The 132,678-nt window shown below is 45.2% G+C and overlaps 1 protein-coding gene across 1 annotated transcript; it reads right to left on the bottom strand.

The window, feature by feature from the left end:
• Positions 1 to 22,578: 22,578 nt before the first annotated feature.
• Positions 22,579 to 91,716, bottom strand: UPB1 (beta-ureidopropionase 1). The gene is made up of 10 exons (XM_078667760.1): positions 91,463 to 91,716; positions 68,261 to 68,432; positions 65,802 to 65,889; positions 61,503 to 61,597; positions 46,638 to 46,799; positions 35,117 to 35,286; positions 34,932 to 35,013; positions 34,040 to 34,082; positions 31,152 to 31,306; positions 22,579 to 23,577 (listed from the first exon to the last, which is right to left on the bottom strand). The coding sequence occupies exons 1-10, from the start codon at positions 91,561 to 91,563 to the stop codon at positions 23,494 to 23,496; spliced, it is 1,152 nt and encodes a 383-aa protein (XP_078523886.1). The 5' UTR covers positions 91,564 to 91,716; the 3' UTR covers positions 22,579 to 23,493.
• Between the last annotated feature and the right edge of the window lie 40,962 nt (positions 91,717 to 132,678).

Below are 132,678 nucleotides of genomic sequence, written 5' to 3'. Positions count from 1 at the left end.
CCTTTGAAAAGTTAAAAAAAAGTGTACCCTGCTCTGTTTTCTATCCTAAGTGTCTTACACATTTCAGATCTAAGTAATTGTTCCAAATATGTGTGATAAAGCCAGGAGCAATGTTTTGTCCAAACGGTTTCAGAGTAAATCGTTGCCCGATTCAAAGAAAATAATGACACCCTTGTTCGGGGTGATTTGGGTAATATTAGAATTCCGAAGCATGCCATCAAGGGTTTACCAAAGTACTGTTCTGCATGTAAAGTGATATATGTAGTCACAACATCAGCCAAACTGAAGATGTGGATTGGTAGACTCTCAAGAGACTGAACGAGTGGTAAAGGTGAACACCCAAATAAAAGACGATACATTGCTTTCCAAGGAGGAGCATTATTTGGACATTTCTTAGGACATTTTCTCTGCAAAAATGTGAAAGGTTAATAATGCTCTCAAGAGGAAGAGGATGAAAAAGAAGAAATGCTTTAGTCACAAAATGAGCAGGAGCCAGGCATATAGATCTGTGGCGCCTTGGAGCTCCCTGCACACTGTAACCCAGAACACTCAGTAATACTAATGTAAACAGCATTCTTAGGTAAACATTACACAAGGACAAACAGGAGGCACGAGACACAGGTGTGCACATACGTGAATTGTAGTTCATTTTGTTTTGTATTGTACTCCTGTCATTTGTCCAACCTGGTCCTCTTTTGTCTGTTCCTCGTGCCCCCACTTAACAGGTATGCCTGTGTCTCTGAGGGCAGATTCAACACAGCCTCTCCCTGTGGCTTCTGTGCAGATGGACACCAGCAGGATCAGGGCCACCCGAGCAGAAAAAGTGGGCACAGTCCACATCTGAACTGACTACTTAACCTCTTCCGTGCTCTTGACGGAACCACTCCGTCACGAGCCACGGACGCGCTGTGCTGGTGACGGAGTGGTCCCGTCAAGGCGCAGCCGCCCCGCACACGCTGCAGGAATTCCGCGACTGCGTTCTATTCAGCGGGCGGGGCTGTGACGGAACCACACCGTCACAAGCACAGCGCGCCTGTGGCTCGTGACGGAGTGGTTCCGTCACAAGCATGGCGCCGCCGCGCGGACCCCCTCCAGTGCCACAGCGGAATTACCGCCGCGGCCAAGGGGTTAAAAAGTACGTACAAAATGGAGACCTTTCAAATGGCACAATTACAGGTCTTACCGGATAAACAGTTCATACCTATACCTGGGTGTAACAGAAATTAACAACTGTCCCAGAGAAGTGACAGAAAATTACATATAGAATAAAAGATGGTTAACAGTGAATAACAGAGCTTTTTTTCACCAAAGAGTTCTCTTCTGAGTGACGTGAAATAGATAACGAGAGCGAAAGTTGAGTGGTCTATTGTGTGATTCAAAACCCAAAGGTGAAAAACCTCCCCGTTATCCTCTTTTTATCCATGTATACTTTTATGTTATGTATAGCCCCCAAAACGATCTGCCCAAATTTCTGAACAGCAACAAGTTTTCCTCATACAATGATATATATTGCTGCATCCCCCTGAAGGTCAGTCCCTCGTACCACTGCCCCAACCGAGCCCGCACCGCCAGTGGTTCCACTGCCAAAGCGAACAACAGTGGGGAGAGTGGGCAACCTTGTCGCGTCCCTCTGGCTACCTCATACTGGGTGGAAACCAGTTGCCCGACCCTCACTCTAGCCCTCGCTGAGGTATACAGCACTGTCGTCCATCTCACAAACCCTTCACCCAACCCAAAGCCTCCCAATGACATTATACAAATATTTCCATTCTAGGCTATCAAAGGCCTTTTGAATATCTACTGACAGTACTGCCGCCATGGGCGAGCTTATAGGTGCTTCTTCCAGGACCCTCAACAGTCTCCTGATATTGGTGGCAGTGTTCCTGGTAGGGATAAATCCCGCCTGATCCTCATGCACCAGGGTAGTCATATGCTGCATTAGGCGCGATGCCAGAATCCGGCTAAGAATTTTATAATTGGTAGTCAGCATTGACAATGGGCGATAAGCCGCCACGTCCGTGATATCACGACCCAGTTTTGGTAACGGGACTATGAGGGCCTCGCACATCGTTCCCGGCAGCTGACCCAATTCCCTTGCCTCATCATAGACCTCTAGTAGTCTTGGTGCCAGTATGTCTATATACTGCGAGTAGAATTCAACCGGCAATCCATCTATTCCCGGGGTCTTATCCCGTGCCATCTGTCTAATGGCACTTCTAATCTCCTCCAGCGTAATACTCCGGCCCAGATGCCGCGCTTGTTCTTCATCTAGTTGCGGAAGCATCAAATCTTCCAGATACGAGTCTGTATCAGTCTCATCTACGGTCAGAGTGCTCTTATAAAGCCTCTCATAGTAGTTCCGGAACTCATTTAGGATTCCCCTCTGGGTATAGATCATGTTACCCCCATCTGCCGTTACGGCCAGTATCGGGGAGCCCCGCAGCGTAGGGTATGCTAACAGTGTTCCCGACTTATCGCCTTCCTCGTGAGCCTTCTCAACATACTTCCTATAGTCGAAACAACGTAATCTCTCTACTTCAGTAGCCAATCCTTCCTTGGCTTCCAGTACCTCCTTTTGACGCTCCGGATGCTCCGGTCTTGCCTTTTCTGCCACCCTTAACCGTCCCTCCGCTCTCTCGACATCTTGCAACAAGGTTTTCCATACTCCTGCATATTTGCTAATACAGAGCCCCCGCGTTACCACCTTAAAGGCGTCCCATTCCATCGCCCTTGTAGTAGCAGTACCTGCATTCTCAGAGAAGTAATGAGTTATCCCCTCCTCTACCTCTCTTCGGAACACAGGATCCTCTAACATCTCAGGTCTCAATCGCCACGTCGGAATGTCAGCTTTTTCCTTCGTCCAGTGCAAGGTGAGTAGTAGCAAATTGTGATCGGACAGGGTTCTAGTAAGATACTCCGAATTAACTACAGCAGCTGCAACCCGCTAGGAGCACAATATAGTATCCAGCCGAACATGAAGCTCATGTAGAGCCGAAAAATAGGAATAATCCCTGTCTTGCGGATGATGTGATCTCCATACATCCGCCAGTTGCCATCTATCCTGCCATGCAAGCCTATACTTGGACAACCTATGCACTGGTGACTCTCGCAAGGGGGGGGGTGTGATCTGTCCAAGGTCACATCTGCTATCGAGTTAAAATCTCCTCCCACCATGATTGGGCCCGCCAGGAACTGCGCCAGTGCCCCTGACATTCTATCCAGAAAGCGCGCTTGCTCCACATTGGGTGCATAAATACTACATAGGGTTAGTTCCCTACGGTACAGACGTCCTTCAACTGCCACAAATCTGCCCTCGCTGTCAATGGTTTGTTTTAGCATCTGAAAAGGAACCCCTGCTCTGATCGACACCAATGCACCCCTCGCAAACGCTGAATAAGCTGTGCTAAAAACCTGTCCCCTCCATCTGCGCTGCAGTGCTATTCCCTCTGACTTAGTAAGATGCGTCTCTTGGAGCAATGCTATGTGCACCCCCCTCCTGATTAAGTAGGCATGGACCTTGTGACGCCTTGTCATAGTATGTAGCCCTCGTACATTCCAAGTAATACATCGCAGATCATGGACCGTCCCCATTATTATAAGTCCCCTGCTTCTCCTCAGCATCGTTAACATTGAACACACCGGTGAACCCCAAAACCCATCCCAATCCCCAACTGCCGCATCCCCCCATCTCCCCAAGAACAGGTCCTAAAACCAAACTGTTAGTCCCCATCCAAACCATACCCACACACACCTCACTTCTAAGCCCAGCGGTAGTCACCGCAGGCTTGCCTTAAGGGCTAGACGGGGGGGTCCAGCGCCGATGGATGCTCACCCGCTCCTGCCCGTGTACTCCGCTGAGGCCCCCTTAGACTTCCCCACCCACTACCCCACCTTCGCGTCAGATTCATCCATAATAAGACACCCTAGTCCCTGAACCGTCCCCCGCCCTGGGTCACCACCCAGCATCAAACCTCTACCTGCGATTCAACTGTACTCAGCATCAGCCCCTCCGCCCTCCGCCTTCCTTCAAACATATGCATTTGCAGCCCCCCACCTCCATATACCGGTTCCTGCTGTCCCGCACAGTTATTGTTACTCATCTATAAGTTCATCAGCTGTGGCCGGGGTAACCTGCGGCAATCGGACACTCCCAGCTTCCGACGCCTCTGTGTCCGATCGTGATTTATCACCTTCGGTGTCCGTGCCTTCTGGCGATTGCACAACTTGACTGACAGACATCGCCGACACCGCCTCCAGCGCGTCTTGCTTCCCTAAGTCCGTTTGATCTCGAGACGGTTTCTTAATCCTCTGTTGCTTACGGCGAAGGTGCTGTGACTTACGCTGGGGCAGCCCCTCCATGAGTTCCTGTAGTTGCTTCTCCGGTTGATCATTACCAGCTCTATAAATTTCCAGCCACGCCTATGCGGCCTCCGGCGTATCATGAAACAGAGTGTTACCATCCAGCATGATTTTCAATTTCGCAGGGAACATTAGTGAGTACTGGATGCCTTCCGACCGCAACTCCCTTTTCACTGATAAGAAGGACGTACGACGACGCTGGTTCTCCATGGTATAATCCGGAAATATATTTACTCTGCTATTATCAACCTCGAAGGGACCTCTAGTCCGTGCCCTCTGGAGTAGCAGATCTCTGTCTTTATAATGCAAGAGCCTAGCTACCACTGGGCGCGGTGGACGTCCTGGCAGTGGGGGCTTGGCAGGTACCCTATGCGCCCGCTCTAGCGTGAAAAAGGAGGATAAGCCCTCGGGTGCCACCGTTGTCCTCAACCACTCCTCCAGATACTGCACCATATCTGACCCCTCCACTTTCTCCGGCAGCCCCTCCACACGAATGTTATTGCGCCGATTGCGGCTTTCGGCATCCTCCGCCCGCTTCTCCAGCGCCTGAAGTCGATCCAGAACGTCTACCATCTTGGTCTCCAATACCTTGTGGGCCAGTTCTACCTCTTGTAATGTCCGTTCCACTTGTTTTACCCTGTCCACCAGTTTGGAGTGATCCGCCTTCAGGAGCCCCAGCCCCGTCGCTACTTGCACAATGTCCTGCTGCAGGGCTGTTCGGGATTCCGCTATCGCAGTTAGAATACGGTCAAGCTGTCACTGTAATTGCGGATCCTGGGCTTCCTCCGTCTGCTCCAAGTCACCCTGGGTCTGCTGCTCTCCTTCAGACTGCTGCTCTGTGAGACCCATGCATAACAACCTATTTAACTGTAGGTCATTTACCCTCTTCCACACTGCCTACGAAAGTGCAGACAAAATGGCATGCCCTAAAAGGGTCTGGCACCAACCCAAGTCAACACCAGTTCTTTCCCCCACACAGAGATTGCTCACCTTGAAGTGCCGTCTTCATTTTTTTGTAGGAATTTAATAGTGTGTTTTCATTAAAATACTTTGACCTGGTTGGACAATTTTTTATTGACTTATTATTTTCCAGTTATAACAGTGCAGAACACCCAGGGCTCCCAGGCCCAGGTTGAGTCAACCAAAACAGGAGAATTGCAATAGAAATCATTCATAACTATACAAACATACACAGAACAGGAAGCCAGATCATATTATATTTGCAAACAGCAACAAATTAAAGTAATGCCCCTCCCCCAATCAGCCGCAATTGCACACAATAATCAGCGCAGTATCATATAGGCCTGAAGGTGACTTCCTTCATGCATACATAGGGACAATAAAATCAAGGAGAGTCTTTTACTGGACAGTCACTCACTTGCTATCCACAAGGCCCATCTAAACCCATCTCACCCTCTTCCTCCACCTCAAAAACACTCCTGTCGATGCATCGCTTCTCAGCCGTCTCACGTTCCAAATATCAATAACTCAGGCATACAAAGAGCCAACAAGCAGGTCTATTGTCTTTGCAGCTATGGGTACAAGAAAATAATCGCAGTCACAACCCTAGCCCTGCCACATCTGTGCAGTTGTCTTTTCAGAGCCATGGCCTCTGTCATACTCCATTTTTCCACATTTGTGAACTATTTTCAAAAAGACAGCGTCCTGTTGGCGTTCCACCCCACGGCAATATTTCTTTTGGCTATCTCCATAGCCAGATTGACGAATCTCTATGATGACTTTGAACATTTAGTCCTGCACATACATCTCAACAGACAAATCTCTGGGTCAAGATTGAACCTCCTTTCAGCCACTTCCTGGTTCAGTGAGACTATATCTTTCCAAAGACGTTGATTCTCTGTTCATCCCAAACCACATAAAAACAGACTGCGGAGAACCACCCCTAGCACATGCCTCAGAGGCACGTATGCACTAATCTAGCAGGGGCAGATATGTCTGATGCACATAATTAAATTGGGCAAATTTGCATCTGGGATTTCTACACACTCATAGAAGTCTTCATTGGTTGCTTCCATTCTCTATCGGTGAGTGTTTTTTTAATGCAATTGACGCTTCCCTCTAACATTCAATAACGTCTGGGTAGAATACTGGGGCAATCCCCGAGTGCAGCACAGTCATTGCCTCTTAACCGAAGTGGTTCGGTATCTTCTTCACACCGCGTGAGTCAAGCCGCTTGTGATAGAGCATCATAGATCCACAATTGCTCAGGAGACAAACCATAATCCTCCCTCACAGAGTTGAGTGCTTGAAACCTACCCCACCGATTATAAATCCCCCGGGGATGTGAATCCAGCTTTCATCCAATGCCTTTTGTCATACACCAAAGCCACCTCTCTAAACTTTGGGAACCCCCACATGGGCAGCACTGTAATATATAACATGTGCACCTTTAGTTTCTTTAAATGTAACTTTAGCAATATCTTGCAGTTTTTCAAAGCTTGGGGACAGTACCTGGAAAAGCAAATGTTACCAAATAGTGCCCTCTTGATGGTTATCCTCCAGATGGTTATGATCTCATCCTCCACCATATCTGTACCAGAGCCCAGCTATTGCATCGGCCATGAAAACTCTGATTAATCAATCAAGGTTTGTAAAGCGCGACTACTCGTGAGGGCCTCAAAGGGAAGCACATAATAAGTCGGAAAATCTTGTGTGCTGAGGCCACACCGTTCAAGTGGATTCATAGTTTTCACAATAGATACTCGTTTCCTGGTATTGCCAAATTATAGTCTAGCCAGTAGTCTATTAAGGTCTTTAAAGACCCTTCTCTAAAAACTGTGGTACATTACAGATACAACTGGGGCCCCAAGTAGGCAAATACAGGAATATTGACAGAGATTCAATCAATGAACGTGAGCTCAAACAATTAAGATCTTCACATAAATAGGACAATGGGTACATTTACTAATTTTCAACGGAGCATGTTATATTCACATTACTCAACAACAAATGTAAGAAATATAAAATTATAGTGAATAAGTGCTAAAGTGATCACACAGTGAATATAGGTTGTACAATACAGTGTATTCACGGACAACAGGAGTGCAGGCAGGGGGGAGAAGAGGTCGAGAAGGCACGACCAAGTAGTGCTCACAGTATAAATAACACTACCGTACTGCGTAACACTCGAAGTAAAGGGGTCAGTAGCCAAGGGAGGGTCCAAATGACGACATGGCCATAATAAGGAGGGACTAACAAGCCTCATAATCAATAAGACGGCAGCATTTATGAAAAACAATGATAGAAGCCAATTAAAAACTTGGGTGGAGCTTCCACTCCCTACTCCATACTGAATACTGCTTGCCTAGCAGCGCATGTGCGCTGCTGCTTTAGGCTCGACCTAAAAAAGGGAAAGGGTGGTAGCCAAAACTAATAAATTAATCACATTTAAAAAAAAGGGTTTTAGTTGCAAACCATTGGATATATTTACTTGCAGCACTTGAAAAAAATCAATCGAATTTGGGAAAAAAAAGGGAGGAATATACAGTAAGACAAAAATGAAAAACTAGGGAGCGAAATGCCAAGATCTTTTGGAAAGTGCTTTAGTGATCCATCGAAGGAAAAACTAGAAATTGCACTAACTCAAACTGGAACAGAGGCATGTATTATTGGGCCTGTGACAAACTGGTTCTGAAACTAACCGGCTGTGAAAATTAATTTTGAAAGGGGGTGAATTGAGAACAACGTGAAAATTACCCTACAACAAAAAAGGGATAGGAAAAAAAAGGTGAAGGGGAGCACGGAGAGGATGGAAAATGGGGATGGAAAATGGGTCTATGAACAAGTTTAATAAAGTACATGAAAAGGCACATCAAGAGACAGCTATATTAAAAGGGGAAATAACAGATAACTGATTTACAGTCTTCTATTGAATTGAGTCCATGTGTGATACTGTCACATCATAGGATCCAGCGACACACAGCTCTATTGAGAATAGCCTGGGTATCACCACACGCTGTGGTCTTTTTATCTGTTCGAAGACTTGCCACCTGATGTAATTTTCTGTAAGGTGGGAGGGTCATCAATCTGTGCCACCAGTGGCGCTATCAGTGAGCATTGTAACCTGCTTTTGTGTTGTGACAGTGGCAATTTTGAATTTCTGCGTAGTTTATTTCACATAGATTAGAATGGAGGGGCACCAAATAGCGTGGACCACATTGTGGGAGTTGCAGTTAGTGTACCCCTTCACGGTAACATATTGGTATTGTATGTTGATTCACACATGACTATTACCACACTTAAAGTGTCCCACAATTCTATTCTGACACCATAAGGAAGCTCCATGAGCAGGTGTTCTTGTAGTGTCTGCATGGACCAAATGGTCTCTAAAGTTTTTACCCTTCCTAAAGTAAGAGTGGTGGTTCATTTGAGATGCCAATAGATTGAATTAATGGGCAATGTTTACTAATAATTTTTGTGATGAAATTACTTTGTGTACAGAAGGTAATGACACACACTAATCTGTCCATATGTTTTTCTCTCTGGGGGCCAAGAGAATTTCCTGGGGCAATACTATGCCCATTTGAGAGAGCGCTTTAGGACTCGGAAAGGGTAACCCCAGTCTTAAGTTTCTAAGCTAAAAGATGGGCCGTCTGAAAGTAGTCCTTTTTAAATTTACAATTGCAGCAAATGAGAAGAAATTGGCCAAAGGGGAAGCCACCTTTTGAGGCCTTTAGATGGTAGCAACAGTACTGTAACAATGTGTTGCGAGCAGTTGGTTTGTGATACAGACTCGTAGCAAGTGCAACCTTATATACTGCAATTGTAAGATCCAAAAAGTCAATTGACCCTTTACTGAAATGAGAGGTGAACTTCAAGTCAGTGGCTGACCAGATTAGCTGATTCAAAAACTCAGAAAGCATGGTCTGATCACCACCAGTCCATATGGAAAAGATGTTGTCTATGTATCGTTTCCATAGACAAATGTAGCTATAGAAAGGATTGGTGTTAATATCACAGATGCATTTCTTCACAAAGTCAACATACAGAATGGCAAAATTGGGGGCAACATAAAATTCAAGGGCAAACCATCAGTCCCGGGTGTCTTTCCCATGGCCAACTCATCAATGGTAGCACTAACTTCCTGTACTGTGAAAGGGCATCTAGTATCAATCTTTGCTCCTGATTTACGCATGTAATGGATATCACCCCTAGACATTCTTGTACATTAAGGGGCAGATTTACAAGCCCCTTGCGCCTCTTTTGCGCCGCCGTTGCATCACTTTTGTGGCGCAGCGGCGGGGCAAAAGATGCGCCATGGTGCGGGGGTATTAACAATGTGACGCATCTGGGAGATGCGTCACGTTGTAAAGCCATGCGCCACAAGAAGGCGTTCCTGCGCAGGGGGGGGGCGTTCCTGCGCAGGAACGCCTCCTAAAAGTGGCTGAGTGAAATCTACAAGATTTCACTCAGTCACTTTTAGGCCAATGCTGCGCCAAAACCCTGCTCCTGCTTGAAGCAGGTGTAAGGATTGACGCAGCATGAACAAGATAGGGCCCCCCAGAGCATTGCTGGAGCTGGGTCGCGCTTGCGATGAAACTCCAGCAATGCGTCACTTTTATGGCACAGATGCATGATGCATCTGTGCCGTTTTTGCCCCATGGTGCGCCGCATTGTAAATGCGGCGCATCCATAGTGGCGGAGGCATGGCGCACAATAAGTGGCGCATCCCTGCTAATATGCAGGGATGCGCCACTTATTGTAAATATGCCTCTAAGAGTATTCCCCATGCTTGGGGCTGCATATGCTGCCTCATAAAAGCATGTAAATGCAAATTAATGTCTGGTTGGGAGTGAATTATTTCACCTGTAGCAATTCTCAATGTGCAAATGGGTATCCCCTCATGGTCGGGCCTCAACAGCCATGCTAGTAATTGCCCAGCAATGTCCATCTCTTCATGTTGCCTGGCTCCATACTCCTTATAGTTGATCCCTGACAATCTGTTAATTAGACTGTGGTAGTGTTGTCATGAATCTGTCAGAGGCTATGTACAATGGGTGTCTGCAATAGATTGTATCTCTGACCATTTTATCTTCTATTCAAACTCTAGAATTTGCCAATTTAGTTATCTCAAATCCATATTTAGTTTGTAAACAGATGCCCGAGATGATTACTTTAAAGGAATCCCATTTATTTGAAGGGTCCATAGAGGTGGTTTAATTTTTTTGTAAAATAATAGTTAATGTATTCCCCCACCGTGGTTTAAAGGGGAGCATCTAGTAATGCTTGAGGTGTCAATCACCTCACAGGGACGCCAGAAACCTAGCAAAGAGGCTTTTATTTATTCCTACCAATAGGGTAGTCAATGGAACTTACTATCAGAGCTTGAACTAGAGTTTTCCTGGCTCGTAGATGGGTCCACTGAAACACTTTTTAAGCATGAGACAAAACAGGTTACGGAGATGCTTTTAACATGCACACTCATGGAGAGATTATCATCTAAGAGGACTGCTAGGTTACTTACATGTTTTTTGGGGTAGGTGGTGAACCCAGCTCTGGTGGCCACCAGTCTGCCGACCAGACTGAGTGGACTTTTCCGAAGAAAAGGATCTCAATTTTATTTGTGTTAAGCTGCTTAAAGTTTAAGTCATCCACGAGGCAATTTTTAACATACAATCCTTGAATTTAACTTTGGTAAGAGTCGAGTTAGGATCCATAGTAATGACCAATTGCATTTCGTCGAAATAGGAGATAGTTTCAAAGCCACATGACCTAATGGGTTTTGCCAGGGGAGCCACAAACATTGAAAAAAGTGGGGCTCAGGATCGAACCCTGGGGCACCCCTTTGTCCAAGACCATGAGTTTTGATGAGTGGTTGCCCAACTAAACAGAATGGTTGCGCTCAGACAATGTTCTTCTTCCAATTCAAGGCTTTACCAGTGATACAAATCTCCCCCAGTCTTTGCACTAGGATTTGATGGGAGACGGCATCGAATGCCGCTGATCGGTCCAGGAGAACCAGCATAGCTGAGATTCCTTGCTCTAAGGCGAGTTTGATGGTATCAGAGACCTCTATTAAGGCTGATTCTGTGCTATGAAATGCACGGAAGCCTGACTTAGAGGGATACAGCAGGCGGTTGGATTCGAGGTAGGACACTAGTTGATGATTCATTAGAGACTTTAAAAATTTGGATATAAAGGGGAGTAGGAATATGGGTCTATAGTTTAGCATATCCAAAGGGTCTGCCTTAGGTTTTTAGGTCACACCTAGCAAACGCAGCGCATGCGTTGCTTCGCCTTGGTGAGACTATTGTTGTCGGTTTGGTGTGCGAAGGGAGACAAAACATGTGCGCGCCCAGACAGACGATGTGCACGCGTAGGGCTGGCGCGTTCACCACAATGCACGCATGGCGTGCTTGTGCTTTTTATTTCTCTCCCTCCCTCCCCCGCAGCTCTGACACAGGCACCCCCTCCCTGTCTACCGCTCCTCGGGCCTGCCCGGACAAGAGCTGGGCACACGCATGGCGTCTCTTTGGCTCACGGCGTCCGAGGTTACCCTGCAGCACACTCTACGATCTGGAACCAGGCAGGGCCCTCTCACCCCTGCACATCCTCAGACTCCGGCCCACTGCCCAAAATAAACAAGCGGCTGCGTTGGCGTAGTGGTGACAGCTTGTTAACCTTGAAGACGTTTAATTGCTTTTAGGAAGTGATGGAGAGTCTCAATTGTAAGTACTATTTGTTGGTAAAAGATCCAAACTTGTTTTTTAATTACGTGTTTTTGTAGCGTTCATCTTCTATGCACCTTAAATAGAAATGGGAACCTGTGTCATCGATCGTGTCAAATCAGTGCTTGGTTGTACCTGCCAATTGACTGCACGATGGCGAATGATAGCTTTACATTTTGTTACTCCTCTTCTCCTCGATTTAATATTTAGACCAGTCATAAGTTAAAATGAGTAGCCTGGCAAAATGCATAATATACAAGTTTGATGCAATGTTAATATTCAGCATGTTCCATGTATTCCTTTAATGCGTCTGAGCGTCTAAGCGCGTTTCCTCGTAACACAAGTACGCTATTAAGACTAGCTGGAGCTTTTAGAGAGCCGTCATTAGCACACACCCACCGTGATTAATGAGTACCCGAGCGCCACACCCAACCCCTCTGGCCAATAACGACAACATGATCGTTGCTACCTCTTTTTCTAGGATACTTGCGAAAAATCACATTCTCACAATGTACAACTCCTTCCGAGTGATGCACTGTCGACTGCAGCATGCTGCTTTGATCTAATGTGGTTAGGGGCATGCAAAGTATTGTTACTGCATTTACATAGCGCTTACTACCTCTGACAAATATGGCGGGTAGACCGTAGGATGCTATTCTGGAACCCAAGATTAATCGTCTCTGGTGTTGGGATGATTTTTGTAGAAGTAGGCGAAAGATAACGTACGTTGGAGGGACTCTTTTAGTCAATTGAACAGATCGAGAGTGTGGGTATTTTAAGAAGAGGTGCTCTATCCCCGAAAAGTAGTCTTTTAATGCCCTATCCAAAATATATTTAAAAAGTACCTTCAACACAATTATTCTAACCTTCTTAACCACATAATCAAAAGTGAATTAATTTCTGCTTAAAATAGCTAAACGTTTGTCTTTTGACTAACATTACATTCATTAAAGTAAAGCGGCATTCATCATGTGCTTCAAAACAAGTCAGGGAATTATTAATACATCATGTTCACGGTGCTAAAGTAGAATTTAGCATGCCAGATGTTGAAACTATGAAGTGATAAAGTGCAACCGTTGCCCAGACAGTGTTACCAAGTTTAACAAGCATTTGCAATGCAATAGGTCTCGCATTTGCAAGAGTTTGAGTGATTGGCATTGTAAATTACAATGCCTTTTATTTATGTGTTTTGAAAATCCGCAAGCGGTGCGTAGACACACACTTTATACTTCTAGTCGTTGCTTACGAGAAGCAAGGCTGGCAGTTACTGCGCCTCTTAACTGCCAGTCTTGCTTCTCCTAAACAAGGACTATAAGAACAAAGTGTGTGTTTACGCACCACTTGCAGGTTTTCAAAACACATAAATTAAAGGCATTTTAATTTAAAATGCCAATAGCTCAAACTCTTGCAGATGCGAGACCTATTGCATTGCAAATGCTTGTTTAAGAAGGGGTTTAATGCATGCGGTCTCCCATTTATGTGGAATAGTGACTGAGTGTAGACCGAGATTACATAAGTACGTGATTGAGGTAAGCAGAATAGGGATCAGGGTGGCAATCACATGAAGGGGGGTGGGGAGTGTCCGATTGAGAACTGGTTTTTAGGTCGAGCGACCTATCTCAATGCGCATGCGCATTGAGCGGGAGCGAGATATATAGGGGCTTATCGAGAGTTTACCTAACTGGCGATTCCACTGGCGATTTGTTGCAGCGCATGTGCTTTTTAGGTCATTGCGTAAGCGCAAGCCCTAAAAAGCGCGTGCACAATGCCACCAGCCGCCTGCCTGCCTCGCATTACCACATCAAAGGCGGCGCGTCTCAGGCCCCTGCTGCTTCACACCCTCATGCCGCTCTCCCCGCTCAGCCCCCTCCCCTGCCCGCCATGTCGCATTTCTCCTCCCCCCTCCCCACAGCAATGCCCTCCGTCTTGTTTTGTTTGTATTCTCCCACTGGGAAAGGTAACATTAGCTGTGTGCTTCGAAATTTTATTATCTCTTTCCTTCACCGTATCCTGACATCTCTTTTTAATCCCCCGTCCACATCTTTTCACATCATATTATTTCCCAGGTTTGCCTCACCCCTCAATCGTTTTCATTCGCCATTCTTTTCATTTCATTGTCCCCTCGTTGATTCCTCAATATCTCCCATTATCCGCTACTCTCCCTTTCACCCCTTTCTGTCTTTCATTCGCTTGTCTCTTTCTCCCACTCTTGCCTTCACACTCTATTGATCCCTCTTCACCACCAACTTGTTCCTTCCCTCCCAGTGACCGATTATCTTTCTCTCTCTTCCCTTTACCCTCTCGCCATCTTTGTCACCACGTCTCGTCCATTTCGTCTTTTTCTCTTTCGGGCTCCTACACTCCCTCTTTCTTTCTTTCTCATTTCCTGGGCCTCATATCGGACTCCTGCTTGTAGCTCCCTTTCGCGCTGTTTGTCAAATTTTCACCTTCCGGCTCTCTAAGTTCCTTTCATCTTTTCTCTCATTTGTTATTCACAACCTTCCCCTGGTCTCCCTTTCACGTTGTACCAGCCTTTGCACCCCTCTCTCCTTCGCTTCCATTCCACACTCCCTCCCAGTAGTTCCGATCATATTATTTCCCTCCCTGCTTCCTTTTCAACTTCTTTCCATCTCTTATTTCAGACGGCTGTGCCCCGTCCCCTTTTTCAGCGTCCATCATGCCCTCCTCACTCTTTGAGATGTGGTCTTCGCCCATCCTGTTTCTCCCCCGTGTGCCCTCGCTCCTCTCCCTGATTCTGTATTGGTCCTCTCATCTATGCTTCCAGTTCTCCCTTTTTGTCCCCCTCCCCACCAGCTGCACTCTCCTGATCCCTGTCTGCCTGACCCTATGACTATGCATACTTTAGGGGAAGAGAGGGGTAAAGAACTGGCGAACATGCGCCTTGACCTCATCGGACAGCGTCAGCTTTCATAGCAAAAAATATGGCTTCTAATCCTACACATTTTTTCCACACTCCCAGACTTGTGCGCAGGGCCAGGCACGCTAATGACCAAAGCACAGCTTCTTCCCTCACACGAAAAATCATCGCCACCAGCAATTTTCAAAATATGTTTTCCTTTTCTCCACATATGCGGGTCTTTGATTATCAAGAGAGCCTTTCAGTCTACTTGCAGTTTCCATCCACAATTCATCCGCTCTCAAGATCTGGATTCACTTCGACTGTAACCCCTTCATTCCACTCTCATATCTAACGTCCACCGCATCCACCACCACATCCACCACCACCACCACATCCACTGCATCCACCACCACATCCACCACCACATCCATCACCACCACATCCACCACCACATCCACCATCACCTCCACGACATCCACCGCCACATCCACCACCACATCCACCACACCCACATCCACCGCATCCACCACATCTACCACCACATCCACCACCACATCCAACACATCCAACACCACATCCACCATCACCTCCACATCCACCATGACATCCACCACCACATCCACCACATGCACCACCACCGCATCCACCACAACATCCACCACACCCACCACCACCACATCCACCACCACATTCACCACATCCGCCACCACATCCACCACAACATCCACCTCCACATCCACCACCACCTCCACATCCATGACATCCACCGCCACATCCACCATCACATCCACCACCACCACATCCACCATATGCACCACCACCGCATCCACCACCACATCCACCACACCCACCACCACATCCACCACCACCACATCCACCACCACCAAATCCACCACCTCATCCACCACCTCATCCACCACCTCATCCACCACCACCACATCCACCACACCCACCACCATCACTTCCACCACCACATCCACCACATCCACCACCACATCCACCACCACTTTCACCACATCCACCACCACCACATCCACCACCACCACCACCACATCCACCACCACATCCACCACCTCCACCTCCACCACATCCACCACCACCACCACATCCACCACCACATTCAACCCCATCCACCATCACCACCACATCCACCACCACCATATCCCCCAGATCCACCACCACCACATCTATATGTGTGTGTGTGTGGCTGTGTGTGTGTAGGTGCAAATGCAATGTTCTTGGATTTTCGTCACAATAAAATACACTGAACATAATCTTCACAAAACTTATTTACAAACGTTTAAGCTATTGCCATTATAAATTACAATAAATTTTATTTAAGTATTAATTATTTACAAAATTAAAAGCCATTGTTATTTGTAATATCAATATATCTAAGTCACGTAAATACAATACACATTGCATTACAAATGCTATAGGTGTCACATTTGCGAAAGTTAAAACTATTGACATTGTAACTGACAAAGCTATTACTTTTGCTATTTTCAAAACCAACACATAAATAAAAAAGTGTCATTTACAATACCAATTGCTCAAACTTTCCTAATGCGAGACCTATTGCATTTCCAATGCTTGTTTTTTATAGACTTTAGTCGGGCCAGTGTTTGATCCGCTGTAACAGGATTGAAACATTCAAGGATGGAAAATTGAGAGTTAATCTTGACTTCCTGAGATTCCAAAGTAATAGGTATTGAATTGTAGATATTGTTATTTTTTTGTTTAAAGGGCAAAGCGAGAATATCGCAATGTGGTTGGGATATGGGTATTTTGGGATTGCAGCATCTATGATTTCTGAGTTCCTCAAGGATTTCAAAGAGCTCTTTTGAAGAGTTTTTTGCAGCATTGATTCTCTCGGCTATGTGAGTTCTTCTAGCAATATTACAATATTTTAGATATTTCCTTAGGGCTACTTTGTAGGAGAGTCTCCGCTCCTCTGATTCAGATTTTCTCCATTTATGTTCCAATTTCCTAACTGCTGACTTCTCCATTTTTAGGAATCCGGAGTACCAGGGGGGAGGTGGTTTTTCTTTTTTGATCTTTTTAGCAGGCAATGGTGTCTAAGGCATTTATAAATGAGTCTTCAAAGGCTTTTAGTGAAAAATTGGTGTTTTCATTGTCCGATAAGATAGGAGGAGTAAAGGCAGGAAGAAAGGTGGAGGGAACCACCTTTCTCCAAGGTCTCCTAAGTTTCATGGCCTGATGGAGGGCACACTTAGGTTTCTGTACATCTAGGTGGAAATCTATAGAGAAGTGGTTGGTCCACGCCTGTGCGAGTGGAGTGTCCACTACTCGGTTGGTCGCATCTGTAAATATTAGATCAAGAGTGTGCCCAGCAGCAGTGTGTGTCGGACCTGATAGCATTTCGTGGAGACCCACTGATTCCATGTACTCTAAGTGACGAATGGTATCAGGGTCAGCTTGATTATCAATATGATAATTGAAATCCCCCAGGAGCAGAAAATTATCCGCTTCTAAGATGTGTGGTGCTAGCCTTTCCATGAGCTTCGCATTGAAATCTTTCTTTTCATCCGGTGAGCGATAGAGCAGTGCTCCCTTCCAGGATAGGTTGGCGGAGGCTTTTAATTAACATCATTGTTATCTCACAAATTGCCTCCAACACTGAGGACATGAGCATCGGGCCTGCCACCAAACTTGACCACCTAGCTTAAGGGCCCATCACATTTTTTTTTTTTTTTTAAATATATTTTTATTGCAGAAATCAATCACAGTTACAATTCAATCACCTGTATGTTGTTCCAGTGCAGTTACATCAATAAAAAAAGTCTAATATCTATACACGGCCATTCAGCCCAGAACCCGGAGGTCGGGCGGCATGTGCTTCAGATCATCGTTTGAGAGTGCAGCACTTTGTGAGCGTTCAACAGGTGAGGATGAATAGATCTCTTCCGCTTTTCCAAACAACCTAGGTAAACTCCCTTCCCCCCCAAACGAATAGTCCCACCCAGAGGTTCGAGTGTCAATCTTCAGTGTTCCAAACTCTAGTGCTCAACGGAAGCTGATACAGTTCCCGTTCCCTCTATCCACCACCCCCCTCCCACCCCGCCATCGGTGATCTAGTATACTCTCAAAGAGCTTACGGTAGAAGACAATGTCATTTCCAATGCAAGTACCCCGCCTGTACGATTCTACGGGGGGATGGACGGATCTTCCTCAACACTATCAGAATCAGTGTGCATGTCATGGTCGCGCAGGGCCTGAACCAACGTTTCCCAGGCTTGTGCCGCCTCTAGTGCTCGCTCGTCTTGACGCCGCCGCGCCAGCTGGTATCGCAGGATACTCTCGCTTCCCGCCCACTTAAGAAGCTCATTGCGCCATTTAGTGCCTGTTGGACCAACCCACGCCTTCCAATGTCTGGTTATCTCCCGTTTAGCTAGGAGCAACCCCAGGTCAATGAATTTACTAGAAATTTTATTTTTGGGGGTATGCGGGAACCAGTGCAGGATCCCCACCGCGGCGTCAAGTTGCAGTGACCTTCCCGTCACTCCGCTAAGCGTATCTCCTAGGAACATCCAGTAAGAGGTCAGCGCAGGACAGGACCATAACATGTGGATGAGGTCAGCCCCGAGCGCCCGGCATCTAGGGCAGGCTGCTGTGTCCGAGGCGAAATATTTCTGTATTTTCTCCGGGGTCAGATAGGCCCGATGTAATATGTAGAAGTGGACCAGTTGGAACCGAGCACCACGCGTGCCCTTCCAGGCTCGGCGTATCAGCTGGGCCCACGTAGCCTCCGGGATGTCCTTCCCAACATCTGCTGCCCATCTGGTCCTAAGCACTTCCAGGGGGGCTAGTCGCTCGTTGGTCATCCTGGAGTATAAGCATGTAACCGCTCTTATCGTCCCAGCCGTCATCATGACATACCGACATGCCGCTGACAACTGCGGTTCCTCGAGGCCAGTCTTCCAGTGTGCCTGGAGCGCCCTGGCGACCGCCGCATGGAGTAGAAAATCGCCCCGGGGAATGTCAAAGCGGTCTAGCAGTGCCCGAAAAGGCAACGTCATCCTGTCCTCATAGAGGTCTCCCATGAGCTGTATGCCCGCCTCCTCCCAGGCCCGCAGCCGCGACCAGTCGCCGCCATGCGGTAGGGCGGTGAGCATCCCCAGCGGGATCTCCGGGGCATAAGGCCGCAACGTTCCCAGCCTGCGGTGCACCCGGTTCCAGCACGATCTAATGGTGCGCTTTTCTTGGGTGAGGTCCCTCAAAACTAGTCTCTGTTGCAGCGCAACATAGGACAAAACATGCCTGGGTATGCCACATCCCCGCGCCTCTTCCGGGCCGCGAAACTCCTGTGCCACCTCCTGAGTGTAAGTTTGCAATTGGGCAGCCAAGTAGTATGTTTCAAAGTCAGGTACGGCCAATCCCCCTTCTACCTTCGGTCTCATCAGGGTCTTAAGTGCTACTCTGCGGCGGCCCGAGCCCCAAAGGAACGCTACAATCAAAGAGTCCAGGTATCGAAAATTGGCCGGTGGGATCCAGACCGGGAGTGTCCTGAAATAATATAAAAGCCGTGGGAGCGCCACCATCTTCAGCAGAGCGATCCGTCCCATTACCGAGAGCGGTAGGGTGGCCCAAAAGGACATGCTGCCCTTCAACGCACGGATACATCTAGAGACATTACCCTCAAGGGTGTCAGCAGGGTGATGGTAAACATGTACCCCTAGATATTTAAAGCAACTAGGTTCCCACCGGATCGCCCAGGGAGTGTCCAGCCGGGGTTCATCACCGCGGACCGGGAACAGGCAAGTTTTCGTCCAATTTACTCTGAGGCCCGATATTTCGCCAAAAGCTGTGAGTACTGCATCAGCCCCGGTCAAGGCCGCATCAGCGTCCTCAAGGAAGAGCAGCAGGTCGTCTGCATACAGGGAGATGAAGTGGTGTCCCGACAGGGTCTGCAATCCCCTGTAATGGGTTCCCGCGCGGATCGAGATCGCCAAGGGCTCCACCGCAAGGGCAAATAGCAACGGGGACAGCGAGCATCCCTGTCTCGTGCCCCGTTCCACCGGGTAACGTTGGGAGATCAGCAGGCCCGAGCGAACTCTGGCCACCGCCGAGGCATATAACACTGTGGTCCATCGCAGAAACCCCTCTCCCAGGCCGAAGCGCTCAAGTACTCTGCGGAGGTAAGCCCACTCCAAGCTGTCAAAGGCCTTCTCCAGGTCAATCGAAAGGATCATGGGATTAGGAGCTTCAGCGTGGTCCCCCTCCAGCAGGCGAAACAAGCGGCGAATGTTCATCGTAGTGTTACGCTTGGGGATGAAACCCGCCTGGTCATCATGCGTGAGGCTAATATACTGCTTAAGATCTTATAATCGACCGTAAGCATCGACAGCGGTCTGTAGAACGCAGGGTCACCGCTCTCCCTACCAGGTTTGAGCAAGGGCACCACTAGGGCCTCACGCATCGAGCCGGGTAAGCGCCCCGGGTCTTCGCCTCCCTGTAAACCGCTAAAAGCCTGGGAGTCAAGAGGTCTACGTAGGTGGAATAAAACTCCACCGGGAGTCCGTCAAGACCCGGCGTCTTATTACGCGCCATCTTTTTTATGGCGCTACGGATCTCCCCTATCTCCACATCCCTCCCCAAGTCCTTCGCCTGTGAAGGCTCCAGGGTGGGGACCTGTAGGTCGCGTAGGAAGCCGTCAATCGGGGCGGTATCCAGTGGCAGTCCACTGCGGTACAGTACCTCATAATAACGCCTAAAGCAGTAAAGGATTTCAGGTTGGGTATAAACCTCCTCACCCTCAGCTGTGCGCATAGCCACCGTGGGTGATGTGCGCCTCATTGGGTTGGCAAGCCAAGCCAGGAGTGCCCCCGATTTGTCACCCTCTGCGAGCGATCTAGTCATGTAAGCCTTGTGATCATAACTCCGTAGTCGTTCGACTTCTACAGCTACCGCCTCCCTCGCCGCTAAGGTCTGTTGCTGGAGCTCCGGGCGGCCGGGGCGGAGGAGTTCCAGGTCACGTAGTTTCCGGTCCGCCTTAGTCAGGTTTTCCAGGAGGACCCGGCGCACCCCCACCTTCTGTGAGATACAATAGCCCCAAACCACTACTTTAAAGGCGTCCCATTCCGTGGCCCTCTCCGCCGTCGTGCCCTCGTTCGTCTCAAAGTATCCAATGATCTGGTCTTCCAGGGCACCGCGGAACACCACTTAAGGGCCCATCAATAGCAGAAACCATGAAGGATTCATCTAGAAGTGCAAACAAAACACTCTTGAAGTCACAGGCTGGACCAATGTTCTGCATGAACACAGAGATTCAGATCTTCAAGCTGGTCTCTAAAAGGCCTGACCGTTTATCCACAGTGCTCAGATCTTTTGACATTTAGGGCAGTGCACATTTAAACCTCCATAAACAAGATTTCTTCAACAGCTAATGAAGTGTAGTGTGCATTTTTGCACGTGTTGGAGATCATAGGGGTACCCAGGCTCCATGATTTACCTGGAAGGGTCAGGCAAAATATGGAAGAATTATGTTCTTTAAAAATAGGATAAAGGACTTCGCAAGGAAGTGTGCATTTTTTTAAAATGGCATCAGGTGTGCTCAGATAAATTTGCCCTTTGTTCAGCTTATGCTAAATCAACGAGTGGAAATAGGAAAAAATATATTCTAATATAGATATTAGCGTTGGTTAAAGAAGTGGATTTTGAATGCCTGTTTTCACTTAAGCCCATGAAAAAGAGGCGTTGAAGCCTCGATACGCGTCGGCATGAGGACATCATATGGCACATGAGAGGCAAGCTGCAGTGAGGCTATAAGACGCCTGCGGGCAAGGAGTGCTGTCTAGTGCTCTTTCAATGCTAGGGCAGATTGTTGAATAATATATATCTACCAAGCACAATTTTTACAATTTTTGAAGTGATGGTCAATTTTGCAGATATTTTCAATTTCTACCTATGTGTAATTTGTAAGGGAAAGAAGGATAAAACGAATTGATGGACCCACAAAATTATACACTTCTGAAAACTAGCCATTTCCGGTAATGTGTTGCCCTCCAGATTACTTACAATGCTAGGTGATTTTGAGAGATTTATTTTCAACATGTGTTTTCGTGCACATTGATTTCCAATTGTAAGCCTCGAATATACAGAAATTCGATATATAATAACACATATTTTATTACCCTGCTTTAGGACACGTGACAAAAATGTTGTCCCAAATGTGCGACTATACGTATACCTCAAAAGGTGCAGGGTTTCCCTTACCTGCCTATAAGATATATATGGATATTTTTACATACAATTTGCAAAGCCTGAGGATTTTCAAACACCATTTCCCACATTTTACACACACAACATCCAATCCTTAGTAAGAATAAGGCTTAATTCCTTAAGGAGCTGGAAAATGGTTAGCTCAACAGGTGTCAATCAAGGTATCTCCTTTGTAGCCAGTAACAAATTGAGGCATTGCTACAGAGAGTCCACTGCCCAATAACTCCTCCGCATAGGTGAATTAATCATTACATTCAATCATGTTGCTAGTAAGGCACAACAACAGTCAAAGAAAATCACGACATCTAAGAATTGACATACCTCAAAATACTGTTGTTAAATAGCATTTATCTAAAATGTGTAATAAATACACATACAGCACATTAATGCATCATTTAAGAAACACTGTTCTAAATAAAATAACAAATGTAATTCACACATTAGAATTTATTATTCACCTGAGATTTCTTTTTCCAGGAATGTATCACAATTAATAATAATTACAATTATTTGAAGTGTCACTAATGAGACTGGCTAATCCCAGTTAAAATTGTGAGGTTCAGTGTCAGCCTTTTTCTGGACATGTGTATATACTACAATCCTACACATAAGGAAAGTGAAAACCTGTTCTTATGAAAAGGTGCATTGTGCACATCCAAGTGCCTGGAACAGAAGAAACTTGGAAAGATCAGCTATGTACATTTATTCGTGTAAACAATTTTATTGCACAGATTAAATTAAATAGTTCACTTAATCATATTTTTGATTTTCTGTTCTACAGTGCAACAGACCTCTTCAATAGCTTCATGTAGGCGCATGTGCCGAATTCATTTGTCCATGGCGTACCTACTTACACAAAATGTTTCTCAAATGTAATCATACCAGAACCTTAGTAGTCAAACTGTGATGTACCAATCACTTTAATATTTAAAGTGCTTTCTATTTATTTATATTTTAAAACGTAATTGCATTTTCTTGAACTAAAACAACTACAAATTAAGTCACTAGCCATGATTTTTTCAAAAATTGTAAAGCACAGTTTAAATGTAGGAGCCTTCAAAACTGCCAACAACCACATATAAAATTAGGTTAACACTGAGGTAGGATACCACTTATTAAAAAATAATTTTGACAACATTTTAGATACAATTGCACATATCCTTCTTTGGCATTAGGGCTGTACTATAAGTGAACAAGTCAGTCAGTCAAAACGTTTCTGAAATCAACATGGAGCAATGTGGCTTCCAGAAACAGCATAAAGACAAGTGGGGTTCTTGGGTGATGGCTTCGCTCCCAGTAATCTCTGTCGGCGCAGAAGGAACCCATATAGCCTGGGCCCCATCGCTACTCTTGGATGATGTTCGGTTTGAAGTCTGGCTGGATGATTTCAGCAAGTTCCCGTGCGTAGAGATCGTATCTTCCGGTCATCTGCAAAGGGAGAGACAAAGAAGTTCCTGACACTTGGGTTTAGATCACCTGCCTCCTTCTAACACCCAACTAAATGTCTTCCCTTCTATTCGAACAAACACTGGACTCCTTCCCACCACCACAAATCCATCCGCTCCTTGAACCTGCTGGAGCCCTGACTGCCAACCCTAAATATCCCCCATTATATCCTTGAGTCTTTCCTTTCTTATGTCTCACTAGTCCTCTTTATGTTCTAAAGAGGTCCATTACCTGTTGCCTCCAAGAGACTACCACATATCCCCTTGGCCTCCGGGAAGTAGCCTCCCTGACACCATCTGCTTTAGTACTGCTTCCTTGTAACTCTGTTTCAGCCAGCCAAACATTTGTTAGCTGCAAACTAACCAGTTGGTTAAACCTTTTTAAATGCAGGACAACAGTACTGAATACCTCTGCCTTAGCAATGTGAAAGGCCTCCTCCAATTTTTAAATATCTATTCTTCCCTGTGGAAATGTGTTAATAATGTTGCTCCTATGTGTCATCTGCAGTCACTTCTCCTACTGTGGCACCAATTAGAACAGTTTTCCTTTATTGTGGTTTGCAATATACTACTCTTTGTACTTTTAGTGACTAGTCTACCTCTGGGGAAGACTCTGAAACCCACTTAATAACTAAAATTAAGAAATACAAGCTGGAGATCTGCCCCCACCATTCCTGGTCATTCGTACCCTACACGTCATCTCTGGCCTCACACCTGCCTTTAGAGACCAAGTGATACCTACCCGCTTTCCTATCTCACCCCCTTTAAACCACTCCATTCATAATAGCAAATACCTAACCCCTGCCCCACCACCTCCTTGCTTGAGCTCTTTTTCTTTTTTGAAGTTCTACCCATCTCAATAACCTTTACAACTAAGTCAGGTGCTTCCATCGTTCCTCAAGAATTGTATCCATTCCAGTGACAAGATTAGGATTTGATAAAAACATGAAAATATTTGAGTTGTAGCCATCTAAGAATTTATGTCCAGGAAAAAGCACATGCAGTGATGAAAATACCCAGGCACCTGCTGCAGAAGCCCCTTTAGGTAGTCTTGTTATATCCTGTACAATGATTGCTGTGTGCAAAGCCATATTTGCCGCAAGCCTAAGTTAAATTTACTGATGATATCACTGAAATAATTTTTTATTCGCTGCCCAATTTCAGGACGACAACGAAATCCTCAGCGCATAACCAAAAAAAGACAATTGTCCCAGAATAATTAGTAGAAACAGAGGGATCTCTGACACCGAGGGGGAAGGCGGTTTGGATATATTTTCTGACCCTTGTAGGAGAGGAATGCGCGGAGAGAAATTGCGACCTTGAGTAGATCCAAAATTCTGTTTACTTAAACAACCGTCCAGAGATGTTTGATGTCTGATGGTGATATTAAGATTGTAGGGTTTGTTGAAAGTATAACTGGGAGAGAACTAACAAGAGTGAGTTACTTCTCTTGGGGAAAACTCTTCCTACTGCAGACGTATCTACTGCAATAGTTTCAGGAGCAGACTGGTATTTAGGAAACAATTGTATAGTAACATTGAGGGTGCGTGAGACGTTCTAGCAACTTTGCAATCAGAACGTATCGCTAATCGGGACGGAGAGGATTTCCTTGCTAAATACATGTGAAGCTATCAGTGTCCTTTGCCTTCCTTGCAATCCGATTTCTCTGCACCAGTGAGAGAACTGTGAAATTGTTAAATCTTTTAAATGTAAGCTTTAGGCAAGACCCACACATAGTTCATCCATGTAGGAGGGGTGATAGGGTGTTAGCCATCAGAAAGGCCGTAACCAGAATAAGTATCTCTTTCTTCTCATAGATACTTCCTAGAGAGGTGTGGCGCCGCGGCCAGGGCGACTGACGCTGGAATCTGGGGATCACAGTTCTATTCCCGGCGCCATCAGCAGATTAGCCCAGCACCATGTGACTCTGGGCAATAGCTTGCTTAATCTTCCCGATGGACCCCAGCGCTTGGAGACCCTTACGGGTGATTGTTTGCGCTTTACAAATATGGATTATTATTGTACATTCATCGCCTTTTGAAAGATTCCCAGAGCAGTTACAATCTGCCCCGAATATGGCCAGAAGAAGAAATAATGCTGCTAACCAAATCCAGGAAGTGCTGTTTGACCACCTTTGGTCTACGGTTGGGTCATGAAACCCAGACAGCAATGTTTGCAAAAGTGACCAGGAAAGGGGACAGACGTCTAGGAAAAGTATGCCCATCTGAAGAGTCTAAGTGGCTGTGCAACCCATGGTTGAATATACAACTCTGTCTTTCAACTCATAATAAGTCTTGATGTACCTAAAGATACACCTCAAGATGCCCAGTGTCCTCTTTCTGAGGACCAGTAAACACCTCAAACATCTGATAATCCAACTGGAACTCCATTATCCTCAACACAGAGAAACTCAGATCATTGCTGTGTTCAAGTCAATAACGTTTCTTGTACTTCTCCGAATGATAAGAAGGGGGTTAGAAAAGCAGCCGATGAAGCTTTTGAAGTAGATGGAATCCAAGTGCAGCCTTCAGGCTAACCTCGTACTTTGAAAACCCAAGGAACAATTGTTCGACACACAGTGTGCATGCTACTGTGCTTGCAACCTGAGATGATGTGAACAAGGCATATGGTCTCCTCGGTGAAAAACAAAGTAAGTAGATATGCATGGGCTTCATGATGGCAGGCATTAAGAACATCAAATCCAGAGGGAAATTCCATGCTAGCATCACCAGGAGCCTCTGTGGGAACTTGTTCAATGCTACATCTTGGGCTGGACCCCGTGATGATCCGGTAACCGGTAATTGGTATCCAGTGAGGGGATATCGTGAAGTCGCTGGAGTTCAGAGTTCATTTGCCTGCATGGACACTGATGGGCAGTGGCTGCCTAGGTTCCAGTCCTCACTCGGTACCCACTTTAGGGATGGTAAAGAGGTAGGGACTAGTAGCTCAGAAACTGCTGGATGTAGTCAGGATTTTGCAGTAGTGAAGGCACCCATGAGAACAGTGACACCCACAACAGAGAGTGCAGGGTCCAGAGGCTACTTAACCAGAGATTCATCAGCAATATCCCTGAAACCATAGCAGGTATAATTACAAGGTTCTGATATCAAGACGGTCTCTTCCAGTGGATGGGATAGGACCCCATTCCTGGGGTTGAAGTTCAGATTCACACAGACCTGAGAAGGTGACAAAGAAGGTAAGTGCACATCACAGGTAGGATTGAGGATGATGCAGGTGCTCCCTTCTCGGCGATGAAGGTGAAGGAGTAGTTCCTTAATGAAGGCATTTTGCGCTTGTCCGATGCAGCTGGCTTGGATGACATCATGGCTCATGGGCATTCTCAATGCCTCAAGATATCCCTCAGGCAAGTCCTTCCAGTCAGCTGAGCTTTGTTTCTCTTCTGCAGATCAGGTCACTTCTCCTGGCAGGGACAGTCCAGCTGCAAGGCTTCCACAACATAGACTAAGTCCGGAGGGAGAATGGTCACCCGAGCAAAGGCTCACTCCAGACCCTTCAGTTGTCTTCCCTCTTGCTGCTGGTGCAAAATACTTCCTCAGTGACAAGTAGCAACACTGAACAAAGTAATGACTGAGGTTAATACTTATCTTCTCGTGGTAGACAGGTTTGATCAATCAGGGTGGCCATACCTACTGAATGACCAGATGCTCCTTAACCGTGGAGGATTCTTCATGCTATTGGAGCCCAAATGTGTGTGCTTCCTGCTCTTCTATCCCTCATTATACCAGTTTAGGAACGCCCTAATGGATGTGGATGGCTCTGTCTGGAGAGCCATTTCACTGGAGGTGCTGGTCACAGACCAGAAAGGAGGAGGGTAGAAGTAGAAAAAGGGAAAAGTTGTGCCCAAGAATTTGATTACTATATACTGTAATCCAAAATGCATTCTCTGATTTGTACATTCATTTATTTGGAACAGATCCAAAGAACTCAAATGAAACAAAGAGACTACAGCCGACACGTGTTTCCCCCGTGGGGCTAAATTGCCCAAGGGTTTTTTCAACGCCAAAATCTTGTTACGCTCGACATAGTAGAATGGCAGTACCTCTTTGCAGTCCTGTGTCGTATGGGCTTTGGCCCTAAATTTCAGGCCTGGATACGGCTCCTATACAAGGAACCGGTGGCTCAGGTGACAGCCAACGGTCACATATCACATACTGTACAACTGGTAAGGGGGACCCGCCAGGGCTGTCCGCTGTCACCATTATTGTTCGCGTTGGCGCTGGAACCGCTGGCGACATTAATTAGGATGACCCCGTTGCTACAAGGCATTAGCTGGACGGAAGGGTGGGAAGATCGCATCTCACTCTGCGCCAATGACATGCTGCTATATCTTACGGACCCCGACCATAGTATACCAGAGCTCCTTGAGATTTGCAAAACAAACGGGAAAACATCAGGATACACGATAAACTGGTCCAAATCAGTTCTGTACATTTTGAAAGGTCCAGACCTGTCACTCCCCACCGACTGCCCAATCATAATAGCAAGAGACTCCTTTAAGTATTTAGGTATACACATCACCAGGGATGCGGCAGAATTCTTTAGCAAAAACCTGGCGCCCCCTTTAGAATGGCTGAAACGCGATGTCAAACACTGGGCGTCCTTGCCCCTAACGCTTCTGGGGAGTGCAGCACTATACAAAATGATGGCCCTGCCGAGATTTCTCTATGCCCTTGACAACACACCCTACCCGATACCGCCACGATATTTTAGACAAATTGCGGCACAGGTTTCCACCCTTCTGTGGGGCAACCTACCGGCACGTATAGCACAACTTAAACTGAATAGGAGCTGGTATGACTGGTGGGATCGCATTGCCGAACCTACAGTTATACTACTGGGCGGCGCAACTCAAAACCATCAATCACTGGATTCACGCACCCCAAGATGATCCAGCATACAGGGCCGACAGGTTGCAGTTGGGCACGAACAACATGCTGGCGGTGCTATATAACAGAAGTCTGGCCGCAAAACTAATAGGGCCCACAAAACACACAGTTGCGCTGTGGTATGCAGCACAGGCAAAATTGGGGTGGAAAGGGACGATCACTAAACTCACCCCGCTCTGGGACACCAAGGCATTAGGACAGTTGAGAAACAGCAAAGGCTTTACACAATGGGACAATATTGGAATCTTCACGGTGGGAGACTTGTGGGATAAGGGGACAGTGATTCCCTTTGCTCAACTCCAACAACAATATGACTTGAGTCCGACTGAAACATACAGACACGTACAAATTAGACATGCTTTGCTAACGGCACTCCCAGCTGACACTGACATCCCAGAGGCCTCGCCATTGGAAGACAGTCTACTCACAGATTTCATGCAACAACGCGCAACGTCCCTAACGTACCGAAAACTACTTAATACCTTGCCCGATCCTACACTTAGACTACGGAATAAGTGGGTGGAAGAAGTAGGAGATATGGATGATACGGATTGGTTGGCGGCCCTGGCATCCCCTAGGGAGGTGGGCATATCTGCCAAGTTCCGACTGGTGCAACTTAAAATATTACATCGTGTGTACTATACCAGAATCACTTTACACAAGATGCAACGGGCGTCGCATCCCTTCTGCCTTAGGTGGTGCGGGGAGGAAGGCATGCTTTTTCATACACTGTGGGAATGTCCAGCTATAATAGAATACTGGCGACAGGTCCTGCGCACTATTTCACAGACACTAGAGGTTTCCCTCCTGCCTGAACCACGAAAATGTATTCTGAATATATAGGACCCCACTGATCTTACTCGCCATGGTCAAACCTGGGGAACACTGGGCCTCATGATTGCAAAGAGAGACATAGCGCAGAGGTGGGGCGCGACAGACCCCCCCACGCTAGCATTGTGGTGTAGGAATATGGACCTGATTATGGTAACAGAGCGTACAGTATATGTGATCAGGGGAAGCCCGCGTAAATGGAATAAAATCTGGGCACCTTGGAATACTTTCAGGGGAGATATATGCGAGTTGCTGCCGGAGGACGACATTGATAGTTCAGATGACGAAGAGGGAGAGCTCTAGCGATGCAATGCATAAATGGACCTGAACAGTCAGTTGAGAAGTGTCATGTATGACTAATGTCTTGAGAATTGTTCGACTGCCTAAGTTTTGCCAATTGAAAGTAACATTAATGTATGATTATTGTCATAACTGCCACTGTTTTATTCAATAAAAACAATTTTTAAAATAAATAAATCTTGTTACGGTCATGTGACTTCAAAATATTTGCTCCTACATTCCTTATCGGGTCTGGTGGCTCAGTGGAGTAATGAGTCTATTGCAGGGGCCTGTGTTCAACCTCATGGTCACAGGTTCAAATCCTGGCGGGTCCACTCAGCCTTTCATCCATCTGAGGTCGATAAAATGAGTATCATTGAGTTGGGTAACAACAAACATCTGTTATTCAGCGCCAAGATACCCGTAGTGGTGAAAGTGCGCTTTACAAATACATATGTTATGAAATGATCGTCATTTCACAAGGACCGCAGGAACAAATATTTTATTATTACAGGATATTGTAGTCGAATTCTTGGGCACAACTTTTCCCTATCTCTACTTTTACCAAGTTGCTCAACGTAGTGGTTCTTGGATGTAACCACTTGATGGAGAAGTGGCAACCATAGATTTGGATCCTGTCCCGGTCTGTTGCTGGAAATTCTGGACAGTGTTCACCCATTCATCGACAACCAGGAAAGGAGGAAGGCTGATTTTCACTCTGTCTGGGGAAACCGACACATCAAAGGGCATGGGTTACCTATCTCCATCTCCCTTCCCTCTGGCACATCTAGTATCTGGGACAGGGGGCAAGCCTGTGTTTATGTGGACAGGCAGCTCCAAAAACTGCAGCACACACACAAGGAGTCTAATAGACTCACAAGTTCACCAGTCGATTTACCACAACAAACAAGGCACTATATCAATGGAATATGTGACGTTACAACGCATGCTAATACATCGCATGCCATTGCAACGCCAATTTTTAGTCCAACTTTCTGTCAGGGGGGGGGGGGGCGCTAGAAGTTGGAACAGAATAATTTTCTATTCCAACTCCAGTATGTGCAACAGTAGGGAAGATGTTGGAGTTAAATGCAACACCTTCTACCCACTGCTGCACACCTTTTGCGTTGCAACGACATGCGATGTAAAGGCATGCGTTGTAACAGTTCCGTAGTAAATGATGTTTCCCATATCAATGCATTTACCAATCATACACGTCAAAGAAATGGAGGAAAAACACTCTGGTATGGTCGACTCAAGAGAACTTTACAATGGGGAGTAGTAGACAGTTCTCCCAAATGAAGATTTCTGCTCAACCTAAAGCTCGACAAGTAAGAGAACTCTTCCTGAGTGACAGAGCAAGAAACAAGGCAACAGATATTACCTCATCCTGGGTGGACTTTGACGGTAAATTATGCACTTATAATTGTCATCGCCTGTGGGTAGCTGTGTTTCTGGACTTATAATTGGTAATGTCCCGAACCGGTCTCAAGAGGCCATGAAAGAATGAATGAATGAATGAATGATAACACAAACATACCGTGAAGTTCCATTTGTCACTGACTTGCCGACAAAGGTTCAAGTCAAGCTCAGTCACCAGAAGGCCATCGCTGGTGCGAGAAAGGCCTGGGGTCCTGCTGCCATCAGGTGCTGACACGTAACTGGAGCCGTAGAAGTGGCCAAAGTCATGGTGGGCTTAAAAAGAAAGACAATCAAAAGGTAAAAATCTTAACATTTAATTGTTGATTTATCACTTCTGCACCACACTGCTGAACCTCACGGACATGCTGTCTTCGCACCAAAGTATTTTATCTAGGCTCACAAAGACTATCCTAAATAAACTTGCAGGCTTAGAGAGAGTGAAAAATCCAATCACAAGATATTTTAACAATGCACTGAGTATCTCGGGATACGAAGCACTATATAAATGTAAATATAGTACAAAACAAAATGCAATATTGCAATCTTTTGCAAAAAGGTGTTCACAAGGAAATGTTAAGCAAAGTGATCTCCTAAAATGTGTTGGCAAAGCATGGGCATAAATGTAGTTCTCGCAAATCTCTACCTACAGAAACTTAAAATTATCAGAGATTTTAGATTGATTAACGTTTGGAAATAAAGGGCAATATACTTCAAAAATGATTGAGTGGATTTTTAATTTGTGGATACCTTTTTAGATATTATGGGAATTGTGAAGGAATACCCAAATGGATTTGTGATTTATTATAAATTTAATGTAGGACTTTTTATAGCATTCTAAACCAGTGCATAAACATCAAACAGGTCTATACATTGTAGGACGTAATAATGAATCATTTGAACAAGGCCTTAGCCAAAATTAATTAGCGGCAAGGAAAATATACGGTATTTCAAAATTTTGCATTGTCCTCCAGAGGCTTGTTTCCACAGAAATTGTCTTGCTGAGAGACATTTTTACCAAAATCCGCCTCCTGGCAGTATATTGGAAAATGTTTTAAAGCAAAGAGAGTGCTTGACAAAAAAAAGTGATGTAAAGTCCATAAGGCTAACTCCATCTGGAGCAGGCCAAGACTCCATTTTCTCTATTTTTGCTGAATCATTGACATGTCTGCCTTTGTCCTTATCTTTCCAATAACCTGTGGAAGTGTCAAGTCATTCAGACAAAGAAATCGAAAAGACACTTGAAGCGCAGACCATGGCCTTACTAGAACACTTTAAGCGACAATAGTCTGGGACACATGCTTTGTTTTCTCCATTTCAAGGCCAGATAATAATAACAACATAATTAGTGTACTTTGAATTGAGGTGTTTTTACCTTATTTGTTTATAGAAATGCTTCTAAGACTAGCAAAGTCAGACACAGGTTAAGTCAGACATTTCTAAGGTTATGTCAGACATTACAAACTCAGATACGATATAGTATAAAAGGCTCTCCAATCGACCACTTGTAAGGAGAGTTCCCAGATTATTGTGAAAGATACTGCCAGAAGGTCTTCAGACTGCAGTGATGCTACTGCGTCTGGTTCTACATAGAAAAGAAGATGCGGAGCCAAGTCGGGTAGGCTGGAAGCTACAGCTGATGTGTTTCCTTTTCCAGGAAAAACTTGCTCCCAACTGCTGGTAACTCCAGCGTTTTGCTGTAAACAGGTATGCTGCGCATTGATTCTTCCTAAGAAACTCTAAATGCAAGTTACGCTACTCAATGCTCTCTCGGTGTAGCACACAGAAGTAAGTTTTAGGATGTTAGGTTGCTAGACAAAATTTTAACAAATGGTAGAAATCATCATTTCATTCTTGTTGTTTGCAACATGCATTTGTGCTGTTTTAATAATATTCTGTGTCGTTATTTCAGATGTACTAATCAGCATGATGAGACTGTTGAAATAAACACTTTTTATTTAAAGTGTCTTTTTCTTAGTACATTTTGTTTGTGAGATATTGTAAACAGCGAAATTGGGATCTCAAAATACCACCGCGTCCCTGAATCCCAGTTTAGAGACTGTTAGTAACCCAAAAGCACTGATGCCACTTTAACTATGTATTGGGTGGGGCTCTGTGGGGCCACAATAACTTGTATATCACATTCATACTCTGGTGCGTTGAACTAAGTTCACTTGTGTCATCTGTGGGTGTGAAAACAAACCTTGTAGAGCTAAGCCAGAATATTAGTTTACACAACAAAAGTTAATTCAGGGAAGAGATGTGGCGCAACGGCCAGGGCGACTGACTCCGGAACCAGGGGGCTCACGGTTCGATCCCCGGCGCCGGATCAGCCCAGCACCATGTGACTCTGGGCAATAGCTTGCTTAATCTTCTCGACGGGCCCCAGCGAGTTGACGCCCTTGGGTAATTGTTTGCGCTTTACAACTACAGGACATTTACATTCAGTGTGATGTGTACAAACCTAAAAGCTGAATGTCGTGCTGTAATTTGCAAAAATATGCAAGACAAATTATGCTCTCCCACACATCCCTAGTTTGGATTGCTCGGGTTGTCACAGTACAGCTGCAATCTCAAATGTTATACAGCACAAACAGCAGTGTGAGCTTCTCTAACTTGTCAGCAGCACAAACGTTCCTCACACATACAGCTGATTCAGCACAGGTACCAGGAGTGCAAGCTTAGGGGATACACAGTAGAGCCAGCAGTGCAAGCTTCCCTCACACATAGGTGGCAGCAGTACCAGACTGCCCGGCATATACAGAAAAGTTACAGCACACACAGCGTCTGTCCAACAGTCACAAAACCTGAGTAGGACAGGTCACTCCATCCCACTTGGTAGATTTGCAACCAATGGTTAGATGAAAACTGTCTTATAGGACTACAGTTTCCACAAAACAGTAGGAGGACTCGGAAAAAGGATTACAGAATAAATTCCAATTGGGAAGGATAGGAGATAAAGACAAAGCGTTGAAGGGTGTCAAAGGTCTAAGTAAAAGGTTAATGTACCTCCTTTGCCATCCCCAGATGTGAATTCATTTTCAAAATGCTCCTGCAGAAAAACAAAAAAAGAAACTGTTAAAGTTAGCTGTAGCTGGTATGAGGAGTACTGTCCCTGCATTCAAGAACCCTGCCAGGCTGGAAATAGATGAAAGTGTGCAATGACCATGCTACCTTACAGGCCTTTGAACCTTTCAGAAAGACCTGCATATAGTATTCTGTAATTTGTAGGTTCCACTTACCAAATGCAAACCTGGGACAACAAGTCAAGATTTACACTGGTTATACCACAGCCCAAGTTCTCTATTCGGGACCGCTCCCTAATATTTGTGCCCTTTCCTATCCTGTACATCCCTGCTGCCTGCAGGGTCAAACTTGAGGTTATATACACATTTCCTAATATGTAGACATAATACTGAAGGAATAACAGGAAAGGATCAAATCATGCACACCATCCAAGAGTGCCTTGACATACTATGCTCAACCAAGTAACTTGATACAAATTATAAGTTGTACTGTGCCCAGACCAGAATGGTTACTGCCATGGCGGGCAATGTACAATGGTCATATTATTGCCAGCACAAAAGAAGTAGTCAAAATTAAACAGCAAGGTTAATGTGGCCACTCAGCTGATCATGGACCAGGTGAGGCAGTGTAACAGGAGACTTACAAGTTTAACATTCCCACTCTGTTGATGATGAATAGGACAGCAAACTTACCAAACCCACTTTGTTGATGACCCTGGTGAGGCAGTGAAATAGGAGACCTGCAAGCTTACCCTTCGAACTCTAGTGATTATGGCCCCGGTGTGGTAGTGTAATAAAACATCTGCAAGCTTACCGTACCCACTTCATTGATGATGACCCAGGAGAGGTAGTGTAATATGAGACATGCAACTTACCGTTCCCACTCTGTTGATGGCACAAGTGAAGCAGTGGTTCGCAATGGCAGCATTTCTCGCTTCAATTGGCCAAAGAGATTCACTGTAAGACATTTAAGCATGTATAACCAATTTGTTTTGTATTACATTATGCATTGATTATCGAGTACATCTAAAAAATGCAGGGCCACACTGAGAGCACTGACCTCAGCTCCCCAATGGTTGCGGATGGATTGAAGATGATCTCAGCTCCGTTGGCAGAGTACATTAACCAGTTGAGAGGGTGATGCCTTCCGTAGCAGATGTTCACAGCGATCTTTCCAAATGCCGTCTGGAATACTCTGTGCCCAGTATTTCCCTCCATGTAATATGTAGACTAAAAATAAAATTGATACGTTCACTTTCCCCAAAGTGTTGCAGGTGCTTTACAGGAGAAAACACCCAAATAGCTGTACACAAAATGGTCATCCTGTCCTCCCCACCTTGACTAAGGTTTAAAATGGAAAGATTTTTTTTAGCGTTGTGAAAAACCCCTAAGCTGTACCCTCAAAATAACCAGAGCATTAAACCAAGTACTGCCCAAAGAGCTCATAGCAAATATTGTCAAACTAACAGATTCTTCTAACTGGCCAGTAGCCAGGAGTGGCTGCTCCGCTAAGGCAGAGGAGCATCGCCCTACTACACTGTGAGCAGGTGAAAAAAAAAATTTGATAATGATACATTGTTATTCTCATTTTATTTTTCGGTCCTTGTTCAATCGATTAGGGGCGGGTGGGCTGGCCTGTGTCAGAGGAACAGGGGGAAGAGTGGTGGCACTCTCCTAAGTGCATGTGAATGTTTGGCTGGCTGTCTCGGACCGGTAAAACAGTCGTCTGCACTTAAAAAATTTTTTTTTACAGAGTTCTATCTAGCGCGAACTTGACCCAAATTGGGTAGTAGAGCGCTTTACATAGCACCAGTGGCATTACATGAGGACCATTCATTTGTGTTAGGCACGGGGAGATTACGTGATTTGCCCAGAATCATAGGATGCTCAGCGTCATTGTCGAGACTCGAACCCAGAGGAGATCATCTTTGAATGTTCTCCACCCTGGCTGCATTACAGCAGGGCTGGAGAACATGCAGTGGCGTAGCAAACACTTTGGCCGCCCGTGGCAGTACCCGTGTTTGCCGCCCTGCTGCAGTCAAATCAAAGAGCAGGGTGGTGGTGTGGGACGGGGGTACTGGTGAGCTTTTTTATATTTGACACCCCTTGGCGGCCAATTGAAGAGCGGGCGGGCAAGAACAGCAGGTAAGACCAAAACTCAACTCATGACGCCTGGGGCGCTTCGCCCCCCGCACCCCCCCGCTACTCCACTGAGAACATGTCCAGGCTCCCACTCCCTCTCGGAGTGCCGACCAATCATGACGTTTCTATCAGCAGCGTTGTGTTTGGCTGGGGCAGTCTGGAAGCCTGGGTGCTTCCTGTTCCTGCTTTCTGCCCCGGAGTCCTGGAAGTGGGCGAAGAGGACGAGAGGCGGCAGCACACAGTTAATTTATTTTTGTTTTATTCCCTCCCCTGGTTCCACGGTTATAATCATTTTATTATTATTTTTTCACCTGCTCACAGAGCAGTGGGGCAAGGCTCCTCCACCTTAACTGAGGAGCTGCCCTTGGGTAACTTTGAAAACTGCTTGATTAGAAGGTATTGGCTAGTTAGAAGAGTCTGTTAAGTAGTATCCGCTACTGAAGTTACCACCACCAACTCAGCACCTTCCTTCGAAAAAGGAACAACTAATAAACTCTTTACACTATCAAAAGGTCCCCAATGGCTTTCAATTAAGCAGCATCTAAACTCCTTCCAATGAGCATATCTGTAAGCAACATGTACTTAATGCCTGCAAAATAGGTAGGGATGGCGGTGCGGAGAAGTACTAAATACATATGCTACTTTCATACTACCGACCAATATATGATACACGTTGGGTCACTGATTCACTCTCCCGATGCCCCCACTCAGTGCTCCCTCTATACTAAAACATTGGTATAAACCTTCCAGACACCCAAGGTATGTATACCTGAACACCTCTGTAGTGGGGTCAATGACTTGTGCTGTCTTATATTACTTCTTTACCTGATTGTATATTGATATGTTTTATGTATGCTATTATTATCCTATCATGTTAGTGACTACTACGTTGCTCCCATTACCGCTGTTCATTCCTACTGCCCCTACCCTGTCTTTGTGAAGCACTCTGATATCTGTAAGGATCTTGTTCGCGCTATATAAAACTTTGAATAAATAAATAAATAAGTGTTAGACCTGTCTGCCCTTTGGGTAGCCCCTCCTATTAATTATTTATTTTGTCCCCTTTTTGCCCCTCAAACCTTTTTTTTACCTTTTCATGTCCACTGGATTTTGTTTATTAAGGTATTGACCTAGGGGTTAGATGCTCTTTTTGCCTCATAGTCCTTTACCTGAGGCCTAGATGCCTTTTTCTGACTAGAAAATATGAGACCCACAAAATGGTCGCCATTAACTGTCATAACTGTAATTCCAAGCACAGGGCCCATAGGATAAAATGGGAATGATCTAGAACCTTCTGGTCAGTTCTAGTGGCCAATGGCCTGCCTATATAAGGGCCAGTGGGCGAGCGGCCATTTTAGTGTGTGTGACCAGAGAGCCAGGGAGAGCCTAGTGAGGAGTGAAGCGTTAGAGTGGGGAGGCAAGCGCACTGTTAGGAGATGGTCTGACCTTTTGTTCAGCAGCCCTACCTTGTTGATGTAGCCCCCTGCCTACTGACTGAGCCCTGACAGCTCCACTTTATTTAAAGACTTCTGAAGCCATCAACCTTCCTTGAGGAGAACGTCGTAAATTGGCTAGGGAAGTCGGTTGGGACAAGACCTGAATAACTAGAGGATTGTCCCGTCCTCGCGCTCTCCTCCCCTGGGGTGCCCCTGCCTGTATTGTTGACTCAAAAGTTGAGGGGTTAATCCCTTCCTTGCCTTCCCTGAGAGGAGAATTGGCCGAAGGTAGTTAAAACCTACCCAGTAGTGCTTGGCGGGAGATCACGCCGTCATCAAACTACAGCTACTGATTCCCTGGGCCCCTGTAGTGAGAAGTTAGCTGGGCGGCTTGACTGGGATCAGCGGGGTAGTGAGCGAGTGTCCAGCGTTGAGGAGAGCAGCGGATGCAGGCGAGCCAGCTCCCGGAAGACGGGAAACGAGAGCCTGAAGGAGGCCGGCCTGCGCAGTTCCTCCCCCTCTGACGAGCGAGAGGAGGGCGGGACTTGGAGCTGAGAGGGACGCCGGAGAAGACGCGGCGGAGCTCCGACCCCGCAGGCTGCTTTGCATCGTGCAGCGCGGGGGTCGGAATTATACAAGTGCCGAGATCTTGGGGGTATCGTGGCTACAGCTGGAGCGAGTGGTAGACGAACGAGACCTTCAACCACGCGGTAAGACCGTAAAGGGGGGGGGAAAGCGGAGCCCCTGAACCTGCGAGGGTTTTGGTCTTGAACGAAGGGAGGGGAGAGCCACTGAACCCGTCTGTGGAGACTGCCGGGCAGGCTGTTAATAAACAAGAAAAGGGCCAGACGATCAGCAGCAGGTTTGAGACATCTTCCCTTCATATTGTGCTGGCAAATAGACTACCCGGACGCCACGAGTGTGTGACACCTTGGAAAACCTGTTGTTCCCTCTAGGGGAGTCTTCCTGGAGGAGAGCATTGCACTGTGGGAAGGGTAGAAGGCAGTATAACGAAAACGTAGGGTTCATTGTCAGAAAGGATGCACTGTTCATAAGAGTTGAGGTCAAAGGGCTGTATGGTAGTTAAGAGGGGAGCAGATGAAAAGGGCGACTCCTCTTAAACAAGATTCTAGAGCCTGAGACTGATTCTGTGAGGGATAAATACTCTCTTGGGACTTGAGAACAACTGAACTGGGTATAAAATAAATGTAACTTTTACTGCCTATCTTTAGACTTGTCACTCGGGGGAGTGAACTTATTCTGTGTATCCTAATTGAAGCTGTAGAAGCTAAATTCAATGCTCAAGTTGCAAGTAATATCCCAGTGTTATTGAATTGGAGAAAGGAGAAAAGAATCAATGCTGCTTAATGTAACTTTGCTTAACCATACATTGACAACAGAAACATGTATTGTACTAAAGGAAGACTGTGCTAGACGTTGAAAGAAACTACTAAAGAGTATTTTATAAAGCAATCCGTATTTTCCTAAAATTTGGTGTAGTGTTGTTTTTGAGTGGATGGGACGTTGAGTTACTACAGGGTGTGACGTAAACTTAACACATGTGCCTTGGAATAATGCCTTCCCATTTAGTGCCAAGCTACCCTACGTGACTTGGAGATCCCAGGTCCAACATAATTGGTGTCTAGCGGTGGGATGACAACTGTGTTTGCGTCTACTCTGAAGTAACAAAGCGTACTCCACAGGCCTACACCTGGAGTTTTCTCCTGGCGGACTTCCCAATTACTACTTTTGCTTTTTCTAAATTTACTCCTGGTGGTGAGTGGAGGTAGCTTCGAATTGTCCCTTTTTGAACAAATTCTTCCCGAGTGGTTGTCCCTACCTATCTTATAAGCAAAATGGAGTTTGCTCTGGAGGAACTGGAGACCTATACTACAGCCCAGCTTAGAGACTTTTGTCAGAAGATGGGAGTTTTTTTTAAGCGTGGTGCCAAGAAGGGGGAACTCCAGACCAGTTTGAGAGCGTGGGTGGCAGCACATGGAGAGGGAAAGGAGGAGGAAGAGGGGACGGACCGGGACACAGTCATAGGGGTAGATGGATTGTTCCAACCTGAGATGGGGAACCTACTACCAGGACCTAGAACCTGTTTAAGGGCAGGCAGCAGTGTCTCCGGAAGAAGCTTAACCGAAGCTGAACTAGTGGACTATGCAAGGAAGGCATTGGAGGGCTGGATACAAGGCAGCGAGGTGAGGGACTATGAGGGGTTATACGACCTTTTTCTCAAAGAGCATCTACTCGAGAAATGTTTTCCCGAGCTGCGTCAACACCTGGTGGACAGCAAGCTGACCAACCCCAGAAAGCTTGCAGAGGAGGCGGACATCTGGGCAAGTACCCGGGTGTCCTCAAAGGGGACTGGAGGGGATTCCCAAAGGGCCGGACAGGGCGCCCCCCAGAAGAAGGAGGGGGGAGATAAAAAGAGGGAGTTCTCTAAAGGTCCCCAAAATAGTTTCCAGAGTAAGGGAACAGGATTCACCCCTAAGGCTAACCCGCCCAGAAACCCTCATCCTGGCTAAAGCCAGCAGCCAAGGGTTGTCCACTGCTTTGAATGTGGTGGTGTTGGACATTATAAGGGAGATGTCAAGTGCCCAAAGAGACCAACCCCTCCCACCGGAGGAAAAGCCCCGGGAGTCGCTAGTGTAGTGCTCGGGGAGGAGTTGCCCTTAGATAAGGGGGGTGAGTGGGCGGGTGTCACCTTAGTGTCCCTGGGAGATCGGGAGATGGTTCCTAAGATCCAGGTGCCCTCAAATACTGTAAAGTATGGGCAATGGGTCACCATTAATGGCCAAAGAGGGGAGGCTCTGAGAGACACAGGAGCCAGTATGACTATGGTAAGGAGTCAACTGGTGTCTCCAGAGCAGGTGATTCCACATGTACTCCACCCCGCCGCGATGGCTGACGGCAGATTGGGCTACTACCCTGTGGCCGAGGTTCCCTTTGAGTGGGAAGGGGTTGCAGGTTCACTTCGAGTTGCCGTAAGCCCTGCCGTGCCAGTCTATTGTTTGCTGGGAAATGACATGGAGCACAATGTCTGGAAGGAGGTGGAATACCGGACTCATTCGGAGATGCTGGGTACACCTGACTGGGCCTGTGCGAGCACAAGGTCTGCGACTGCCCGGAGGGGGAGTTCGCCTGGGCTGGAGCCTGGAACAATGGCCCAGCCCGCTGCCAAAAAGGGAAAGACCCGAAGACATGAGAAGCCTGCTTCGGCTTCCATGCCCCATGAGACAGATCGGCCACCTGCGGTGGTGGACCAGGAGTCCGTGGAGGGGGAAGTAGTCTCCCTGGAGGACCTACCCATCCCTGCTGAGTGGCATGTGGAGGGAGGGCCTACCAGGGAGGAGTTCTGTAAGGGCCAGAAGGAGTGCCCTACCCTTGAGGGACTGAGGCGACAGGCCGAAGCCCAGGCAGCAGGGAACGTTGCAGGGCACTACCACATTTACTGGGAGGACTGACTCCTCTACAGTGAACCTAAGGAACCTTTGCCCGGTTCATCCCGGGCCTTGGTAGTCCCTCAACGATACCGAGCCTTTCTTCTAGAATTGGCTCATGAGATTCCCTTGGCAGGACACTTAGGTCCGGACAAGACCTTTGCCCGGCTTGTCCCCCACTTTTACTGGCCTCAGATGAAAGTGGCTTCTGACACATACTGTCGGAAGTGTGTATCCTGTCAAGCCAGTGGGAAGACAGGGGTGAAGCTGAAAGCTCCCCTGGAACCACTTCCTGTCGTTAGCACCCCCTTTGAAAGGGTGGGCATCGACATTGTGGGGCCATTGGATCCACCAACTACAGCTGGTCACAGGTTTATCCTGGTTCTGGTGGATCACGCCACGCGGTACCCAGAGGCAATTCCTCTGAGGACTGTCACTGCACCTGTTGTGGCTAGGGCCCTGATGGGGATCTTTACCCGAGTGGGTTTCCCCAAGAAAGTTGCGTCCGACAGGGGGACCAACTTCATGTCAGCATATATGCGGGCAATCTGGAAGGAGTGTGGAGTGACCTACCGGTTCACCACTCCATACCACCCCCAGTCCAATGGACTGGTAGAGAGGTTCAACAAGACCTTGAAAGGCATGATAAGAAGTCTGCCTGAGAGCCTGCGGAGGAAATGGGACGTCCTCCTGCCCTGTTTGCTATTCTCCTACAGAGAAGTGCCGCAGTAGTGAGTGGGCTTCAGCCCCTTTGAGCTGTTGTACGGGCACCCTGTGCGTGGACCTCTCAGCCTGGTGAAGGATGGATGGGAAAAGTCTCCCAGAAAGCCTCCTCGGGATGTGGTGAGCTACATGCTGGCCTTCCGGAGCCAAATGGCAAAGTTGTGGAAGCAAGCTTCTGACAACTTGGAAGCCAGTCAGGCAGTAATGAAAGAATGGTACGACCACAACGCTCACCCGGTGGAGTTGGAGCCTGGCCAGAAAGTGTGGGTGATGGAACCTGGAGAGCTAAGTGCCCTTCAAGATCGTTGGGCAGGCCCCTTTGAGGTGTTGGAAAAGAAGGGTAAGGCCACCTACCTGGTGGATCTTAAGACCCCTCGACAGCCCCTACGGGTGCTGCATGCCAATCGCCTCAAACCCCACCATGAGAGGCCCGAGGTCATCTTGATGATGGTGACTGATGGTGCCGAGGAAGCAGAAAGCGAGCCTCTCCCTGATCTCTTCTCGTCTCGAGAAAAGGATGGGTCGGTGGAGGGAGTGATTCTCTCCCCATCCCTAACTCCTGAGCAGCGAGAGGACTGCCGCCAGGTATTGGAGCAGTACTCCTCGTTGTTCTCCCTTGTCCCGGGAAGAACCCACCTGTGTACCCATGATGTGGACACCGGAGACAGCCCACCAGTGAAGTCAAAGACCTATCGGCTGTCAGACAAGGTGAAGGCTAGTATCTACGGTGAGGTTACCAAGATGCTGGAGCTAGGAGTTATTGAACCTTTCAGTAGCCCCTGGTCCAGCCCGGTGGTGTTAGTACCAAAAGCTGCCCCACCAGGCACCACTCCAGAACTGAGGTTCTGTGTGGATTACCGGGGACTGAACTCAGTAACCAAGACTGATGCTCATCCGATCCCTAGGGCGGATGAAATGATTGACCGGCTGGGAGCTGCCCAATACCGGAGTACCTTTGACCTTACTTCAGGGTACTGGCAGATTTCCCTTACAGATGGAGCAAAGGAAAGGTCAGCTTTCTCCACACCTGAGGGACACTACCAGTTCTGTGTGATGCCCTTTGGGCTCAAGAACGCCCCTGCCACTTTTCATCGGCTGGTGAACCAGGTCCTCTCTGGAATGGAGGCTTTCTCCGCTGCTTACCTGGATGACATTGCCGTCTTCAGCAGCAGTTGGGAGGACCATTTGCGTCACTTGCAAGCTGTTCTCCAGGCCCTGAAACAGGCTGGCTTGACAATCAAGGCCAGCAAATGTCAGATTGGGCAGGGGTCGGTTGTGTACCTAGGCCACTTGGTGGGAAGGGGAACAGTGCAGCCCCTCCAGGCAAAGATTGAGGCAATCATGGCCTGGGAACCCCCCAAGACCCAGACTGAGGTCCGAGCTTTCCTGGTCCTCACAGGTTACTACCGTCGCTTTGTGAAGGGGTATGGCACTATTGTAGCACCCCTCACAGAGCTCACATCCAAGAAACAACCTCGACGGGTAGTCTGGACAGAGGCTTGTCAGCAAGCCTTTGTAAAATTGAAACAGGCAATGTGTGCAGCACCGGTCCTGAGGGCCCCAGACTTCTCCAAGGAGTTCATCGTCCAGACAGACGCATCCGAGCATGGCATTGGGGCAGTGTTATCGCAACTCAATGAAGAGGGTCTGGATCAGCCTGTAGTCTTCCTGTCTAGGAGACTGCTTCCCCGGGAACAGAAGTGGAGTGCAATTGAGCGGGAAGCTTTTGCGGTGGTATGGGCTCTGAAGAAGTTGCGGCCATACCTGTTTGGCTCGCACTTCCTGGTTCAGACTGACCATCGAACTCTTCGTTGGCTGATGCAAATGAAGGGGGAAAATCCTAAGTTGTTGAGATGGTCCATCTCCCTACAGGGAATGGACTTCCGGGTGGAACATCGGCCTGGAGTGGACCACGCCAATGCAGACGGTCTCTCTAGGTATTTCCGCCTTAGTGATGAGGACTCCCAAGGGGTTGGGTTGCTCTCCCCATTTTCAGCTGGGGGGGACGCGTGTTAGACCTGTCTGCCCTTTGGGTAGCCCCTCCTATTAATTATTTATTTTGTCCCCTTTTTGCCCCTCAAACCTTTTCTTTTTACCTTTTCATGTCCACTGGATTTTGTTTATAAAGGTATTGACCTAGGGGTTAGATGCTCTTTTTGCCTCATAGTCCTTTACCTGAGGCCTAGATGCCTTTTTCTGACTAGAAAATATGAGACCCACAAAATGGTTGCCATTAACTGTCATAACTGTAATTCCAAGCACAGGGCCCATAGGATAAAATGGGAATGATCTAGAACCTTCTGGTCAGTTCTAGTGGCCAATGGCCTGCCTATATAAGGGCCAGTGGGTGAGCGGCCATTTTAGTGTGTGTGGCCAGGGAGAGCCTAGTGAGGAGTGAAGCGTTAGAGTGGGGAGGCAAGCGCACTGTTAGGAGATGGTCTGACCTTTTGTTCAGCAGCCCTACCTTGTTGATGTAGCCCCCTGCCTACTGACTGAGCCCTGACAGCTCCACTTTATTTAAAGACTTCTGAAGCCATCAACCTTCCTTGAGGAGAACGTCGTAAATTGGCTAGGGAAGTCGGTTGGGACAAGACCTGAATAACTAGAGGATTGTCCGTCCTCGCGCTCTCCTCCCCTGGGGTGCCCCTGCCTGTATTGTTGAGTCAAACGTTGAGGGGTTAATCCCTTCCTTGCCTTCCCTGAGAGGAGAATTGGCTGTAGGTAGTTAAAACCTACCCGGTAGTGCTTGGCAGGAGATCATGCCGTCATCAAACTACAGCCACTGATTCCCTGGGCCCCTGTAGTGAGAAGTTAGCTGGGCGGCTTGACTGGGATCAGCGGGGCAGTGAGCGAGTGTCCAGCATTGAGGAGAGCAGCGGATGCAGGCGAGCCAGCTCCCGGAAGACGGGAAACGAGAGCCTGAAGGAGGCCGCCTGCGCAGTTCCTCCCCCTCTGACGAGCGAGAGGAGGGCGGGACATGGAGCTGAGAGGGACGCCAGAGAAGACGTGGCGGAGCTCCGACCCCGCAGGCTGCTTTGCATCGTGCAGCGCGGGGGTCGGAATTATACAAGTGCCGAGATCTTGGGGGTATCGAGGCTCCAGCTGGAGCGAGTGGTAGACGAACGAGACCTTCAACCACGCGGTAAGACCGTAAAGGGGGGGGGGGGGGGAAAGCGGAGCCCCTGAACCTGCGAGGGTTTTGGTCTTGAACAAAGGGAGGGGAGAGCCACTGAACCCGTCTGTGGAGACTGCCGGGCAGGCTGTTAATAAACAAGAAAAGGGCCAGACGATCAGCAGCAGGTTTGAGACATCTTCCCTTCATATTGTGCTGGCAAATAGACTACCCGGACGCCACGAGTGTGTGACACCTTGGAAAACCTGTTGTTCCCTCTAGGGGAGTCTTCCTGGAGGAGAGCATTGCACTGTGGGAAGGGTAGAAGGCAGTATAACGAAAACGTAGGGTTCATTGTCAGAAAGGATGCACTGTTCATAAGAGTTGAGGTCAAAGGGCTGTATGGTAGTTAAGAGGGGAGCAGATGAAAAGGGCGACTCCTCTTAAACAAGATTCTAGAGCCTAAGACTGATTCTGTGAGGGATAAATACTCTCTTGGGACTTGAGAACAACGGAACTGGGTATAAAATAAATGTAACTTTTACTGCCTGTCTTTAGACTTGTCACACGGGGAGTGAACTTATTCTGTGTATCCTAATTGAAGCTGTAGAAGCTAAATTCAATGCTCAAGTTGCAAGTAATATCCCAGTGTTATTGAATTGGAGAAAGGAGAAAAGAATCAATGCTGCTTAATGTAACTTTGCTTAACCATACATTGACAACAGAAACATGTATTGTACTAAAGGAAGACTGTGCTAGACGTTGAAAGAAACTACTAAAGAGTATTTTATAAAGCAATCCATATTTCCTAAAATTTGGTGTAGTGTTTTTGAGTGGATGGGACGTTGAGTTACTACAGGGTGTGACGTAAACTTAACACATGTGCCTTTGAATAATGCCTTCCCATTTAGTGCCAAGCTACCCTATGTGACTTGGAGATCCCAGGTCCAACAATAAGCATCTTACTATCAGCCAATGAACCTCTGGTAGCCTCAAAAATGTTATGCTGTTTCGCAAAGCCTTGCTACCAATGAGTACAAGAAAACTAACAGGGGTTTCTTTACATAGGATTTTCTGATCAGACACTGTTCAAGTAAACGCTTTCACTCTAAAGCGCCAAGACACTTTCAAAACATTAAGTACTTCTAAAAAAAACCAATTTATCTCAAATACCACTTCCAATTAACACTTCCTCTTCTACTCAATCAATGCTCTCTAATCCACCAAAATACTTCAAATAACCAGGATACCTTTCAACACCTCCCAGCATTTCATAACCAACCATCATAACTTTCACCCACTTCAAACCAATTCTTTAAACCCCTTGCAACTGACTAATTCCAATCCTTTCCAATTAAGGATTATTTATTAGACAACCAACCCCTTTAAAACAATTTTAACCTTCCAAGTAACCGATACACCATCATATACCTCCACATGCCAACCAACTACCACCTGCCAATTAACAAATCAGTTCCGACCAACCAGGCACTTCCAATCAACTACACATACTCAACATACACATGAAGAAAACAAATATTCTTACAATGAGCAATAACTCCCACATCCAACAGCTCATAAACCCTTCCAATCTGCATTCTATGTTAGAACCACTTCCATCCTCTCTCTAATTTTGGTGCCCTTTCAACCCTTCGGTGAACACTCACCTAAGCAATTAACACATTAAATCCCACACCAGCAGCCACCTTACCTCAATCTTACCTCATTGAAGTCTCCCACCCGAGGAATGTGGTTCTTCCTGGTCTTTCCGAGGATGGCACCAGAGTTAGAGATGACCACGGCTGTGTTCCAAAGAGTGTCCCCGTGAGCCTCGTCCCTCTCCAGGATGGAGGACACCACCACCATATTATACTGCCTTGCCAACTGGGGAGACAAAGTCCCTCATTAACAGCTGCTCCTCAACATCGACCATTATTCTAGACGATAAACATTTTGCAAGATCTCTAGTATTTAAGGACAGTTTTAGTGATGTAGGCAGGGGGTGGTGGTGGTGGGGAGGGTGGACAGTTACTGGTATCCTGGAGTGAGTGAAGATTCTCCATCAAGCCCTGGGTTGTGCTTTTTACCGTAGTCGGTGTCATGAAATCTTCCACAGGGGAGTCCAATTTGACCAGGATGAAGTTCTTACAGCAATAAAAACCAAATTCATGAACACGCAAATTAGGAATATTTTACTTTATTCCCTAATTCAACTAAGGGTGTGCGATGTTGGGTAAATTGAATTTGATGAAATTCAGAAGTTCTTTTTCCAACTTCAGAAATCTCACAATACCGGTCGAATCTCTAAGGAAACAAGTAACTAAAATTCCCAGAAGCAGAAGGAAACAAGATATTTTGGTAGAAAAATATATCTAGCAAAATAGTTTTGCTGGCTGGTAAAATTGTGTTAAGTTAACAAATAACGAACTTCTCACTTAGTCTAAAGCCTATTAGCAGCCAGTAATAGACAGAAATACACAAACAATTAGATATTGTTTGCAGGCGGATTATTCATTGTACACATCACAAATGTCAACCCCTCAACATAAATGCAGAATTTCCCACAAATGTCACATGAAGCTAATGTTCTTGGTTTTGCAGGAATGAAGAAAATCAGTTTGTGATGTATTCCTATAGGTTCTGTATCGATCCCCCTATTCCTGACCCTATTCTGGTTAACAAACTAACAAGTTAACTAGCAGCCATCCCATGAGGCAGAAAACCCCCATGATGCAGGAACCGTTATCTGATAAAGCCACACTACGGCACAGGAACGTGTTATCTGATTAGGTCATAACGCTTGCCATCTAATTAGACAAGCGATATTCCTCCAGCCCCTGATAAGGCATACGGAGTTCTCAAAACAAATCAAACCTATGACAGACCTGGGAAAAACCCTGCGGCCATTGTTTTGATTTCACCGAGAACTTCAGCAAAAGAATGTGCTAACGACCTGGTCGTATGACATCTTTATTGACGTATCTATGTCCATCCTTACATCAATCTCGGCACCTTAAAGGTATAAATATTACCGATATTGCCCTATGCAAACACACGCGGTGGTGACGAGAACGGAGCAGCCAGACTTGCCGAAGCCCAGAGCAGAGCAGACCCCGCTGGCGCAGCCCCGCCTTCTTGACGCGCTGAGAACGAGCAGCTGCCTATTTCTCCTGCCGAGAAATCCAGCTCCGGCGCTTCCGGGTAGCCCTCGCAGGCAGCCTGGAATATCGAGACCAGAGACGAGAGATACCATCCCTCATCCATCCTAGATTCCAGGTACAGAACTGAATAACCCCTCGCAGAGAATTCTTTAGTCAGTCACTTGGCAAAACAAACTTAACTTAAACTGTAACTTTCTATCCCCGCCCACGTATTAGGCTTAGGTCAGGTACACGGGGTAGGCGTAGCTAGAAACACCAGTTGAGTACGATTAGTCAAATGTATATGTGTATGTATTCATTTTATTCATTTTAAACCTTCATATGGCTTAGAAACCATATCAATGTTTTTACAGTATTATTTTATACTTCTGCTTTTATGTATGCACTTTACTTAACCATAAGTATTGCAATAATATCGATCCATTTCTCTTGCATGAGAAAAGAGACTGATCAATAAATAACATCTTTTATTGAACACGCCCGTTTCTTCCTTTTCTCTACAATCTGATGAGACTAAGAATGCACGTACTGACTGAGTAAAATAAATTGCCTTTTGTTCACACGACTCTAGAGATACACTCTTGATTAGGGGAGAGCAAAGTTGTCATGTTCTATGGTTGTCAGAAACTAAATCCCTTCTTGTCTATCCAGGGAGGTTCAACTCCTCCTTGCCTATTCGAGAAAGTTTCTAGTGAACTCTGAGCTAGCTGGCAAACCCAAAACTTTAAGTCTAATATCGACAGTAGTAGACCTAGTTAACGTCTGGTCTAGGCCTATACTATTGAAGGTATTATTCCAATGCGCAGAGCCTATTGGGATAATAGGAACTACACTACATGGCGCCCAACTCGTTTGGAAGGGCGATAAAACTAACGTAAGACATTTAGAGTAACTCAGTCGTGCTTTCTCACTCAGACCCCTTTTTCCCATAATACTCCAAAGACGTCTGGAGTGGGTAAAAGGTAATATCCGCCAAACCTCGCAGGAGGAAAATCCTATGTATGGTACTTGGTTTAGTCAACGTTGAAGGATACACCGTTCCAAAATATTGTGCATCTAATCTTTGTTTCCATAAGAAACCTGATCTGCAAACAAAAGAAATAAGCTTCCTGTCGGTAAAATGGTAGACAGTGAGGATGAAAGAGAGGCAGTTAGATTAGCAGCTGAAATAGCAGAAGCTGATACTGCACTACAAGAAGCTGACCAGGATATAATACTCATCCCGGTCATTAAAAGGAAATCTATAACTTTAAAACTTATAGAAAATGGACTGACACCTAGAGGTGGCACAGTCATATTCGTAATTGAGGCACACGAATATCGGCAGACAGAGGTATACTATTCATGGATACATTTTCCAGCAGCAAATGCTGTAACAAATTACTTCCACTATTACAAAATAGAGGAACCTCCTGAAATGTACACTCCTTTCGAGGAGGTGGAAGTACCACTTAAATTTCAAGAGCATTTGCTCTCATTTAATGGCGCCCTAAAACATAATAATCACATCACCAGGCTCGGTCCTTTAGGTAGACCAGGAGCAACGTGGCCGGTCCTAGCCGGATACACACCACATCCAGAGTTCGAAAGAATGTCTGCAGCAGATCTTTTAGTACAACTAAAACAATTAATAAAAATACATAGACAATTAGTCCAATATGTGATGCGGACTTCAACAATTCAACCAGCAATTAAAATTCCACAGCTGACCCCTCACCAGGGGAACACAAATAAAATTACACCACAGAACATACAATCCTGCCTAGGTAAAGTACCAGCTAAACGGGAACAAATACCATTCTGGTTAGCACAAAAAATCACCCAAATAGAGGCTGTGTTTCCAGACACCACCCCGTTAGAAAAACACAGGATTCTGACCATCTGTCTTCCAATGGGAATCGCACCACACATTGAGGACTGTGACACTTGGGGTACAGTCTTTGCTTCCATCTACACAAAAACGCACGGTGTTCCATCCATTTCGGTAATACCAGATGTGCTAAAACAAATTCAAGACGAATACGGTCCAGAACCCGCTTTAACTCTTGGTATGAAATTACTAAAAGACTTCAAGCAGGTCTCGGCTATATTATTAGCCAACATAAAGGGAGAAGCAGCAAACGTGGCGATCCGCCAGAGGTTAAAGGAGACAGATATAGCAGACCAACCAGCTGAGATTGCCAGAATCATAGAAAAATCCTATGAGGAACTAGGTAGAGATAGTTTAGGTGGAATACCAGTAAAACCACAACTGATTGAAAGTCCTGAAAAAATATTTTTTAATAATAATTCAACATCACAAAAAAAGAGCTGGGATGGAAACAAACAATCCAATCCTAAAGAAAAGAAATTCCAGTCCAGAGGAAGGTCTCCTAGGCGAAGAGAAAAATCTCCGAACCAAAGACACAGGTCACCCCAGAGTGACCCCTCTGGGAAAAGATATAACCTTAGAAATAGGGATAATATAAAGAAGCCTGATAGATATCAAGACATTGATACACGTCCCTCTCAATCTTTTCAGACTTCCTCGCAGAAATCGGAAAGAAGAGGACGATCAGAACAAAGAGAAGAGCACGCCAAGTCCAAAGACAAGGAACCTGCTCATCTAAGAAAGAAATTACAATTTCCAAAAAAGAAGGTAGGTAGTTAACAATGCCGAGAATACTGAGGACACAACTGAAAAACGGAGAATGGGCTCAGACAATGCTAGACAGCGCAGCAGAAGTGAGCATAGCTCGCAAAGTCCTTATGAATCATCTGGAGACAGTGGACACGAATGAATATCTTCAAGTGGAAACTGCAGACACCAGAGTTAGCAAACCTCACAAAATATATGAAATAACATTACGTATAGAAGGGGATAAGACTAGAAAAATAAGGGGACTATTTTGGGATAATCTCTCCAAGGGCTATGACATCCTTCTAGCTGAAAAAGACTGGCCACCAGAGTTTGTCAGGGAGTGCCCTCATGGCGAAGAAATAATTATGCCTGCCTTCTCAAATCATATCCCAATTCATAAAAAATATACACTTGCCAGAAAGTGGGCAGTAGCTCTAGCTCCTGCTTTATATAAAAATCACGTAGGATGGGATGAGGACTCTCCTCCTCACAAAATCCAGTTAAAATCACAACCTACTGCACAAAGGCAGTACCCAATTAAGCAAGAAGCTAAAAAACAGGTAAAAGAAATCCTAGATCAGCTAGAATACCAGGGGGTGATTGAAACTTGCACCTCACAAATGAACAACCCTTTGTTTCCGGTCTCCAAACCAGACAATTCATACCGTCTAGTTTTGGATTACCGACACCTTAACTCATGTTGCAAAACTTTTGCAGTGCAAAACTCGCATAGTGCTGCACTAATGAATAACATAGTGCGCAAAAAATACAAAACAACATTAGACATCTCTAATGGATTCTTTTGTCAAAACATAGCACCAGAGAGCAGATATTTGTCTGCATTCTCAATAAATGGCACTCAAAAACAATTCTGTCGGTTAGCCCAGGGGTACAAGAACAGCCCGGGAGTATTCTCAGCGAGAGTAACAGAATTACTACAAACATATGATGACGAAGCATTATCGTATGTCGACGACATATACTTAACAGATGATGACTTGGAGACTCACTTGAAGAGAGTGAACACCATAATACTTGGGTTCACAGCAGAGGGTTACAAATTCAACTTTAAAAAATCCAGAATTGCCCATCTGACAGTCCTGTTCTTAGGATATGAATTATCAAGTGAAGGCAAAAGCCTGGCAGACAATTTTCTAGAGAAATGTGCCGTACTCCAAGCACCTAGAACACTAAAAAACTTACAGTCAATTCTAGGCTTCCTAAATTTCGGAAGAACATACATTGCAAATTACGCAGAAAGGGTCAAACCCCTTTATGATCTAATAAAACCAGATTTTAAAAGAACCAATTGGACTCAAATACACACAGAAATTCTGAGATCCTTACAAACAGACATGTTAATTAAAACAAAATTAGAAACACGTGATAACACACGCAATCTTGTGATTCGAGTCATCCCAGGAAGATGCGGATTCACATACCTGACCTCTAATGAGGGAGAAAAGGTACCAATTGCATTCAAATCACACTTGTACACTAAGGCTGAAATGAAATTTAGCCCAACGGAAAAAATTCTTACTGCAACACAGACAGCTATAGCAAAAGAACGAGCCCTGGCACAAGGTAAACGAATAATAATCGTGACACCGATACCAGCCCTAGAGGCTGTAACAAAAGCAAGCATTCCAAATGCTAAAGCGCTCCATCCGAGATGGATACAATGGGCTAATTCTCTTGCTGCAACAGACGTGGCATACGAATTTGATCCTAACTTAAAAACACAAGAATTTCTCCAATATGAATTTGAATGTCCTCCGCCGACCGAAATTCTGCCTCTAGAACATTACGGCTGTATAATATATACAGACGGATCAGCACAACCCGCAGTAGGGGGTAAACAAGCTTACAGTGCTGCGTGCGCGATCGTTAAAGGTCGCTGGCACGAGGAGAAATTTAAACCAGCTATCACTAAAACACAATCTTTAGGAGATTGTACAGCTCAGCGAGCTGAACTACTGGCGTTCAAGATGGCGCTTGAAAATACAGATCGAGAATTCCCCACACTCATAGTGTGCGATTCGTATTATTGCGTTCAATCTTACAATGAATACTTGCAGATCTGGCTTCAGAATGGTTTCAAGGATGCAAAAGGTGGCACAATCAAGCATAAAATGCTCTGGGAACAAGTAGTTCTTTTACAAAAAGAACTACCAAAGACTCACGTGATACATACACTGAGTCATCAACGTGATGGTGTTCACGTTGCAGGGAATTCATTGGCTGATGAGGCCGCGAAGGCAGCTGTGCAAACGGCTTCCGTAGCTGCCATCACACGGTCAAAAACAAAAATAGACAGCGAAATATTACAGGCTGTCAGCGCTACAGAAAAGGATTCGATAGAAACACTCCCGAAAGGCTTTCCAGTAAAATACTCATACATAACTGATGCAAACAATGTTCCTTTTGCTCGAATCCCTGGAGTGGGGGATAGGGCAATTCCAAACATGGAACATAGGTTAGGACTGATAATAGCGGCACACGAAGGGCTTGCATCTATACATGCTGGCGTCTCAGCCACAGTATCATTATTAAAACAGAGATACTGGTGGCCACAAATGAGAAGACAAACAAGGAATTATGTTTTAGAATGTGAAATATGTCAAAAAATGAAAGTATCAACGGTGAGACGTCCAGCGCAGACGCCCCTTCTAATCTCGGATAAACCATTAGCCTGTGTTTACCTAGACCACTGTGGTCCCTTACAAAGGGATGGTAACTATAAATATATCTTGGTTGCAGTGGACTCATGCACGAGATTCATATGGATGTGGCCCCAGCGAACGGCTGACGCCAGAACTGTTATAAAAGATTTGCGAGTCTTTATCGGCACATACGCAATTGGCATGCTGCATTCGGACCATGGTCCTGCTTTTAGCTCTAGAGCTTATAAGGAGGCCATGGTCAGCATGGGCGTTACATTGCGGTACTCTTGTCCATTTCACCCTGAGGGGAACGGAATTGTTGAAAGAAAAAACCGTGACATAAAGCAATCTATAACGGCAAAGGTATTAGGTTCGGGAGCTGGGTGGGTCAAACATCTAATAAGTGTCCAACGTAGTCTAAATAACTTGCCAAGAAATTCTCTGAAGGGATTCAGTCCGTACGAATTATTATTTGGAACTAGGATGTTAATCTCTGACCTTGACAGTCAGACTTCAGTGGTAAAGGAAAAAAGCTTTGATATCAAAGACCGTTTGGCTATTTTGCAGGACTTGAATGAAACAAGAAAAGACCTGAGCAACATAAAGTTGAAACAACAGCCAACAACCACTGAAGAACCACCACCTGTCCCAGCAAGACCTGTCTGGATTCCAAAAGTCGGGGATCTAGTCAGAGAAAAGATCGCGGTAAAGAAGGAATTTGGGCCTTCTTACAGATAAGCAGTTCCTGTCTTGTCTGTCAACGGGACAAGATCAGTTGTACTACCGCCGCTTGCTGGTAAAAAGGAGAATCGAGTTGTATCCATCGACCTGGTAAAACCACAATCATGTGGCCGATAACAAATAGTAGGCCAAGTGGACTCCCCATAAGTAGCAGAACACCAAGGTTTGCTACCAGTACAGAGGTCCTAACAAAGAGGCTAATCACATTCGAAATGCCTACAGAAGAACAACAAGGACTATGCAACAATGCAATGGAACTTAGACCTCTGAAAACCCAAATAAAAACATTTAGCAGAGACACACCAATCTACAATGAAGTACCAAATGATAATGCAAGGAACATTAATCCTGAAGCAATTGGAACAATTGACAGAACTGCATCCGGCTACTTCATAAACTTCGATGATTCCTCTGAAAGCTTCAGTGAATCAAAGACACAGCCATCATCAAAAACCTTTAAAGATAAAGCTAAAGAACTTTTGAAACAACTGAAAGAAACATATCTGATTTCTCCATGGATTGAATTTTGGGTGGGTTTTGGTGCATTTATCCTCATACTTTGGCTCATCATGATACTAACTTTGGGGCGCTTCATTGAGGGAAAATATGCTAAAATGGACACAGCAAGTCAGAAAATCAACTTGATCCTCAAACGACACACATCTTCACACGTCGAGAAAAGAGAACTTTCTTCAGTCAACTTCACAGCCAATCCTATACCGGGTGGGGTAGCATGGGACAACACGGACTACGAAATCTATGGTCCGGTTGAAATCCTGAAATATCCACACCAAATTAAGATCTCATTGAGTGACTTTGTAAAACCAAGCTCATTTGCTGATGATTGGGATTTTGAAAGTAAAGATAATATGATGTCTGACTTAGTGATGTCTGCTAAATTTACCAAACATGATTATTTGCAGGGTTCTACAAATTATGATAGTATGTATTGTTATAACCACTATGGCAACCATTTTCTACATAGATCTGCACAACCTAGAAATGTTTTAAATTATAATCAATGGGAACATTGTGCAACCCCTCCAAAAGGAAGCTCAAGAACCGTTTACGACAAATATTCATACTTTTCAGGTTTTAACATAAGTAATGCTGAAACATTTTATTTCAAATTGTCAAATAAGACAGGGACAAAGACCATGATAACAAACACGAAATTGATATATTCAGACTCATTCTTTGAACAAATGAATACTTTTGGTTTTGATTATTGGGACAAAAATGTTGAATTGAAAAGTGTTTGGGGCACAAAAGAATGGCAAGTACAGGGTATAGAATCTTTGTTTAGAGCCTGCATGATCCCAGAACAAATTATATTTTTAAATGACACTGTTCAACAAACTACCTGTCTTGGCCTAGCCAAAATCAAGACTTAAATAAACCGTCTATTCCAAAACCAACAATGAACAGCAATAGCTCTACAGATGAAGAGATAGACGTACATTATGTATTAAACCAAAACAGAACACATCCAGATTGGAAACAGTGGTTGATCTGGCCCACAGATACTAATAACTGTCAAGACAGATTCCTGAACAAAACACAGGGTTTCAAAATGACCAGGCCAGACCCTAGATATCCCCAAAGACATCACCCAGGGATTATAACCACCTACAGAGTGGGCAAATTATGCCTTCAATGGCTACAAACTTCCACACTGGCAGAAATTAAGCAACACCTAACTTTACTTACTGATGGTGCTGACTTGCGTGATTTCACTATGGGACCACGCAAACAGCGTCAAAAGCGTTTCATAGCAGCCTCTGTATATGCAGCATACAACGAGGCCTGGAAGGTTACTCAAATTGAGACAGCAGAAAGGATACGGGAAATTGACCGTATTCATTTGGAAAAATCACTTTCTGTAGTGGTCAATGGGTTAATGACTCTGTCCTCCAGAATTTTTTCTTTGGACAGCATTGTGTCATTAGCAATCGACATAATATCGCAAGACTTACTGTTGTTACAACACGGTCAGTCCCAATTGCGTTCTATTGTACAGCTTGGCTGGACGTTACAAAATCTGCGTTCGGGCTATGTGCCTTGGCGTTTAATCAACACAACGTCACTATTCCATATCTTTAACCTTACTGATAGACAAATCAGTATGGCACAAAAGGGTGCTGATTATACAATCCTGAGCATTGAGAAACTTGAGAGATTACCAGTGACAATGTCAGAACGACCTGTCAGTGAATGGATAATACATGGGATAATTAATATTCCAATATCAACCTTCAGGTTTCAATACTGCCAAAAATATATACAGGCTGGCATGTATGAAAAATTGGGAAAAGGGTACATTAAAACAACATGGAACTTGCCCTATTCGCATGCATGTGTCAGTAATAAAGGACAGAAAGTGTTTCTTAGTGGCAATAATTGTGCAATGTCACTAAGCGGTACACTTCTGTGTAACAGAATTAGTTTGCATGGAGCCTGTGAAGGGAACTCAAATAACCTTTCATGTCACCAGCTAGGCACACCTGCTACAGAGATAGAACCATTCTTTCAAAGACTCTATAATGGGAGTTACGTTCTAATTGTGGACCGCAGATGCTGTAGTCTTATGCCCGGGACTCCTTATCTCGTAACTACGACTGCGAAGGTCAAGTGCTGTGGACGCTTATTGTTCCCCAGCTCCTTTCCAGACAGGGAGGCAAGGGCATGGCCCAACTTGAAAATTACTTCTATTCGAATAGATACTATAAGCAGAATGAAAACAGTGCTTCTTCAGACGCCGACAAGGCTCACGTCATCAAAAGAAACGTATGATCTCCAAGTCGCAAGGACGACTGCAGAGATACATTCATTGTTATCAACTAATTCCCCCATACATTTCGCAGAAATCCTGAATGAAATCTTAAATATTTCTGATACCAGTGGTGTCTCAAAGGTATTTAAGACAGTATTTTCGATGGCATTAACACCATTCAAAGCCATACTGGGTATTTTTCCAGATTTCGTCCATTTGATTTTTGGCGGACTTCCCCTCATTTTAGGACTGATTGCAGGAATCCTATTCCTAGTCCTTATATTTCGTTATGGCAAACCATGTCACAAACAAAACACCTGCGACAAGGGAAGAAACAATCCTAGCCATTGGATACCGGGACCGGATATCAAAAATCCTGGGACTATCCCGGCTTAGAGACCTGAACATGACTTGGTTTCTATCATTTCGACCAATGTGGCAACGATGTGTTTTACCTGTATTAAGGTGCCTGCTATACGGAGAAGAATGCGTGTTAGACACCTGTCTGACGCTACAATCGGATGCGCCAATGGATGCAGAAACATTGTTGAGTCCAACAAAGGCTCATGCTTTGTGCTGCCCTCAACGGCTACCAATCCTGATGACGGCATTCGTGGAAGCTTCACCACTACGATTAAGGGGTAGTGAAGTTCAAGATGAAAGCAGCATCGATCAGGTACGACCTTCTGTCAGCAATCCAAATCAAAATGTCAATGGAGACAATCATGCGCACGAGTGCATGGTTACACCTATTTCCGAGTTAGTGGAACTCTCCCAGGAAGCTGTTGACAACTTTTTCGAGAGTCTAAATGATATGATGTTCTCACCAGAGCAGAAATAGAGACTTTTGAGCAAGCTCGTACACGGCGTTCCCTGAATTTGACCTTCAACTAGAAAAGCAAAATACCATGAACAATTTTCCCTCCAGTTCACGGACAGCAATTTTTTCAGCAGCCCCAAAATACTTTTCGAATTTTTCGGGACACTATCTTCTGCTTAAAGTAAGAACTATTCTTAGAGAACTAAAATTTCTAATTTTAGATAGCTTATAGACATTAGCTGCCCGCTGGTATGTTCATAATTATTTTATTCTGTGATGGAATGGTCTCGAACTTTTTTTCTGTATTAAGAGCCATTTCATGTGTAAATTCTCATATACAAATTAGTGATAATGTATAGATATGCGTGATTACTTTAGCATATTCTGTAGCTTGAGTGCATATATTACATATGACTGTTTTTTCGTATATTTGATAAAATTTCAAAATGCATTTATGTATTTTGGGGTGGTAAGGTATACACAATACTCTATAGTATGTTTTACTATGCATAGATTAGTAAATATGTCCATAGTTAGCGTGGAGTGGGTGTGATGTATTCCTATAGCTTCTGTATCGATCCCCCTATTCCTGACCCTATTCTGGTTAACAAACTAACAAGTTAACTAGCAGCCATCCCATGAGGCAGAAAACCCCCATGATGCAGGAACCGTTATCTGATAAAGCCACACTACGGCACAGGAACGTGTTATCTGATTAGGTCATAACGCTTGCCATCTAATTAGACAAGCGATATTCCTCCAGCCCCTGATAAGGCATACGGAGTTCTCAAAACAAATCAAACCTATGACAGACCTGGGAAAAACCCTGCGGCCATTGTTTTGATTTCACCGAGAACTTCAGCAAAAGAATGTGCTAACGACCTGGTCGTATGACATCTTTATTGACGTATCTATGTCCATCCTTACGTCAATCTCGGCACCTTAAAGGTATAAATATTACCGATATTGCCCTATGCAAACACACGCGGTGGTGACGAGAACGGAGCAGCCAGACTTGCCGAAGCCCAGAGCAGAGCAGACCCCGCTGGCGCAGCCCCGCCTTCTTGACGCGCTGAGAACGAGCAGCTGCCTATTTCTCCTGCCGAGAAATCCAGCTCCGGCGCTTCCGGGTAGCCCTCGCAGGCAGCCTGGAATATCGAGACCAGAGACGAGAGATACCATCCCTCATCCATCCTAGATTCCAGGTACAGAACTGAATAACCCCTCGCAGAGAATTCTTTAGTCAGTCACTTGGCAAAACAAACTTAACTTAAACTGTAACTTTCTATACCCACCCACGTATTAGGCTTAGGTCAGGTACACGGGGTAGGCGTAGCTAGAAACACCAGTTGAGTACGATTAGTCAAATGTATATGTGTATGTATTCATTTTAAACCTTCATATGGCTTAGAAACCATATCAATGTTTTTACAGTATTATTTTATACTTCTGCTTTTATGTATGCACTTTACTTAACCATAAGTATTGCAATAATATCGATCCATTTCTCTTGTATGAGAAGAGACTGATCAATAAATAACATCTTTTATTGAACACGCCCGTCTCTTCCTTTTCTCTACAATCTGATGAGACTAAGAATGCACGTACTGACTGAGTAAAATAAATTGCCTTTTGTTCACACGACTCTAGAGATACACTCTTGATTAGGGGAGAGCAAAGTTGTCATGTTCTATGGTTGTCAGAAACTAAATCCCTTCTTGTCTATCCAGGGAGGTTCAACTCCTCCTTGCCTATTCGAGAAAGTTTCTAGTGAACTCTGAGCTAGCTGGCAAACCCAAAACTTTAAGTCTAATATCGACAGTAGTAGACTTAGTTAACGTCTGGTCTAGGCCTATACTATTGAAGGTATTATTCCAAAGCGCAGAGCCTATTGGGATAATAGGAACTACACTACAAGTTCACCCACACTTTGTGATTGCAAAACAGGCTACAGGCACGTTATCTCGCTAGTTTTTTTTTTATACTTCTCACCTCAGAGCCTCTATTGCCACGTTTACTTCTGTGAGTAAATACTTTTAGTAGAGGGAGGCCTATGACCATGTTACGTGTTTAGGAACAACCTTGTAGTAGAGCACAGCCTTCTAAACTTTTGATGTTGGTAACACACTTTTTGGAGATGTATAATTTTATGACATAGTAAGATAGTGTAGCGAGCGAGCCCGAACCGCCAAAGGGAAGAACATTTTGAAATTAAAGTGGGAAAATGGTCTCCCTCTGTCTGTGTCCCTCCCTCTGTCGCCCTCCTCCCTCCCTCTTTCTATCGCAGACTCGCTCCCTCTGTCTCCCTCACTCTCCCTTTCTGTTTGTCTCACACGGTTTCCCTCTCCGTCTGTCTCCCTCCCTCTGTCTGTCTCCCTCCCTCTGTCTGTCACCCTCTATTAGCGTCTCTGTCTGTCCCGGTCTTCCTCCCTCTGTCTCCCTCTCTGTCCCTCTGTCCCTCTGTCTCTGTCTGTCTCTGCCTGTATCTCTCTGCCCCTGTCCCTGTCTCTGCCTCTATCTGTCTGTCCCTGTCTCTGTCTCTATCTCTGTCTCTGTCTCTGTCTCTGTCTCCCTCCCTCCCTCTCTCTGCCTCTCTCCCTCCCTGTTTCTCTGTCTCTTTCGGTCTCCCTCCCTCTCTCTTTCTGTCTACCTTCCTCTCGCTTGCTCTCTACCTCTCTCTTACTCTCTCTCCGTCTGTCTCACTCACTCTCTCTCTCTCCCCCTCTCTCGGTCAGTACAAGGCCACAGAGGGGGAAGCCAGCACGTATTCCAATTTTCCCCCAGCAAGAAACCCTCCCTTACACCCAACTGAAGTGGAGTTTCATACTGATTTCTACCCTGAAAGGGGTTTACTGGAGCCCTTTGCAGGAGCAGATGTCTGCCATGTAGACACCACTAACACAAGAAAAGCCAAGCCTTGATTCACACGCAGCCCACTTCTTCAATAGGGTTTACTCTTGTTAAATTGTCCACAGTTTTAGCTTACAACACATCATGAACATTCTACCATCAATAAATGAGAGAGCAAGCAGAGAGAACGTGCCTTGGATTTTCAGAGAGCAGCCATGGAACGTCTCTCAAAGGGTTCTATGCAGTATAGCCCTGGCATGCACCAAAAGTGAAGATAAACTATGAACGCATGCACACAAATGTTTAACTCGGTATGCATACTACTTTGCTGCTGGAGGTACCCATTGAGAACCCTGTGCAAATGTAGCCTACGGAGTTCCTGTTCTACTGAATATGGACATCAGAATTCAGGGTCTAACAAAAATACTTGTTAGGACTCGCGTGCCCTGGAAGAGGGCCACCAACAAGACTTTCACCCTCAGTGCCACTGAATATGTCCACATGTCCTGTTGAGTTATAGAACCAGACCACCAGAAGCCTAGCGTCATTCTGTGCTCATCAGGCATCTGGTGCAAATAATCATGCCCGTAGGGATTCTTCTGCCACTGAATATGCCAGCTTGGTTTCTGGGGCAGGTGAATGTACACATGAAGATTTCTACATCAAAGAATACACCCATGAAATGCATGTGCCGCAAAACTGTAGAATTCCTACGCCAAGGATTCCCTAAAGCCCCTGTGCAAACAAATACCTCACTAATTTTACTAAGTTAAACTACTACATGGATGAATATTCCTATCAGAATTCTATTGTGAAGGACTTGTCCCATCAGAAACCCTGTGCCATACAAACTACAGTTCGAGCATTCTGCGCAACCAAATATGTCCATCAGAACTACACTGGAAAGATGGGCTGACATCCACCTCATGCCATTACAAGCGCATAGCTGGATTCCGTACCTTCTGGCAAAAGGCAGTCGTAGGACCTTGCTCAGCTGACTCAGCAAATTCCGTCCAGGGGAGTTTTTCTCTTGTGCAGAAGGCAAAGGGCATAGCTGAAAAAATAAAATAAACACAAGAAATCACTAACTAGTTAACCGATGTATGAAAGAACCAACACTGAGTCTTGACGTCAACATGCAAATGGCGAAATCTGAGTTCAGCTCCATCCATGGTCAACACTGAATGGAGCATTGGAAGGGAGAATGCGATGAAGGGTGAGCTGCCAGCTGTTCACCAGCGTGTAACGGAGGCAGATGAGTGCACGTGAACTGCAGGAACTGGCACCGCCGGGGTCATTTTACTAAGGGGCGTGTGCATTATTTACCAAATTGAAGGCAGCATCCAATCACAAGACTGCCCATGGATTTGTGTAGCGCTTACACTTTGTTGTGAACTTGGGTTGTGCTGAGAACTGTGTCCACTGAGAAGGGGATAGACTTTAAGGTCATGATTGGCGCGTGTTAACGCAATCCACAGTATTTCTGTTATGAGGCTTGCGTATTACAAATATGTGAAGCAGCGCCTGGAAATGATAGGTTGGTTATACGAGTGCTAAAGTGAATGCTATAAGAGCACAGTGTGTAAAATAACAGAGCGAGGTGCTACAAAAATGGTCTTTCAAATATGGTTTCTACAAAGGGTGCTATGAAAGCTGTCACCCGACTGGATCCTGTCCTAAAGAGATGAATGTCCTGTACAGTACTGTCACAAGTGAAATGATGCTCCTTGGAATACTGTGCCTTAAGATATAATGTTCCTCAGTATATCCTTCGAAGAAAGAAAATAAATAAAAGAAACGAAACCCATCAGAATAACATTTAAGAGAAATAATGCCAGTCAGAAGGGAGACATCCTTTACCCCGCAGGCAAAACCACGACCGGCCTTTACCAAGCAGTTACTGCCATGACGGATACATTACCACGCGTTCCTTTACAACGCAAGCCGTTCTTCGACTTGCATTAGGGAGCGCATTGTTGGACAGGTGTTGGATTTTAAGTCCAACACCTTCCCTACTGATACACAGACTAGAGTTGGAATAGTAATTTGTACTATTTCAAGGTCCAGCACCCCCCTAAGGCAAGTTCTTGAACGCCCCCTGGTAACGTCACAGTTAGGGTACAGACTGCACTGTAAAGGCATGCCTGGTTCCATCACACATCCCCATCAGAGTACTGATCCAAGCGAAATACTACTCAACACGGATCACTGAAATAATATCGAGGGACAGAATATCGACCATCAAAAATATCGTTGACAAAATATCGACAGTCAAAATATCGAGTTTCTATCTACAAACAGGTAAGTACAAAAATAATCGAGTTAAAAATATCGTTTACAAAAATATAGTTGTAAAAAATATCGTATTTACTAAAAACAGTGTTAAATTAAATTAATATTAATAATTAATTACTAAAATATACTTAAAATTACTTAACTTATAATAATTAAATAATTAATGAAAGTTAAATAAATATTTTTTTATTTCATATTTATTAAAACATATATATATAGTAACAACATATAATAAAATAATACCCAAAAACTGAAAACTGACCCTGAACCCTAAAAATACCCCTTTACCCAAAAACCCAAAACTGACCCTGAACCCTAAAAATACCCCTTTACCCAAAAACTGAAAACTGACCCTAAACCCTAAAAATACCTGTTTACCCAAAAACTGAAAACTGACCCTGAACCCTAAAAATACCCCTTTACCCAAAAACTGAAAACTGACCCTGAACCCTAAAAATACCCCTTTACCCAAAAACCCAAAACTGACCCTGAACCCTAAAAATACCCCTTTACCCAAAAACCCAAAACTGACCCTGAACCCTAAAAATAAAAACTAATTTGTTTACTACAGTCAATATTACTTCACTTAAAAACGATATTTTTGCTGTCTATATTCTGTCCTGTCGATATTTTGTCCAAACGATATTTTTGATTCGATATTCTGTCCAAACGATATTTTGGAGTCGATATGTCTGTGCACCACTCAACACGACAGAGGGACAACAGAAATCAAAAGTTGTGAAAACATTCAGTGTAGAGAATTAATTCCCTTTAGCGTGGATGGCTTTGAGCAGTAATGCACATCAAAAGTGTGTACCATGATTACATTTCCAATAAAAAAATTAGTTATGGAAATAGTGTACTAGAAACATATCAGCATTATTGCACCCCATAATATGACCATTGTAGTGCCCAGTAATAAGGACATTATTGCAACAAAGAAAAAAAAACAAGACAGATTATGTGTACAGTGATTCAGTCTTGTGTATATAAAATGTAGGGTATTAGTGAGTGATAAAGGTCGTGTTTCCATTCTACATTCTACATGAATTTACAGTTGACGTCTTCTGGTGCTGCTCAGAAGGCCAGGGCTCAGCCCAGAATTAGGTTGGGAATCTCAAAAAAACATACTGGTTTTGAAGCATGTCCACATTTACCGTGTGCTGTAAAAATGCGCTGGAATGACACTAAATATGTAGGATGACATATGTTCCAATCAGGTTTGATGTGCACCATGGAAAGTATGGAAGATTATCAAGCATTTCCATCTTGATCTCTCTGACATACATTTGTTTATGTGGTGTTTGCAAAATATTCTTAAAGATGCTGTTCAGGTGATGGAACGACTTGGGTAAAAATGAACACATCTGCCTATAATTATGTGATTCTGTGTAACAACATAAATCCATTCACCGAACTGTTGGCTTTTCTCTATATTGTGATAGATAAGTCAGCCGGTATCCATTTAGGATGAACGTTTAGCACATTTAGCATAAGGGGTCCCAGTGACACAGTAACCATTTAGGAGGGCCCAATTACTGGTATGGCTCCAGTGCATGGGTCATGGTTTCAGCTCCGTGTTTGTGGGGCTGGGGTTAGTGGGGACAGACCTGTGCATCCTCCATGGTTACTGACACCATATCACCAGGGCAGGATTTTCAGAACAGGACTATGCAAGGGCCATGGTTACTGCACCCAATCCACTGGTGCTGGATTAATCACAGTACAGCAGTTTCACCGATATCTGGTCATTTCTTACCTCTGATAGGGCTCTTAAGATGCCTATCTTAGAAGAGAAAAGGTTCCAAAAGTTCCTTAAATGGTACCAGCTGTTCTTCAGGTCCCAGTTGTTCAGGCGCCACAGTCTGCGATGCGCTTGCGTAGGCGACAGAAGCACACCCGCAGCTGTGCTGCCAACTGTATCGCCCAAGTTCTTACCACCTTGTCTTTGTTTCAGGGTTATTATATATTAGACAATGGTGAAGAGTTTTTTTTTTTTTGCAAAAATAACTCCTTTGTACGGATCGATAATAGATATGGAACACACAATTTTCAGAGTGCGAGGACAAGCTCTTTTGGAGGAATAAAGTAAACTCTAAAACACAATTATAGAAGTAACTAAATAGTTTCAGGGGTCATATCCCAAAAATGGCAGTGATTTTTGGAGTCCTTCAAAACAAAGCTTTTTTTAAGGGGAGGTTTCAGCCCAGGAGTATTATTCGGAGGACCATCATCAGGAAGGAAGGGCAAATTTATGCATGTGAGGAGAGTTCAGAAAAAATAATAATTGGGAATATGGCTTAGAATATGGAGGAGTGATTAAAGTGCTCTGTGCTCCAAAGTAGGAATGAATTACAGACTTACATGGCCGGTAAGGACAATCCTGCTGAGAAAATCAATCAGCCGTTGTGGAAGCAAATATCGAATTGTTTATTCTATACAAAAATAAGTGTGACCTACAAAAACTGTGGACAAAATAATGTAAGAGGTGATTTACTCACAGTTCGTGAATACTAAGCATTGCTACTACAGTTGAGAGTTGTGTTGCAAGGGTGGCAAGCCTTGTAGCCGGGTGTGCCAGTAGTAAATCCTGGGGCACATACCAGGTGCTACAACTACAACGGGCAAGGATTTCAGGCACAAGATTATTGGGCCATATATATTCAGAACCACACCAATGCACCTGTGCACACTACTTTATGTTTTTGACTTGCTTTAGAATCTATAAACAAGATAAAAAGACTTTCTGCAGTAAGCCACATTCAAGAGACAAAGAAGGCCAGCACCTCCAGTACTCCCCTCTCAATGCCTCTTCTGTGTGGTCCATTTCAATCCAGAATAGAGTTTAAAAAATACTGAAACAAAGAGTTTGCAATGGGCCACCACTTTATAGGGTAAAGAAAAGCCTATCGGCTAAGACCCCATTCCCACCACTTCCTTTCTTTGTAGTGGAAAGTACTCACTCCAAGCCTCCTGGAAGCACACAATGTTCACTCCACACAGGCTGGCCACCTCTACTATGTCTCCGATACGCTTGTGCAGTGCCGCTACCTATGGAGGAGGATGAGACAAAGACACACAAAATATATTCTGAGTAACTTGAAGGAAGCACGTTCAACAGAACAACCCAATTCCTTTGTCTCAAGGCAGAAAGTAGAGTTTAAGAGGGTCCTTCTTCTTTTAAATTACCCCTCCCTCTCTTGGATTGTCACTTCTGGGAACTTCATAGTGCTGAACTCAAGCTTGGCAAAAACGTGCAAGGTTTGGGCATCCAACTTTACACCTTCTTCCTGCCCTGTTGGCTCCTATAACTTTGGATGCTGATGAACTGATTAACACATAAGCATTCCATATGTGTACTACATGGGCTGTAAGATAGAGAGTGGATAACATTAAAGTAATCACAGTACAACGACACTGTACAAGAGCAAAGAAGGAGGGTTGCCCTTTTAAAGAGAGGTTCCAGGTCTATTTCCATTTTATAATTTACATTTCATAGTTTGTTTTCAGTTTTGTGTTTCCAATGGTATCTAAGACTCTCTTTCCTCTTTTCCTAGTTTCTGCAAGTCATTGAGATTTGTGTTTTTCAATATCAAGATCTATATAAAGGGATTCTCTTTCAATTCCTAGAGTTCTCTTTGTATAGAGCGCCGATAAATGCAATTTCACCTCTGAAAAGGCAGAGAAAGATGTTCCCCAATGAAAACAAGGTGATTTCTCAACATGCGTCCTCTGCATTCTTGAGTGACTGGTAGGAGTGGGACAATGCCTGTCACAGAGCAGTCACGCTCCTCAGGCCTCCACATTTAAAGTTGCTTACACAGGGCAGGGAGAGGATTTACAGAGGGTTTTGCAAATTGTACAGCGGCGGTCACCATAAGCAAAGGGTGGTGAGGCGGGTGGTGTCACGCCAGGGGGTTAGAAATGCAATATTAAAAATTAATAAAAACGTACCTTTTGCCTCTGGCCGGCTCCAGCATCGTGTCGCTTTCGCCGCCTCTCCTTTTCCTGGTTCCAACAGCCCCTGGGACAGACTTCGATCCAATCTCCGTGCTGTAGAGCAGTATGGAGATTGGTCTGAGCGGGCAGGAAAGATGCCCTGCTCAGACCAGGGAGTCTGCAGGAGTTCCTTCAGCCTGGATTCTCAATGCAGCGGGGCTGGTGCTGGAGAAAACCTAAGTGCGCATGCCTGTTTTGGTCGGCCTGAGATGGCCGGCCAAACACACATGAGCACTTAGGGAGTGGAGTGCATGTTGCACTCCTCCTCCCCCATCCCATGCCTCGGCCCACCTCTATTTATTTTACATTTGCTGGCTCTGAGCCAAGCAGTGAGGCGACGCTCCTCTGCCATTGCGGAGGAGCCACCACTGAAATTGCAGTAAATTAAAAATGAATGGCTGATGAAATTTGCAATGTGGGCGATTTAACAAATAAAATGACCACCAAATGAAATGACAACTTACCAAGCAACGCAATCTTTAGCATACCAATTGGCAATTTCTGCGGGACTCATGAGGAGACCGCAATCTGTTGCGCAGCTAGAAACCTTCCTTCATCAAGTCCAGCAACATTCGGCCAAGTGGATGAAAAATTATGTCAGCACCATGGGAATACAAGTTTTAAGACTGTGGCAGGACCCCAAGCCGTCACTGAGATCCAATCAGAAGCGCTTCAGGAAACTCCTGAAAACTACACTTTTAGTCTTGATTTTCAGATGGACATTCTATGCTCCCAGGTGCCGCGACCACAGAACATTATCTATGGGCACCCACTCTATGCAGATCTGCGGTGTTTGTTTAGCACACACCTATACGAAAGGCAGCGGTGTCATACAGGTGTAAAGATACAGTCACTGTAGAGGATGCTGGTTTCCAAGAATGAAAGTGGACTGTTACTGCATTATTAGGTATCTTTCTTTAAAGACCTGGTTCTTCAGCACTTTCCTAAACTGCAGCAGGGTTAAGGAAGCCATGAGTGCTACGGGGATGTGGTTCCAGATCTGAAGTGCATAGATGAAGGCTTGTTGCTTTGTTCTAATTGCCTCCAGTGTCTTGGTGTTGCTACCACATTGTATGCATTTGCCCCCAAACACAATTATTTTATTGACCGTACACTCTTCATCATATTATGTGCATTTATAAAAAGCAATGTTGTCCAGCTACATGGCTTCCTGTCGCTTACTGTGGCATTAGTTAGGAGAGCATCATCTGCTATTGGGGAGTTTCCCTACCACAGGAGTTGTGTCTTGCAACCTATCCCAGCATCCAGCCATACATGAACTTTGAGTTACACACTCAGTGGTTCCGGGTTCCCAATGCTGGAGCCCACTAGGGCCCGGGTCTTTCGACTCCCCATGCGTGTGTGAAACGTGCTCAGTAGTACTTCACCTCATTAATAGTACCGTAGACCACTCAATCCCTACCTGCTCTCCTACAGGCTTGTTGGTTGGCTGGATGATCTTGTTTTGGATCAGTCCCACCCTCACAATGCGAGGTTTTCGCAGTTGCTCCGGAGCCGCCTTCAACTGGTGACCCTGCAGCTCAAAACCGAGCTTAGACGCCGCCTCCACCGCATCTTGGGGCAAATCCAGCTTCCTGCAATGGTGGAGAACAGCAAATGAGCACAGAGCATGTGGCCACAGGACAAGTACACTAGCAAGGGTGTACTCAGAGGGCAGACCATGTTTACAGAACGCAGCGGCACAAAGATCACAGAAACATACCACTTTCTACGACAGCCCCCTACCCTTATAAAATTAATGTACTATAGTAATAAATAAGCAAAGAGGGGAAGATAGCATAGATATAGCATTTTGCAATTAACCTTTTTATACCACCCAAGAAACAAGCTTTTCTCTCTGCATGTTTTTACATCACAGCTAACTATGGACAGTAAGGGATGTCTGTAGGAAAGTGCCCCTTTTTGACATGGTCACCCCCATCTTTTGCCTAGTACTTAATGTGATGTTGACTGGAAGTGCACTTGTCCCCGCTAACCAGGTCCCCAGTGCCAGATCTCTTTCCAAATACTGTACAATTGTACCCCAATTGGCAATACCCATAGCACCCTCTGTAAGACTCTAGTAAATGTGACCCCTACTTCCTATGGCAGGGAGACTAAAGAGGGTCCCTATGGGCTGCAGCATGTAATGTGCCACCCCAAGGGACCCCTCACCCAACACATATAGACTGCCACTGCAGGCTGTGTATTTTGGTGCAGATAAAAGTAAAAACATGACATGCCACACATCACTGTGTGCTACGTCCACTAACACTATATGCAATATTTGTAAGTTGCCCCTACAGCATGAGCAGATATGCCCCTGTGCTGGTTAGTTCCATTACTGCCAGTACAAGTGACCAGTGAAGCCATTTTAAAACATGTGTTGGACACTGGTGAAAACGAGTTCTCCAGACACAGGATGGCTTCACTGAAAATAGGGGCGTTTGGTATCTAACATGTTATATTAATAAACCCACACTGATTGCTAGAGATGGTTTTATTAATAAATGCACGTAGAGCGCGCTTAAAGGTGCCCCCCGAAAACGTACCTACTACTAGTGTACTGACTGCCTGGTTTTAGCCAGCCTGCCACCAGACAAGAGTTTCTGACCTCCACAGGTGAGGGACTTTGGTCCTGTCCTTCTGACCCCTTGAACCGTTTTGGGAATTCTTCCCCTTTCAACTCTTTACACTCTTGAGCACCCTTCCTGCACGTTCCCCTGTGGGAGCAACCCCTTTTTCTGAATCTATCAGTTTTCAAAATTGAGTTTTGTATAAACTAAATAAACCCATATTGTTATTTTTTAAATAATTGGTTGTTGCACATCTTATAAAATTCTATATTACCAAATAACAATGTTTATTTGTAACCACGAGCTAAGTTACTGTATGCTCTAAATGTTTAGCTACTAAAAAATTAATTATTATTCTTAATTGTTTAGATAATGGTCTAGGACCATTGTTTTTTGTATCATATTGACACCCATGTCCTTGGACTTTATGTTTAGGTTCCCCCATTGACTCTAATGGTGGCCTCAGACATCGACCTCAATCGTCGAACTAGGGCGTGTTGGCCATTGCACCCTACTCTAACCCATACGGTGTCCACCATGTAACCCAGATCTTCATGACATGCCGGGGGCAAATCCAATCCCTCATCTATAGCCTTTTCCTAAGCCATACAAAGTCCACTATCAGCTTATCAAATTTTGGAACTTGGCCCTACCTCACTCCTTCTCAATGTCCATCTGTGCCAGTAAGATGACGCCTTGGGAAAAGAGCAGCTAGTTATACCTCAGCAACTCCAGCTGCTCTTGGACTCCCAGGGCAGACTTCTCTGATGTGAGGGTGACAGTCATCTTAAGTATCAAGGAGAATTTGGTTTCTCCAGAAATTTAGGGTTAGGGTAGGTACACATTCGGATAGTGAAAAGGAACGTCTGTCCTCCTTCTGACATCAGAACAAAAAGGCATGGCTCAGCAGATTGCCTGTTGGCCTCTTGTATGCCTAACTCCTTTCCATTGGTTGTGCGTTGGTTCTCAACCTTTGGTATAAAGTGACTGGTGGGCACAAGCAAGGGTTAGGCTAAATAGAGATGGTGCTATGGTGACTGACATCAGATGATCTACTGCACTCACCTCCTACAGCAGCAGTGAGGCAAGGGTTACCACATCATGAAGGGTCAGCCTCATTGCCGCATGGATATCCTGGAGTACATTTCTATAATGGTCATTAGGCTCACTATAACGGTCATTTAAAGTCTATCTAACTGGCTTTAAACAGCAGTCCAATCAATTTTCAAACTCTAAAGGAAGGCATCTTGATCCTTCAAGCCACCAGTCATTCCCCTGAGCTGCAAATGAGATTAAATTCTCGCCCCAAAATGCACATCTTTCGAATATCTGCCTGTCAAACGAGTCACTACGTACGGTAAACAGCGTTTACAACGCAACTTTTAGCACGCAACTTTTACAGCGCAAGTCGTTACAACGACTTGCTCTGGGGGGCGCTGGGGGATAGGGAATAGTTTAATTTACTATCCAAAACCTTCCCTACTATCCACGGGAACTGGAGTTGGAGTAGTAAATTAAACTATTCACTATCCAGCGCCCCCCAACGCAAGTCGTTGTAACGACTTGCGTTGTAAAGGTTGTGTGGCAAAGGCATGCGTTGTAAAAGCATGCGTAGTAACGACATACATCCCTCCTTACACCACCACATTGCGGTCCTTCCTCTAGGCTGATTTTGAGAGTTGATACTTTGAAATTGTACACTTTTTATGATGATGGAAAGTGTGCAAATTCTAGTTTTCAGCCAATTGGTGAACAATCACAGGTTTGAGATTTGAAACCCTACTTTATATTCTGGTACTTGTGCGCACTCCTTAACACTTTTCATCACTTTCAGCATCCCTTACAGACTCAGCACCAAGAACATTAGCAAAAAGACTTATCAGTGATCTAGAAATCTTAACTGCATCTGACTTCACGCCCACCAATATCCTGGATCTGTTACAGAAAGGAGTAACCTCTACCTTTAACCAGCTGACTACCTCAAAAAAGAAAGCACCAAATATCCTGCAGGGAGCTTGTCTGCTTTAGCAAAAGTAAATCTAGCAGAGAGCTCTAGAAATGCACGGGTTCCCCTACTAATGTGGGTGCAATGCAGCACTCCTCAAAGCAAAGTCGTCCTCCTTCTTTTCCCGAATAGCGGATGTTGTAAATAGTTGCGGAAGGAGCTTCGTAGAACTCCCCATGAGCGGGCTTCTGCCTCACTGAGACCATCAAATAGGGCCCCATACCAATATCTCAACGAAAATGGCACAGCTTTCTCCAGGATAACAATATCACACTTAAAGCAAATATTCAGTACACTGCAATGCTGCCTAGAGCTCAATGACAACAAACCACAGGGCCCAGTTGCCTTTCAATGATTCTGGGGGAAAGAATGTGTTTGGTTTGTACAACTTCTATGCAATGGAATGTGAAATCTTACTGGGTCAGGCCAGCTGTAAGCGGAGGTTTTTAAGCAATGGTTCTCGCTGGCAGTGCTGGCTTGAGCGCTGGTGGCACCCGGTGCAACAATCATTTTTGGTGCCTCCACACCCCATGACTGCCTCTCGGCTTCTCTCACTACCACCGGGCAAAAGTGCCCAACATCTCTCCAATCATAAGTTATTGCTAAACACAGTGCCCTCCTGAGGTCTGCACCTTTTCCACAGGTCAGCGCCCAATGCGGCCGCACCAGTCGCACTGCCCTAAAGCCGGCCCTGCATGCTGGATGTCATTGGTACAATGGTTAGTTTTGGCACCATAAAATATCACTCTTTGTACCTCTCATTGGAGCCATTGCTTCTTTTCAATGGCATCGTGATGAAGCTTGATGATTCCTAGCCGCAGCAAGCCATTGCGCTCTTTTGCCAGGACACTCACGAAAAGACAACTGGGTTCCTAAGCTGGGTGAGGTTCTGTGGAGGAGTGTGGTGCGAAAGAGGACCGAGACCCACTTACCGAACACTATCTCAAGGGACAGTGCATGACAACATGCTATGTTATGTGTATTTGTCAAGCCCAGTATCACCTGCATGGGTGTGCTGCCACAGAGCAGGTGTTTGTGCCTAGCCCTTCCTATGGTTGGTTAATTGAAAATCCAGGTCTTCTGCTTCTTGTGGAATTCAAGAAGAGAGGAGGAGGCTCTCCTGAGGCGTGTGAGGCCATCCACACTTTAGGAGTGATGTAAGAGAACATCTGTCCTGATTAGGTTCTGTGGAAGCGTAGGATTTGTGCGAGAAGGTGTCTGGTTCGTTGGTGGAAGGAGATGTGACAGTTCAGGGAGGTGGTACCTCAGTTGTGTAGTGCCTTGAATGTGTGAGTCTGAATTGAGCGCGATTGTATATCAGGAGCCAGTGTAGTTCCCTTAAGTGTGGTGTGAGCTCTGTGCAGGAGGTTGGGGATGATCCTGGCTGCAGAATTATGGGTGGTTTGTAGTTATCTAGTGGCGTAGATGGTATTCCCATAGGCCAATTTGCTGGTGACTAGGGCATGAGTGACATTTTTTCAGTTTTACCCAATGATGCCGTGGACTTGTGCCGTCATGCAAGTTTGCAGTCGTTGAAGTATCCATCTCTACATCCAATTTATTGTGGAGGCGAGAGACACTGCTCTGTGCCGTGCAGCTTATATTGTACATAGGCATTTGATTTTTAGACATCACAACATCTCGTTGTGCACAACAGCATTTTATGCGTGTGGTGGATGTTGCCTGTGTTTCATCACACATCTGGTAATGCCGTGGCCATGTTGGACTGATCCTGGTCTGACAGGACGAGTTTAATGAGATAGCCACTGACCCCATGAAATTGGGGAGATGTGTGAAGTGATGTGGGCAGTGATCTGTCAAAACTTTAATAAGTACTGGTGTGGCCAAGCAGTGGTGGATGCCTCCGCACTATAAAGACATACGGTATGGTGGAAGCAAGCACTGCACTGACTATTGTTCAAAATCAATAAGATTTTATTTTAGATAGTCCAGTCTATTCTTTAGATGCTCCAGCAATTGAATTGCCATGGTACATCTTAAAAGCAGCCCAATGCCAATAATTATATCAAGTGAGCAAGGTTATTGATTCCTGTGGACTTCTTACTTTACTCAATCGCTGGAACATCTTTAATGGCTGCGTCACCACTATTTTGAATAAATTACCATAGTGATCTGTAGGGAACTTATAATTAAAGCTATTACAGAGACACTTGAAGGATTTTGGGGACAGATAGTCAATGATTTTGTTTTGTCGCACCTATTTTTTCCAATCAATTCTCTGAGATTGATATTGGTGTTTGGCAACAGCTCACTGAACCAATAAGTACGCTGTAGTGTACGCCACCCACATTTTGGAACTTAGTAGCAAAACCTATAGACATTATGCAGAATGTGCCTTTCTTATTTGTACAAGGAACTCTGCCAGTGTGCTGAGACCGGAAGGACGGGTTTGAGGTGTTCTTGGATGTAGCGGAGGGGAATGTCTTCACATCCAAGAGGCAACAGGCTCTTGTAAAACAGTTTACATCCTAAGGGGATTAATCTACCCAAATATGTATCTAGAGAGGTGGTAACTGTAAGAGAATGAGAAAGGGTTGCTATTGATCAGTATGTTTCTGTTCTTAAATTGTTGAAATTCTTCCATTCTTCCTGGGGTAAAAGGATCTCTATGAGCCATTTGAGGTACTGCACCCATAATTCAATTTAAAAGAGTAAGATTGCAGCTGAGCATACGTTTCCATTTGTTTTTATTGAAAGTGAGAATTTTTTTACCTAGTGTTTAAAACAAGCATTTGCAATGCAATAGGTCTCGCCATTTACGCAAGTTTGAGCTATTGACATTGCAAATAACAATGCCTTTTATATTTGTTTTAAAAACATAAATAAAAGGCATTGTCATTTACAATGCCAATAGCTTTAACTTGTGTAACTGCAAGACCTATTGCAGTAACGCATCAACATCTGCCTCTGAGCGCTCTATATTAGCTGTCAGCTGTCTCCATTTAAACAATTGTGCAATCTTCTGAGAAGCTACTTCAAAGGTTATCTGTTGTCCTTTCAAATGTTCTTATTTGACAAGGTAATTGTATGCAAGGCGTTCAATCTTTCAGAAAGGCATGCCCACTGAATGCTACTTGACATAAAAAGTCACAGAATATATATGTATCCTGTAAATGTAAATGTTGATTGCAGGTGGTATGGATGGGTACATATTTATAGTATTTTCAATTGAATTTGCTGAAACATTTTGCGGTTCTTACTAGTTGAAGTGATCTAAAAACGCAGCCTAGGCAGAAACATTATTCAGCAACCATCGCCTTCGGATTTATCCAGGTAAGAAGCTGTTTCTAACTCTGGCTTACATTGTTATGGCTTCCATGCCTCAAACTGTGACCATCTTAGGTCTTGGAACCATTAATCTGTAATCTGTTGTTAAGTACAATAGTCTACTCAGTTGATGTGTACTTGAACATTTGCATAAAAGCAGCCTTGCAAGAACAATGGCCACCCTGTTAATACCGAGGATTGGGTAATTCTTTGGTGTGCCAGCGCCTTGGATGCTGGTTTTTCCTAAAACTGTGGCAGTCTCTGTCATTCTCTCTCACTTAGTGGCTGCTAGCAGTGTCTTTCCTTAAGCTCGCTCTTACCTCAGGCCCATTACTCCATGGGTCTGACTTCATAGATGTGGAGTGCAGCGCTACAGCCCCTCAGTTTTGAACACAAATACAAAGGCCGACATGTGCAGTTTGCATGATACCAAGCAGTGTGTGTTTGAAAGTGGCGGGCTTGTTACAAAAGGCCTCTCATCTCTCCCAACGTTGCTCTTCACAATTGGCAGAGGGCCTCATCACATGTGCAGTGTACATATCAGCCCCATGTCAATCGCTTTGCTCTTTTTAAAAACTGTAATCAATTTTGGAAAACTTACTTTCTTTCTGTGTCACTCTGCCCCTGTGCATTTCCCCCTCACTTTGAAACGCTGTACACACGCCGCGCAGCCGATTTAACGCTGCCGCGTGTGAACAACAACCAGTTGCCGCCAAATTACGAGGACAGTGGCCACGCCCACTTCCCTGAGGCCACGCCCCCTCCCTGCCATTACAAAACATGTGCCTGGGACAGACGTGCAGTAGACGCGCGCAGCGGGCGCCCCGCCTGCGCGCCGAAGGCGCGCTAAAGGCAAGCCCGTCTGCGCCCGTCCGCGCCCGACCGGGACTAGGGGCTATACCCCCTGCAGGTTCCGTCCAAAACCTGTCCATGCCCACTCGTTATTCACGAAGCGAGTTGCTAGCTCTCCATGAAAATAATAGATGTACAAAATCTTATCTATGCACCCAAACGGGACCAGGACTATCCTATGGACCCATTTCCTGCCTCGCCTGTCGATGGTCCAGTATGGGCCTAACCCCATCGGACAACCACACATTTCGCGAGAGGAATAACCGGACACTGAATTGCTTATATCTCAATGCCAGATCTTTACCTGGACATGCTCTAGACATTTGGGATCTACTTACATCTAAGACCCCGGACCAAGTTTTCGTAACCGAAACCTGGCTATCCGAAACCAGTGCTCCAGACTTAGCAATCGCCCTCCCCTCCAATTACAAAATCATCTCGCAAGACAGGGCTGGTAAAAGAAGAGGAGGAGGGGTTGCTGTAATATTCAGGGAGGATCTAACATGCTTGGCCGAACCGACGACTGCCCACATCGAACATGAGATCTTGCCTTTCAAAGTACTCTCCGATGGTCTTACTATCTTAGCTGGTGCAGTTCTCTACAACCCCCCTGGACAACAAGCCAGTCTTGGTGCCAAACTATTAAATCAACTCTTGCCACTGTGCCTTAAATATAAAAACTATATGATATCGGCGATTTTAATATCCACTATGAAAAAATGGATGCCCCGGGAACGTCCCAACTGAAATCCGACATGGAAATTCTCCAGCTCAAGCAATGGATTGTGGGCCCCACGCACACTGCCGGCCACACACTAGACCTACTATTCACTAACATCGAATCCACCACTATAAAAGAGATCAACCAACTACTCTGGTCGGACCACTCATGTATATCCTTCTCACTCACTCTTCCCGGTAGACCTTCAAAACCTAAGACAGCCCCTCACATTTCTAAACGAGTATGGAGGCAAATTAACGATTCCAACTTCGAGATAAATTTCCCAAAAGACAAGGTTACATTATCGGAGGATTCCCCTATTGGCAACGACGTCACCCTGCTAGACGAGGGTATACTGCAAACATTAAACAAACTAGCCCCGTTGCGGAAAGCCCGAAAAAAAACCAACAGAGAAATGGTATACTCCATGCCTAAAAAAACCTTAAAAAGGAATGCCAAAAAAAAGAAGAACACCTATGGAGGCAGTCCAAAGACAGTGAAGCGAGACAAAACTACGTCCACAAACGGAGACAGTATATTCTCGCCATCAAACAGGCAAAAAAGGACTACTTTACACAGCGCATTCAAGAAAGCTGCAATTCAGCTAAAGAACTTTTCAAAATAGTGAAGGAGCTCAGCAAACCATCTAGCACCTCACAAATACTCACTCCCTCGACTGAGGCCTGTGAACGTATCAGCACGTTCTTCTCTGAAAAAATCAGGAAAATATATTCCACCTTCACCCCTCAAAACATCAGCCACTCAGACAACCCACTCAAAATCATTACGTCATTAGAAGTGTCTACACACCCTTCAGACTTAGGAACTGGACCCCGCCTTACCAGCTTCGAACCACTCTCCACAGAAGAGGTCCTAGCAGCCTTGAACACAATTAAATCTGGATCCCCCTCAGATCCTTGTCCCCACTTCGTGTTCTCAAAAATTGTACCCATGCTCTGTCCCTTAATCACTCAACTTTTCAATAAATCGTTAACCACTGCCACCTTCCCTGATGCCTGGAAGCATGCCTCAGTGACCACCCTTCTGAAGAAAGCGGGAACTGATATTCTCAATCCAGAGAATTACAGACCCATTTCCCAGCTTCCCTATCTCTCTAAAGCCCTGGAGAAACTGATCAACATACAGCTGACCAGGTATCTCGAAAGCAATTCTCTTCTGGATCCCTCCCAGACTGGGTTCAGAGCTAACAACAGCACCAAAGCAACGTTGCTGGCAGTGTCGGACAGTATCAGATCCTCCACCGATCAAGGTGGAGCGGTGGCACTGATACTGCTCGACCTGTCAGCGGAGTTTGATACGGTTTCCCACGACTGCCTACTAAACATACTTCGGAGCAAGGGAGTTCAATCCATAGCATTGAACTGGTTACACTCCTTCCTGACTAACCGTACCCAGGCAGTACACATGGGACAGTTCCACTCTAGACCTAACCCCATCGGCTGTGGGGTGCCACAGGGCGCCTCCCTGAGCCCCACCCTTTTCAATGTCTATATTTCATCTCTGGCTGACATTGGAAGGAAGTGGGGCATTGGCATCTGCTCCTACGCAGACGATACGCAGCTGATGGTGGCCATGGACAAAGGACCTGAGGTAACTAAAACCAAGCTACACAACTGCCTGTCAGAAATGGCACAATGGATGCACAAGCATTTCCTGAAACTGAATGCAGGCAAATCAGAGATCCTCCTGTTCGGGGGAGCAACACACGTGTGGGATGCCACATGGTGGCCACCTTCACTGGGAATGGCCCCCACCCCTAAACAACATGCCAGGAATCTGGGAATCATCATGGATGACGCACTGTCCATGAAGGACCACGTCCGATCTCTTTGTGGCAAGGGCTTTGCCATACTAAAACTTCTCGCCAAAATATTCCCCTGGATACCCCTGGATTGCAGACGGTCTATTACCCAGGCCCTACTGGTCAGTCGCCTGGATTATGGCAATGCATTATTCGAAGGGATGAATGAGCAGTTATTCTCCCGCTTACAGATCCTGCAAAACCAGGCGGCCAAACTCATCTTCAACAAAGGTAAACGAGATTCGGCATCAGAGTGCTTAAATAAACTTCATTGGCTCCCGATGCTCCAGAGGGCCGCCTTCAAATTGCTTAGTCATGCTCACAGGACCCTACATAGAACTGGCCCCATGATACTTCAAGGGAAGATCGAATTCTATGTACCCAATAGGAACCTACGATCATGCCAATCTGCCCTGGCTAAATCTAAACGTATCTACAAGGTCAGAATAGGCGGCCGCTCCTTTTCCTACATTGCAGCAAAAAGGTGGAATGAGCTCCCTTCTGACCTGAGGCACACTACTAACTATCTCCAGTTTCGAAGGAAACTTAAAACGCATCTCTTCCCTAATCCTTAAATCTCTAAGCACACGCCTCAGCAGCTCCCCTTGTATACAGCGCCGTGATATCCCATGGGATGAGTGTCGCGCTTTACAAAAACCGCAAATAAATAAATAAAAAATAAATGTGAGCTGGAGCTGCCAATAAGAATTAATCCAGGGTAATTAAGACCAGGCATGCAGGCAGCAAATGCAAATGTTTTAAAAATGTGTTTGTCTTCTGTGCATTGATTAAACTAACTTATTTTACACAAATATGGAAAGGGAATACCAGCAAATGTTGCTGCCAGCAATGTATTTTATGCCTACCATCAGTTGTAATATCTTCCCTCATTAACAGACCAAGTCACTTCTAGTAGTGGAATCAAGCAAGTCAAAGACTAAGGGGCAGATGTATCAAAGAGTTTTGCCCATTCTGTGTCTATGGGGAAATGTGTTGATACATATGGCCCTAAGGAACATATGAATACTGTAGCGAGCTACTTCATCAGGTTTTCTAATGGGAATGATTGATGTGCCACATAGTTCAAAGCCTGTCACAATAGAAATGAGGACCCTTTGACACGGATATACTGGCCCGGTTTGGCCCAGAAATACCAGATAACACAATGACTAACTCAATGCACTCTTTTTATTCATCTGAGAAGCATGGGAAGCAGGGTGCACACTGACAGTGTCTGCATGCAGTATCGGACTAAGACAGAACATAACCATGGGCGCCGAATAAAAAGTGGCTGCCAATTGTGACTTTGAAAGCAAAAAATGTGGCCCAAATTGGGATAGTTTTGAACTTGTAAAGACACGCTGTATAAGTGTTTTGCAAGATCGAACAGACTGCATGCATTTGTGTGTGCTTCAGGCAATGTTTGTTTTCATGTCAGGGAAATCATCTACACAGACTAACCAGGCAGACCATAAAACAGGCCAGCAAACAGCCAAAAAAAGCAGCCCACTCACTCACCTGATAGAACAGCCCATATGACCCTGCCTGATTGACCTAAAGGCCAGTCCGACCCTGTATGCATGTGTTTTGCCTGCCCCAAAAAAGTTCTGTTGTTTTGCCATTACCTTGGCAGGGCCCCAAACGTATATCGTAACCAAGATATGTTTTTTACAAATTAATGGAATGTTGTAACCTCTGAAAGTTATTTTGGGTATCCAGACACTGGTGTGAGGTTGTAAATGGAGACAGTTCCAGCACGTGAAGTTCATGGGCAAGTGACATTATATGGGTAAACTAATATCGACCTTTGTAATGCCGTCGGGCGCATATTCTGGCGCACAGCGACAATTAGCGCAGGTGTAGTCATCGGTAATACAGCCCCAGTTGGGTAATGCAAAATAATGCCGCCCCTCTGCAAAATGTGATTAAGTGCACTGACTCTCCCGAATTTCTTAGATATTCATCGATTTTGGGCTGAATCGGAGGTTCCAGAAAGACTGAGAGCACCCTGGTCTGCAGGGGCCTGCATTATGCCCCTGCTTCAGACACACTGCTTATGGTCATAACACTCTGCTAGAATCCTTTCACTTTCATATTTTGTATAATAGAATCTTCTAGACAGGGCTGGCACTAAATCGGATTGACTGGTACAGTGCCCCGTTCGGAAGAAAAATGTGGTGTTTGTAGTGCGGGCAGGGCTACATAGCAGAATGACAGCAGGAGGTGTGAGGAAGATCGGAGGAGGACAGAGGGTGAAGGGGGCCTAACAATCATGCTGAGGTAGGATAAGGACTGATTACAAAGTCTTTAACGGGACCCGATTGAGACCAAATGGTATGGAAGAGCTGCTGTTTGCATGACATTAAGTCAGGCAGCACTCTGCTGCAGACACCACAGAATATTGGCGTCCGGGCCTGACCCCAGCTCGCCCATACCCAAGGATGGCCCTGCTTCTAGACCGCTTTGAAATATTAATGCAATGTCACGTGGACTGAAAAATGGCCTAGTACTACTTCAGCACGTCCCTCAATTAGAACCAAAGCTCTCCGGGCAGTCTCACTTTTTTCTCACTTCACTTGGAAGAGTTTGACATCTTTTGGATAGAAACAGAGCTGCTGTTTCAAGTCATCTCCAGGGGGTTTTCATTTTAGGAACGTAAAACCAGGGAGACTGTCGTGGTGCAAAGACTTTGAAAATGTTACCAGAACGACAACCTTTTGGAATCTAAGTCCATTTTCAAACGAGAAAGTGCGCGGCCTCCTGCGCGGAGCGCGCTTCAATGCCTCTTAATAGGTAACAATTTGCGGTATGTGCACATTCGAAAGTGAAAACCAAGGTCCGAGAGGGGACTGGAGACTAACCTTTAAAACATTCATTTAAAGACAATACTTAAATACTGCTTCCACAGCGTTCATCCTTCGCTCTATTTTCCCCAAGTCGTTTTGAGAAAGATTTGCAGCCCCCAGGAGTCCAGAACACCAGAAAGACGCGCGTTAACAGAGCTGGTTCCCTTCTGTGCACGAGCCTCCCTGTTGTGCGCGAGCCTCCCTTCCATTACCCCAGGACATCCCCAATGGGCTGGGCGCGTGACCTTGGAGCAACAGGGGACAACCGGGGCTTTAGCTGTGTTTCCTGAGAAACACGTGTTTTTGCTCGACTCACATAAATTTGACGCTCTCTCTGGTTAAATGCCATAAAGCTGTCTGAGTGATGCAGGTATAATTGGCTTGTTTCTGAGTTCTCGCTGACCTCGCCTCCCGCTGTAATATTGCACGTACATACATTACAAGGCAACCGAGGAAAAGAGAAATGCCATTTCGGCCGATTCTGCTGCAGCAAGAAAACCTTTTCACTTTGATGAAGAGAGTCGACAAACATTGTGAACAAGTAAGCAAGAAAAAAAGGCGTGCGTCGACGCACGCGACCCAATCCGAAGGCGCGCGTCGGAATCCGACTCTGCCATGCTTCTGAATCTGCGCGTGGCCATCTGTTGTCTCCAGTCGTTGTCGGCTGAGCCGACGACTATAGTTCTCTGGCGAGAACGCGCTTCGCGCGCTTCTAGCCGAGACCTAAAAAGCACTATTAAAATAAACAATTGTGCATTTTTAAAACTCAAGCTAACAAACATTTTACTTCCAATAAAAACAAATGGAAACATGCTCAGCTACAATCTTTCTCCTTATAATTGCAAGGATGTAGTACCTTATTGGGTTAATAGTGGTCCCTTTACAACTCCCCAGGGACACCTAGTAACAGCCTGTGGTACTGCAAATTTTTCTTGTTTCACTGATTATATTTTATTACTTATGCTACTGCAGGATATTTCTTGACAAACAAACTGTAACAAACATCATTTGGAAAGCAAATAGCTCAAGCTTTCAGTAATGCAAGACCTATTGCATGGCAAATGCTTGTTTAGTAATTCTTGCAATGCTTAGTTTTAAATCTGAACATGTATATTTATTTGAAAATAAAGACAGATAATTATGAAAAGTAATTTAGGTTTTTGCAAGTGCATTTCAGTAAAATATTAGAGATAATAATGGGTAGCAATGAAAAGACATGATTGTTGGGGGATCCTTTTGTTTTTTAGTTAAATGCCTTGCCGCGTTTGTTGCTGGCTCAAGCCGAAGCTCAGAGCAATGTTTGGTGCAGCATTTCCTGGTGCTGTAGGACTATCCTGCCTTGGAGCAAGTTATCTTGCTATTTTGGTTTGAACCGGTCTCCACGCCCTCCCTCTCTTCTCACCACAACAGCACAGCACCTCAGGGCAGATAGAACCGCTTGCTCTTGCAGATCACACGCACTCCTTTAAGTGTGTGAGCTAAGATTTATTGGTGCCATTTTTCAGCTCAGAATCAAATCAAGCGCCGCAAGATATGCAAGGCATTCAACCCAGTTTTCTCTTGAAGTGGTGATAAAATAAACTAATTACAATTCTTTATGCAACTCTTACCCACTGTATAAACCATTGAATGTGGAACAAAGAACAGACAAATTAGCAGCTTACTTCTACATGTTAGTGTTTTGAAATCTGCACTTCAAACAAACAAGGACACCTCAGCTGCCCTTAGCGCCATGCGAAGCAAGCAGAAAGAAAACGGTGCTAACAATTCCCTAACATACAACTTGTGTGGTATGATTCATTTTACAAAAAGGCATCGAGGTAAAATACCTCCAATTGCCTTTCAGACTCTGAGAAGATCAAGATGAACGAGACCATACCATCTCGAAGAAGAACCTGTTGTTACAGAAGAACAACAATTAACCCCTCCCGTGCTCATGACGACCTCAGCTCGTCATGCGGCACGGTTACGCTGCGCTCATCGCGTGGAGCTCACACGCGGGGATAATTACCCTGCTGTGCTGAGCGTTCCACGAAAATAGGTGTGGTCACGTCATGAGCACAGCGCCACCATCCATCCACCGTGGTGCTCCGCGCGCCCCCCCAGCGCCACGGGGGAATTAGCCCTGCGGCAAAGGGGTTAAAGAAACTGCATAAAGAAGTTACCACTTTAATCGCTTGCACATTAACTTCTTGTTTGGTGGACAGTAAAAAGTGTAGTGACTTCAAGAGTGCCCCAACTGGGTAACAGAAGTTGGTTAGAGAAAGTCTTGGCATCTAAACGTGGAAAGTTTGTTTACAAAAATGGTAATATATTTCTAATGGAAATAGGATGCATGCCTGACGATCTTGTCACAATGCACAAGACAAACCTGCCAGTACCATTAAAAAAAAAAAAATAGTTTGTTAATTTGTTTTTTGGGTAAAAAAATATCCCAGCAGTAAACAACAAGCAGTGTTGTGAGGGTGCAGTACCACACGATGTCGATTGGTGTCCCGTGGGACCTCTTTTGGACACATATGGTACTGCACCCTGCAACATGGCCAAGGAAAGGATATGGCGTAGCAGTGAGAGCTGCCGACTGGGGAACAGGGGATCTGTTTTCGGGTCTGGTGTCAGCCTGATTGTTTAATTTCTCCTGAGTGCATGGATAGGTGTGCTATATAAATAAAAGCTAGAAATCTAAAACATTAGAATTCACTGCTCGGGCGGGCAAGCAGTGTCGTGCGCAAAATAGCAGTGGCCTTGGAATGGTGGTGGGGGCCTGGAACAGTGATGTGGGAGGGGTGAGGGGGTGGCACGGGCAAGCAGTGTCAAGAGCAAAACAGAAGTGGGATCGGAGGGGTGGTGGGGGCCCGGAACAGTGTTGTGGGAGGGTTGAGGGGGAGACACGTGGAGATCAAGGGACCAAGCAATTAAAGCTATGGGACTCGAAGCGACTGAAGTTTCATTGCACAAGTAAACAGAACACTTAAGGAGCAAAGACGAAGCCCAAAAAAATATAAAGGCGTTCTCTCTAAGAAAATGAGAAGTAAAGAGGTGAGAATTAGGTAGGTCAATTGTTCTCTTTATTGAAATGTAGGGCTGAATAGAGTTGAGAGTAATGGGAAGTTTCTCATGGACAAAGCAATTAACCGCCTATGAGACCCCAATCAGCCTGACCAAGTTCTGTGCATCAAGGAGGCAAGAAGGTATGCAAAGCCAGGTGGGAAGATTCACTGAAGTTTCTCAAGAAAACCAAAACAAAGTTTTTCTCAAAGGATAAAAATGCAACAAAAAAAGTGTCACGTCCCTTGTGCACAATGAGCATGGGAGTCTGTGTGATAAAGAAGGAAACTTAGAGAAAAACTTTCTAAGTTGCCTAGCAAGGTAATGTTGTAGAAATGAAACTTTGAGAGGTTGGCACTGGTAACCTTGGCATGCATACTAAATGGTATGGTGAGGATATGCGTGTGTTTGCATAACCTTAATTCCAGCATCTAGTTGAATCACCACCCACTTCCTAATATCTTTGAGATACTACTGCCAGCTGAAGGGTGCTTCCGTATTTTCTACCTTTAGACATGTCCTCGGCGTAACATAAAATATTGCTCTGCAAATAATTACATCACCTCACTTCCTTTGAGAGTCCAGAGGGAGGTCATCAATTTAGAAGAATGCTGTTCTGACTATCATCAGGGTCTGCAGTCTTTCAGAGAGACTTGCACTTTCTAGTAACCATGGGGCGAGTATCTTATATCCCAGGCAACAGTCCTATGCCTAGGGCAAGTATGCAGTAACAAAACAAATTGTTGATATGAGTGTTGAACACCATGAAGGCCAATAGAAAGACATTAAAAAGTGAGACATGCAAGATATCTATAAAAAGTGTTGATTATCTAGGACATCTTTGATCAGGAAAGAGGGTGGAGTGCAAGGTGTGTGTGCTAACATCAGTAAAGGATGAGCTGATCTCCAGAACAAGGACTAGTTCATTTTTGGACTTTGTCAAATGTTGTGCTCAATTTGTATCACATTTTACAAAAAAAAACAACACTCATCATGGGCTGCTCAAGAAGAACAAGAGGTCCCAATGAGAATAAACAAATAAAGAATGTAAGGAAGCATTTATGCAAGTCTCAATGATAAAGCGGTAAGTTTGAAATATTCTACACATATTAGGTGTGTTGTCATGACAGATGAAAATGAATATAGACTGAGTGCTGTCTTTAAGCAGTAGAGAGAGGGACAAGAAGAGGTTGAGGCGTTTGCGTGCAGGATGCTGATGGAAGCAGAGATCACTTAATTTGTAAATGACCAGGAAGCTCTGGTGAGCTTTCGGGCTGTGAAATAATTTACGGCCTATCTGCTGAGAAGTGAAATCACACAGAGGATGTACCACAAGCTGTTATTTGTTTAGCACCAGCATACCACTCCAAGATGGCCATGTGACGGTAAATGCTGCAGGAGTGCATGATGGAGTATGTTAAGGGTGGGAGACACGTAGCTTTTGACTTTTTATCTCGTGATTGACGATAGGAAGAGCTAGTGATGACTGTATGGGGGGCACTCAGGAGGTCACTGTGATGAAAGGGGCCTGGAATGACAAAGAGTGGGTGGAAAGTATAGATAAGCATGTGAGGTGATCAAGTATAATAATTAAATTAGGACAGGAAGTCCTCAACAGCGAAATTTAGATGAAAGTGCAATGTTCATTTAGCCAATGAACTAAATATAGTTAAGGGATTGAACGGAGACTGGAATTGTTAATAGGGACTACTTGCAGGAGGAGCAGATTGCTAGAATTCACCCATGTGGGTCACATGGAAATGTAAGCAATGAAACACTGAATGTGTGAGGATTTGTGCTGGGGCGCCTTAGAAAAAGTGGTAAAGTACTTTTTGAGGGCATGCGTGACTTGAGAAATTATTGACAAGTTTTCATATGAAGGTTCCCAGTTTTATAAGAGTTGCTGAAGTACTGCAAGGACTGTGATGCAAATTTGCTCTGGATGTGACTTCTTCATTTAGTGTGGTTTCTGGGGGTTCAAACACATCATGATTATGGTGGATTGGGATTCTGGATGGCCTGACATGACATATGTGGATATTGTGTGTTCAAGAGCTATGATAGATGTTAAGGGGGTGTTTTCAATTGAGAAGAGATTCCAGAAGACTTCTGATAGATAATGGCAAACCTCTTGTAGCCGAGGCGATGGAGCAGTTTTTGAGGTTGTGTGGGATTAGACATGTGGAGACTTACATGTACCACCTGAGAAGTAATGGATTGGTCGAACAAAATTAACGGTAATTTGCAATTAGCTTCACTGAAAGGCTTATACTAGTAGGAAATTGTGAAAGGCTGGTTGTGAGTGGTGCGTACAGACCTCAAGCCAAAACTAGCATAGCCTTTTTGTACTTTTGAGGGGTAGAGTTGCTGGTACCAGGTAGACTAAAGAATAGATGAATCAGAAGCATTTAAACAAGGACAATGTGGAAGGGGAGATAGATAAAACATATATGGTGCACAGGCAGTATGCAGCCTGGAAAGCAGGATAGCAAAGGTGAGCATACGTGAGGGTAAAACATTGATTAGTTGCAAGAACGAATGTATTTTCTCTGCACCTGAAACGGTGGTTAGGGTAATGGATGATGTTATTTGTTGAGGGTGGAACAAAAGCAAGGTATCAGAGTTGCCAACGATGGTCTGAGATGGGATAAGTGAAGGGTAGGGGGCAAAGTGACTGGGCACAGCCAATGAAAAAATGTACATCAGACGTCTGTACTTGAAGGATTACATATTGACAGACCGGAGTTAAAATTCTGTTTCGGCGCACCATGTGCTGGCGTAGTCGTGTTGTCATTCTGTTTATCATTTGTTATGTATTTGTTGGCTGTTTATCATTTGTTGGGTAGATATGAAAGATAAGTATTTGACTGGAATTTCTTAAACAAATGGAATGTGGAATCTTGAGGGGGTCGGTTTGTAAAAGGAATGCATTTGTCAGAATAGTAATGGTGAAAAACAATCAAAAAACATTAAGGTTTGACGACGCACGTTTCGACTTTATGGAAAAACTAATGAGGGATCTTCATCAGGATAGGTGGTAAGAACTATAGCTCCCCAGTTCTAAAAGATTTGTGCAATTCAGGGTTGTACAGAACCAATGAATGGGTGAAAAAGGCAAAAAGAGATGATGGTGGTGAATAGCATCTGCCAGAGCGAGTGTGTCTGCTGCAGCAGAATGACCAGCCATATCTGTGCTGACAGAAATTGCCTTCTTACTGCAGCTGTGCCCCGAGCTTCTCCCTGATGATCTTGGCCTGCTTGCTGTTGCCGCTGGTCTTTAATACCCACCTGCTCTCTGGTGCATCACACACTGCTTTATGACGTTATCTCTGCACCAACCTACCTACTCCCCAACAACCACATGATCCCACTGACATTAAATGTATGTGGGGTATGCAGTTCCTAAAGAAGAATGAGTGTCTATGTGGCTCAACAACTATTCTGTAGGCTACACAGTGGGCGTGACCCTGCAAGAATCAAATACACTCACACACCTGGATAGGTGTCATCCTTTATCATAGGGCGTTTGCTCCTCGTCAGGCTGGAGCTGTAATGACCGATGGGCACCCTCAATAGGGGCTCTTTGCTGGAGAACTTCTTGTCCACCGTTTGGTGGGGTGTGGGGGCTTAAGGAGTAGATTGGTATTGAGGTGTGAGGTTAAAAATAGGAAGAGAGGTATTTCTCAGGAGAAACTTCAATGAACAAGTTCTCTTACCTATATTACAAATGTGTGGTGCTATCTATTAGACTTTAGTTATTTTAGATAGCTATAGGTCCCACAGACATTACCTTAGTTGTGTTCTTCTTGTCCTCTCCAGGGTGCTCAGTGCTAGGCTTCAATATCCCAACATGCTTTCTGTTGTCAGATATCCTTGTCTCGGCCAAGATGGCGATCGGAACAGTCGCATGAACGCTTCGCTCTGAGGTCCCTTCCTCCCCGCTTACCTATCCTGTCGATAATCCTGTTCGAGGCTTTCTGATTTCTACTGCTAGAGAAAATCGCTCACTTACCGTTTGATTTTGGGGCTCCGACGTGCAGTGGCTCCTGCGATCTGCCCTTGTCTGCTTGCTAGCCTTCCCGGCCCTGACGCCGGGGCCTCGAGTGCAGCGCCTGCCCGGCGGTGTTCGGAGTGTTGGTGGCCCTGGTCTGGATGAGAAGCCTGTTGGTGGGAGCCTGTGAGCCGGGAGAGATGGAGCGGACCCACTCCCAATAGTGGGTCGCCCCGTATGCCCGAGCAGTTGGTGAACCGGAGAGAGGCCGTGTTGTCCGGTTCCCCTTGGGTGGGACGCCCACTCCTGTTAATAGTCCCGTCCGGGAACCGGTGCCTGGCTCCCGGAGAGCTGCTGGGAGCACACCCGGCCTTCTGGTGACTCTCCTTTCTTCGCCGGGCGCCGACCCCGCTGATCGACTGTGGGTCCTGTTGCCTCTGGCGGTCATGATGGACTTGGAGGTGGAGGGGATAATGGCGGCGAACGATGTGCTCAAGATGGCGGATGGCCCCTTGGAGTGTATCCCTCCCGGAGACGGTGACACTGTTGCATTTGAGACCCCCGGACCTCGGTTACTTGGGGCGGCGCTTACACGACGTCATGTGCTGCTTGCGCTGGTTACTCTGCGAACCGATCTGCTCTGGAAGTCCCGGGACTTGGAGTTACGGATTGCTGCCATTGTTGATCCGCCATTTTGTACCGTAGTGCCTTCTCCCCGAGTTGGTCCCGTTGATTCTCCTCTGGTTGCTGAGCCGGGGTCCCTGGATGAGTCTACGATTTTGAGGGAACAAATGGACCTGGCGCCGGTGCGGCAATGTTTCCCACATCTTGTGTTCTCCACTCCGTGCTGGGCAGACCTGATTTTGGACTTGGCCGCGTTGGTGATTGGCGTACTGTTGCATTCTGGCTGCCGCCATGTATCGTTGGCTACTTCTTGGTGGCTGGGACAGTGTTGTGCGAAGATGCCGCCTGCCTTACCTGACTGGTATGGACTTTTTGTGTCGTACTGTCTCCTGACTGCACGGAGGTTTGGCAGTTCTACTATTCACAGAAGTGGCCAGGGGTGACCTTGTATAGATCCTGGCGGGACTTTCTCTTAGTTAATGGCGTATCCGGGACTCGTCTTGTGGACTGTTTTTGATTGCACCCTGTGCGTTGGCTTTTCTCTGTATTCTTTCTGGCCTCGATTTGTAAGTTTTCTGTTGCGGGGATGGGGGGGGACCGAGTGTTTCCTTCGCCGGCTCCTCTCCTCATTCTTTCTTTTTCTCCCTTTCGTTATTTTTCTCTTCTTCTTCTTTTATTTCCCTTTTTTCGGGTGACTCTGGGGCGACAGACACGCTGTTAGTGGGGAAGGCTATAGCCATTACGGTGATGTAGGGTGGCGGGTGATGGGGGGGGTTTGTTATTTTAATTTGTTTTGTTCTATGGTCCCTTTTTCTCCCCTTTCAAGGGGGTTGGCTATGTCTCTTTTTTTTTCTCTCCTTTATTTATCCGGTGTCTGCACTTGTCTTTCTTACTGTTTGGGGCGGGTGGGCTTTCTACACGACGTCTTGCTAAATTGCTTGCTATGGTTTGTCCTTTACTTCTGGCCCACCTTTGGTGGGCGTAGGGTGTATTTGGCCCCGTTCCTTATTATTGCTTTCTGATTGCATGGGGGATATACCCCTCCCGTCTCCTTTTCTCTGACTGTGTTGCATGGCGCCTTGGTAGATATAGCCGCTGCCTCCTCTTAAAATCATAAAAATGAAACCTTTTTTATCCTTGCGCTTCCTGGGTTACGACCACGTTTCACGGCTATACTGTACTTACTTTTTACCATACACGTCTAAACTGTTCTGTTTTTGATCTCCTGATTTTGCGGCCGGCCCCAGTGGTTGTAGGCCTGCGCTTGTATTGCTCTGCTTATATGAATAAAGGTTTAAAAAAAAAAAAAAAAAAAAAGATATCCTTGTCTCCTTCCCATTACTCATCACTTGCCATTGTCACCTGAAATGTGTGTGTGTGGGGGGGGGGGATCACGTGACATACATGACTAAAGGACATGGCCACATCAGCAATTGTATGTAAGACTCTGCAACGCCATCCTTGAGCCAATGAAGACTGCTGGATCAACCCAGCGCGCTCCAATGCCAAGACGTATTCATGAGGACACGAGCCGGCGCTGTACAAGATATATGAATAAACAGGTAAATTTTAGATCATAAATAAAGGAAAAATGAGAGACACGCTCTACATAAAGAGCAGCCAGCGGGGAACATGTTGGTAATGCCATAATCTTGCATATTTTTTAGTATTTCACATTATGCTTGTCGCGTAAAATTCCAGAAATTAAGGCATTATGTCATGCTGCAAGTCTCTTCGGTTAAAAATCCTACTGTGGGAGCAGGAGCACAACATGAACAAACAGAACGCGAGCTGCTGCTGTTTGCGCCACTTGTGGATTTAGTGCTATTTTTGGGAGCAAAATGCATTCCCAATGGACAAGAAGGCGCCTTCTTGTCCACTGTGAATGCATTTTGTGAAGCACTAAAAGCCAGCCCTGGCATTTTGTGAAGCACTAAAAGTCTGATTTGCATTTTGCATCATTTTTCTAAAATTTTGTGCAATTAAGCAAACTAAATTGTGTGAATTTCGCATACCCCTTATTGGTTACTTAAGTGCCCTTCGACATCCCTTCTTTCTTATTTCCCCCTTTCACCCGTCTCCTTTCATCTGTTCGCTGATATAATCTCACTGCCCTCAACATGTCACCGCCACCACCTGCCTGCCCCTTCAGGCTTCTTCAACTTGTTTATCCTCACGTTACCGGATGTCCTCAGGTCGACACATCTCCTTACCTCTGGTAAACCCCGCCCCACGTTTCCTGGACCAGCCAACACATGTCCCCTGGCCTGCTTATTAATAGTTGCCAAGCAGCCTCGTATTATGTAACCTTCAGCCACTGCAGGCTTTGTAGTCAAGGGCAGATGTGTAGTTGGTTGTGCCTTGACTATTACAGCTTGGTGCGTAAATAGTCAAGGTTGCAATACTGGGGGACCGGGTGTGGCGTAATGCCAGAGTTGCCTACTCTGCTGACTTTGGAATTGGGGAACCAGGCTTGAGTCTCGGCGTCGGTGCAACATCCTGTGATTCTGGACAAATCACTTTCTATCCCGTGCCTACAAAAATGAACATGTGTGTAACCGGTGCTCATTTAAAGCGCTCCAATACCTTCGCCTCGAGTTCACGCTATAAACTGCAACAACAAAAAAGTTGGCTACAAAGTCATAACAATCTAATTATGAGGGTGTAAGCAGGGCATGGAACCACTCGGGAGCAGGTGCCCCAGTCCCCTCCCCAGCTCGCTGTAACCCCCCCAACCATGTCATCTGCTCCCTGACCCTGACTGCTGGTCGCCTGCCCCTCGCCTGCCCCCGGGACTGCCCCTCGCCTGCCCCCGGGACTGCCCCTCGCCTGCTCCCGGGACTGGCCCTCACCTGCTCCCCGTCCCATACAGGATCCTCTTCACCTCCCGCAGCTCCCGCTCCGGAAGGTTCTTCTCAAGGGCCCGTTCCACCGACTCCAGCTCCGCAGCCATGGCGAGGCGCTCCGGGGGTCCAGTGCCTACAGCCGAGAGTGAGAGCCGAGAGCAGGGGGCGGAGCCATGGGGGCGGGGCGCGGGGAGAGGCGGGCACGGGGAAGAGAGGGGTGACAACACGAGAGCTGAAGAGATAGAGAGACGGGGACAAGGGTCAGACAAGCATTTGCAATGCAATAGGTCTTGCATTAGGAAAGTTTGAGCTATTGGTCTTGTAAATGACAATTTTTTTATTTATGTGTTGGTTTTGAAAATAGCTAAATTAATAGCTTTGTCATTTACAATGCCAATAGTTATAACTTTCTCAAATGTGACACCTACAGCATTTGTAATGCAACATGTTTTGTATTTCAACTCTGTGATGTCACATCTGCTATTCTCAATTCCTGCCTCCGTGTTTCCGTAGCTTACCCACGAGCGGCTTCTCCACCCCACCTCGTGTCCCTCCAGTTGGAGAGGGATGTTATGTTTACATCATGACACCTGGTGTTCTTGCTATCCGTATTAAAAGCGCTTGAGCGCCCCACACAGAGGTACAAAGCGCTATTAAAATTATAATTACTATTCAAACCGGAGCTCTCCTCTGATCCTTGCTGCGCGGCATCAGAGCGCCAGGTTTACAGTAACAGGTACAAAACTTCCATACACCTTACTCAGCCCGGAATACTTTCTGGACAATAGAGTAAGTAAATAGTTACTGTGTTTATTCCCTGCGGTTGCCAAAGTGTTCTTTTTAAGTTCGGTACACTGAAGGCTACATAGTCAAGTCTTCCAAAGGTGACACAGCTTTCACCCTTCTGAAATGATTATCTTTTATTTGAATAACAGCAACGCGGGGAGAAACTTGAAAATGCATTTCAAGGCGCGCGCTATCCATATGTCATCAAATAGTTATCCTGTGTCCGAGAATATGCTTGTACAATGCTCCTTTAAAGCTTAGAATGCCTGGTCAGCCAATAGGATGGCTCAAAGCAGTGTCCATGGTGACAAGGGGAACCCGATCTACTCCAGACACAGCCGTGGTTCCCACTTCCTACTCTGCGGGCGGAGAGCGGGAGGCGAGACGCGCTCCGTGTCCTCTGCACCCCCTCAACACTGGAGGCGGCCCCTGAACCTGTCCAACACTCTGGTGCCAGAGCCGCCGGCCTTGAAGACCCCGCAGCTGTGTCATACCTTCTCCCCGTGGGTGGAAGCCCCTCCAGCCCCAGCCCCGCCCCCGCGGAGAACAGCGGCCTAAGATTCTCGCATCCAATGGACCTCGCAGGCCAAAAATCGCTGCCGTGAGTACTCGGCTACAGTCGATTACCAATAATCGGATTTTTACTATGAACTCATTCGCTTTAGTACTTTGATTGTTGCTATGTATTTAACATAGCGCTGGATCACCGGCGCCCTTGGTGTTTTCAAAAGCGCATATTGCGTTCCTGGCACTTTTGTTTTAAATAATAAAGCGTAGGCTTCTCAAACAGGAGTGCGAATTTGAAAATAGAGCGTAATACCTTGATTTAAAAAGGCGAGGAAGATAAAACAATATAAAAGAGTGTACGTTACACAATAAACGTTAAAAGTTACATCACAACTAAAAAGATAACCATGTCTGTTTCTTCAGAGTGAGTCTGGCGGCTCCTCCGGAGGAGCCTCGCCCCACTGCTTTTTAGCAGTGACATAAAGGAACAACGAAGCCTCTCGATGGGCTTGATGAAGCAAAGCTTCGCATTTGCGACTTGCTTTTGTCATGAACCTCGTCCATGTATAACCAAGTAATAAATTGTACGTCTTACTAACGTTTATTTCATGTTTGAAACTAAATCAATGAAGCTTGCCTATGTGTATTTCTAATACGATTAATTTGAGTCCTAAAAATGGCCGCTGCTTTGAAATAGCTCCTGCGCATGCGTCAGTCACACTCACGTGTCCTGACGTGTTTGCAGGTTTGGAGGGAAATAGTTGCGCATGCGTAATACATAGCTTTGGCAATAACGTGGTACTGCTCGTGCCATTGCTCTTGTGCCCGTGTATATGTAGCTAACATTTAGACTGCATAAGTATAAATTTTAGTGATAAGTTGAAAGTACAAACCCAATGATGTGTTTTCATATCGTTATTTCTATGTATTAATTTGTTTTCGCTTACTTTTTATGTATCCTCGACTCGGAGGGGTGCTGGGCTGGGGAGACCATCTTGGAGGGTACTTGTGCGCAGACTCGCCAGGAGCCATCATGGCATTGAATTGCTGCCAAAGAAGGTTGATACCAGAAGCCACCCTGGGAAGCTGTACCTTCGCCCCGCAGCATCACGATATTGTTCCATTATGTTGCTAAATGTATTTCTTTCACTGTATTCTGCGCAATTTTCTCATGGGAACCCCAATCTTGCTAGGCGGTGCCCAGAGATGTAAATAAGGCCTCCAAATAGTCTGTTCTGATTGGTGTGTTACCCAAATCCTATCTTAGGACCAATCGAAATTGAGGGATTCTGACACTTTGCAACATTGGGGGGTGGTACACCGTCCCCAAACTGTATATCTACCCTGGGTTCACCTAGGGAAATTGTCCGACTTGTCTGGTTTAGCTGACCTGTCACTAACCCATCGCACTCAATAGGTGACTGAAGATACAGAGCACTGCGGAGTACTCTGTCCGAAATTGACCATAGACTAAGGTCCTACTGAACCTTAAAGTGCTGGCGAAGCACTTTGCTGGGAGTTCGCTGACCCAATCGGGGTCTTGATCGATAGCTGCAGAGAGGGTGGAGCGCAGGCGTTGCTTCCAAACTGCGGGTGAGGTCCTGTCCTGAGCGGGCCTGTCCTGAGGGTTTCCTGTCCTGTCCTGAGGTCCCGTCCTGATCCTAATCTGAGGGTTTCCTGTCCTTTCCTGGGTGTCCATTCTGCACCTGCTGTCCATTGAGGGGTATCCTTCCTTGAGGGTTTCCTGTCCTTAACTGACCCGTGGCCAGGGTTTGGTTTTCACACCAGTCTAGGTAAATATTGCTCTAAATTCTTTGAACTTGCACCTTTCTAATTTTCTATCTTTTGCTTCAATAAAGACACACCTTTGCACATGTTGATTTTTCCATGCTTTGCCGCAAACTATTGAATCATAAAGTCATTTGCATATTTTCATAACGTGTTCCCATGTTACCCTATCTGTTAGAAATCATATTTTGCATTGCAGTTTGTCATTTTCTGATATGGTCTAGAACGTCCTTACTTAAACTGTCTAAAGAACTTTTGCCCTAAATGCATAGTGTTTCCTGTTGCAGCACATATTAGCATTTCCATGATTACCCTGACTTTATTTCTCTATAGTTATGTACTTTTCATTATCTTGATTATCGATTGTCTTATCCTTGTAAATCTAATGCTTACTGAGAACGAACTTTAGATAAAGACTTTAAAACTTCCAGTTGTCCGTGGTCATTTACAAAGGTATTGAATGTCATTTTGAGTTGCATCTTGCTGCCTTTCCTTTTACAGCTAGCTGATCCATTGTGGTCATAGGTACCCGTGTCGGTGGATGGTAAGTCGGGTACACTGAGTAATTACAGTAGGGAATTCACACAAATTGGTAGCAGCCCGTGAAGTCACCCGGTCAATGTATATGTTGAATTGAAATATATGGGCCCGAAGCCGGAAGCGGCGAAATTATTGGTTGGGTGACCTCGCGCGCTCTATCAGTTTTTCTGGTAGCAGAGGTATGGTTAGGGACTAGTTAAAGGTTAGGTAGGATTAGTTAGTCTAGTTAAGTCGGTAGCTGCTAGTATATTAATGCTGCTACAAGAGCGGCCGTCCCGAGGGACCTGATCATTCTCTTGAGAATACGCTGCTTGGAAATTTATGAATTGTTTTATCATTGTTATTCTTGTTCTTATATTGTTATATGTATTAATCCATGCATTTGTAAACCGTCTCGTTCAGTGTTGTCCGAACTCCCCGGGGAATTGAATGGCAAAGTGGTGAATAGAATCCATTTGCCTTGAGGTCGCAGGCTCAAGGAAAGTTAGGTGCAGGTTAGGTACAACCGGGAAGCACTAACTAGGGTTTTTCTGAATACGTGTATGAATAAATGTCAGTAACGAGGTTCATTGGCAAAATTCCCATAGTGGCGTAACCTAGTAAGGGTCACATCGGAAGAGTAGCAGGTTCATCGGAGCTTGGGTAAAAGCAGAGGGGTCCGCTGGGAAACCTTAGACTCAGATATATCCCGGAGAAGTGGATGAGTTTAGGGGAATAACAGGTTCACCGATGCTAGAGTGAAGGGTAGGCGGAAGAGATTTACCCGCAGCGTGTGAAAAGTAAATGGAAGTAGTTTACTTGCAGTAAAATAACTCTTTCTCTGTCTAGACACTTGAGCACTTTGGCGAATGTGTATTCGTTGTAAATTAACCAAGCACTAGCACTTTAGAAAGAAAGAAAGTTTCCGTTACCTTGTGAAGGGAGGGAGTCAGCCGCGAAGCATCTCTGATGTCACTCCGTGCCGCGCTGGGATTGGTAGAAATAGCGGGCGGGTAGCGGGGCTGGAATTGTGAAGGAGGGGTGAGCGCCGAAGAGTGACAACTGTCTCACGAAGGGGCCGCGCACCCATTGGTCGAAACTATTTTGAACGCGTGCACCCATTGGTCGCGCGGAATTGCAAGACGCGTTCTGATTGGAGGTAACTTTGTAAACAAAGTTAAGCGTAGAAATCGTATGTGGCACTCGTATTGTCCAGAGACTAGACCCGATCCAAGAAGCCAAGGGTTTGAAAGGGATCAGTGGAAAGCCAATAGATACGATATTATGTACGGAACTAAGAGAAAAATATCTCTTGTAAATAAGGTAAAGAATTACTTCAAAACGGACAAACCGATTAAGTCCAGAGAGGGCGTTATTGTCCCACCACCCAATACTCCCGCCTCATTCATGATGTTTGATCGAGGGTACAATACCTGTGTGTGGTTGGAAAATTGGGTAAAGTACACAAAAGATGACGGAATATTGGCTTTTCCGTTAGACGGTACTTTCAATGGTAGGATTTTATTTAATTTGAGGACTCGAATGAATAAATTGCATCCCAGACCGAGAATAACGCAGTATGAGGCATTAGAGGAATGGGAGATTGAGGCTTTCGAAAGGGAGAAACCCCGAATGGACAAAGGTCTGACCAAGTGGTACCCAAGGCTGAAACAAGAGACCAGGGATAAAAAGATGAAACAGTGGAGACAGAGCATGATTGTTGAGGGTCTGTTTCCCATGATGCCAGCATGTACCCCTTCGGGGGAAGAGAAAAAGACAGAAAAGTGTAAGCATTGGGGAGCTCTTGGGGAGTCATACGATGAATTATTAGATGACATCTTTACGAGAAGTCCGCCCCCTTATAATGAGGGAGCCCGACTTTCCAGTACAGGAGGGAATCCCCAGCGTCCATCTATTAAGGAAGAGGACAGATCCCTAAGTAGGGGGGAGGTGGTCAGGTACTGCCCTATTTTGAGAATCCCGGACCCGCGGAGGTACGAGATATATATCCTAGAGTGCCCGTGAGCCCGGAGGAAAAATATTCCCGTGAAAGAGCCTTTTTCCCCGGACCTCTTTATGAAAACGAAGAGAAACCATTAAGTTCAGGACTGCCCTTTTTACAGCCTCCCTATGGGGAAGAGCGCAGGTCATTTGGCACAGGAACTTTGTTCCCAAAACCAAATTATGGGGGAGGACCAAGTGAAACGCATCCTACTGCCCCGAGTCTTACCCCTCACCTGACCCCACAGATGATACCTGACCGGACATTAGGAAGAGTACTAGATGAAAGGGAGCAAGAGGCCCTAGCTAGACAGAGAACAGAAATAATTCAGAAAATATCCCAGTTAAATAACAGTCCTGAGGCTTTGACTATTCCGGTAACAATCGGACCAGTGGTTCCGTTGTATGGGAATAATCAGGGAAGTCCAAACCCTCCAGTTATTAACCCAATCATGGCCCCACCAAGGCAGGAACCCCTACTGATAGACGATCAGTCCAGTGAGTGCGAGTCCGAGGTTGTATTCTTGGACCTGCCAAACAAACAGACCAGGAAGGGAGTGCAGAAGAGGCAAAATCCTTTTAATGCGAAAGAAATTAAATTAGAATCAACGACAGGTACTAGGAGTGTCTCTCTGGTAACTCCGGAAGAAATTGAAAATTGGAGTCGTGAATTAGAAAAACAGACTCCTCAAACGAAACCTTTAGACCTCTACAAACTGAGGGTAGAAATAGAGGAATTAATGGCAGGAAATGTGGGATTGGACAGATTAAATACCTACTCTGAAGAAGAGTTGCTGTTTATGTGTAAAGGCCTTACCAGAAGTACCAGAGTGCTCCACGAAAAGCTGACAGACACTGCAGCTAGTATGGGGGTAGATATTTCAAGATCCAAGCCCTTGCAAAAACCTTACAGAGCTGAATTCTCAGACAAAGATATAGAGAACTTGAATGTGTCAGGGAAAAATTTGCAGATTAAAGAGCTGCTAGCAATTTTGCAAAAATGGGGAGACGTGGAAAAATGGAAAAGCAGGTGGGCACGAAAGAAAGATGAGGCTCGATCCAGACAAACGACCCATGAGTTCACTCTGAGAGAAGTAGACAAGCCCGAACAGTATTGCCCCATGCGCGAAGTACCAGGTGGGAGGTATGTGCACGTTCCATGGTCCAGACAGGATATTGTGTCCTTTACTAACGATTTCCCGAAATTGCGCGAAAAACCAGTTGACTGGTACCAGCAGGTGGAAAGGTTCGTAAAGGTGCAAAAATGCCTGTGGAAAGACCTGGATGGATTTTTCGATATTGTGGTCCCGGTAGATCTATGGACCGAGTGTAAAATAGCCATAGCCTGGCCTAGTGAGGAGTACCCGAGGGACTCTAACACAGGGGAACCGTCGATTGAAGTGATGAAAAAATACGAACAAGTAATTCAGCATTTGAAAAATAAGGTGCCCGCAAAGGAAACTGATTGGACCAGGATAGATAGAACAACGCAGGAAAGAGACGAGACAGTGCACTCCTATTATGAAAGGCTGTTGCAGGTGTTTAAAACATACAGTGGTATAGATAACATCGAGATGAAGGATATGACGCAATTCATTTACAGGTTTGTAAACGGTTTAAGACCCGAAATTTGTCAGTGGATAAAGGATAATAAAATCTGTTGGCATACCAAAAAGGTAGACGAGGCCCTGCGGTACGCGAAGTACTGCGAGGACGAGATGGCAGAAAAGAAAAAGGCCCTCAAAGAGAAGGTTATGTGGGCTCAAGTGAAGCTCGCAGAACAGCAGGAAAAACAGTTGAGTAATATGGCCAAAAACACTCAGAACCAAGGTCCTGGGGGTGGGGGAGGAGGTAAGCCCCGGCCCAAAATGAGCAGAGCAGAGGCTATGAAGAAATTTCCCTGCCACCAGTGCGGAGAAATTGGACACTGGCGAAACGAGTGTCCTTATTTGCCTGACGATAACCCCAAAACACCTGATTTAACTCCACAGACGCAGAAAGAAAGACCAAGAAAGACTCAACCACAGGTAAAAACGATTCAGGTGCCCCGAGCTCCAAAGCAAGCACATAAGGGAAGAGTCACAGAGGGTGATGAGATAGAAGTCTGGGAAAGCAATGAGAACAGAAATGCAGCAACTTCGCAGTATTTGTTAAACGATACCTTCCTTTGTGATGACCAGTACTGACGGGGCCTGAGAGGGGAGGACGAGGAGTGCGTACTTGGCGCCTCCTTGCCGGTAGACCAGTCCGGACCATACATTGAAGGAAAGGTTGACGGAAATGATGTCACTTTTCTGTTGGACACTGGTGCTACCCGTTCTACTGTGAGAACAGTGGACGTTCCAAACCTACCCCTCTCGGGAGAAGCCATCCAAGTAGTGGGTGTATCTAATCAATTGATTAGTACTCCTGTTACCAAGCCCATGGAGATCTCAATTGGAAACTTTAAGGAAATGCATAGATTTGTCGTTTGTGACACCAGTCCAGTGAACTTACTGGGACGTGATTTGCTGTGCAAAATGAACTGTACCATCTTTTGCACACCAAAGGGTGTTGAAATTCAGACCCCAGATGAAGATGGCATCTATAAATTAATGTTAATCAGACCTGACTCAGAAATTAAACGAATGACTATGCAGGATTTGCCCAAAGAACTCCAAGAAGCAGTGAAGCCAGAAGTATGGGACTTTACTGGGAAAGATGTAGGGTTAATAAAAAACGTAGACCCCATACAGATAGCAATAAAGGACAATGCTGTATACCCCAATACTAAACGCTACAGAATGAATGCAGAAGTAAGAGCAGGTGTTACCCTGGAAATACAGAAATTGCTAGAAGGAAACATCATACAGGAAGTAATGAGTAGCCCATGTAACTCCCCGATTATGGGCATCAAGAAGCCTAGTGGCAAGTACAGAGTAGTGCAGGACCTACGAAAAGTCAACAAGATAGTGGTCCCCTGCTGCCCTATTGTCCCGAACCCAGCAGTGATTCTGTATCAGATTCCCTGGGATGCTGAGTGGTTCACTGTGATAGACCTGTGTCATGCATTCTTTTCCATTCCCTTGCATCCAGATAGCAAATTTCTTTTCTCATTTGCCTTCAATGGTCACGTGTATGTCTGGAACAGGGTCCCCCAAGGGTACACAGAGAGCCCCTCTATCTTTAATCAGATCTTGAAAAAATGTTTGGAAACTTTGGTCTTACCTGGGAACTCTGTCCTAGTGCAATACATAGACGACCTCTTGGTGGCGTCTAAAAGTCATAGGGATTGTGTGATTGACACCATTGCCCTACTGAATCACCTGAGTGAGAAGGGACATAAAGTGGCCCCTGACAAATTACAGTTCTGTGCAAAATCAGTGAAATATCTGGGGCACCAGATAGAGAAAGGTGTCAGGAAAGTAACATCAGAAAGGGTGAGAATAATTCAAAAGATGCAGTTACCCCGTACTCAGAAAGAGATCAGAATGTTCCTGGGAGTGATAGGATACTGCAGGCAATGGATTCTGGGATTTGCAGTCCTAGCTAGGCCTTTGATAAAAATGACCAAGAGAGGAACACCAGATATTGTAGAATGGGATGATGAAAGCTTAACAGCCTTCACAAAATTGCGAGATTGTCTGTGTACAGCCCCTGCGTTGGGAATGCCAGACTATTCCAAGGAATTTGCCCTATTCTGTGACACTCGCGATAATTGCGCGTTGTCAGTCCTGACACAAGAACATGGCACGACCAGAAGGCCTGTGGCATATTCTCTGCCACCCTGGATCCAGTGGCTGCTGGATTACCAGGATGTCTGAAAGCAGTAGCTGCTACTTGTGCAAGTTTGGAGCAGAGTGAGTCCATTGTCATGGGACATCCTGTAACTGTGTATGTTCCACATGGAGTGGTAATTTTACTGACCAGAACGAAAACTCAGTACCTCACCCCTAGTCGGCTGACTAAATACGAAAGGATTCTTGTGGGTGCTGCAAATATAAACATTGTTAGGTGCAGTATTCTGAACGCCGCCACTTTGCTCCCCGACCCAATGGATATGGAAGGTGGGGTGGATGATGAGCATGATTGCATTGATTTAACAGAATTCAACACCAAACTATGCCCAGACATTAAAGAAACTCCATTGCCTGAGCATGACAAGGAATTATTTGTGGATGGTTCATGTCTAAGACATGAACAAGGAGGCCTGAGTGCTGCCTATGCGGTAGTCTCCTTAACAAAAATTGAAGAAGCAGGTTATCTATTTGACGTAAAGTCTGCACAAGTAGCCGAATTGATAGCTATGATAAAAGCTTGCAAAATTGGGAAAAACCTACGCATAACAGTGTATACTGATAGTCAGTACTGTTATGGGGTTGTGCATGACTTTGGCCAGTTGTGGCTACAGAGGGAGTTCCTGACTTCATCAGGTACCCCTATTCGAAATGGAAAGGTTGTTCAAGACCTTTTAGAGGCAATCCAGTTACCAAAGGAACTGGCAGTGGTAAAGTGTGTCGCTCATAAAAAAGACATGGACACTGTATCACTGGGAAATGATTTTGCTGATCGAGTGGCCCAATGGTGCGCCAGAGATCGATATATCATAAATCCAAAACGAGGGGGGCCAGGAACCAGCTGCCAACTTCAAGTGTTTGAAGAAGTGCCTACATGGGATGAAGTGAAAGAGTGGCAGCAGGCGGCACCTTGGCAAGAGAGAGAGAAGTGGAAGGAAGATGGGTGTAGACCAAGACGTGTGGATGGTGTCATCTTGGGCCCAACTGGTATGCCTGTGTTACCTAGACACTTACTTAGCACAATGGCGAGATTGATACATGAAGGATCACACATTGGTAGGGACGCCATGATTCTAGTGTTCCAACAGACTTGGTACAGTAAAAAGTTCAGGAAGGTAGCAGAGTCCCTCTGCCAGAGGTGCCTGCCATGTCAAAGGATGAACGCTGGCAAAAGAACTTCGATGGAACTGGGGAAAATTGGGAGGTCAGGGGGTCCCTTTGTGAGAATACAAGTTGATTTCATCACCATGCCACGTTGTGAAGGGAAGCGATATGTCCTTGTCATGGTCTGCCTATTTTCAAAGTGGGTGGAAGCTTTCCCTACTCCCCAAAATGACGCAATGACAGTAGCTAAGTGTTTACTAAAAGAACTGATACCTAGGTTCGGGGTTCCAGTCACTATTGAATCAGATAGAGGCCGACATTTTCAGAATGAGGTGATCGACGAACTCTGTAAGGCCTTTGGAATCACACAAAAGCTTCACTGTGCGTACCGTCCAGAGGCTTCTGGAATAGTGGAACAAGTAAACGGAACTATCAAAAACAGATTAGCAAAACTGTGTGATGCATCTGGCATGACTTGGGTGAAGGCCCTGCCCTTGGTCCTGATGGGACTCCGAAGTGTTCCTGACCGCAAGACAGGCCTAAGTCCCCATGAAATCTTGATGGGAAGAGTGATGAGACAAGCATGGGTACCAGGAAGCAAACTGTTGAGTATTACTGATGATTTGGTGCTTGAATACTGCAAGAGATTAGGTGACCAAGTGCGTTCTATCTCTCGCCAGATCGGAGAAGACGCCATCCTCAATCCAACGACTCCTCTCCACAAACTGGTTCCCGGAGACTGGGTAAAAATAAAGAAGCATACTCGGAAGAGCTGCCTGGAGCCAAGGTGGGGAGAGAAGCGTCAGGTGATCCTGGTAACAACCACAGCAGTAAAGTGTGCAGGGGTTCCACATTGGATACACGCTAGCCACACCCAGAAGGTATTACCAGATGGAGAGCCTGAAGAAGAAGGGCGTCCAGCAGAGGACTCTGCAGGAGCCAGACCAGAAGTAGCTGACGACGTACAGCCCAGTACCAGTCAAGCCGTGGGATCAGCAGACGTTGGCCCAGGAATAGTTGATAACAAACTACCAAGAGCCCAGCCTGCTGAAGGGGTCCGAGAAGCTGAGCCAGAAGTAGCTGAAGACGAGCTGCCAAGCATATGGCCAGAGGAGTGGATACCATTGATTGATCTCACCGAAGACCCCATCAGAACAAGCGAACGACTTTGGGAAGGTAGAGAGTGGACTAGAGAGGAAAAGCAAGGCACAGACGAAGAACCTCAGGATCTTGAGATTCACATCAAAACTGAGGAAGGAGAAGGTCAGACAGGGACAGAACAAGTGATTGATACTCCTCCATTGACTCCTGATGTCGAGAAGGGACAGACTAGACACAGTGTAATAGTTCGAGCAGAAGAAAATCAAGAGATCGAAGTGCTTGAACAGGATCAGATAGGATTAGGAGAAAGTGTTCAGGAAACAGAAACAGAGACATTTGAAAAGCAAAAACAAAATTCTCCTGAACAAGGCCAGATTAGTAACCAGGCAGAAGAAATAGATGCTAGCCCTGGAAATAGTCAGATAGAAGAGGAAGAAACTGAAACAGAATTGCCACAAACTAATGAAAACAAGAGGGCAAGAGAAGAGAACGAGGTCTCAGTACCAACAAAAAGACTTAAGAAAAGAAAGCATATTGAGCCTGGATACATAAAGAAATTGAGACTGAGAATAAAAACAGTAGAAGAAAAACGTGCAGAAGAAAGAAGAAGTGCTTGCATAGCAGAACAACCAGAAGATACCTCCAAAAGAAGCAGTGATCGAATAAAGAGACAAAACAAAAAGTACAAGTCTCCTGAATGGACGCTTGTTTTGGAAGAATTGAAGATCTTGATATAACTGACGAAAGCGACGGAGAACCCGTCCCTGAGTACTCTGCTGAAGAAGAAGACGAGCCACCGTGAATTTGCACAAAGTAAGCTACCGGTGTAAAGACACAAAGAGGGGTCGAGAAACTTCTTCTGAGCCAAAATGTCTGATTCAAACGTGAATGGTAGACCTAGTTGCAGTCGTTGCAAAACATGCTGCAAGGTATGTGTATGTAGTATAGTTATACTGATATTACTCTGGATAGGACTAACAGTTTTCATTCCTTTTGCGGTGAGCAAAAATACTAATATTGTCCCTACTGAAATTGTAAATACTAACAGTGAGGAGCTGACAACACAGAGTGTAGCAAGACATGAGAGAGCACTTAGACAAACAAATCGAGACTTAGAAGCATCAGATGAGGGAGGACTACATTATCATGGAGTAAAGAATAGAACGCATTTAAATGTTTTCGCAAACTTGTTAATACACTATGTAGAGACTATGGAAATTGAAGATTGCTATGTCTGCATGAAGCTACCTACCTCTGTAGCTGAAGGCGTGACATACCATCACTTGCCTCTGACATATGGAATTTCCTGTAGCATTTTAGCTAGTTTATTTTACAAAAGAGGACCGTTACAGTACTATTAATCAAACAGTGACGTGATCTTTTCTGAACTTCCTATACGTGGGAACTTGAATCCTGTACATACCAAAAGTGACGTTACTCGCTATATGGGCGAATACTTTTTGACTATAGGTAATATAGACCTAGGTGACGCACACAGAGATAACTTGACCTGTTCTTTGCGTGAGCAGGAAAAGATGTTCCTGAACATGGCAGAGAAAAGGAGAATAAAAATAAAAAGAAAGGCAGATGACGAAACACAGAAAAGGCCAAAATGGGCTGAGAACATGGAAGGCACCTCAAATGGTGGAGCGGGTCCTGCTCTGTTGCTGGATTTTGAAAAGAAAGGCAAGCTATGTCTTCACCGCGAGAAGACTAGCTATTATAATAACATTTTCATTGGTTCCAGTGAATGTGAACATAATTACAAGGTAATTGGAGGTTGGGGTTTCAAAAATGGGTCAGAGCCTGTGTTTCCTGGAATTTATTATATATGTGGGGACAAGGCTTATTTCAAATTGACGGATCACTGGTATGGAAGCTGCTATTTTGGCATTGTCTTCCCGAAAATATACCATGTGAACAAACTTACTGGAAGCAGTGAAAATACTAATGGCTTAGTGCGTAGTAAAAGAGAAAGCATAGGTGAAATAATGGGTAGTATTTTCAGTGCACTGATACCTGGAGTGGGAGTGGTTCTGAACACTCACAGAATTTGCAAATTGTCCACTATAGTGGATGTGTTGTCTACTGACACAGCTCATGGATTTCTGCTGGTCAATACCGAAATGGTTGCGATCAGATCAATGGTTTTGCAGAACAGACTTGCTCTTGATACCTTATTAGCAAAAGAGGGCGGAGTCTGCCGGATGTTGAAGGCGCAACATTGTTGCACTTATATTCCGGACAAAAGTGTGCAACTCAAAAGATATGTGAAAAACATTACTAATTTGGAAAGGGAACTCAAACCACTCGAGGTTGACAGTGCCTGGAAGAGACTGGTAGATGGTCTCTCAAATGTAGGTCATTGGTTTGCTAGCTTAGGTAAAAGCTTATTGTTTAAGGTACTGATGCCAATTGGAATTATAGGTCTTATCCTATTCTTCATATTTGTCTGTTGCAAATGTCGCAAGCACACCGGAAAGCATCAAGTGAATGCGAGAGGAGTGAAACGAAGTGTGGATGAACTTGAATTAGAGGAAATGAATAATCAGATATACAAAAGGGTGAAGAATTCTCACCCTACCAAAAATGAGAGAGAAAAACTGAATAGCTTGCTGGAAGAGATAGAGCTGTATAAGGTGTGATAAGTTGGCATCTGGTTCCATTTATTTTGTGATGATAGTAAATATCATCAAAGAGGGGATTGATGAAGCAAAGCTTCGCATTTGCGACTTGCTTTTGTCATGAACCTCGTCCATGTATAACCAAGTAATAAATTGTACGTCTTACTAACGTTTATTTCATGTTTGAAACAAAATCAATGAAGCTTGCCTATGTGTATTTCTAATACGATTAATTTGAGTCCTAAAAATGGCCGCTGCTTTGAAATAGCTCCTACGCATGCGTCAGTCACACTCACGTGTCCTGACGTGTTTGCAGGTTTGGAGGGAAATAGTTGCGCATGCGTAATACATAGCTTTGGCAATAACGTGGTACTGCTCGTGCCATTGCTCTTGTGCCCGTGTATATGTAGCTAACATTTAGACTGCATAAGTATAAATTTTAGTGATAAGTTGAAAGTACAAACCCAATGATGTGTTTTCATATCGTTATTTCTATGTATTAATTTGTTTTCGCTTACTTTTTATGTATCCTCGACTCGGAGGGGTGCTGGGCTGGGGAGACCATCTTGGAGGGTACTTGTGCGCAGACTCGCCAGGAGCCATCATGGCATTGAATTGCTGCCAAAGAAGGTTGATACCAGAAGCCACCCTGGGAAGCTGTACCTTCGCCCCGCAGCATCACGATATTGTTTCATTATGTTGCTAAATGTATTTCTTTCACTGTATTCTGCGCAATTTTCTCATGGGAACCCCAATCTTGCTAGGCGGTGCCCAGAGATGTAAATAAGGCCTCCAAATAGTCTGTTCTGATTGGTGTGTTACCCAAATCCTATCTTAGGACCAATCGAAATTGAGGGATTCTGACACTTTGCAACATTGGGGGGTGGTACACCGTCCCCAAACTGTATATCTACCCTGGGTTCACCTAGGGAAATTGTCCGACTTGTCTAGTTTAGCTGACCTGTCACTGACCCATCGCACTCAATAGGTGACTGAAGATACAGAGCACTGCGGAGTACTCTGTCCGAAATTGACCATAGACTAAGGTCCTACTGAACCTTAAAGTGCTGGCGAAGCACTTTGCTGGGAGTTCGCTGACCCAATCGGGGTCTTGACCGATAGCTGCAGAGAGGGTGGAGCGCAGGCGTTGCTTCCAAACTGCGGGTGAGGTCCTGTCCTGAGCGGTCCTGTCCTGAGGGTTTCCTGTCCTGTCCTGAGGTCCCGTCCTGATCCTAATCTGAGGGTTTCCTGTCCTTTCCTGGGTGTCCATTCTGCACCTGCTGTCCATTGAGGGGTATCCTTCCTTGAGGGTTTCCTGTCCTTAACTGACCCGTGGCCAGGGTTTGGTTTTCACACCAGTCTAGGTAAATATTGCTCTAAATTCTTTGAACTTGCACCTTTCTAATTTTCTGTCTTTTGCTTCAATAAAGACACACCTTTGCACATGTTGATTTTTCCATGCTTTGCCGCAAACTATTGAATCATAAAGTCATTTGCATATTTTCATAACGTGTTCCCATGTTACCCTATCTGTTAGAAATCATATTTTGCATTGCAGTTTGTCATTTTCTGATATGGTCTAGAACGTCCTTACTTAAACTGTCTAAAGAACTTTTGCCCTAAATGCATAGTGTTTCCTGTTGCAGCACATATTAGCATTTCCATGATTACCCTGACTTTATTTCTCTATAGTTATGTACTTTTCATTATCTTGATTATCGATTGTCTTATCCTTGTAAATCTAATGCTTACTGAGAACGAACTTTAGATAAAGACTTTAAAACTTCCAGTTGTCCGTGGTCATTTACAAAGGTATTGAATGTCATTTTGAGTTGCATCTTGCTGCCTTTCCTTTTACAGCTAGCTCCCTGATCCATTGTGGTCATAGGTACCCGTGTCGGTGGATGGTAAGTCGGGTACACTGAGTAATTACAGTAGGGAATTCACACAAATTGGTAGCAGCCCGTGAAGTCACCCGGTCAATGTATATGGTGAATTGAAATATATGGGCCCGAAGCCGGAAGCGGCGAAATTATTGGTTGGGTGACCTCGCGCGCTCTATCAGGCTCATAGCCAATAAAAAAAAAACGGAAGTCAGGCACTTTTGCCTGAGACGGGGGCGGGGCCTGCAATCCGGCAGGAAGTCCCGCCCGCCGCCGCCGCTGCCGCCGAGGAAGAAGTGGAGCCGGCCGACTGATGGCCTCTCCGCAGCCCGGGGCTCCCAGGTGCTGGAGGGAGCCCCGGAAGTGAAGTCCTGCCCCCTGGTACCAGCGCTGCCGTAGATTAGACACTGAACACGCAAAAAGAGCCCGGTAAGTGGTGGGGGTGGGGGTCGCGCGTGTGTCTGTTCGAATGTGTCTGTGCGTGTGTGTGTGTGTGTCTGTGTGTGTGCGCGTGGGCTTGCATGTGTGTATGCAGTGTGTGTGTGTGCCTGTGTATGCCTGTGTATGTGCGCATGCGTGAGTGTAGAGTGTTTGCGCAAGGGAATGAGGCAGGAGAGGGGCACGGCGCCGTGCGCGCTCACAAGGTCAAAACTGAGCAGCTCTGCGCTCGTGCACCCTCTCCTGTCCACATTCCCAGAAACGGGCAGCAATAGATGTCGAAGCAGACTCTGCTATCAATGCTTACGCATTGAAGCAGGTCGTGCTTTGACCTAAAAAAGAGAAGGGGCAGGCTAACAAGAGTGATGACAAGGCCGTGGAGGTAAGGAGGGATATGGAGAGAAGGGAAAGTTCCTGGATAGTCAGAGGACGGGCCATGCAACAGGCACTGAAATTGAGATGACCAGGAACAGAAGGAGGTCTAAAGAGAAAGTTGATACCGTGGTGCAGGAAGAGACTGAAAACTAGGAGGAGGGGGAGCGAGACAGAGGGGGGCGAAAGAGGGAGAGAAAAAGAATGAGAGACCGAGAACAGAATCCGGGGGGAGAGGGTAAGAGAGAATAAAGGGAAAGTCCTGGTAGAAAGCAGGACCTGGTTGGAGAGAACCTTTCGCAGGGGTTCCAGTTGACCTGTTAGAAATGGTGTGTGCTTGGTTGGTCTAGTTGAGACCTAATGGATAAACGAGTACATAATAAACTGCAATTGTGATGTATTCCTATATGTTCTGTATCGATCCCCCTATTCCTGACCCTATTCTGGTTAACAAGTTAACTAGCAGCCATCCCGTGAGGCAGAAAACCCCCATGATGCAGGAACCGTTATCTGATAAAGCCACACTACGGCACAGGAACGTGTTATCTGATTAGGTCATAACGCTTGCCATCTAATTAGACAAGCGATATTCCTCCAGCCCCTGATAAGGCATACGGAGTTCTCAAAACAAATCAAACCTATGACAGACCTGGGAAAAACCCTGCGCCCATTGTTGTGATTTCACCGAGAACTTCAGCAAAAGAATGTGCTAACGACCAGGTCGTATGACATCCTTATTGACATATCTATGTCCATCCTTACGTCAATCTCGGCACCTTAAAGGTATAAATATTACCGATATTGCCCTATGCAAACACACGCGGTGGTGACGAGATCGGAGCAGCCAGACTTGCCGAAGCCCAGAGCAGAGCAGACCCCGCTGGCGCAGCCCCGCCTTCCTGACGCGCTGAGAACGAGACGCTGCTTTCTCCTGCCGAGAAATCCAGCTCCGGCGCTTCCGGGTAGCCCTCGCAGACAGCCTGGGATATCGAGACCAGAGACGAGAGATACCATCCCTCATTCATCCTAGAGTCCAGGTACAGAACTGAATAACCCCTTGCAGAGAATTCTTTAGTCAGTCACTTGGCAAAACAAACTTAACTTAAACTATAACTTTCTATTCCCGCCCACGTATTAGGCTTAGGTCAGGTACACGGGGTAGGCGTAGTTAGAAACACCAGTTGAGTACGATTAGTCAATGTAAATGTGTATGTATTCATTTTATTCATTTTAAACCTTCGTATGGCTTAGAAACCATATCAATGTTTTTACAGTATTATTTTATACTTCTGCTTTTATTGTATGCACTTTACTTAACCATAAGTATTGCAATAATATCGATCCATTTCTCTTGTATGAGAAAAGAGACTGATCAATAAATAACATCTTTTATTGAACACGCCCGTCTCTTCCTTTTCTCTACAATCTGGTGAGACTAAGAATGCACGTACTGACTGAGTAAAATAAGTCGTCTTTTGTTTTCACACGACTCTAGAGATACACTCTTGATTAGGGGAGAGCAAAGTTGTCATGTTCTATGGTTGTCAGAAACTAAATCCCTTCTTGTCTATCCAGGGAGGTTCAACTCCTCCTTGCCTATTCGAGAAAGTTTCTAGTGAACTCTGAGCTAGCTGGCAAAACCCAAAACTTTAAGTCTAATATCGACAGTAGTAGACCTAGTTAACGTCTGGTCTAGGCCTATACTATTGAAGGTATTATTCCAATGCGCAGAGCCTATTGGGATAATAGGAACTACACTACATGGCGCCCAACGCGTTTGGAAGGGCGATAAAACTAACGTAAGACATTTAAAGTAACTCAGTCGTGCTTTTTCACTCAGACCCCTTTTTTCCCATAATTCTCCAAAGACGTCTGGAGTGGGTGAAAGGTAATATCCGCCAGACCTCGCAGGAGGAAACTCCTATGTATGGTTCTTGGTTTAGTCAACGTTGAAGGATACACTGTTCCAAAATATTGTGCATCTAATCTTTGTTTCCATAAGAAACCTGATCTGCAAACAAACTAAATAACCTTCCTGTCGGTAAAATGGTAGACAGTGATGAAGAAAGAGCGACAGTTAGGATAGCAACTGAACTCGCAGCAGCTGATAATGCACTGCAAGACACAGACCCGGATATAATACTCATCCCGGTCATCAAGAGGAAATCTATAACTTTAAAACTTATAGAAAATGGACTGACACCTAGAGATGGCACAGTCATATTCGTGATTGAGGCACACGAATATCTGCAGACAGAGGTATATTATTCATGGATACATTTTCCAGCAGCAAATGCTGTAACAAAGTACTTCCACTATTACAAAACAGAGGACCCTCCTAATGAGTACACTCCTTTCGAGGAGGTGGAAGTACCACTTAAATTTCAAGAGCATCTGCTCCTATTTAATGGCGCCCTAAAACATAATAATCACATCACCAGGCTCGGTCCATTAGGTAGACCAGGAGCAACGTGGCCGGTCCTAGCCGGATACACACCACATCCAGACATCGAAAGAATGCCTGCACCAGAGCTTTTAACACAGCTAAAACAATTAATAAAATTACATAGACAATTAGTCCAATATGTGATGCGGACTTCAACAATTCAACCAGCAATTAAAATTCCACAGCTGACCCCTCACCAGGGGAACACAAATAAAATTACACCACAGAACATACAATCCTGCCTAGGTAAAGTGCCAGCTAAACGGGAACAAATACCATTCTGGTTAGCACAAAAAATCACCCAAATAGAGGCGGTGTTTCCAGACACCACCCCGTTAGAAAAACACAGGATTCTGACTATCTGTCTTCCAATGGGAATCGCACCACACGTGGAGGACTGTGACACTTGGGGTACAGTCTTTGCTTCTATCTACACAAAAACGCACGGTGTTCCATCCATTTCGGTAATACCAGATGTGCTAAAACAAATTCAAGACGAATACGGTCCAGAACCCGCTTTAACTCTTGGTATGAAATTACTAAAAGACTTCAAGCAGGTCTCGGCTATATTATTAGCCAACATAAAGGGAGAAGCAGCAAACGTGGCGATCCGCCAGAGGTTAAAGGAGACAGATATAGCAGACCAACCAGCTGAAATTGCCAGAATTATAGAAAAATCCTATGAGGAACTAGGTAGAGATAGTTTAGGTGGAATACCAGTAAAACCACAACTGATTGAAAGTCCTGAAAAAATATTTTTTTATAATAATTCAACATCACAAAAAAAGAGCTGGGATGGAAACAAACAATCCAATCCTAAAGAAAAGAAATTCCAGTCCAGAGGAAGGTCTCCTCGGCGGAGAGAAAAATCTCCGAACCAGAGACACAGGTCACCCCAAAGTGACCCCTCTGGGAAAAGATATAACCTTAGAAATAGGGATAATATAAAGAAGCCTGATAGATATCAAGACATTGATACACGTCCCTCTCAATCTTTTCAGACTTCCTCGCAGAAATCGGAAAGAAGAGGACGATCAGAACAAAGAGAAGAGCACGCCAAGTCCAAAGACAAGGAATCTGCTCATCTAAAAAAGAAACTACAATTTCCAAAAAAGAAGGTAGCCAGTATCAAGGTAGTTTACAATGCCGAGAATACTGAGGACACAACTGAAAAACGGAGAATGGGCTCAGACAATGCTAGACAGCGCAGCAGAAGTGAGCATAGCTCGCAAAGTCCTTATGAATCTTCTGGAGACAGTGGACACGAATGAATATCTTCAAGTGGAAACTGCAGACACCAGAGTTAGCAAACCTCACAAAATATATGAAATAACTTTACGTATAGAAGGGGATAAGACTAGAAAAATAAGGGGACTATTTTGGGATAATCTCTCCAAGGGCTATGACATCCTTCTAGCTGAAAAAGACTGGCCACCAGAGTTTGTCAGGGAGTGCCCTCATGGCGAAGAAATAATTATGCCTGCCTTCTCAAATCATATCCCAATTCATAAAAAATACACACTTGCCAGAAAGTGGGCAGTAGCTCAAGCTCCTGCTTTATATAAAAATCATGTAGGATGGGATGAGGACTCTCCTCCTCACAAAATCCAGTTAAAATCACAACCTACTGCACAAAGACAGTACCCAATTAAGCAAGAAGCTAAAAAACAGGTAAAAGAAATCCTAGATCAATTAGAATACCAGGGGGTGATTGAAACTTGCACCTCACAAATGAACAACCCTTTGTTTCCGGTCTCCAAACCAGACAATTCATATCGTCTAGTTTTGGATTACCGACACCTTAACTCATGTTGCAAAACTTTTGCAGTGCAAAACTCGCATAGTGCTGCACTAATGAATAACATAGTGCGCAAAAAATACAAAACAACATTAGACATCTCTAATGGATTCTTTTGTCAAAACATAGCACCAGAGAGCAGATATTTGTCTGCATTCTCAATAAATGGCACTCAAAAACAATTCTGTCGGTTAGCCCAGGGGTACAAGAATAGCCCAGGGGTATTCTCAGCGAGAGTAACAGAATTACTACAAACATATGATGACGAAGCATTATCTTATGTCGACGACATATACCTAACAGATGATGACTTGGATACTCACTTGAAGAGAGTGAACACCATAATACTTGGGTTCGCAGCAGAGGGTTACAAATTCAACTTTAAAAAATCCAGAATTGTCCTGTTCTTAGGATACGAATTATCAAGTGAAGGCAAAAGCCTGGCTGACAATTTCCTAGAGAAATGTGCCGTACTCCAAGCACCTAGAACACTAAAAAACTTACAGTCAATTCTAGGCTTCCTAAATTTCGGAAGAACATACATTGCAAATTACGCAGAAAGGGTCAAACCCCTTTATGATCTAATAAAACCAGATTTTAAAAGAACCAATTGGACTGAAATACACACAGAAATTTTGAGATCCTTACAAACAGACATGTTAATTAAAACAAAATTAGAAACACGTGATAACACACGCAATCTTGTGATTCGAGTCATCCCAGGAAGATGCGGATTCACATACCTGACCTCTAATGAGGGAGAAAAGGTACCAATTGCATTCAAATCACACTTGTACACAGAAGCTGAAAAGAAATTCAGCATTAAAGAAAACATTGTTCATGCAGTTCAAACCGCAATAGCTAGAGAAAAAGATCAAGCGGACGGTAGACACATCACAGTCAGAACAGCGGAATCAGCCTTTGAGGCATTAACAACACCGTGTAATTTACCAACAACAACATTGAATCCTGAATGGATACAATGGGTGAATTCAATTACAACGGACAAAGTATACTACTACTTTGATCCAGAACTAAAGGAATTGAAAAATCTAGAATATGAAAGAACATTCCCTCTGCCTATCGACATTCTGCCCTTACGACAATACGCTTGTGTAATCTATACAGACGGACATGCTCAACCCTCCGTTTGAGGAGAACAAGCATACAACCCAACATGTGAGATTACAAAAGAAGTGTGGCGCGGAGGTAAACTAAGACCTCTATTAACAAAAACACACTCAGTAGAAACTAATTCAGAACAACAGACTGAAATAATAGCATTGAAAATGGCGCTAGATAATGCGGATCGCGAATTCCCGACACTTATAGTGTCCGATTCATATTACTGCGTCAAATCATATAACAACGATTTGCAGACATGGACTCAAAACGGTTACAAAGATGACACAGGTGCAACAATAAAGCAAAAACTGCTTTGGGAACAAATAGCTCTTTTACAAAAAGAACTACCAAAGACTCACGTGACACACTCACTGAGTCATCAGCGTGATGGCGTTCACGTTGCAGGGAATTCATTGGCTGAGACAGCCACAGCGGTAGCAACTAAATCGGCTTCCGTAGCTCGAAAAAGCGTACAGTGAAGTATATTGACGGTGAAACAGTGCTGGCGGTGAAAACGTCATCAAAAGGCGACTGCTCAGCGCTACCGATCAACTATCCACTCAATTATACATACATAATCGATGCAAACTCCGTCCCTTTTGCTCGAATCCCTGGAGTGGGGGATAGAGTGATTCCAAACATGGACAGGAGAACCTTGTTAATAGCAGACGCACATATGGGCGAGGGTCTCAGACACCTCAAACTAAAAGATTCTCTGGAAGAATTACAATCAAGGTACTGGTGGCCAGGCATGAGCCTGCATCATACCATGTTCGTAAAGAACTGCCCAAACTGTAACAGAAATCGCAGTGGTGAGAGAAACGGTGTAATAACCGTGTCGTTTCACTCCAGAAAAGATCAACAGTAAAAAGCAAAGCGTCCGATTAACATATACAGGCTAGTTTCCACTTATAATGTAGATCACCAGCACTCGGCTGACGTCTGGACTGTTATACAAAGATTTGCGAGTCTAAATGGCATATACGCTAAGAGCATGCTACGTTTGACCATTGTTTTCAATCTGGCCCTCCAGCCTGAGGGGAAACATGGCCAATTGAGCATAGCACAGCGGGACTCTTCTCACTTCCTTCCTGAGGGATACGGGATGGTGTAAAGAAAAAACCAAGGCATAAAGCTATCTATAACAGAAAGAATATTAGGTTCGGGAGCTGGGTGGGTCAAACATCTAATAAGTGTCCAACGTAGTCTAAATAACTTGCCAAGAAATTCTCTGAAGGGATTCAGTCCGTACGAATTATTATTTGGAACTAGGATGTTAGTCTTAGACCTCGACAGTCAGACTTCAGTGGTGAAGGAAAAAAGCTTTGATATCAAAGATCGTTTGGCTGTTTTGCAGGACTTAAACGAAACAAGAAAAGACCTGAGCAACATAAAGTTGAAACAGCAGCCAACAACCACTGAAGAACCACCACCTGTCCCAGCAAGACCTGTCTGGATTCCAAAAGTCGGGGATCTAGTCAGAGAAAAGATCGCGGTAAAGAAGGAATTTGGGCCTTCTTACAGAAAAGCAGTTCCTGTCTTGTCTGTCAACGGGACAAGATCAGTTGTACTACCGCCGCTTGCTGGTAAAAAGGAGAACCGAGTTGTATCCATCGACCTGGTAAAACCACAACATGTGGCCGATAACAAATAGTAGGCCAAGTGGACTCCCGAGAAGTAGTAGAACACCAAGATTTGCTACTAACACAGAGGTTCAATCTAAGAGGCTAATCACATTCGAAACGCCTACAGAACTACAACAAGGACTATGCAACAATGCAATGGAACTTAGACCTCTGAAAACCCAAATAAAAACATTTAGCTGAGACACACCAATCTATAATGAAGTAACAAACGACTATGCAAGAAACAGTAATCCTGAAGCAATTGGAACAATTGACAGAACTGCATCCGGCTACTTCATAAACTTCGATGATTCCTCTGAAGGCTTCACTGAATCAAAAACACAGCCATCAACAAAAACCTTTAAAGAAAAAGTTAAAGTACTTTTGAAACAACTGAAAGAAACATATCTGATTTCTCCATGGATTGAATTTTGGGTGGGTTTTGGTGCATTTATCCTCATACTTTGGCTCATCATGGTACTAACTTTGGGACGCTTCATTGAGGGAAAATATGCTAAAATGGACACAGCAAGTCAGAAAATCAACTTGATCCTCAAACCACACACATCTTCACACGTCGAGAAAAGAGAACTTTCTTCAGTCAACTTCACAGCCAATCCTATACCGGGTGGGGTAGCATGGGACAAAACTGACTACGAAATTTATGGTCCGGTTGAAATCCTGAAATATCCACACCAAATTAAGATCTCGTTGAGTGACTTTGTAAAACCGAGCTCATTTGCTGATGATTGGGACTTTGAAAGTATAAATAATATGATGTCTGACTTAGTGATGTCTGCTAAATTTACCAAACATGATTATTTGCAGGGTTCGACAAATTATGATAGTATGTACTGTTATAACCACTATGGTAACCATTTTCTACATAGATCTGCACAACCTAGAAATGTTTTAAATTATAATCAATGGGAACATTGTGCAACCCCTCCAAAAGGAAGCTCAAGAACCGTTTATGACAAATATTCATACTTTTCAGGTTTTAACACAAGTAATGCCGAAACATTTTATTTCAAATTGTCAAATAAGACAAGGACAAAGACCATGATAACAAACACGAAATTGATATATTCAGACTCATTCTTTGAACACATGAATACTTTTGGTTTTGATTATTGGGACAAAAATGTTGAAGTAAAGAGTGTTTGGGGTACAAAAGAATGGCAAGTACAGGGTATAGAATCTTTGTTTAGAGCCTGCATGATCCCAGAACAAATTATATTTTTAAATGACACTGTTCAACAAACTACCTGTCTTGGCTTAGCCAAAATCAAAGACTTAAATAAACCGTCTATTGCAAAACCAACAATGAACAGCAATAGCTCCATAGATGAAGAGATAGACGTAAATTATGTATTAAACCAAAACAGAACACATCCTGATTGGAAACAGTGGTTGATCTGGCCCACAGATACTAATAACTGTCAAAACAGATTCCTGAACAAAACACAGGGGTTCAAAATGACCAGGCCAGACCCTAGATATTCCCAAAGACAACACCCAGGAATAATAACCACCTACAGTGTGGGCAAATTATGCCTTCAGTGGCTACAGACTTCCACACTGGCAGAAATTAAGCAACACCTAACTTTACTTACTGATGGTGCTGACTTGCGTGATTTCATTATGGGACCGCGCAAACAGCGTCAGAAACGTTTCATAGCAGCCTCTGTATATGCAGCATACAACGAGGCCTGGAAGGTGACTCAAATTGAGACAGCAGAAAGAATACGGGAAATTGACCGTATTAATTTGGAAAAATCGCTTTCTGTAGTGGACAATGGGTTAATGACTCTGTCCTCCAGAATTTTTTCTCTGGACAGCATTGTGTCTTCAGCAATCGACATAATATCGCAAGACTTGCTGTTGTTACAACACGGTCAGTCTCAATTGCGTTCTATTGTACAGCTTGGCTGGACGTTACAAAATCTGCGTTCAGGCTATGTGCCTTGGCGTTTAATCAACACAACGTCACTATTCAATATCTTTAACCTTACTGATAAACAAATCAGTATGGCACAAAAGGGTGCTGATTATACAATTCTGAGCATTGAGAAACTCGAGAGATTACCAGTGACAATGTCAGAACGACCTGTCAGTGAATGGATAATACATGGGATAATTAATATTCCAATATCAACCTTCAGGTTTCAATAATGCCAAAAATATATACAGGCTGGCATGTACGAAAAATTGGGAAAGGGGTACATTAAAACAACATGGAACTTGCCCTATTCACATGCATGTGTCAGTAATAAAGGACAGAAAGTGTTTCTTAGTGGCAATAATTGTGCAATGTCACTGAGCGGTACACTTCTGTGTAATGGAATTAGTTTGCATGGAGCCTGTGAAGGGAACTCAAATAACCTTTCATGTCACCAGCTAGGCGCACCTGCAACAGAGATAGAACCATTCTTTCAAAGACTCTATAATGGGAGTTACATTCTAATTGTAGATCGCAGATGCTGTAGTCTTATGCCCGGGACTCCTTATCTCGTAACTACGACTGCGAAGGTCAAGTGCTGTGGACGCTTATTGTTCCCCAGCTCCCTTCCAGACAGGGAGGCAAGGGCATGGCCCAACTTGAAAATTACTTCTATTCGAATAGATACTTTAAGCAGAATGAAAACAGTGCTTCTTCAGACGCCGACCAGACTCACGTCATCAAAAGAAACGTATGATCTCCTAGTCGCAAGGACGACTGCAGAGATTCACTCCTTATTATCAACTAATTCCCCCATACATTTCGCAGAAATCCTGAATGAAATCTTAAATATTTCTGATACCAGTGGAGTCTCAAAAGTATTTAAGACAGTATTTTCGATGGCATTAACACCATTCAAAGCCATACTGGGTATTTTTCCAGATTTCGTCCATTCGATTTTTGGCGGACTTCCCCTCATTTTAGGACTAATTGCAGGAATCCTATTCTTAGTCCTTATATTTCGTTATGGCAAACCATGTCACAGACAAAACACCTGCGACAAGGGAAGAAACAATCCTAGCCATTGTATACCGGGACCGGATATCAAAAATCCTGGGACTATCCCGGCTTAGAGACCTGAACATGACTTGGTTTCTTTCATTTCGACCAATGTGGCATCGATGTGTTTTACCTGTATTAAGGTGCTTGCTATGCGGAGAAGAATGCGTGTTAGACACCTGTCTGACTCTACAATCAGATGCGCCAATGGATGCAGAAACATTGTTGAGTCCAATAAAGGCTCATGCTTTGTGCTGCCCTCAACGGCTACCAATCCTGATGACGGCATTCGTGGAAGCTTCACCACTACGATTAAGGGGTAGTGAAGTTCAAGATGAAAGCAGCATTGATCAGGTACGACCTTCTGTCAGCAATACTAATCAAAACGTCAATGGAAACAATCATGCGCACGAATGCATGGTTACATCTTTTTCCGAGTTAGTGGAACTCTCCCAGGAAGCTGTTGACAACTTTTTTGAGAGTCTAAATGATATGATGTTCTCACCAGAGCAGAAATAGAAACTTTTGATAAAGCTCGTACACGGCGTTCCCTGAATTTGGCCTTCAACTAGAATAGCAAACTACCATGAACAATTTTCCCTCCAGTTCACGGACAGCAATTTTTTTTCAGCAGCCCCAAAATATTTTTACGAATTTTTCGGGACACTTATTTTCTGCTTAAAGTAAGAACTATTCTTAGAGAACTAAAATTTCTATTTTTAGATACTTTATAGACATTAGCTGCCCGCTGGTATGTTCATAATTATTTTATTCTGGGATGGAATGGTCTCGAAACTTTTTTCTGTATTAAGAGCCATTTCATGTGTAAATTCTCATATACAAATTAGTGATAATGTATAGATATGCGTGATTACTTTAGCATTATTCTACAGCTTGAGTGCATATATTACATGTGACTGTTTTTTTCGTATATTTGATAATTTCAAAATGCATTTATGTATTTTGGGGTGGTAAGGTATACACGATACTCTACAGTATGTTTTACTATGCATAGATTCGTAAATATGTCCATAGTTAGCGTGGAGTGGGTGTGATGTATTCCTATAGGTTCTGTATCGATCCCCCTATTCCTGACCCTATTCTGGTTAACAAGTTAACTAGCAGCCATCCCATGAGGCAGAAAACCCCCATGATGCAGGAACCGTTATCTGATAAAGCCACACTACGGCACAGGAACGTGTTATCTGATTAGGTCATAACGCTTGCCATCTAATTAGACAAGCGATATTCCTCCAGCCCCTGATAAGGCATACGGAGTTCTCAAAACAAATCAAACCTATGACAGACCTGGGAAAAACCCTGCGGCCATTGTTTTGATTTCACCGAGAACTTCAGCAAAAGAATGTGCTAACGACCAGGTCGTATGACATCCTTATTGATGTATCTATGTCCATCCTTACGTCAATCTCGGCACCTTAAAGGTATAAATATTACCGATATTGCCCTATGCAAACACACGCGGTGGTGACGAGATCGGAGCAGCCAGACTTGCCGAAGCCCAGAGCAGAGCAGACCCCGCTGGCGCAGCCCCGCCTTCCTGACGCGCTGAGAACGAGACGCTGCTTTCTCCTGCCGAGAAATCCAGCTCCGGCGCTTCCGGGTAGCCCTCGCAGACAGCCTGGGATATCGAGACCAGAGACGAGAGATACCATCCCTCATTCATCCTAGAGTCCAGGTACAGAACTGAATAACCCCTTGCAGAGAATTCTTTAGTCAGTCACTTGGCAAAACAAACTTAACTTAAACTATACCTTTCTATTCCCGCCCACGTATTAGGCTTAGGTCAGGTACACGGGGTAGGCGTAGTTAGAAACACCAGTTGAGTACGATTAGTCAATGTAAATGTGTATGTATTCATTTTAAACCTTCGTATGGCTTAGAAACCATATCAATGTTTTTACAGTATTATTTTATACTTCTGCTTTTATTGTATGCACTTTACTTAACCATAAGTATTGCAATAATATCGATCCATTTCTCTTGTATGAGAAAAGAGACTGATCAATAAATAACATCTTTTATTGAACACGCCCGTCTCTTCCTTTTCTCTACAATCTGGTGAGACTAAGAATGCACGTACTGACTGAGTAAAATAAGTCGTCTTTTGTTTTCACACGACTCTAGAGATACACTCTTGATTAGGGGAGAGCAAAGTTGTCATGTTCTATGGTTGTCAGAAACTAAATCCCTTCTTGTCTATCCAGGGAGGTTCAACTCCTCCTTGCCTATTCGAGAAAGTTTCTAGTGAACTCTGAGCTAGCTGGCAAAACCCAAAACTTTAAGTCTAATATCGACAGTAGTAGACCTAGTTAACGTCTGGTCTAGGCCTATACTATTGAAGGTATTATTCCAATGCGCAGAGCCTATTGGGATAATAGGAACTACACTACACAATAAAGAACATGCACGTTGATTCCAGTTGCAGGAAACCGGATCTGTGTCTAATTGTCTTTTATTTTCATTTGGCACATTTAGTGACAGCTTTCAACATTTTGAACAGCTACAAACAACACCGAGGCTGGGATCCCAGAGCTGCTGGTGTGCGCCTACAAAATCTTTCCGAAGAGGTTGGCACCTTTGTGCCTGTCTAGAGGATAGTTACTTAGGCCTCTGCTGGGCTGCTCCAAAAAAAGACAAAGCTACTTCTCAGTAAATGGAAACCAAAGAATGAACACAAGATCCTGCAATTTGTTCATGATCTAAAATCTTTATTTAGCTTTACTTTTTCGTAACTAACTATCCATGTTTCATCTTGAAATCCTCATTGCATTAATTTCAGACTTCAATCCAGCATTAGATTTTCACTCCAGAGCAGTGCTGAATTTGTAACAAAATAGGTGCCAGGGGCCTTCGTCAGGAAGCAACTGCAATTTGCACCACCAGCTGCCCCCTGCAAGCGCTGCCAATGACAGAACCAACACACCTACTAACCATCACACTCCTACGAGTATGACATTTCAGACTATACCCGCCTCCAAAGCATAGAAGAATGGCTGAGGCTGCAGGTATAAGCCATTTATAATATAGATTGAAATAATAAACAACTATTGTACTCATCGCTAAATTTGACAAATAGCTCCACCATGTGGCAGACTGTCATAAATTCCGGTGTTGACAATTAAGTGCGGGAAACATCCTTTACGACGCAACTTTTACCACGCAGTGCCTTTACAATGCAGGTTTTTCAACGCAAGTCATTACAACGAATTGCGCTGGGGGGCTCTCTAGGATAGGTAATAGTTTAATTTACTATCCAACACCTTCCATTCTATCCACGGGGACTGGAGTTGGAATAGTAAATTAAACTATTCACTATCCAGCACCCCCCAACGCAAGTTGTTGTAACGACTTGCGTTGAAAAACCTGCGTTGTAAAACCATGCGTGGTAAAAGCATGCGTTGTAACAACGTACATCCATTAAGTGTGCAGAGCACCATGAGTGCTGCTCATCTGGGAGGCTTCTAAATTGATATTGCTTAAGTGTGGAGCATTAGCTTTGTTTTCACCATTGTAATATTCAAAAGTGATAATTTAACATGTGCACTGGTGATAAAGAGCATATAAAGAAGACCTTCTGGAGTTGTCCATGAATGTTGTAAGATAGATAGCGAAAAAGTAAAAGAGCTTGTGAGAAACGGTTGTGAATAACAAGTGAAAGCGCTTGTGAGACAAGGTTGTGAACAACAAGTGAAAGCACTTGTGAAACGGTTGTGAACAACAGAAGGCACTGTGTAAGGGAGGGTTTGCGAAAAAAGGAGCATTTGAAAAAGAGAAGGTAACGTGTGCATTTGTGTTTGAGAGAGGACCATTTCTGTCAAAACCTCCTTTCAGAAGGCGGGCAGCAAGAAGCTATAGGGCCCACCTGTAAGGTTTGCGGCCATTTACTCCTGATGTCCTGGGGCCCAACGTACTACGGGTCCTGAGTAACTGGGCCAAGTACTATTTTTCCAGCACTTGTCTCTCAGTGGTAGCGCGGGTTGAGCAATCCATGGTTCTTCAAGGGGAGGTCAGTGTGAGGTACACACAGGCTCAAGACTGAAAGTACACCCAGTAATGCCAATAAGATGATTGTCCAGCTAAATACTTGCTTTTATGAACAACTGATTAATTTAATGTGATTGCACAAAGAAGAGAACCCACACACTAAATAATCCCCACAGCCTGTTAAGGTCAGCATGCTAGTGCTGACCCGGGTGGACTCTCCGAGCCCCCATGTCTCATGCAACAAAGTCTGTGTCTTGCATTAAGAGTAACTTCTACCAGCATTTGAGTGCTAAATTCATGGAGGTGCCAGGCAGGCCCGGACTTGACCCGGTGGAAGCAGTCAATCCACTCACAAGCTCCAGTCTCCTGAAGCTGAGGGCCTGCATCTTCTTGCAGTTTTTCCTGAATTAAGTTTCGCCCTCCTCAGTGATCAGACGGCTTGTGTCAGACAAACCTCACCTGGTCTTGGGCAATCTGTAAGTATCCCTCCTGACTTCCTCAGCACAATGAACCAGGGCAACGGCACTGACTTAGGGTGGCACACCTTCTGGTCACACAGAGGGTCTCCAACCTCGATCTGCACATAGGAGAAGGCCTTTTCTTCGCATTGGCTCCCTTCCTGCTGACATGGGCATTGCTGACTTTATCTCAGACATGGGCAATACCACTTGCTGCATGGAAGCAACCCCCTTCCTGGAAACACAGGGATCTCCAACTTTGGCAAGATAGGGTGAGTAGCCCACATTCCTGCAGCAGTCCTGATTGCTTGAGTCGGGGATATACCCGTCGGTCTGGAAAACAGCCTGCATAAGACCAATTTTGAAAAAGCCTACTCCAGATCCTATAGAGGTGAAGAACTATTGATCCATCTCCTGTCTGCCAGTTACAGCTAAAATCCTCAAAAGGGTGGTAAATCAGGAGCTTTTACAATATCTAGATACTAATAATCGGCTCGACTCTAGTCAGCATGGCTGTCGAGACCACCCTGATCATGGCAACGGAGGAAATTCACTGACAGGTGGATGGAGGGGGCAGGGCTATCCACATTCTCCTAGACCTCTCGGCAGCATTTGACACCGTAAATCACACTGTGTTAGTAAGGCATCTGAGGGCAGTCTTCATTTCTGGCCTCAAAGCAGCATAGTATACAATGGGATAATAAGCAATCTGAATCATTCTGCATTCCGTGTGGAGTGCTGCAGGGTGCTGCACTGTCACCCACACTGTTCAATGTATACGTTGCTCCACTTGCTGCACTTATTAGAGAGTATGGTTTTTCGCTGGTTTCTTATGCAGACGATTCACATATTGTCATCTCTGTATCCAAACAGTCCAAGACCACTGCTGTCAATTTCCATGCCTGTCTGACTCATATCAGGAGATGGATGAGTCGTAATTATCTCAAGATCAATACCGATAAGACCGAGGTGATGGAGTTTGGCAATGGGCCATCGTTATGGAACACAACATGGAGGCTGTCAGAGGCAGGTCAATGTCCTGTTCCGTCTAACAAAGTTAAGAACCGTGGGGTCATTTTTGATGACCAGCTCAACTTTGCGGGCCAGATTAATTGTTTAACTTCTTCCTGCTTCTTCATATTGAAGCTTCTTTGGAAGATATTTCCTTTTATACCCCCGGATCTCAAGAAATCAGTGGTAGTTGCCCTCGTCCTCTCGCGGCTAGATTATTGCAATGCGCTTTTTATAGGCATTGAAATAGCCCAGAGGTTAAAATTACAATCAATACAAAACTCTGCTGCTCGGCTATTGTTAAACATCCGAGAGGGCATTCCACTTCTGCTGTTAATAGGTCATTGCACTGGCTTCCGATCCAGCAAAGGATGGAGTTCAAAGCCTTATGCCTGATTCATAAGGCACTATTTGGCGGAGGGGCTGCCGATTTTCGGAATCTTTTCTTCTGGTATACCCCCACTAGAAACCTTAGATCCACCAAAGCAGGTTTCATTTGTATTTCTAAAATTCGTAAAGTCAGATGGGGAGGCAGAAGTCTGTCACATTGTGCAGCCAAATTGTGGAATCAGCTGCCTATCTCCATGAGATTAATGTCTAATAGGCTTCTTTTCAGGATGGCACTAAAACATGGCTGTTTCTGCCTCTTTAAAAATCAGTCATAGCCACTACGATCCCCCTATCTCACTTCTTAGCGCCAAGATGCCTCGGCATTTGAGCGCTCTACAAAACTATATCGTATCCTATACCATCCTATCGAACCAGGCATCTGACATTCCGTTCACTGGGATCCATTCACCAGAAACCCCGCAGGGTCTCACTCCCCCAGCGCACTCCTCCCCACGGAGTCCACTGGTACTGGCAGGCAAGCAGAAGGCTAGTCCTCCAGGCTGAGGGCAAGTGGTCAGACTTCCTGGTGACGGGCCATCAACCAAAAAGGAAGCTAGCAGATCTTGGTCCCTATTCCTGGTTCCAACACCTAGAAGTCTTGGTGATCTTCCTTCCTCTGATTAATAACTTGTGAGTCTCAAGCTCCCACCGTTATAGTCCAACTAGAGACACAAATGTGATTTATTGTCTGATTCTTTGAAATTCAAGTCGTGGGTATCAGCTCCTTTGAATTGCTCTTTTCCCTCTGCTTGCCTTTGCTAAACAGACAGTCTGCTACAGCTGCAATGGCTCCAATTCTGATTGGCCCACAACACAAGCTGAGGGAGTAACCTGGGACCACAGCTAGCTGTCAGCATCCTCTGAGATGGGTTTCATAAAGGTTCAAAGACCAAAGCTTTCCTCTCCCTGGTCCACAGTGCCACCCTTATAATATCCACAATCTCTGTGTCAGTGGGCCCAGGCCCCATTGCCCAGTAACCCTTCCTGGAATCAGAGGCCTTTGGTGTGCACAGAGGAGGCTGGCCTCCCCCTTCTTCAGCGTGCGCTCTCACACCAGCCTCAAGAATGTTGTCAATAACATCTCCTGTGTGACGGTTGCAGTACTCACCTCTGCTAGCCTCTCCAGGCCCTGTGTTTCCATAATGGAACTCATAGACCTCCATGTCATGTACCATACACAGGTACACATATATCCCAGCATGCATATGCAAGTACCACAATAAAACCTATGTCATGGCCCACATGCATGATACGGGTCTCTGCCCATGACCAAAAAGCATTACCAGGGGCCCAGATATCCATTCTCCCCCATCACCATTTAAGGGACTTTTCTGTCCCAACAATTCCATTGAGAGGTAAGGGTGTGAGAGCGTGTATGAATGAGAATGACACGTGTGGGACAGAAAAGAGGATAGTTCGGAGAAGGGTGTGAGAAGAAGATGAGGCAAGAAGAAGTTATGAATGGAAGATGGAATAAGGAAATACATGAGTTACAATAGGAAGCCAACTGCCAGGAAGGAAGAGGATGTAGCCTCTTGCTAGAGCGGTCGACCTCGAAGCTGGGGAACGGGGTTCGAGTCTCGGCAACAACGCTAAAACATCCTGCGATTCTAGGCAAATCACTTAATCTCCCCGTGCCTAACAAAAATGAATGTGTCCTTCTGTAACGAAACTGGTGCTCACGTAAAGCGCTTTGATACCCGATTTCTCGGGTCTAGTTCTCTGTGTATAAAACGCAATTTTTTTTAAAAAAAAGGACAATTTGTGTGTGGTGAGCTTGATGTAAGTAAGTGTGTGGAAGAGAGAAATGAACTGGACGGGTGAGAAGGGAAAGTTTAGGGATCATGCATTAAAGAAGAGTGAGAAGGATTCATGGTAAAAAAGAGGCCAAGAAAGTAGAAAGGGGCAGTGTGAGACACAAGAGAGAGTAGGGGTCAATTTTGGGGAACATAATCCTAGCTGAGTGCCCAGGCTGCCACCAGCAAGGGGTGCCATATTACCTGTATAAGCAACAAATGTGGCACTATTCGTTGAATGGGTGGCACAGAAAATGTACAATGAACTGGGATGACAAAAGTCCTTGTGCTAGAGGTGGTAGAATGGAGGAAGTAAAAGAGGGGGTGCGTGACCGTCTGGACTTGCTCTGAAGCGGTCGCTCCCCACGCTCCCTGACCATCCTGACTTTGTAGCGCTATACTCCTCCTTGCTGCCTGGTATCGTAGCGCTTGCTGCTGCTAATTATTAATTGAGCTCGCATTGCCTGTAACATTATCGTAGCGCCATACTGCTTATTGCTCATTGGTGATTGCTCATTGGTGATTGCTCATTGGTGTTAATTGTCATTGTTGCACTGCTCCCATCGCCTGCAAAATTATTTGTGCCTGATTGTGCCGCTACCACTGCCCAGATCATAGCGTTATTCCGGTTGTGCCCCTGTTTCGCTTTTTGTTTGTGCTGCCATTTTGTTGTTGTGACTCCTGGCCCGTCTCTCCTCCCCGCTCCCGCCTCCCAGCTGCTCCTCCCTCGCTCCGCCCCCCTCCTCACTCCACTTATGTCGGAACAGCTGACGCGCAGCGTTCACGCGCAGCGGATGCGCCCCATGCGCGCCGAAGGCGCGCCAAAGGTAAGCCCGTCTGCGCCCGTCCGCGCCTGGACTGCGCCCAGCGCCAGGCCCCCGCAAAATCCCCTCCACCCGCATGACGTACGACGCTGCACCCTCTCAGCACTTAACCCCGGCCGACTCCCAAACTGCTATCAAGCCGCCCCAGGACAAACCCATGGACCCTTCACCTGCCACTCCTGCAAGCTCGACTGCACCAGGACCCACACCAAATCCACAAACTCCAAACACAGCTCCGACACTAACCACCTGAAGTGCATCCTGCTCAACACCCGCTCGGTCCACAGACACGCCATCGAACCTTGGAACCTACTCGACACCACATCGCCGGACGTCGCCTTTCTTACGGAAACCTGGATGAACGCTTCATCAACGCCCGACATCGCCATAGCCATCCCGGACGGCTACAAGATCATCCGAAAGGACCGCATCAACCAAACAGGAGGAGGCATCGCCATCGTCCATAAGAACACCATCCGCATCACGACCAGTTCAGACGATGCCCTCGCAACCGCCGAACACCTTCACTTCCAGATCCACACCGACCCTAAGACCACACTCAGAGGAACCCTCATCTACAGGCCACCAGCACCCCTCACACAATTCAGCGAAGACATAACTGACTTCATCAGCCCACACACCCTTCCCTCCGAGGACTACATTCTACTGGGAGACCTCAACTTCCACCTGGAAAAGAACAACGACAGCAACACCACCACCCTTCTGGACAACCTCGCCAATCTCGGACTCAAACAACTTGTTGACACCCCCACTCACTACGCGGGACACACGCTCGACCCAATCTTCACCTCCAGCAAGCACATCTCCTTCAATCACACCACAGCTCTCCACTGGACGGACCATAGCTGCGCTCACTTCAACTACAAAAAGACTACGACGCACAACCACCCACAACCAATCCCCCGCAGAAACTGGAACAAAATTACCACCGACCAGCTCTTCACATCGCTTCACCAAAACCCTCCTGCCAAATCATCGGACCCAAACCAAGCAGCCTCCAACCTCACACAATGGATCACCCACAGCGCTGACGAGTTAGCACCCTTGAAAAACCATCAAATCAAGCAAGGTAGCAAAAAAGCCCCCTGGTTCAATGACGACCTTAAAAAATCCAAGAAGATCTGTCGCACCCTCGAGAAAACCTGGCGAAAAAACCCAACCCCGGACAACTTGGCCACCTTCAAGAACGCCACCCGCAAACACCACCAGTTGATCCGATCCACCAAGAAATCAGCATTCAAGGATCGACTCGACAACAACGCCCATAACAGCAAAGAACTATTCAACATCGTCAAAGAGCTTACCAACCCCACCGCCGGCACCAACGACATCACTCCCTCCCAAGACCTCTGCGACTCTCTAGCCTCGTTCTTCCACAACAAAATCGCTGACATACATAACAGCTTTGGAGACCAGTCCACCCCACCCACCTCCGAACTAAAACCCCCCTCCAATAACCTGTGCGCCTGGAACTCAATCACCACTGAAGACACCATCCGCCTGATGAACTCCATCCACTCAGGATCACCAACCGACCCATGTCCCCCCCACATTTTCAACAAAGCAGACTCCATTATCGCACCCCATCTCCGTGACATCATCAACTGCTCCCTCAACTCCGCTACCTTCCCGGAAAGCTGGAAACATGCCGAACTCAGTGCCCTCCTGAAGAAACCCACAGCGGACCCTTCTGAACTTAAGAACTACCGCCCCATTTCGCTCCTCCCATTCCCTGCCAAAGTCATTGAGAAAGCCGTCAACAGTCAAATCGCCGCCTTCCTCGAATCCAACAAATCCCTCGACCCTTCACAGTCCAGCTTCCGAGCCAAACACAGCACCGAGATCGCCCTCATCGCAGCAACAGACGACATTCGAACTCTACTGGACAACGGAGAAACAGCTGCCCTCATCCTACTTGACCTCTCCGCAGCCTTCGACACAGTCTGTCATAGCACCCTTATACAGCGCCTCAACAACGTCGGAATACAAGGAAAAGCATTGGACTGGATCATCTCGTTCCTCGCCTCTCCTTTTAGATCAGAGGCCACCGAAGTCATCTGCGGCGTACCACAAGGATCATCACTCAGTCCCACCCTCTTCAACGTATACATGAGTCCCCTCACATCCATCGCTCGCCAACACAACCTCAACATCATCTCCTACGCAGACGACACACAGCTGATCCTCTCCCTCACCAAAGACCCAAACACCGCCAAAACCAACCTACACGAAGGGATGAAAGAAGTAGCCGAGTGGATGAAGAACAGCCGTTTAAAACTGAACTCGGACAAAACGGAAGTCCTCATCTTAGGATCATCCCCCTCCGCCTGGGACGATTCATGGTGCCCACCGGCCCTGGGAAACGCACCCATACCAACGGACCACGCACGCAACCTGGGCTTCATCCTGGACTCCTCCCTCTCGATGACCAGACAAGTCAACGCAGTCTCATCATCATGCTTCAACATCCTACGTATGCTCAAAAAAATCTTCCGTTGGATCCCCACCGAAACAAGAAAGACCGTCACCCATGCACTGGTCACAAGCCGACTGGACTACGGAAACACCCTTTACGCCGGAACCACAGCCAAACTACAGAAAAAACTCCAACGCATCCAAAACGCCTCAGCCAGACTCATCCTAGACATCCCCCGCCAAGCTCACATTTCCGGTCACCTGAAAGACCTCCACTGGCTCCCCGTCAACAAGAGAATAACGTTCCGTCTCCTCACCCACGCACACAAAGCCCTCTACGACCTAGGACCCGAATACCTCAACACGCGCCTGTCCTTTTACACCCCCTCCCGCCAACTACGATCGTCCAATCAAGCCCTAGCCGAAATTCCACGCATCCAAAGATCCACCATGGGAGGAAGATCCTTCTCCTACTTAGCGGCCAAGACATGGAATTCTCTCCCCACCTACCTCCGCCTTACACAGAACCACCTCTCCTTCAGAAAACAACTAAAAACTTGGATATTCGACAAGTAAAGCACCTCCCCTCCCTCAAGCGCCTTGAGACCCTCTGGGTGAGTAGTGCGCTATACAAATTTTAGACTTGACTTGACTTGATACAGCGAGGAGACGAGAGGGTGGGTAATATGAGAAGAATGTGACAGAAGGCATGTATAACAGTTAAGCTGGGGTAGAAAAGGACAAGTGAGCGGCAGGTGTGAATGGAGAGTGTGAGGATGTGAGTGTGTTGAGGGCAAAATAAAAGGTTAAAAAGACAAATGAAGATGAAACTAGTGGAACATGAGAAGAGAGAGAAATGTAAACCAAAAAGGAGACCATGAGAGAGACAGTGGTAAATATATATATGGAGAGAAGGAGAAAGGGGAGGAAGGGAGATAATGGATAGAGGTAGAGAGTGGTTAGAGAGAAAGATATAGGGGAAATGTCCAATAGAGGGGGGATATACCAATCTTACTGGAACCTACATGCTAATCATATTGTAAGTGTACATCTTCTGTGAGGGATGAAGCTTGCGCTTCTCTGTTCTTGCTGCCTTCTGTGAGAGAGGAAGGCTTGCTTTGCTATTGCTATGCTGTGCCTGTTCTGTGAGGAAACAACGCCTGCGCTGATGCGGCCTGATTAGTACCTGCCCTGTGATGAGGAACGCTTCTTTTTATGATGCTCTAGCATTACCCGATATCAGAAACAAAGGTTCCTGTGGAATGGTAAAACTGGGTGTTGATAATATAATGCACAATCGCAATGGAAGGGTTGAAGTGATGTCAGAGAAAAAAGAGACCATATACACCTAAGGTATGGTTTAACACAGTTGTATATTATATTTCGAAAACAATTGATAAAAGAATAACAAGGTGGTGCGTAGTGTCCCCCGTGAAAAACAGGAACCTAAAGTATTGGTGACAAATTGTGACAATTTTTACAAGGTTTCCAAAGTGTTCCAAAAGTCGACCATCTGTAAGTATATACAATATGAACAGCAACTATATACAAAAATATGTGCTGATTTAAATGGTTCTCTTTTCTCTTTTTTGTCGACGACGTTTCAACCCTATGTGCTGTGGTATATAAATAAATAATACCTGATCTAGGTTTGACTAGGCATAGCAATAACAGATAGCTCAATAAATAAGAGTCAAGATTCGAGGTAGTAGGAGTTTGCAGGTTTTAATACAGCATAAAGGACAGGAACAGGACAACCTGCATAGGAATAGGATGGCAGGGCCCGGCAGCTGCCGGGGCTGGATCTGGGATGAGCGCGCTAACATTTAATAACAATACACGATCATATATACTAAAACAGTTGCATTACAATACATACGATAGGCGGAGCAGTGGGTGTGGTCAATAGCAGTCGCGGAAGATAAGAATGAAAGTAGGTGTAACAGAGGCGTATACATAGACATGTGATGCAAACGTAACAGAATATGTCATGAATGGGGCGGAAACATGGAGGGGGCTACCTAAGGAGCCGGGACCTCTAACCTAATGGTGCGCGCAAACTGACAATGACGTGTTACTAGGAGAAGCTGGGGGCTATGAACTCTGTGCTAGGAGCAGAGACTGAAGTCTTGGAGAGTCAGGGCGACATGTGCTTAAGCAGTATCTAGTATCTGATGTTTAGAGAACATGTTGATAGAATCCAAAAGTTATCGGGGTAAAGGCTAACAGACTCTAAGACTGGAGCATGCATTATTCTACATGTAGTGCGTGATGAAGAATATTAAATGACCATTAATACAGTATTTCTCTTACATGGAGACGTAAAGACTAGACAATGACGGAAACTATTGATGCGATTCAGTAGCTTAGGAATGCAGAGAAGGAGGGCTGGACTGATAACTAGAATCATAACATACTCTTGGCAGACTCGTAGGCAGAGCCAGGCTGAGCCGGGCACTGTGAGGCAGGAAGTAAGTGAAGGGTCAGGGATACAGGTGGGGGCTGTATCGCTCCTCAGCGAGGGCTCAGGAGACAGGAGCTGAATCTGGTGTCCGGGCCCTTTTGAGGCCTAGAAACGGGGACTTTATAATGAAATAACGTGTACACTGAGAAACGTGGCAACGTAGCTTTACATAGGCCTGATATTCGTAGTATTCACGAGAACTGGAAATAGACATACTAGAGATGGACACAACTGTAATTGCGTCATTAATCGAACATGGGAATACATATGCATATTAATCATGCACAGATAACATAAGATGGAGGACTCGTAGGGACACAGAACATGGCAAAATTTACTTTTCCACATTCCCTCCTTGTCACTACGTTTCCATCAGGAAACATCAATATTCATGATACCATCTATCATTTCATACAGTATCAATTGTTCGTCTCGAATTTTCTTGGAACGGGATTTAGAACGGGACTTGGGACTAGGAATACAAGAGGTAGCACAAATGCCGCAAATCGCAGGGCCACATTGTAAACAGAGGCAGCAACTGAATATGATCGCTACTGCAATACCCAGAAATGACAATACTTTCCATCCCCAGGCGGAAATTATATTCCAAAACCAACCGGACCATGTCCAGGTGCCTGGATCTTGGTGTAACATATGGGCAATTTTATGGAGTCTGGTAATAGCTGAATAAACAGACGGCGCGTTATTAGGGATGAAAATGCAGCAACTAGATCCGATGACTCTACAGGCCCCGCCCCTATCGGCCAGTATGACGTCAAGGACGAGACGATTCTGGAGCACGACAATTCTCATAAAGGATTGTTCTTCGGTTAAGTTACCTAGAGCAGAAGTAGTCTCAATCACTACTGCTTCAAGTGTTCTGGTTAATCTGCGTATCAGTTTACTATTTACAACAGTACCTAAGTAGGGGAAGACACCTTTAT

Source organism: Lissotriton helveticus, chromosome 11 (assembly GCF_964261635.1).
Source record: "Lissotriton helveticus chromosome 11, aLisHel1.1, whole genome shotgun sequence".
NCBI classification, from domain to species: Eukaryota; Metazoa; Chordata; class Amphibia; order Caudata; family Salamandridae; genus Lissotriton; species Lissotriton helveticus.
This window is presented reverse-complemented; position numbering and strand designations above follow the sequence as displayed.

Coding starts and splice junctions, on each gene's coding strand:
- UPB1 (XM_078667760.1), bottom strand. CDS start 91,563: ATGGCTGCGGAGCTGGAGTCGGTGGAACGGGCCCTTGAGAAGAACCTT. Junction 46,800..61,502: donor CGACTGCCTTTTGCCAGAAG/GTACGGAATCCA, acceptor TTGTCTCCCCAG/TTGGCAAGGCAGTATAATAT. Junction 34,083..34,931: donor CCATCAACAGAGTGGGAACG/GTAAGTTGCATG, acceptor GTTTTTCTGCAG/GAGCATTTTGAAAATGAATT.